Consider the following 144,179-nt stretch of genomic DNA (forward strand, 5'->3'; position numbering starts at 1 on the left):
AAACACAGGAAGAAGCTACTAAAGCTCTCGAAGCTACCCACATGAGGTTAGTAGTTATGGAGCTTCTGTATCTTTTATGTTTCTTTTTTTATCCTTTTTGTTGCCCTTGTTGCCCTTATTGTCCGGGTTGGTCTTCTTTACCACCCTTCTTTTTCTCCTTATCAATAAAATTATCTTTATCGATCAAAATTTTATTTTTTAAACGTTGGATTTCAATTTTGTGCTCATCTAGGTTAGTAGCAACTTTGACCGATTTCTGTACTTGAATTTGCAGCAAGATTTTAGATAGAGTGGTGTCTGTTGAATATGCTTTGAGGGACGATGGTGAGCGTGACAGCCCTAGAAGAGGTTATGCGGGTCGCAGTGGCAGCCCATATGACCGTTCTAGAAGTCCAGTGGACCGTAGGGGGCGACCAAGTCCTGATTATGGGCGGACCCGCAGTCCAGATTATGGGCGGACCCACAGTCCTGATTATGGGCGGGCCCGTAGTCCTGATTATGGACGTGCTCGCAGTCCAGAGTATGAAAGATACAATGGCCCATCATACAACAGGGATCGAAGTCCTGATTATGGTAGATACCCAAGGTATATAAGACATATTCTATTTTAACATGGTAGTATAATTTTGCATTATTTCTTTATGTGTCTGATTTATCATTGTTGAGCATGACCTCTCTTGGCTGTAACAGTGGCTCACCTGTTCGGCGGTCAAGGACATGAAGTGAAGTGCAGCTTTGGAAGGGGGTGATATTGGGTAGGTTTGCTAATGTTATGGATGTTAAAAGTTGTGAATGTTGGTATTAGGGTAGGTTCTTTTTTTATTCCAGTGGAAAGAGGTCATATGGTCCAATTGCTAATGCTATAATCTTTAAATGTTTGGTTCATCATATAGGGTGGGTTTACATTACTGATATAGTAGTGGCTGAGACAGATTTTTAGTTTTCTAGTGTTAAGTATCTTGTTGAGATATAGCTGGTATGAGAATATCATTGTTTGTCTCCCTTTTGCAAAGATTAAATGGAAGTTTTCTTATTTTCATTTTTTTTTTCCAATAGATTTATGTTGAGATCCCTAACAAGAAGGCTCAAGAGCATGAGTCTTAGATATGATTGATTTTGCGAGTCTTGTTTTGAACGTCAATTTGGCTGTTGGTCTTAACTTTGAATATCAATTTGGTTGTTTTGAAGTTTTGAGTGTCAGAATGGATTGTTTCAATGATAAGAGACTTGGAAATGATTGATTTTGTGAGTCTTGTTTTGAACATCATTTTGATGGGAGGTCCAACTTCGAATATCAATTTTGCTGTCTTGAGATTATGAGTGTTAGAATGGATTGTTTGGAGGATGAGAAGCTTAGAAATGTGATTGATTTTTGTGAGAATGAATTACAATTTCATGTATTAAAATTTTAGGACAGTTATAGATTATTATTAATTTTTTTTTTGAAGGTTTCATTGATTATTTGGTAGATATGTAGTGGATTCATTATAAAATCCAAAGTTGTTTGTGATGACCCTAATATAAACTCTGAAACGAAGTTGATAATATTCTATAATGACATGGAAGAAGGCAAAAAAGATTTAAAATGCCTTTATAAAGCTTTTGTACCCAATACTTGGCTCACCGTCAAGTTCCAGAGTTCACCAAGTGCTGCTTCTCCCATCTAAATCTCTCTTCATAGCCTCTGAAGTCTCTTTACTCATCTTATCCATATGCCCGAAAGAGTAATTCCTGCAAATGACTATCCGAGCTGATCAATCCACTTATTGGTTCTAAGTAAAAGAAAAAGGAATCCACCGATGAACTCAAAAGGCCTGAACCTTATCTGCCATCACTATAATTAATCATACTTTAGTCGGATTTTGGCCAATTTGCCATGGTAGATGACTCTTCTTGCTGTCGTGTACAGTATATGATTTGTATTGATATAACATGTATTTTCATCTACCCAGATATGATTCAATGGCCTTTGCATCAATTTGGATCCAAATGTTGAGATCCATAAGAGTTCCAATCTGCTTAGTCTTATTGGATTGGCACAAGATCGACTGATCGGAAAACCAAGCAAGCTCCATTGAGAATAATCCTATTTGGTGGTTTCAATGGAAGTATTTGATTATCTCGAATATCATTGGGACAAATGTGGCTCATTACTCTACTTACCCGAGGAGGGGGGGTTGGCTTAGTGGTAAAGCTAGTAACAAGGATTTGCTCCCTTTGGTCATGTGTCCAAACTTGGGTGGCCTCTTGATTTAACTAGTCACACATTAGAAAATTTTCAAGAGAACAAGACGTCTGTAGGGACTAGTCCAACCCAAAAGGTGTTATGCGAAAAAGATGTGAGTCTCAGTATAAGTTACTACTCAAAAGTATCGTTATCCAAACTTTATATCTCAAGGATTTTTTTAATTGGTTAAGGAATCTTTTGATGTCTAACTTATTAGTTAAATTCCTTTTATAGAGGATCATTTCACCCTTTTAAAATTGTTATTTCTTTTTATAAATAAAAATATGCCTATGAAAAAATGACTTCAATGAATGCCTACGTGGGGACATTTTTTTTTATTGTTTTAAAATTTATTTTTTCTAATAAAAAATAACATAAAATAAGAGAGTAAAATAGTAAAATAAGACCAAAATTGGAGATAAGTGGAATTATCAAAATATTAGGGTGTCAAAATGAAATTATGCTAAACTATAAGGTGTCAAAGTGTAATTTACCCTTTTTTCTTTTAATTTGATTTGTATAAATGTATACAATAGCACTCCAAAAAGCACATATCCATTTTAACCATTCAACATTGATCTTAGGGAAAACATTTTGTCAATCTCTCCAGCCTTATCTATGATAAACTCAAGATACTGAAAGAGTTTGCTCGCGATCTTTCCAAATCATCAATTTTTTACTCAACATTACTAATCCCATGTGTTGATGGTAAATTTATATTCCTCGTAATCAATCTTGGTTCTATTTATTTTCAAACCTACACATTTAAGTTTGCATTTCACCTCCTTGTAGACCTCTTTAAGCCTAAAGAAAGTCCAAATTCTTTCTAAAATGCCTATGATTTTTTTTTTTTTTTTAATCTAATGACTATGATCATCAATCAAGCTGATTTATAGTGTGTCGGCCCACCAAGATGATTACATATGTAAATAAAACTCGGTATAAATATTAGAATAATCCAATAATGAAATGCAGTTATTTAAAAAAAATTAAAAAAGAATAGGCTTTGATCTTTAGCATTATTGTTCGAGGCCTTTCAACAACATCAAAGATTTTCCTGAACTGCAGTGGATATTATCCTGGCCACACCCGATGAGGAAATCGATAATCCACAGCGTCTAAGATTACATGGTAGTAATGGATTGGCCATTGTATTATTCTCTTCTTTACTTTAAGTCCAAACATGTCATGTTTTGTCTGGTGGTGAGGTGGTGGGGTGGCAAAAATTACGGAGACACGACGGGTAGGTGGAGATTCTTCAAAATCACGGGCTCTTATATTTATATATTTAATTATTTAAAAAAATTAAAATATAAAATAATTATTTCATTATATATTATTATAGTTTGATTGTTTCAAGGGTTAGGATTTATAAATTTGAAACATTTTTTTTTCGGTTGGACAATGCACTAAGATAAAATAGGAAAATTTTAAAATTACCAAAATTTGAGATAAAGTTGTGGGTTCAAATATTAATGAAAGCAAAAAAAAAAAATAATAATAATTACTTACATATAAAAATCAATTAATTTTTTGTAAAATTTAATTTCACTTCCATTACAAGTCTCTATCACTAATTATTGTTCCTATGATCCTTGTTCTTCGTAGGACGGTCGATGGGTTGGCTTGAACCAAATTTGATTGGCCCAACATTACTATACAAATGGTATGACTCAAATTATTATCTCAACATTACAAAACATTATCACTCTGATCAAACAATTTAAGTAGTTGTTTACAATTATGATTATGCTCATATAAAATTTTAAATCAAAAAAAAAAAAAGAAAAAAATCTATGAAAAAAAAAGAAAGAGAGATATCTTCTATTGGCATCTCAACTCTTACTCATTCTCAATTATTTATTTATGGGATTTTTTTCAAAACGTGCGCAACTTATGTTCAAATTTCAATTTTTGTACACTATTTATTTTAATTTTCAAAACATGCATTTCGAGTGAATTTGACACTCACTGGTATGTATATCTATGAATTCTTAGATATTAAAAGTGAGGAACTCATGAATTCATAGGTTATAGAAACAATGAATACATGTTTTGAGAATTAAAATTAACAATATATCGAACTCGAAATTTTGTCATATTCAATGCACGGAATGAAGATTAACCCTAAAGAAAATAAGTGAATGATTGAGAATAACAAAAAGTTGGAGTGCCAAAAGTAACTCTCTCTGTTTATTTATTTGAAAACTTTTTTTTTTTTAAAGTTTTACATTTTTTATGAGCTTAATCCTAATTGTAAATAACTATTGAAATTATTTAAATGAGTGTCTAAATTTGATTAATAACTAGAGCCAAAATTTTCTAATGTTTGAATATGAGTTTTAATTTTTAATTGGGGTGTGATAAATAATTTAAGAAATTGGAAAGTAACAAGTCAAAGTTGGTGTGCCAATAAATAGAGAGACTAAATTGTCTTCTCTAACCTAGACTCTCTAGATTCCATAGATATAGCCAACCTAAGAGTTATCTTGATTATTAGTCGTAGGACTATATATCTTAAATATGGTGTACGTCTTCTAGACTATTTTTATGGAATATCAGAGGAATCTTCAAATCGGAGTCATTTTTGTCTGACGTGTCCAATGCTTGCTGTCATATTTTAATCAGAAGAACCGAACACGATTCTTAAAGAGTCCAACCTCAACTGAAAAAGTTTACAAAACCCTCTCTCTCTCTCTCTCTCTCTGCAACGATCAAAACCATGGAAAATTGAGCAGGTTAGTTCAAGAAGGAAAAAAGTGAATTATTGATACAATTTAGGTATAATCCCTATATATTACACATTTTTTTTAAATGTATAATTATTTGTTTTGTAGTTTTTATTTTTATTTTTTTGTGAGTAGGTGACCAGCAGAAATCCTAATCTCCAAGGTTTCTTGATGTTTTCAACATCTTGGTTTGTTGGGTAATTTAATTCAAAATGGGTTTTCTGAAAAACCAGTTTTATCATGTTTTTTTTTTAAACTTAAATGAATTGGTTTCCATTTAGAGCTTAGATCATATATAATTCAATCTAAACCCAGACCTTATTTTAATCCAATTTTCTAAAAAAATGGTTTTTTTTTTTTTTTTCTTCTTTTTGTGAATTTTGGTTTTGGTGTTTTTTATGTTTTACTCTTGGCACCAACCCTGTTTTAATCAACCCAATTTTAAAATTTTTCAGTTTTAATATCACATTTGGAATATTTACTCAATCTTCTGTTTTATGAGCAGAAATTGTGTCAAGAAGAACGATTTACAGATAGTTTTTCAGTTTGTAGGAGGAAGAGGAGGAGAAAGAAGTAAGGGTCTAATTTTTTTATTTTTTACTTTTCAAAAATCTGAAATTTGGTCATATAGAGTAATATTATAATTGGGGTTTGACTAATGTAGTTTTGTTATTCTATTTCATTGTAATTTTTCGGCCTTTACTCAAAATTTCGATGATCAGGAGCAGTAAGGGGGGGTTGATTAGTGTTAAGTTTTTAATTTGATGGAGGAATTGGTTGGTCCTCGGTTGTACAGTTGCTACAATTGCCGAAACCATGTTTCCTATCACGATGATGTTATTTCTAAAGCTTTTCAGGTGAAGCTCTTACATTGATTTTCTCCAAATTTATGATTTTATGTTGAATTGTTTTCTTCAAATTCGGAAATTGGTATGCCCTTTGCTTACATTATAGCTCATATGTTTATCTGAATTTTTTTTATTTGGTTGGCATATATCAATGGAGTATAATATATTGTTTTTTCTTCAAATCTTTCCTTTTTTTTTAGTAGGTAAGTGGGTAACAGAGTCATGTCCTTCTTTGGAGAGAAATCTTTGTTCTTTATATAGTTACCGGCTTTAGCTAGCTTAGTTAAGAGAAGAAAAGTGAATGAAAACTAATCATAAAGCTCAATAGCAAACAATTGTAAAGTTTCTTTAGAATTTGAATGAACAAAAGTGGGGGAAAGGGTGTGGAAAGTTTGATTTGTTTCTTTGTGTTTTTTCGAGCAACTTTAGCCATACTCATTATATTTATATGTATTTTTCTTGAAATATGTACTGGTGTTTTAGTTTTTTTCTATATTTTTAAAGGGTCATCTTGTTTCGGGTAATTTTGCTGAATGATTTGGCAAGATAAACATACCAACCTTTTTTTTTTCTCTTTTTACCTCAAATTATATCTTATTTATATGTATTTTGCTTGAAATATATACCGGGGATTTAGTTCTTCTCTATATTTTTTCTGGGTTATCTTGTTTCGGTTCAATTTTGTTGAATGATTTGGCAAGATAAACATACCAACCTTGTTTCTTTTTACCTCAAATTATATCTATAGGGGAGAAATGGCCGAGGCATTTCTTTTCTCTCATGCGATGAATGTAATTATGGGGCCTAAAGAGGATAGGCATCTCTTGACTGGGCTTCATACGGTTGCTGATGTCTATTGCTGCGATTGCAATGAGGTCTTGGGTTGGAAATACGAACGAGCTTATGAAGTAGCACAGAAGTACAAAGAAGGGAAGTTCATACTTGAGAAATCGAAGATTGTCATGGAAAACTGGTAGCCCCTATATGAATATTTGGTCTGTCTGTCGTACTCGTGATGCAAGTGTGATTTGACATGTTCTTCGTGTACAGAAAAAATCCTTATCAATTGAAAAGATTTAATCATTTTTCCTTGCTGTGCATTCTCTGCTGTCTTACGTATGGATGTTTTATTGGAAGACTAACTTTTCCTCTGTGAACAAACTTGTTGGAGTACCTTAGATACGGATATCGTTTATTGCAAACTCGTTGAAGGTCCAATCTGGGCACCTTTATTTTATTTTTTTTAAATTTTTTTGCAAGTATAAGAATTTATTGATAGAAGTCAAAACAAGAAAGCAAAAAAAGCCAAAAAGATGAGAAATAAAAGTCAAGGACACAAAACTACCTCACCCAAGCCAATTACAAACCACAAACCGCACCCTATCTAAAAACGAAATCCTCAAAGAAAAGCTCTTCAAAATCTTTACATAACTTGCTCCAATGATACAGAAGGCCCAAAATCTCTAAAATGACTTCTGAGAAGAGTTTTCTTTTCCCTGAAACATGCTATTGTTCCTTGCTTTCCAAAGCCCCCAACAGACGGCAAAAGGAGGGATAGTCCATAAGTAATTTTTTCTGTTAGAGAAAATTGAGCACCTTCATTCATATGCCATATACTCTTAAACCCGTTGGCTAATAATGTAGATCATCTAATGCTCTACTTTATTTAGCCAACCGTGCTTTAGCTTTATCGTGTGCCAACTCTTTCTGGTATAGGTTTGTGGAAGGACCAATAATATCTTTTAGATTGAGTGGTTAACATATAACATATAGTGGTTTGTTGGATGTAGAATGAGAAATGGGTATTAACCTATTTTGCCAAATTTCGTTGTCAATACTTCTCTGTCTGACCTGAAATTCTAGTTTTGTCAGTGAAGTCTTGGAAACCATACTTATCAATGTCTAAACCTCTTTTTCTCTCTTTCTGAGCTTGTCATCTATGTAGATAATCTAATAGAGGTAGGCTTCCTTCTTATTTTGTTCCCCTGACATGCGTTGCCTTGTACTGCGCTAGAGGATTTATATATTATAGATTAATTTGTTTTGAATTTTTGAGGTCTGGTAGGGATCTGCATGACCCTAAGCTTACTTACCCGGCAATTAAAAATAAATAAATAAATATCACGGAAATCTCTAGTGGATAGACTTACATAGTTGGCAGAAACTTGAATGTATTATTCCTGCTTGATTTGCTTTCACTGTTTGAGAGGGTTCATTCTGAGTTCTTGGTTCTTGACTTGAAGAGAAGGTAAAATCTACTTAGACAAGATATCAAATATGGGACTTGATTTGTCGACATAATGATTTTTAGTTTTTCAGAGTTGTTGATAAGCAAGGGCAGCAGGAGGAAACTCTGATGGAATGGATCCTGTTTTGTGGTATCGTCATGTTTGTTTTTTTTTAGTGTTTGGGTTTTTCTTTTCATTTGTAAATTTATTCTTGAAACGATTGCTAGATATCATATGTATCTTCATATATTTTCTTACTACACAAACTATTAATTGAAATGTGTACCACTAAATGGATAAAAAGATTACTTCAATAACCTCGTGGTGTCAAGTTTTAACAAGTTGGTTTTGATTTCAGTATCAAAGAAGTAGTTAAAACCTATTGTATAGAACGATACATGTGTCGTCGCTTTGGATTTTATTTCGATTTTACAACGATTCAGATATTTTGTTAATATTAGTTTTGATGTGATCTTTAGATAATCAATTATGATTATAGTAGGAATCAACTACTTCACTTATAGGTCATTTTTGGTTTTGTTATTAATACACTCGAAAACCTAACCTATTGCGTAATATGGTTTCAATTCCTATAAGTTCCAACTCTAAAGAATGTGGATCCAAAGCTAATATTATTGATTTTAGTTTTGATATGTATAAGTATCTCATTGTCATATTAAGAAATATAGAAAGTCATCATCATTATCATTAATCATTAACGAAAATCATTTTAACTCGAGCAATAAATATTTAAATGTCTTAAAACAAAGAGGACACTAATGAAGTGCAACTTGTAGGTTCGGAGAGATTATCAAAAGTACAAAAAAAAAAAAAAAGAAGGTAATTTTTTTAAGATTGAGATGCAACCAGCCACTAGTGGTGTGCAACTAGTCAGCCTCTTATAAAAAACTAATGGTCGAATTAAATATTAGTAATTGTACTTCAATTAAAATTAGAATCTGAAGAAAATGTAGTCCCTATATATATATATATATATATATATATATATATATATATATATATTTTTTTTTTTTTTTACTTTTCTTTACTTTATATTTTCCATTTCTTGCCAATTTCAACTTTAAAAAGGGTAATTTAGTATTTTTTTTTTTTAAATCGTGAAATGGGTGATATTAGTGTCTCCTCCTACGAATGCAAGATGAGGTCTAATCCCCTTGAATTTCATTGACTTCGTCAAATTTTTAACAAAAAGAATAATCAGTTACTAAAGATGGTAAAATGTCAAAATACCCTTATGTGTTGAAATTATGAAAATATCCTTCGATCAAAGCAACTCAACTGTGTTCGATCTAATCATTTTAAAAATAATAGCTTTGAGCACTCTAATCGTTTTCAACCAATTTATCAATGATTTAAACCTAAATTTTGTTATTTTGAAGCTTTATCTCATCGTTTCCAACCCTTTCTCATTATTTTCAATTCAATTTCATATTTTTGAACCTAATATTAATGTGTTCATTTCAATCCTATCATTTTCATCTCATCCCAAAGACGTTCTTTGATCCAATGCTTAGAATCTCCACACAGAAAATGTTTAAAAAAAATTAGAGAAAAATAAAAAAACATCGATAGAAAATATGAAACAATGACGAAAATAAAATTAGTTCCCCCGCTGTGCGTAGTAAAGAACACAAACAAGATTTTTTCTTGATTTTTGTTTTAGAGAAACTCATGCCTTAAGGACAAAATGATTTAAAAAAACTCACGTGAGAGTTGAAACCTCCACCCATTCTATGAAACATGAGTCTTTAAGTTGATTAACTCAAACCTATCCCAAAATCAAAATTCGTTTCAAAGATTTTAATAATAGGATTTCACAGTGATGATTTTACCAACAATAACATATACAAACCCTAACTAATGAGATATGGTAAAATCCTAACTTCATATTCTTAAAGAAGATGAAGTTGGATTTTCTTTTACTTCAATGGTGTGAAATATTTCAATCTAACAGTTGAGATTTGAATATATTTTTTAATTTTATTTTTAAGCTAAAACAATAGCATTTTGGTAATTAAATGTTACAAGACTAGCTTGGATATTTAAACCATAGACCATCAATCAATAGAATAAATGTTGGTAAGGGTTTCATCGGATCAATGAATATTCAAAGGTAGACCATGCTTGAAAGATTTTAATACTAGTATTATCAGCAAAAGCTATTGGAATTAATATATATATATGTGTGTGTGTGTGTGTGTATGTGGGAAATGTTCAGCACCCAACCATGCCCAACAATTTGTCCAACATGTTTTGTCCTACATGGGTTAGAAGTTTTGGAATAGGCTGATTTTTGGTGAGGATGATCTCTACGGTTAGAAGATCATCCTCACCAAAAATCAGCCCATTCCAAAACTTCTAAACCCATGTTTACAAGTTGAAAAATCGTGGACCATCCATTTTTTGTAAACCATTTGTGATGGGGTTAGAAGTTTTGAAATAGGCTGATTTTTGGTGAGGATGATCTCCTCACCATAGAGATCATCCTCACCAAAAATTAGCCTATTCCAAAATTTTTAACCCATGTAAGACAAAACATGTTGGGCAAATTGTTGGGTAAATGGTTGGGTGCCGAACGGGACCTATTATATAAACGGATTAAAGGACATATGACAAAACATATGTAAAAATAATGTAACATTAATAAATTTTCAAAATATGGGGTTAAAAGTTTGGATTGAGCTGATTTTTTGTGAGGATGATCTCTATGATGGAAAGATCTTCCGAAAAAAAAATCAGTCTAATCTGAAACTTCTAACCCCATTAAAAGTGATTTAGAATGTGAACCGTTGAATTTTTGCCAATAATTTGTAAATCATTTTTGATGGATTTAGAAGTTTCAGATTGAACTGATTTTTTGTGAGGATGATCTTCTCATCATAGTGACCATCCTCGCAAAAAATCAGCTCAATCCCAAACCTCTAACCCATATTTTGAAAAACCATTGTTTTTACGTATGTCTTAGGAACTGCCCCTTATGTATATATATAAGTTGTGATAATATGACTCGTTAGGTGGCATACTCCAATGACTTTATGACGTGAACAAACTCAAGAATCATAAATCTATACGTTTCGCATTATGCAGTTCCCTTGGGATACATTTTTTATGGTGAAGTGCAATCGTGTATATTAAGGCATTTAGGTCTACAATACCCGATCTTGTCACGTCACGGAGTCATTTGCGTATACCACCTGGCGAGTCATATTATCACGACTTAAAAAAAAAAAAAAGGGCTATTGACAAGAATCCATATAGATTCCGGTTCTGGGTATTATGGGGATCCAACCCGTTGACATCGCTTCAATTCTCGCTTGCAATAGACGGTACTTACCATCTATAAATTGCACCATCAACTTTCAACATATCAAAGACGAAGGCGAAAGGCGCAGCGCAGTAGAGAGAGAGAGAGAGAGAAAATGGAGTTCTGCCCGACCTGTGGAAACATGTTACAGTACGAGCCAGCCAATATGGGGAGAAAAGCGAGGATCTTCTGTCCCACTTGTCCCTACGTCTGCGAATTAGAGAATCAGGTAATCCTCTCTCTCTCTCTCTCTCTCTCTCTACTGCAAATTAGTTAAATATGGATTTTTTTTTTTCATTTTTTGATTTTTACAGGTAAAGATTAAGAAAAGACAACGTCTTGGGAAGAAAGCGATTGACCCTATCTTCAGTGGCGAAGACGCCATGAGATTTGCCCCCAAAACCGAAGGTCTCATCATCATCATCTCTTCCTTCATTTTATTTTATTTTATTGTGATGGGTTTCTTTGATTTATTTATGATTTTGAAGTAATGGGGACTGCTTGTTAATCGAAAGTAATTGGGTTTTAGTTGAATTAGCTGAGAACTAGATACTGTTGAGGAAACCAAAAAAGATTACTTATTTTTCATTTTCTTAGTTAAAGATTGAATTGTGCCCATGTTCTTCCATGCTAGTTTTAGAGATATACTGTTGTCTTTGGTTTGGTTTTTCGACCCATTTTGTATAATTTGGATTGTTTAAGGATAAATAGGATTATTTTTCAACTTTTGATTCATTCATTATCGAATATTTAGACAAAGGGATCCATTTTGGGATTACTTGATTGATGGCGGAGAGAGGATTAGGTGTAAATTTACATATAAATATGATCATGGTTTAAAATTGAATTTCACAATGTATTCGAATGTATCGGGACATATTGATGTCGATTGAGACCAATACGAAACATTCAATGTTTCGAAAATGTATCGGAATGCGTTGGCCAATAAAACATCTTTTTTTTCTTGATCAAAACAGTCCTCTGATATGATATTTTAAAAATCTTGTAAATGATAACACCACTTAGTAGGAACAATTGTACAGTCCTAATCCTACCTCGACTTATTCCGGAACCCCGACTTGGTGACTATGTTCCTATTGAGTTAGTTCCGATTGTAATACCTCTCACATTTTGCTTGATGGCCAACTCAGGGACGTCAGAGATAGCTTGTTATTACCGTCAAAATGTGAATAAGTCAAGCCTTGATAAGCTCCTTAGGAAGGGTAGGTCAAGTGTTCGAAACTCCACGAAGCTATGAATTCCTTGGGGCCACCCTCCAAGGACCGGTTGACTTGACTCAACCAGTTGCACGTAGGACTTTCCGAGGGAGTGGTGCATGTGACTGGGGGATTAGTCTCATCCGAAGGGTGGGGATACCCGTGATAAGCAAAAAAAAATTCCTATGCTTCCTCATAGCAATCTGTCTGTGTTTAGCATCCCAACCCCGATACTTTGATTCACTTCTCTTGCAACTTCCAACTAGAAGAAAATTGCCTCAAATGAGGGGAGTTAGGAACTTAATCCAGGTTTGATCCATTCTTCACTAAAATATGTGAAACAATGCAACCCAAGGATTTTTGAGGAGGACAAAAACTTGTTTTGAAAGATCCATCTACATCTCTCCATCTAGATGTGATGAATAAATGCTGAGAATGATAATCTTTGACCTTGATGTCTATATCATTCCCCTTAAATGCATTCTCAGCACATTTGATATCAAATTTCTAGCCAAGGATAACTCTGTTGTAACATGATTAATGAAGAATTCATTTCCATCTACCTTGAGCAGACCAACACTCCAAAAAGATTTGGACTTCATTTTCTCTAGCTACCCAACAAAAAACTCAATTTGATTGGTTTAGAAGATAGTCACTAAAGTCGCCACTTTTTCAAAAAATCGCATTTAAATCGCGATTTTAAAGACTGGCGATTAAATCACACGATTGTTTTAAAAAGTCACGATTTAAACAAAAAAAAAATGTGATTTTTTTTTTTTTTGTTGAACAAGCTATTTTAAAAGGGTTTTTTCAAATACCATTTATTCTTAAGTTTAAAATAGGATTTGATGATATAAATGATAACATCACTTAGTAGAAAAAAATATACTGTCTTAACACTATTCCGATATTTTTCCGATTTTGTCTCGATTTTTTCGTTTTTTTCGACTTTTTCCCGAACCCCAACTTGGTGACTATGGTTTAGAACACTCATTGAAGGTAACTTGTCGTGTACTTTCAATCCCCTGAAAGAGCTGCCACTCACGCAGTGATAAAATTTGGCGCGAGCCAAAGGTTTAGGTTTCTCAAACTTTAACTTGAGGAGATTCATATTATTCCATGTAAGAACTCCCTTTGTTATTGTGCTTGTTTAGCTTCCTAGTTCTCATTCTATGCCCTTATAGAATCCTGTGAAGACCGTTGAGAAAGATATGGTTTCATCCATTATGGGTGGTTATCCACACAACTATTATTGGTTATCAGTCACAAACACAATGTTAGGTGCCAACTTGCCACACAACTATTATTGGTTATCAGTCACAAACACACTGGGTTCAAAACTCTGTCTTCACCTACTAATTACTAAGCACTAATCTGCACTTATCCAATAAAAAATAAAAAACACAGACACGGTCTTATTGATGTAAAAAAAAAAAACTTATAAATGAGCCCTGGAATTCAAGAACCAGTGCACTGTGATCATTATATGTGATTACTGCTCTCATTATAAGTGGATTATCGTTATCATCTTCATTGAAGTTTTATTTGGGTTTTGTTAATGATCAGGTTGGCAGCTTGTGTAATAATTTGCCATCCCAACGTGAATCCAGGATCATTTTATTTTTAATAGAATATAATTGCCTCTAATGGCTGCCCAATAGAAATGATAGTAACCATACGAAACTTTTTAACCAAAATAAGCCAGAGCTTCAACACATAGAAGTAGCTTTACTCAATCAACAGTTCGTAGGAAGTGTTCATCATTGTATATTCAAACCTATCTACCAAACTTTTTTGTTTTGGAGTAAGTAGGTTGGATTGGATCTGGTCATATTGGACTGTATTTTTTTCAGAGTAGGACGTTTCTTCTTAAATCTGTTTGGATTATGGTGGACTATGATGTCAGCAATTGTTGACATTTAGGAGAACCCTCTCAGAGGAAAGAGTGTCTGAGATTCTTTACCTTCATTAGTAATTTAGTGGGGCTTTATACTGATCTCTTAGAAGATCAAGAAATCTTCCAGTTTTCTGTGGTGGTAAAATGTTCTATCTGAAAATGTCTAGTGGTTTCATATTTTTTAATATAAATTTAATAATTTTTTTCAATATCATTCTAACACATTACTGCTCATTTGGTGTACCTCAGGTTCCAAAGATAGTTTGTATGAATGAAACACTGTGTAAAGATTTGATGAAAGAAACTTGGGTCTGAAGCTTGATTTTACAGTCACAAGCAGTGAAAAGTTTGATTAGAAGCATAAATAGTTGTAGAGAATTTTTTGTTGAGAAATTTCCGTTATAGTCATTGTACGTGTCAACCCCCAAAGGTTCTATTTTTATGTTTTTTCTGTTAAATTTTTCTCACATGATTCCATTTTATTGTGACTTCCACCATATTTAGCATTTCTTGTCTTGCTTTTATTTAAGTGTTAACTATAGTTTGATTAACATAAGCTGTGATTTCCCTCTATATGTATAATGTAACCTCTTATACATGCCAAGGGTCCATCTCACTGTCTTCTTGTTAGCCATGTTTGGCCTGTTTTAATCGGTCCATAGATGGTTAATACTTAATACTGATGTGTTATTGAGACTAGAATTACCCAAAGTTCAAATTGATAATCTGAATGATTTTCTTTCTAATGTGTGAGTGATGTACTTTCCATTCAAATTGAAGTCTTGCAAACACAATTCATTGCATTTAAAGGCTAACTGTGTATTTTTTTCATGTTTCATTATTCAGCAACCTGTCCTCATTGCAACTTCGGGCAGGCCTACTACAGGCAACTTCAGATACGATCAGCAGATGAGCCCATGTCAACATTTTACCAATGCTGCAATGATAACTGCCGAAGGGAATGGCGTGAAGACTAAATACATTTTATGTCAAATTTAAAAGCAAAGTTTGTGTGTTCTAATTGCTACTCCCTCAAATTTACTTAATTTTTTGGCTTTGTCATTTATATATCTCTTTTGATGAGTTTCTTTTTTTATGCAAGACGACAGTGATTATTCGACTTGTGATATTGTACTCTTTGTTTTTTTCGTTCCATTCATTTCTATTTGATATGAGATTTGGGTTTTGAGAGCCATCCAATCCAAATGTTTTATAATTTATCGGTGTATTATATTGTTAAGTATGGTTCCCTTTCCCTTAATAAGCTCATTGAATCTCATTTTTATTTGCTTGGAAAATGCTCGATTAATGCCCACACATACCCAGAAATGGGTGTGTGCCATTTTACTTTCATAAGTCTTCAACAAATTGCCATCTACTTCAATTTTTTTCCCTCTGGAAATAGCTTTTTCAAGAGGAAAATAAATTTTTTTTAAATATGAGTCGTGGCAATCCGACTCACTTTTTTGTATGTTCTCTTCAGAGAAGCGTAGATCCTTTGCTTCGGGATACACAAGGACAGATCTTTATGGTTTTATACGGTTTTGTGAAGGGAGTATACAAAGAAGGTACAAAAAGTGAGTCAGATTATGAGGACTCATAAAATATTTATGAGAAGTTGTCTATACCCCTTTTTGGTATTATTTATTTTATCAAAATGGGTATCCATTGTACTATCATTTTATTAAAATTACCTTTATACTCATGTTTTGAATTTGATGCAAATGAACCTTAAGGACTCTTATTTATGGCTCTCTCATGTGTCATACTTAATCGATTCTGACGTGGAGTGTGCCAGAATTATAGATTTTATGCCTCAAGATACACAAACGCACATCCCCATAAATCTGTCCCCTGTGCAGTGGTGAATCTGGAGCTAATTATTTGCCTAAATTTTTTGGGATTCTTTTTTATCTATAATCTAAGGAATTTAATGTTAAATTTCCTTAAATTATGACTTGGGTGATAAGCCATAATCTAAAGAATTTGATGTTTAGAATATGAGTCCCAAAAGTGACCTATAGTCTTTGATGAGGGCATTAGAAAATCAATTTCCAATCATTATCAAATTTGATTTTCTTACCTTATTTTAAATTGACTCGAAAATTTTCACTCGATGACGTGATTATGGTACAAAATCATTGATCGTTTTTCTTGTGTATCCCAAGAAAAAGATCTATGATTCTGTGCCTTTACCAATTTAGCCATGTACACATCAAATGAAAATTTTCAAGTTAGAAAATCACTTCCCTATTTTAAATTTATATAAATAAGTCGATTCGTTGTCCTAATACATTTATAAAAGTTTCGGATTGAGATGATTTTTTGCAATTAATTACCCAATATATCTATAAAAGTAAGGCATCACACCCATAAGTACCTCAATTTATTTGAATCGAAATTTTTGATGCCCTAGTGGTTTTGTTAACTTACATGTCTCCAAAAGTAAGAAATTTTTTTTTTCCTATTAATACCAAAAACTTGATGTAGAAGGATATTCCTAGGGATTCTTAATTAAAGCAAATATCTAAGATGAACATTGTAATCTCTAGGTAACTCTTGTGTTTTTTCCCTCTTATCCCTGCCTTTCTTTTTGGAATCCTTATGTGGGTATGGTCTTTATAATTTAAAAGGGTAATATGGATTTTATTACCTTAAAATTTATAATTTGTCTCTTGAGTCGTGTGTCACAGTATCGTAGATCTTTTTCATCGGGATACAACAGTCTTATTAAATCAATTGTTTTATATCAAAAACAGAAAACTCAGTTGACTCAGCCGAGTTTTTATTAATTCGAATTAAAACGAGTTAATTTAGTAAACGATTCACATTGCCTCTGAGCTGAGGGTCTTTTTATTTGCTACACTCAATGGAGCTCCAGTTCCCTGATGTTGCTAACTTGCGCTCATCGTCATCCTCCTTGCTAACGTCCACTGCTGGTGTAGTACTCCCCTGTAAACCAGCACCGAGAACAAATTCGCCATTTTTATTGGTGAAATCGGCTAAAAGAAACGTTGAGATTTCAAAAGGGCTTCAAAAGGAATCAAAGAGAAACCTTTCTCTGATTCTAAGAACTGAGGCTGCTGTTAAAGGCATCGAGAGGAAATCGAATTCCACGAAAAACACTCAGCTCTGGCCGAAAGCGGTTTTAGAAGCTTTGGATAATTCGATAAGAAGTAATCAGTGGGAAACTGCTCTCAAGGTTGGTGAATTTTTGTTTTTCTAAAGCATATTTGGTTTCAATCTCAATAATGGGTTCTCTTTGTTTTACTAAATTACTCTAAGAATCTTATATTGCTTCATGTTTTTTGAACAAATTGAAGTTGTGGGGTGTTCTTTGATTTTGGTGTTGTTTTATTAGAATCGGATAAATATGTGAAATTTAATTGTTTTTTGTGTAAATGAAATTGTGGATATATTTCAAAATACTAAACCAAGCTGTAGTAATAGTTTGAGTTCTATGTTCTGGGGTTGTTTATGAAGAATTGGAGAAATACGTTGAATGGGTTTGATTCTTGAACAAATAAAAGTAGTGGGTAGTCTCTTTTTTATCTAAATTTCATACCAATCTGCAGTTCTTGTTCGACTTGGATGTATTTTTGGTGGTAATGGGCGATGTTTCAATAAATAATTAGATGGTACTATAGGCATTGTAGTATGTTCTGTTCTATTACCTCTTTTAAATGCTACTAAATGGGATTCATTTGTTGAAGAATTTAATTAATGGGTACCCTTAACATTAAGCTTCTTTGTTTGGTGAAATTGCTTAGAAGTTTTCCCTTATCTTACCTGAATGATTTTCTTACATGGAATTTTTTTTTTTCCTCATTTCCCATCCACAGATTTTTGAACTTCTCCGTAAGCAACGCTGGTATCAACCAAGATGCCAAACCTACACAAAGCTCTTGATGATGCTTGGGAAATGCAAGCAACCCGGGCAGGCAAGCTTGCTATTTGAGAAAATGTTGTCTGAAGGGATCAAACCCACCATCGATGTTTACACTTCGTTGGTGAGTGCTTATGGACTCAGTGGTCTCTTAGATGAAGCGTTTTGTATCATTGATAAGATGAAGTCGGTCTCTGACTGCAAACCAGACATATATACATATTCAAGTGTTATTAACTGTTGCACTAAACTCCGTCGTTTTGATCTTATTGATCGTGTTTTAACCGAGATGTCATATTTGGGAATTGAATGTACTACTGTTACATACAATACCATGATCGATGGATATGGTAAGGCTGAGATGCTCGAATTGATGGAGAGCTCACTCACAGACATGATCGAGACTGCTAGCTGTCTTCCTGATGTCTTCACGTTGAACTCTTTCATATGGGCTTATGGAAATGTTGGACAGATTGAGAAGATGGAGAGGTGGTACGATGAGTTTCAACACATGGGCGTCAAACCAGACATGAAGACATTTAACATCCTGATTAGATCGTATGGAAAAGTCGGGATGTATGACAAAATGGGGTCCGTCATGGAGTTTATGGAGAAAAGATTCTATTCTCCAACAATAGTTACTTTTAATATAGTTATTGAGACATTTGGGAAGGCAGGAAACATTGAAAAGATGGAGCACTTTTTTCGGACAATGAAGTATAAAGGGTTGAAGCCTAATTCTGTTACTTACTGCTCTCTTGTTAGTGGGTACGGTAAAGCTGGTCTTCTAAAGAAGATTAGCTCGATCTTAAGGCAAGTAGAGAATACTGATGTAGTGTTGGATACCCCATTTTTCAATTGTGTCATCAGTGCCTATGGCCAGGCTGGAGAGTTGAAGAGGATGGAGGAGATGTTCTTGGAGATGAAGGAGAGGAAATGCAATCCCGATAACATCACTTTTGCTACTATGATCCAAGCCTACAATGTGCAGGGAATGGTCGAAGCTGCGCAAGAGTTGGAGATCAAGATGCTTAGCTCGAAAGACATTTCAGGTATCTTTTGATTTTCATCTTCTCTTTAATTTAGAAAAAGAGCTGCTATTGGCACCCCAACTTTTACTTATTACATTCCAATTTCTTAAATTATTTATTGCACCCCAATTAAAGATTAAAGCAAACCATCCAAACATGACAAAAGTTTGGTTCAAGTTATTATTTCAACATTACAAAGCGTTATTAACACATTGAAACAACTTAAAGAGTTATTTACAATTAGGGTTAGGCCCATATAAAATCCTAAATCTAACAAATAGAAATCTAAAAAAATTAGAAAGTGAAAGAGTTTCTATTGGCACCCCAACTTTTACTTATACTCAACAATTGACTCGTTTTTTTTTTTAATTTTAATTGATGTGTAATAAGTAAAAGCTGGGTTGCCAATAGCAACTCTCTTTAAAAATCTTGAATTGCAATGTTAGAAAAGTTGATGTCAAATCAAAAGTCAAATTCATTAAGTGTTGAACTCTTATTACTCCTACTAGGTTTAATTGTTTTTTGCCATGCCAACTTGCTGACATTTCATAGTGTAACACGACACTTCTAGGCACAAGATATGCTTATGGTAGAACCAGTTTTTAACCATCTTTTTTATCAAATAATTTAACAGTAAGGGTTTGGATCATGCACTCTAGGTACTTGGGCAGCCATCCAACTCAAAAGTATGTGTGACAAATTACTAGCTTACCACCAAGAGGATTTTGTTGTATCACTAGTTAATATTTACACAGCCATGCCGCTGTATTAGAATTTCAAGAGATTGTTGTGCTGGACACCCTAACACTTAGGAGCCAGTGTACCTGTTTCATGTGTCTAGGTAACATTGGTTATATTATTGGGGTTTTGGGTAGTATCAGTGGATGCATTTACTGCTTTTCAAGTTAAGACTCTTGGCTGCTCTGTAACATACATTCTTTTATTACAGGAACCAGATTGATTACAGGATAATTAAAGTACAAAAAACAGGTGAAATGCCAACATCTATAAGAGCAAGGATTTCTGATCTTTAACTATGGTCCAAAATGGTAAGAGGCCAACTCTTTAACCTTCTGAATACTTTTCAGCTGGTAACTAGAATCACTTCTTTTCACTTTCATAACCATACGAATTCCAAAAACTTGAATAATTGGGTCAATTTCACATCTTTTGTTGCACTTCAACTGAAAAAAAGCTATTTGATAAGGGCTCTTCACATTTTTTTTTTTTGGAGTTCACACATTCAACAAGCTTATGAGGGAGATTATGGTATACCTTTTTTTTTTTTTAATAATGATTTTCATTATCATTTTATTTTTTTGATTTGTATATGTTATCTGATTTTATTTATATCATTTCAATTTACTTCCATTTTTCTAGACCTTTTTTTTATGTTTTTTTCTAAAAAAATTGCATGGGTATTAGTGTGTACTACCACATTAATGATAACCATTCACAATGCCTTATCTCAACTAGTAGAAAATTCTTTTATTTCAGTTTTTTCAACAGTTGGCACTTGTTCCAATTTCCTTGGTGAAAGAAGAAGAAAAAATTAAACATTATAACTAAATCACACTCTTTCACATTTTCTATGTTGTAGGTTCATAATCTGAAGTATTGCAGATTACCACACTTTTGTATGAACATTGTAGCTATTCAAGTAGTGCACATAAAAGAGGAACGGACCCTCGTGTTCATTCTCTTGCTTTCTTGCAAGACAAGTGGTAACAGTCTTATATATCCAGTAAAACAAGAATTGCTTCCTAATGTAAGTGATTACCATTTGAAAAAAATCATTTCTTTTCATCATGATAATTATCTCAACTATCAATATTCCTTTCATGTCCGAGAAACAAGACATGGGACTGTCAATTCTTTTTTCGACTTTAAAAGCTTAGTCGATCACAAGTTGGATCCTTGAGTCAATACAGGATCAGTGTCTGATGACTTAAAATTCGAATACAGGATAGAAGACTCGGTCTTGGACTAGGACAATTTTTAATGGAACTTAGTAGAGGTGGCCCAAGTCAGATTTGGTGATCCAAACCACCACATAACTCAAAAGAACCCACTTTTGGGGCCATTTCTTTTGGCACAAAAAATTATTTCATTTTTCTGTTTTTAGACTCTTATGTGGTTTTTATATGTGATTTAGCCTTTCAAGATTGATTTTTTTTTTTTTTTCAAAATTAATGAAAACCCATCTTTAGTTTTTGTTCTTAAGACCTTGCCTAATCTTTTGTTAAATAACACTTGCAGATCTGAACCAAGAACATCCCTCACAAAAAAATAAAAATAAAAGGAAAAAGAAGTAAGAAAGTTCGAATGACGTATTTTGATAATGCTGATGAAGGGCAATGGCCAATGGTGTACTAGGATCGGTGATCTTTGGGAGAGAGGAGGAGAGGAAGAGAATAATAGGAATGAAGTTTTCGGTCTGGGTATGAAATTGATGGGGTCATTTTGTAACGTGTAATGAATTCTTCAAGCAAATCAAACTTACGAACTTAAAACTTGGATTTAAAGTCTATAGTTTTGAGTTTGAGAAAGTCGTAAAGATAAATTGGAAAACAAAGGTTTCACATTATCTCTAAATTATAATTTTAGCTAAAATATATTTGTCTAACTCAGTTATTTATATATATTTAGTTTTAGCTATTTAATGTTCTTATAAATAAGTTACAAGTAAAATGAAGTCATTATAACGTCTCTAATTACCCAAAATTGAACTGAAAAATAATTGGGTTTGTGATAATGGATCAAAATCTAGTAATCGCTTTGGATGCCAAAGAAATTGTCTCTAGAACAATGGTTTTAAATTTGGGTCAGGATCCATCGAATCATGGAAAAAACACATGATCTTAACCGTTTATACACCAAATGCGATGGTTGAGATTTACTCTAGGGATAAGGGTCTCTGAGATATGTGTTATCAAGATATATGCATAAATATCAACTATTGATTTTGTGTCGAAAAGGTTGGGATCATGTGTAGCTCACGAGTCACTGGAACCAGCCCTTTAAATAGTTGGTCCTACTACATCTATTTATTCTTCAAAGCCTCATCCTTAACCACTCACAAGGATTTTTCTCGACTTACCTTGTAGGTGTAGTTTGTGGGGGTATAGCATGTACTCAGGGGATTTTGAGAAGATATTGCGCTCTGAGAAGTCAGTTGCCGCCTACGAGTCTGGACGCTGGTTATATATATATAAGGTTAGGATCCGTAGACAACATTCTAGATAACGTGTTTTGTCTGATAGGGGCAAAAAGTTTCGGAATAGGATAATCTCTATGGTAAGAGGATCATAAGCCCATTCTGAAATTGCTAGCCCTAGCTTACAAGTTAAAGAATCGTGAACCGTTCATTTTAACTATTAGTTTGTAATAATTTTTCATAGGGTTAGAAGTTTTAGAATCAATTGATTTTTTGTGAGGATGATCTACTCACCACAGAGATCATCCTCACAAAAAGTCAACTCATTTTAAAATTGTTTTGCCATATAGGACAAAACATCGTTTACGGATTCTGACCATATATATATATATATATATATATCCAACACTTTTTTTTTTTTCTTTCAATAATACCCTTTCTTGTTTTGTTTTTAATGAAAAAGACAAGGGCATGTTAGTTTTTTTACATAATAAATATATTTATTATGTTGCCATTGATTGTCATAACATTTATTTATTATGTTGGCATTAATTGATTGTCATTAATTAATGTATTTATTATGTTGGTATTGATTGTCATAACATTTACCAAAAAAAATATTTAATTTAAAATATTTAAATGCTTATAATATTTATTATGTAAACAAACATTTATTATGTAAAAGACTTGACTTCTTTAACTTTTTCACTAAAAGATAAAACGAAGAAGGATAGTATTAAAAAAAAAAAGGTGTTAGACAAGCTAACGTCCCATGATTTACACACACATTGTTCTACTTTCAAAGTTAAATCTTAGCTATGTTTGTCAATGGATTGAATCAAATCGAAATATAATTGCATTCAAATTTGATAACTCGAGAGGATTTGGGTTTTAACAAGGATTCAATTTGATAAATTATCAGATTTTGGATTGATTGTGTCTTTGATTTGATGATGTGTTTGGATTTTATTTATTTTTTCTTAAATGTAGTATTAACTTAAAACCGATCTAATCTAGATCTATTGCAACTACCTAGATTATTACAAACATTATGTAACTTATTTTCTTCAAATCATTGCAACTGGTTTCGTGGTGTAGTTGGTTATCACGTCAGTCTAACACACTGAAGGTCTCCGGTTCGAGCCCGGGCGAAGCCATTCGTTTTTGCTCTCATTTCCCTTTTAAGAAAATTCGAGTATCCGACGGTTGACGATTTCCTCCTAACAACCTGTACACGTTGGCAAACAAGTAATTGTCCACGTGTTTGAGATACGTTTGTTTTCAAACTGATGTGTCTTTTGACCTAGATCTTATATAAGAGGCTAATTTAAATGACCCAAATACCCTTGTCATTCCTCTTGCAAGTAAACAAACATTTTTCTCCCAAAAATCTAAACCTAAATACCCTTATCTTTATCCTTAAAGCAAATAAAGAAACACCCCCCCCCCCCCCAAAAAAAAAAAAACCACTATCATCCTCAGTCCATTAATTCCATTAAATTATTGATTTTCTATCTAAAAAAAGCCTATTCTTCTCCACCTCTACTTGCTCATTTATCGTTAAGGTTTGAAGGATTTAAAGATGAAGGTAACAAATATTATCAGAGAGATTGTTGATGACTTGATGATGATAGTGTCTCTGGAGGATAAAAATCAAAGATTTTTTTTTCCCTAGGTATTTAAGTCATTTTCTATCTCTCAAGGATAGCATACCTCAAGGGGACATGTCTTGAGTTTAAAGAAACAGTGTGAAGGTTTCTCAAACATTACCCATAACATAGGTGTGGAAAAAAAAAACAAGAGAAAAGGGCAGTTTAGGTATTTAAAAATATTATAAAGATAAATCAGTAAATGGGATTGACTTTTGAGGAACTATAAAGATAAGACTCAAAAGTCCGTAACTATTTAGAAAGAAACCCCTCCTATAGGGTCTATAAGGTACTTTTGCCCTTTTTATAACTCACCTCCCTAATTCTCTTCTCAGTTCTCATGAAACCGTCAAAAATCGTAATTTTCCATCTGTAGTGATTCTGCTACTTATTGAGATTCCTGTTGTTCTTCGATCTATTTGTTTTGCCGACAAGAGAGAGAGAGAGAGAGAGAGTTAGGGGTCTGTAACAGAATCCAACCCTCCATGATGGAGATCACAGGAGAGAAGAGATCGATGGGGAGAAAAATGGATAAGGGTGATTTGGCGGGAATTCTGAGAAAATCATGGTACCATTTGAGATTATCTGTTCGTCACCCATCTAGGGTTCCAACATGGGATGCAATCGTTCTCACAGCCGCGAGTCCTGAGCAAGCCGAGCTCTATGAATGGCAACTCAAGAGGGCGAAGCGGATGGGCAGAATTGCTAGTTCTACGATCACTCTTGCAGTGCCCGATCCTGAAGGGGCACGCATTGGGTCTGGGGCGGCCACGCTTAACGCCATTTCAGCTCTTGCCGACCATTTGGAGAGCCTTGGTCTTGGTTTACCGGTAATTTGAACATTGGGTCTTCAGCTTCATTGTTTGTTTTGGTAAATTTGAGTGTAATTTGGGGGAATTATAGTTGAATCTCTTTGGTAAAATGGGTGTTTATCAAAATATTATTTTGAACAGATTTTGAGAAGTCGAGGGAATAGATTTTGTTTATTAATTTTTTTTTATTTATGTTAGATGAACCTCAAAATGAATAAAAGATTGAATTTCTTTGTATTTGGAGAAGGCTACGACCTGTTATGGAAGTAGAAAATTGAGAAAAGAGGTTCAAATGTAGATAGATATTTCCATTTCTGGTAGGTTGACTTGGTCCTACTATCGGAAACCCAATGTACTTACTAAAATGGGCATGGGGATTTTACGTCTATGGAAAAAGATTAAATCTGAAAACATAAGAATCAAATATGAAATATAATAAATGTTATTATGTTATGTTCCCTTTAAATCTTATGATAACAGCATATGTATACATGCAAAGCAGATTCCTCAATGGCTATGTTGTGATAGGAGTTTTCAATGTAATCATTGGCGTAAAAAAATGTTACAAATCTTTCGTGGATACAAAATATATATAACTATTTTTAAAGAGTTAAATATGATTACAATTCATAGCGAAAAAATGTACAAGATTCCCCAAGTAAGAAAAAAAGGAGGAAAGATAATTAGACGCTACCAAAAACCAAGATCCTTAACTTTTGTTGGTGTTCAAGCTCATTCTATCTCTTTGAAAATGAAGGCCTAATGGAAAATGCAAACTTTTAATCTTCTTCAAAACCACTAGAGTCTATTTTCAGGAAAAGTGACTTCGTCATCATTAATATACCAACACCCAAAAGATCTTCCTTTTGACATCTAATCCCTTCAATGCCCAACTGCTTAATAGCTCAACCATGCTTTAGGGAAGGTCACAATGAACTCCACGTATTCGCAAACATGCTCCAAATACTTGAGGCAAACTTGCAACAAAGTAGAAGATAGCCCACCCATTTTGTGAGCTCTTTAGAAACGAAGCTTATGTTTGGCATGGCTCTTTCTATCAATGAGATGATTAATTACTATTAGGATCTTGTCATGAGAAGCCATCAATGTAAAAAAAAAGGGTCACTTTTGAAGGAGCTTGTTTATTCCAAATTGATTTGACCGGGAAAACCGAGAAAAGTAGGTACATGCTTCCAACTAGAGCCAATGCAATGAATCCCACAAAAAATCCCTTGCGGATTCTCAATTCCGCATCCAAATTTGTTTCTCTTTGTCATGCAACAAAATAAAAGCTTCTTTAAATCTGGCCAATAAAGCAATATCTTCTTCAACTTCCCAATTGTTAAACTTTTCCCTAAATTGAAGATTCCAAACCACCTTGTATTCCGTATTTGTAGCATCTTCCTACCTAGCTAACTCATTGAGGCTTGGAAATGATTGAGACAAGTGTGACTCACTATAGATTTTATGCCCCAAATACATCCTAGACTAATCTATTGATCAATCATAGGATTTAGAGCCCACAATTGCCTCTAAGAATTCCCATCTGATTATATTGGGAGTTTTTTCCAAAATATTTGGGAGATGAATGGTTTCTTCATTCAGATATTGGAACCTTATGTTGATATCTTGTTCAAAATATTTTGTGGGACTCCACTCAGAGCTTGAGCACCACTAAGAATAGAAGGGTGACAAATGTTTGCCGAGAACTAAGGAAATTGAGCAATTTTGCTTCCGTTCACAATGACTAAGAAAGAGACTGCTGATATACAACTTTCTCCATATTCTTCATATCAACCCAAAGTTTATATTTGGGACAAGTGACATTGTTGTCATTATTTTTGTTTTCATTTAATTATGTCTGACACTACATTTATTTCCATCTTCAATTCACAGACTACACTTTTTTGGTGTTAAAAGTTGTGTTTTCCATGCTAGTGACATAGTGCACGCACGTTTTCTCTTTTGTTCATATATACTTTTATTATATTTATTTATTTGCACTTTCCTATATGGATGAACTCTACGTAGAGTTTGACAATTATTTTGCCTTAATTTCCAAAAATAAGAAAGAAACCCTGGAGTAGTCTAGAATACTCTAGTAATTATCTTGTTGTGGGTAATCTCTTTTGTTTCCAGCTTTGATTGGACGTTTATCATCTGTAGGTAGAAAATGTTGAGAATGAAAGTTCACAATCTTCGTCTCCATACGAGAGGTCCAACAATGAAGTACATCTCCTACCAATGGCTAACTTCATGGCCAAAAGGCATATATTATTGCTGCATGCTGGAGGTGATTCTAAAAGGGTCCCATGGGCAAATCCGATGGGGAAAGTCTTCCTGCCACTGCCGTATTTGGCAGCTGATGACCCTGATGGGCCAGTTCCTCTGCTTTTTGACCATATACTTGCAATTTCCTCTTGTGCAAGACAAGCTTTTAAGAATGAAGGTTACTCTATTGTGATCCTTTTTTTATTACATTGAAGTGAAACTTGGCTCTCATTTTGTTTAAAAATCATCTTCATGTTGAACCCTTGTCTAATATATCAAAACTAGAGTTCTATTGTGCCTAAGGCATGGGCATCCTCTTTGGGATTAAGGGGGTAAAAGCAGAAAAATAAAATAAAGTTTGGGGGTATTATTAAATTTTTTTGAGGTTAAGGGGTAAAAGATGAAAAACAATAAAGTGGGTTAAAGGAGTAAATATGATGGAGTTAGAGGGGGCCCACAAAAATTGTAGTTGAATGGGATGTTTATCCTAGCTGGATGAAAGTTTGTCCCCCACAAAAGTGGGCCCTACAGTTGTGTTTTATTACTTTAATGCAGGAAGGATATCTTGTCAATCCTATCCTTTATTCATTTCAAGTTAATACCTATTAAAAAAATATGTTCATTATTAATTATGGGGAGAATGTAATGTGGGTCAGGTTTAAGGGTAAGTTGTTAATTTGACAATACATGTACTGGTACAAGGGTCCCCCTATCATTGTTTAAATTGGGGTGTTTGGTAATTCTTAATTTCTGGCCATGCCTTTCGTTTTTGAGATGCATCTTCCATGTCTCATCTTATTTGATATTTAATGCTAAATTGGTTGAAACAAGTATGTATTTTCTTTAATCGCTTTCCCTTTCACAACTCATGATCTTTTTTGTTCCCCCTCAGTTGTTGCTATATTCTTTTCTTCGTGACACTATAGAAGCTGACTTGTAGCCAATTGTTTGTCTCTGTAGGTGGGATATTCATTATGACTGGAGATGTTCTCCCGTGTTTTGATTCCTCCACTATGGTTCTTCCAGAGGACTCATCATGTATTATCACTGTCCCTATCACCCTCGATGTTGCTTCTAACCATGGTGTTATTGTGGCATCCAAAACTGGGATTCTGGATAGAACTTATTCACTCAGTTCGGTTGAGAATCTTCTACAGAAGCCCAGTTTAAAGGAGCTTGTTGAGAACCAAGCACTTCTACATGATGGTAGAACATTGCTAGATACCGGAATAATCGCTGTTCGGGGTAAAGCATGGGTTGAGCTTCTTATACTTGCAACTTCAAGTCAAACAATGATTTCAGAGCTTCTGAAGAGTGGAAAAGAGGCAAGCTACCATCCTTCAATTGTCAATATATGCTAGTTAAAATTACCAACTTGTACACATTAGTGGGCTATAATGTTTATGGCATCTTATTCTTGAAGTGTTGATATATGTGTTGACAAAGCTCAAAAGAGGCCTCATGGGATTGGTTGTGTGGCATTATTGGGGGCCTATCACGGCCAAGGGCGGAGCTAGTAAGGAGCTGGTGGGGGGCAATTACCCCCACAGGCCTTTAAGACACCCCTATATTTTCAACAAATTACATGCCCCATTTGTCCCCACTCCCTCACCTCTCTCCCCATTTGCCCCCACACCCTCACCTCCCTTTCAATTTTTTGTTGATGACATTGCCTCTTGACTGGGCCTTCTCATATACTAATAGGAAATGACCTAAATATCCTTTTCTTCAACTTCTGACCAAAAACCTCTGAATTTCTCCCTAAAACCATTCATCTTCAAGTTCTTCAACTATACAACTAACCATAGTTTGCCCCCACTACAAGAAAATCCTGGCTCCGCCCCTGATCACGGCTAAAACTTTTATGCAATCAGTTCCTGCATCAACCCTTCTCTTTTGAAGTTTCTGCAATGTGGAGAACTTTTAACTTTTGAATGATTTGTGCAGATGAGTTTATACGAGGATTTGGTAGCAGCTTGGGTACCAGCAAAACATGAATGGTTAAAACTTCGACCTTTGGGCAAAGATCTGATCAATGGATTGGGAAAAAGGAGGATGTTCAGTTATTGTGCTTGTACGTCATACTTGGTCTGAAATCTATCAGAATCTTAATTTTAATATCAAACTAAATAACATTAAAAAGAATTCTAGTTCAATATTATCCTTGAATCAATATCGATAGCATATCTTGTATGGGGGATGTTGAATTTCCTGCTTTGAAGTCCCATGCTTATTCTTTCTTTGTTTCATTGCAGATGACTTGTCATTTTTACATTTTGGAACATCTAGTGAAGTTCTAGATCACTTTGGTGGGTCCGGTTCAACTCTTGTAGGTCGGAGGCACTTATGTTCTATTCCTGCGACCACTGTAAGTGACATTGCAGCATCTGCTATTATTCTTTCAAGCAAAATCTCACCTGGAGTCTCGATTGGGGAGGATTCTATGGTTTATGATTCATCACTTTCAGGTGGAACACTGATCGGTTCCCAATCTATTGTCGTTGGTGTTAATATCCCAGTAAGCAGTGATAATGGACCAACACGGGATTCCTTTCTATTCATACTGCCGGACCGCCATTGTCTTTGGGAGGTTCCTTTAGTTGGATGCAAAGAAAGAGTTATTATCTATTGTGGACTCTATGATAACCCAAAAATCTCACTTTTAAGGGACGGTACTTTTTGCGGGAAACCATGGAAAAAGGTCTTGCATGATTTAGATATCGAAGAAGGTGAGTTGTGGAGCTCATCTGGTGGTCAAGAAAAGTGCTTATGGAATGCTAAGATATTCCCCATTGTACCTTATTTTGAGATGCTTAGTTTAGCAATGTGGCTTATGGGCTTGACCAAGCATGAAAACTCTATTCTTGCATTGTGGAGAAGTTCACAACGAGTCAGTTTGGAAGAGTTGCATAGATCAATAGATTTTCCTCAACTTTGCTTGGGTTCCAGTAATCACCAAGCTGACATTGCAGCTGGAATTGCTAAAGCTTGCATTAGTTTTGGCTTGCTAGGACGCAACTTGTCTCAATTGTGTGAAGAAATTCTGCAAAAAGAAGTATCGGGAATTGAAATCTGTAAAGAATTTTTAGCCCTTTGTCCCAAACTTGAGGCTCAGAACACAGGGATTCTTCCACAAAGCAGGGCTTACCAAGTGCAGGTTGATCTTCTTCGGTCATGCGGGGAAGAAATAAGAGCATGCAAATTGGATCAGAAAGTTTGGACTGCAGTTGCTGATGAAACTGCTTTGGCAGTAAAATATGGATTTGGAGGTAAAAACTGAATTTCTTTATCTTGAAATAAAGATGAGAAAATAAAAGGAAAAAATGAAAAAAAAAAAAAAAAAAAAAAAAGAACGTGAAAAGTGAAATAAATGCCATTGTAAATGCACATCATCTTTGAATGCTTCCTAATCATTCACATTAGTAAAATGGAAAAATTAACTAGGGTTTTTATTTATATCAAAAAAGGGGGAAAAAGGAGTGCAAAAGTCAGAGAACAAGCCATTGTAAATTCTCATTATATTAGGATGCTTCCCTATTGTTCACATTAGTAGGAAGGGTTAAATCATCCCAAAATGGCTTTATGAATCTTTATGTTCATTAAGATGGACCATTATTTCTATATTTACTCCTAAATTGTTTCATTGAAGCATTTAATTCAAGTTGAGTTTTGCTCTTTTGATTGTGCACTCAATTTTCATCCTTTATGATATTTACCGGGGCCGTGGTTCACATTTTTTTTGTTTTGTTGTTGTTGTTAGATCATCTATTAGAGTCCAACAGTGTCTCTCCTTCGAGACATGAGGGCAATAATCTTGATGGCTGTGTAGACCGTCCTTTCTTCCCAAGAAGAGCTAGGGTAGAGTTACCAGTTCGTGTGGACTTTGTTGGAGGTTGGAGTGATACTCCTCCTTGGAGTTTGGAGCGTTCTGGTTATGTTCTTAATATGGCTATAAGTCTTGAAGGTGCTCTTCCTATTGGCACAACGATAGAGACTACGACTACTACTGGTGTACTGATTTGTGATGATGCCGAAAACCATTTGTACATTAAAGATCCTAGATCGATTGCTACACCATTCAATCATGATGATCAATTTCGACTTGTCAAATCTGCACTGCTCGTTTCTGGTATTATTCATGACAAGATCCTTTCGTTGACTGGCTTAAAAATTCAAACATGGGCTAATGTGCCCCGTGGTAGTGGTTTGGGGACTTCAAGTATCTTAGCTGCAGCCGTTGTGAAAGGACTTCTCGAAATAATGGATGGAGATGAAAGTAATGAAAATGTTGCGAGACTTGTTTTGGTCTTAGAGCAGATCATGGGCACCGGAGGAGGTTGGCAGGATCAAATCGGAGGTTTGTACCCTGGTATCAAATTTACTTCAAGTTTTCCGGGAATACCACTACGGCTTCAAGTCATTCCCCTAGTGGCTTCACCTCAGTTAGTGTTGGATTTCGAGCAACGACTACTCGTAGTGTTTACTGGCCAAGTAAGTTTCTGTTTTTTGTTTGTGGTGTATTGAAGGGCATTTCTGTTTTTCTTGAGAAAATAATCTGATATAGTGGGTCTTACTGGGTACATGGTTTCAAAACTCGGTTTGACATCTTGTCTCGTCCACGAGACCGAGTTGTCTCATCTCAGACGAGAGTAAGTCATTTAACTTGGTTTATAATGTTTTTTTCATATATATATATATATATATATATATATATATATATATATATATATTTATATGAAAATAATTAAAAATATTTTTATAAAATAAGGTAGATTAGAAATATATATATATATATAGGGAAATGTTCAGCAACAAACATTTTGACAAACATTTTGGCAAAACATTTTTCAAAACATGGGTTAGAGGTTTTGGAATGGGCTGATTTTTGGTGAGGATGATCTCTACGGTGAGGAGATCATCCTCACCAAAAATCAGTCCATTCCAAAACTTCTAACCCTATCAAAAATGGTTTACAAAAAACGGACGGTCCACGATTTTTCAACTTGTAAACTGGGGTTATAAGTTTTGGAATGGGCTGATTTTTGGTGAGGATGATCTCCTCACCGTAGAGATCATCCTTACCAAAAATCAGCCCATTCCAAGACCTCTAACCCATGTTTTGAAAAATGTTTTGCCAAAATGTTTGCCAAAATGTTTGTTGCTGAACGGGACCCATATATATATATATATATATATATTTATATGAAAATAATTATAAATATTTTTATAAAATAAGGTAGATTAGAAAGCGTGGATCCAACTCCTTTGTCTTAATGTTTATACCCCAAACTATAGTTGAATGGGACTTCTATCCCTTACAAAGCTGTAGTTGGAGTGGGACCCACTGTTGTATTTTATTATATAGATTAGATAATTAAAATTTTAAAATATAATTAGTTTAATTAAAATACAAAATCTCGGTTAAACCGGCCAAGTTTTACTGACTCGGCCGATATTTCCAAAATATCATCTGAGTCATCTCATGAGATGTTGTGAAATTAGAGACGTCATATAAATGTGTCTCGTTGCTGAACGATACCGAGATGACTCGGGTGAGTCATCTCGGTCTCGGACTAGATTTAAAACCATGATTGGCTATGTTCTACAAGCTAATGTTTCCATATATTGCTTCGATCTCCTATATATTTCCTGAAACAACTTACATTATATATGGCCACATTTAATCAGGTCCGACTCGCAAACCAAGTCCTGCAAAAAGTGGTAACACGATATCTTCGACGTGATAACCAACTTATATCCAGTATAAAGCGCCTCGCTGAACTAGCAAAGGTCGGACGAGAAGCTTTGATGAACGGTGATTTAGATGATCTGGGGGAAATAATGCTGGAAGCTTGGCGGCTGCATCAAGAACTAGACCCATATTGCAGCAACGAATTTGTCGATAGGCTCTTTGAGTTTTCTGACCGCTTCTGCTGTGGTTACAAGCTTGTCGGTGCTGGTGGCGGAGGGTTTGCTTTGTTACTTGCCAAAAATGCTGATTGTGCTAAAGAACTGACACATTTGCTGAAAACATCTGCAGATTTCAACGTCGATGTCTATAATTGGAGCATTTTTTCAGAATAATAGTCAAATGGTTGTTAGTGTTCCTTTAAGATAACTTCTTGTATTCTATATTTGTTCTCTTTATATCTTATGCTTGTTGAGATGTGTATTCTTAGCCGTAATGGCAGGCAAGAAACAAAAGATAGGAATAATTATTTCCTTTTCTTGGCCTTTATCATTTTTTGGGTATTTGATGCTTTTCCAATCATGTTTTAATAAAGGTTAGCAGTATAGCTCTTGTGTTCTTTAATAGTGCAAAAGCTGGTTGATCTGATACCATTCGACTTTTTCGACAGATGAAACATGGATTTACCTTTAAAAAAATTTACTTTTCTTTAATTAAATTTTTTTGTTTTTTTGTTTTTTGGGGTAAAGGGCCTCATTGACTGATTCAAAGCTATCAAACTCAATAACAAATATGTATGTACTTCCAAATAACAGACGAGATTGAATGAAATGTTGAAACATGATTAGTAAGGCTGTTAATGGGCCAATCCGATCCTACTTGGACCTCAAAAGTTTTGCTAAACCTGTCCCACATAATGGTTGTATTGGGCCAATTCAAATAAAAAGGGCCCATGTAAAAGCCTGGCCTGTAGCACATAAATTTGACCCAGGCCAACGCTAAAATTCATATATAAATATAAAGTACATATTATATAAATTATTAGGTGTGCAACTTGGTTCAGTTGGTTCTGTTTGAGGCCAAATCGGAACTGAATCAAATTGCCATAAAACCAAACCAACCTGAACCGAGCTAAGGTCTGTTTGATTCTATGGATTGCTAATATCTTCAAAACCTAATTGAATCAATATATTTTTAATAAAAATAAATAGATATGAATATGAAATCTCATATAATGAGTTATTAATCTATCCATCAATTAAAAGAAAATCATTAACGATCCATTAAAAAAAAAAAAGTTAATAGTTTTTTTCATCAATTAAAGAAAGTCATTAATCATATCCATCCAAAAAATGTCATTAATCTATCCATAAAAAAAATAATCAATTTATCCATAAAAAATGCGCATAGTTTATTAAATAGATTAATAATATTTATTTAAAATTTTATTAATATAAGGATTCGGTTCTTACAAGGCATGAACCAAGAATCGAACTAAATTGGTCGGTTCTCTATTTTGTTAACTCGGAACTGAACCGAAATTCATTATAAACCGAACCAAACCAATCCAAAGTTCCCGATTTGAATCCGACCAAGTTGCACCCCTATAAATTATTGGGGATGAGCCACATGATGGGCCTAGAATGAAAGCCCAATACCTAAACAACCCCATTACCACTATCCAAACCCGGTCCATGCCAGGTCAACGTGCAAAAGCCCGGCCCATTGACAACCCTAGGCTTAGTTGACCCTAATTTGTAGGGACAACGCTTTGATGACGTTCATGATGATTTATCATCAATATTTATTGAATAATGATTTCTTAACTTCCAAGTCTTCACTCGGTCAATACTTGTCTGACGTGACACGGATACGTAATCAGAGATCTTGTTTCTCGATACATAAATGATGGATATTTTTATAGGGATTTGCAGTGCGTATCGCGAGGAAACAGATCTACGGTTTTATATTCATACCACGTCAACCGAGTATTTACAAAGTGAAGACTTTCTAGTTAGGATATGAGCACTCATATTTATTTCACTCCTGGGATTTGAGATTCAAGGAAAATGCGGCAGAACAGACCTATTTTATACCTTATTTCGTACACGTGGCCCATAAAATAATATTAATTAAAGAGAATACAGGAGACTAGGACACGTGTACGGTGAAAATGTACATGCAGACAACCATCATCTTTGCCTCTTTTTATTTTATTTTAATGATAGTTAAAGTTACTTTACTTGTCGATGTTGACTTGAAACTTCAACGACTTTCTATTCCACCAAAGTCCTACAATTACATATTATTGGTTATTATGTGAAAAAATGATTCTGTATTTTTCGTCCTATCTATCATTGGATACCATGCGCTAGGGTTGTCAATGGCTCGGGTTGGGATTGGATCGGGTCGATTTGGGACCAACCCACTAAAGAACCAATCGGATCTATAACTAATCGGGTAAGCATCAAATTGGACTCTTGTCAGATCTAGTTTTTATCGGATTTCAATATAATTAATGATTCAATGATTTTAATACTTTCACACATTTTATTGAATCCACTCCTTATCGGATCGAGACATGGTTGTCCAAAAACATCGGATCAGAACCTTACTAGATAAAATGATCTAGATCCAAATTTATTGGATTGAAACTAATCATATTTCAGACCTAATCCGATCAATTTACAACCCTACATACATCGTGCTCCACAACTGTTATGTAAATCATTTAGATGAACAAAATTACTCTGAGGTCACCTATGGATATATGGTAATGTAACTTTGAGGTCGTGAGTTCAAGCCCACCTTTTGCCTTACCCCTATTAGTCAGGCCTATTGTTAAGAAATTTCATCGTAAAATAAAATAAAATATATATCACTCTACCAATAAATCCTTCAAAATCGTGAACCAATCAAACCATCTCTCTCTCTCTTTGAAGGTAGGAGTTTTCCAAATTCATATACTAAGGGCAATGGCCCATCCAACAAATTGGACTATTAAACCAATTTAATTGTGCATTTTGGGGTGGAAGTGGAGGAGAATTTGGTAAATGAATTATCTCCACTTCGCATTGTTATTCATAGGGTACACTTATCCCCTTGACACGTGTGAACCACTTGTACAGTTTAGTGGTTCATAGTCCATAACTATGGTCTACTATCCCAATTAATAAACGTTGATTCCCAACTTATTCAACACTCCTAATATGGTTGCTTTTCGGTCTCTTTCTCTCTCTCTCTCTACTGTGCTGCTTTTTGCGTCTCTTTCTCTCTCTTGAAATAAACAAAATCACTATCATCTCTACTAAAAAACAAAGAAAATACAGTAATCGTTGGGTTGTTCAACAGATCCGTTGGCCTTCCCACTCTCTCTCTCTCTCTCTCTCTTTTATTGCTCTTTCTCTATTATTTATTGTGTAGCAGAGAGTAGAGATACCCAAAAAGCTTGTTTACAGAGAGAGAGAGAGAGAGAGAGAGATGGGGCTCCTCTCTAACAGAGTCGAGAAAACCCAGATCAAACCTGGTGACCATATCTACAGTTGGAGAGCTATCTACGCTTATTCTCACCATGGTAAGTCAAAACCAACCTCTCTCTGACCAAGAAATGCAAATCTCCTGAAACGTTTCTGAATCATGCAATGTGTGTTCTTATTGTAAATTTTTTTTCCCAATTTCCTCTCTTTCTTGATGCTGTATATGTTTGTTGCATGGTTTGTTTGTTCTTTTGTTCTTAATTACTTAATGGATTTCTTTGTAATGTAGATTCTTAATTGGGTTTCTTCAAAAGTTTTGAAATAGATGATTAAATTTCACGCTTCTGGATTTCGGCTTTATTTTTATTTTATTTTTTGGTGGATTTTCAAAATGTGGGTGTCTGGGTGATGGAGGAAGGACTTTGGGTCTAATTTGCTTTGCATGCAAGTTTACCCACGTTGATTCCTTGGTTAAGGCATTGCAATTGTACAGGGGATAAACCCTTGGATGTCCCAAGACATCTAAGAATCTGAAAGCTTCAGAAAATTGTAGGATTTTACCCCAAATTGGGGAATTCTTGTTGAGTTTGTCTACTATTTGTGGCCCAATTTTCAGATTATGAATCAAGCAAAGAATTGGGTATTATCCCCAACCTTGTTTCACTGATCGGTCACTTAGTTGGGTTCCTTAATGGTGTATTTCTTGAGATGCGATCGTACTTCATGCGTTTTACCTAAGTTCGAGATGCAATTTTAATAATCTCTTAAAGTTGAACTGTATGTAAGGTTAGTGTGTGTTTGGTAACACTTTTGAAGTCTGAATGGAGGTGGACCACCTTTAAAATTCAGACTTTAGAACCTTTATTTCCATTTGTTTCATTTCAGATTTCAGATTTCAGACTTCAGAACCAAAATTCTGAAGTTTTGAACCAGCAATGGTAGGATGCATAATTTGCTTTCATCCCACTTTCTTTTCAGTGGATTTTGGTCAATTAATGATATTTTTTGCATAATTATTTATCAAATTAAGATAAATGTCTTTTGAGGATTAAAGACTTTTTTTATCTGCAAGTTACCTAGTACCGTGATTATGTGTTTTGCCCAACTGTTGTATGAGTAACCCCTGAATGAAGTGAACTGCATAGTTGTGATAGATCCAATACTACATGTGTAATTGAACCCCTAACCTAAACACTGATGGAGTCAGTTGTTTAATCAGATCGATCATTTTTTTCTTCCAATAAATCTTTGTGGTTTGTGTGCCATTTTCATATATCTTGAGTATCCTATTGTCTTCATTCCACTATTATATTCTACATTTGTACCATGATGTGGCTATCTACTTGTCAACATAGTTTGCTTTGTAATGCATGTGTATATCACTTCCTATAGGCTTATATAGTAAATTACCAAGTTGTCCCGACCATCCAATAGTTTCAGTCATTTCTTCAAAAGCACTTCAAACATACATTTCAATTGGAGAATCAAAATGAAACTTGTAGTGAATTTTTATCCCTTTGATTTGGTTTAATTACTTACAAAGTATTTGTAGAACTTGGATGGAGACTTGAGAATAGTGAAATGTATAATTTTCTGAAGCCTTTAGATCAATTTTCTTTCTTTATATATATGTTTTGCTTGACAAGCAAGCGAGTTAGTGTTTAGTAATTAGTACTAGTAGAAGGCAGGTTGTGAACTTACAAACCCTTATTCCAAAATTTTGGATTGGCTGGACAATCTTGTTCAGCCATTTAATTTTCTAAAACCATGTTTAATTGTCTTCATTCCATTCTTACTATCTCAATCCCCATCTTTTTAGGTCTTCCTCTCGCTATTTTATAAACTCCAGCTTGCATTTCTTTTCTTTTTTTAACTAGGGCTGTTATCAGCCTTTATTGCACATGATCAAACCATCACAACCAACTTTCCCTTAGTGTTACCACTTACTGGGTCTACTACTACATTTTTCACCAATACGTTCATTACTAATTTTTTACTTCTTAGTATTTCTACTCATCCATCTTACCATCCTAATTTCTACTATGCTAAATCTATCAACATGTTTCTTGATTGCCAAATATGCAGCTCCATAAATGATAATCTGTATTTTTATTTTGATAAATAAAGGAAAAAATGATAGCCTATAGTATTGTTTTATAGATTATTCATTTTAATTTTAGTGGGATGTCAAGGTCACATAACACTACAAATCACATTGCCACTTTAACCATCCCACTCTAATTCCATTAGCAAAATCTTAATCTCTCCACCCTTATAAATTGTGGAGTAATGTAATGAAAATGGTTGTTTCGGCTTATGTTTTGGCTATTAATTTTTTTTTACCTTTTGTTGTTGCTTGTTGTTTGCTTGTTTTTCTTCTTTCTTGGCTTTGTTTTGGGTTGGTCTCCTCAACCCCCGTCGTTTCCCCTCTTTTAATAAAATTATCTTTACTGATCAAAAAATAATAATAATAATTTTTTTTGACCCTTCATCTCAATGTGTCATTGGTGAAGTTGCACTCCATATACTGGCTGACCCCTACCTATTGTAAAGTCTTTGGAGTCCAAAGTAGCTCTCCATAGTTATAGCTTTGTGCTCTCTCTCTCGCGTCAACTAATACTTCATCATCTGGAAATAACACACACTGAGGGACTTGTTCTTAAATATAAGCAGTTACTTCATCTATAGCTAGAGCAAACAAGTACTTAAAGTTGATCCTTGATGTAAGCCAGTGATGATTGGGAATTTTTTTTCTTTTCTAACACGAGGGACAACTCTCTCATCCATTTCCTTTATTATGTCAACATATCTACTTGGGATTTCTTTCTTTTCTTTTCTTTTTCTCAGTTCGCGCACCAAATTATCTTAGGTACTTTTTTATATGCAATCTCTAAGTCAAACAAAAACATGTGGATATACTTTCTTTTTTCTTTAAATTATTTGTCTTAGTAGAAAGATTGCCTCAATGGTGGATCTCCTAGTTCTAAAACAAAATTGGTTATTCAATATCTTTGTTTATCATTTCACTCTTTTTTCAATCATTTTCCCCATAAGTTCTTTGTATGACTCATAAGTTTGGTGCCCTGATAATTATTACGACTGTATCGCTTTTTTTCTCATATATAGTTAATAATATAGTTTTACTCTAAGTCATTGATTTCTTATTTATAGATTTTTCCATGTTTGTCCTTCAATAATTTATATGGTATTTCTCTTTATTTTAGGGATTCCGTTGACTTGTCTTGATCAAAGTGATTTCTACAATCACCCCAATTTTCCTTAATTTTTTTTCCAGCATGATTGTTGTTTCATCTCTTCTAATAGAGCTCCCGACCTCTAACCAAAAAATGGATTCTAGATCTTGGACCTTTGAGTGGGAAATCTTAGGATGGTACACATCTCAAGGCAACACGTGAACATTGGGGGATGAATTTTATTTTTCATCCCCATTTTATATATGTAACGCACGATCCCGACCATATAAGTGTGAAATCGAACAATTGAGATTTATTTGTATCTCGATAATATGCATCTCATGGATATTTATAGCTTGTGAGGATAAGTCCTGAACGTTGGATTTCGCGTTTGCATGGTTGGGATCATGTTTCTTGGGTCATTTTTGTCATTTTTCATGAGTCAACGGAACCCGAGTCGATATAAACCAGCACACACAATTGTTGACATTTCAAGGTCACAGATTCTCTGAACAATCGCACAATAGTTCTAAAGTGATTTGAATTGATACCTTCGTTGGACAAGCTTCTCAAGGGTGAACAATGGTCTACATCTGGGTAAATGGATGTAATTGGTTGCTTAGTATGGTATATGGATGACCCCTTATAGACTACATGCACCAAGTCGAAGTCAGACAGGGCCAATGTTGTTAAATAGCATATGCGACCATGTGTGACCAGCACATGCTGTTCACATATGTGATTTCACACATCGCATATGCTGCAAGAAAAAACAATTGAAAAAAAAAATGCAGAAAATATATGCCATTGCATATTGGCAGATAGCATAGTTTGGGGTATGCAACTGTAGCATATGTGATTTTCACTTTGAAAATAGTACATGCCACTGCATTTGACAACACTGGACAAGGCACAAACAAGCATTTGCATTCTCAAATAAAAAAATGATGTGCATGTATAAGGACATAACAGTACACAAAAGTAAGTCAGAAGAGTATTAAAAGAAGTTCAAAAAATATTAGTTTTTATTATATTCCTATGCGTAATACTAGCCACACCCATGTGCAACTTATTTACTTGGCAATAAGGATAACCTAAGTGTGAGCTATTCATTGAAGCGAGATGGGACAAAAGGCACAAGAAATGGTGTTGAGCGGGCAATGTAAATCATCCTCTATCACATCATTTTCCTAGAGGTTATGAAGGAATTAATGGTGTTTATGGTGTCTTGGTTATTCCTACATTACCAATTTTGTTTAAGCCTCTCAATCGCTAATCTTTGTTATTTATGTAATTGGCCAATGATATTTCTTTGCATGTCGTTTGGTCACTTAGGAGTGTCTTGTAATGGTTCTCCCACCATCTGCTGGTCACTTAGGGGTCCTGCATTTTGCTAATCCATGGGATGCAAAGTAATTTATTGTCCCTACAATTTACTGATGACATATCAGCTCCATATACTGTACCCATAAAATATATGCATAAATACACTTACTGAGGTTTCCCAGTTATAGACAAGTAAACGAGGCATCTGTTTAGCATGATTCCAAGTCCAATCGTTCACCACAGAAGATGAGTGATAGAAATGGCCATATCAGGAGTGTTCAGGCAGAATAATCCCTGATTGGTTATATCGCTAGTTTTTTTCGATCGAAGCCAGCTTTCATGTCCCCTCAAGCTCCGGAGGTTCTTAACATAGGTAAAGTTTTTTGTTTCATTTGGGTTCTCTCTTTGGAGCAAGAACAGATATACGAACCCCCACCTTAGTTTATTTCTTTGAGTCATCTAATAATTTCATTTCCATCTCGCTTTGGTTTTTGATGGACCTGTTCTGCTTGTCTTCAGTTCTTTCTTCTAAGAATCTGCTCATGTTGGTTAGCAAATTTGCTTCCTTCAATGTTTGCAAACTCTCACCTGGTTGAGCTATCTTCAGTTTCATCTTTTATTGGATGATCACGTCGCTGGAGCCAAATTCCCCTCAACTTCAAATCATAGAGGTGTAGCTGGTGGCACTGATCCTCAAGGGAAGAGGGGTGGTTTTAATGTATCAAGGTCATTCTTGGAATCAGGGGCTGATTTACTGTGGGGGCACTTGCCCCCACAAGAATTTTCAAAGTTTATGGATTAGTGAGCTATTATGGCATATTTTAGCAGCAGATAAAAAAATCTGCCACTATTGCCCCCACATTTTTTTTCCACTCTTAGTTGTCCCCACAAAAGTTTTTCTACTCTTGGTAGCCCCCACATGGGGCAAAATCCTGGCTCCACCCCTGTTGGGAATGAACAATGATCGAAAGTAGTTGGTTTGGTTGACAAGTTAGCTTAGTCTATATGTATCTCTGACTCTAGAAAGGGGTGTAGCTAGTGGAGGAGATGGTTGTGTATCTTCGCAGTCACATTCTCAACATTGGAATGGCTGTGGGTATTTCATTATCGAAGAAGCTCAATGAAGCTATGGTTTTGTTCTAAATCATTTTGGAAAATAAAAAATAGTTGGGTCCCTATGTTCTGGCTGGCACATGTGAGAATTGCCCAGGGTGTTTATGATCATTTTTAGGTGGAGGAGGGATTGTAAAGGTCCGCGGGAGTTTTTATCAGGGATGCAGGGATGGTAAATCCCATGTGGGTGATCAGATTGAAGGCAATCTGAAAACATAGGCTTGGGTACCAAAGGAAAAGAAGCAGCAGCAGCCTAGATCTAGATTGATTAAGGATATGGAAGATTTTGAGAAAGATCTCAATGAATTCCCACTGATAAACTCTTACGTTTCATTTTTAAAGTAGCTTTTATTATTATCTGGATTCTGGCCTTGGATAAACTCTTAATTTTTAGATCATATCAAAACTAGGGGAATTATTCATGTGAATTTTTGTTTCTTGTGCAAATCATGCAGTCAATCTGTCAATCACCTCTTAATTCGTTGTGATTTCGTTTGGGAGGTGTAGGCCCATTTCCTGTAACTTTCATACTTAGTTGTGCTTCCCAAGATCTATACTACTTTTTTTTTCCTAAGTTGGCAGATCAAGGCCTTTGTTGATAGAGAGAGGATCATATGGAATCTCACTCATTTTGCTGTGTGTTGGGGCTCTAGAAGGAGAGGAATAGCAACTCTTCAGGAGGTTATTATTGATATTCTTGGTTTTCTGTATTCTGGTGCAAGTTGTTTTCAGATTTCAAGGGTTTGTTTTTTTGAGGAATTTTTGTTTATTATGGTAATCAGTTGTAATGTGAGTAGCCAATTCTGTTTTGTCTCTTTTGTTTTGGAGGTCAAGGGACCTTTCTTGTCTATTAATAAAAATAAAATAAAATTATCTATATAAACAGTAATATTATTACCAAAAAAATTATAATAGATCATTTACTAGTGAATAAATTGCTTCATAATATTCCATCTTTATTGACTTTTTTTTTTTTTTTTTAATATTTTACAGTTGTGTTTTCATATATTAAAATTATGTAACTTACATATGCTAGTATGCACAAATGGCCTGTCATTTATACATTAACCTTGAAAATTTTCCAATGCCTCATTAGCTGTCTAAATCAAATATATAACAGAAGATTCCTCCTAATTTTTCCCACTGCCTTGAAAATCTAATTAACTTCTCCCATGTATATATATATATAATGTTCTTCACTTGCTTCTCCATACACAAAATAAAAAAATAAAAAAAGAAGAAGATATTTTAGTCATAAAATAAGGACCTTTTTTATTTGTTCTGTTTTTATCTAAATAATGCAGGAATATATGTTGGTGGAAGCAAAGTTGTTCATTTTACGCGCGAACAAAACGAGAGCTCTAGCAAGGATACCTTTTTCACTCTCAACTCCTTTGGTTCAAGTTCAAGTTCAAAGCCTCCTTCGATCTGCCCAACCTTCCCTGATTGTGGATTCAGACAAACCAACAGTGGTGTAGTCCTCTCTTGCTTGGACTGTTTCCTCGGAAATGGATCCCTCTACTGCTTTGAGTACGGTGTTACCCCATCCGTCTTCCTTGCCAAATTCCGGGGTGGTACGTGCACCACCGCAACATCAGATCCCCCAGAAACAGTAATCCACAGAGCAATGTATCTGCTTCAAAATGGGTTTGGGAACTATGATGTGTTTCAAAACAATTGTGAGGACTTCACGCTATACTGCAAGACAGGTCTTCTAATCCTCGACAAGTCAGGTGTGGGAAGGAGTGGTCAGGCTTCTTCTGTCATTGGTGCCCCTTTGGCAGCCCTTCTTTCTTCTCCTTTGAAGTTGTTAATGCCAGGTCCGATTGGGGTTGCTACTGTAACAGCTGGGATGTATTGTATGAGTAGGTACGCTACTGATATAGGAATCCGAACCGATGTTATCAAGGTGGCAGTAGAGGACATGGCTGTGAATCTTGGTTGGGCTGGTGATGATAGTCCTTGTGAGGAAGAAACAAACATGGGTGCTTTGTCAATTGGGAAAGCAACAAACATGCAGGTAACATGAATTGCGTCTGTCTATGTGCTCGTGTGGCTTCACGTGCACGTTCTTGGTTGGGTAGCTATAATATGCATTTGATTGATGTTAATAAAATGGATTTCTAGTGTGGATTGTCTGTCTGGGTCTTTTAAAAATTGTCTTCTGGTTGTTGATTCTGTGCAGTGTTGAATATTTGTTTTAATTTGTTACCAATGGCAGATTGTAGTTTCATTCAACTTCATTCTGAAATTAGGAGGTAATGTGATGGATGTTACTGACATTTTATTTTGTTTTTAATTTCCTTCCTCTTAGTTCTTTTGTTGGCATGAATAAAAGCTTAATGAAGCAATGAAATGTAATCTTTAATGAAAGAGCAACATTGAACATCTTGCAGCTATCTTAATGAAGAAGATCGAAGGATCCTGTGTTCGAAGCCTCGGTAACATCCATTAAATGGATCCCTCTACTGCAAGTGTCACAGTTTATAGTTTCCTTGCTTATTATTCATAGTTATTTTTTGTTTTTTAATCTTGGTGAGTTCCATAGTGACCTATGCACCATTAAGTTAATAGAATGAATATAGCATGGATGAGTGAAAATCATCATCATGGAAGCTTTATCCCAAAAAAATTGTCTTTTGTTTAAAAAAAGAAAAAAAAAAAAGGGAAAAAAGTTAGATGGTTTGGTCATGTACAAGAAGAACTATTATCAGCAGTGAAAGGGATGTGCATGAGAGATCCAGAGATTGGGATGGGATGTGCATGAGAGATCCAGAGATTGGTGCACAAATCAAGATCTTTGAGGCCAGGAATGGATTTAAATTAAGTTCATTTTATTTATGAAATTCACCACTTTTGTCTGCCTGGAAGATAAAGAGGAGATTCAGAAACTAGGATTCTTCTGTGACCCAAAAGAAGATAAAAAAGAGGACTATGCATCTCAACCTAAGAGCAAAGTCTCTGGATCATGTGAGCCCAGATCCATTGCATGTGGATCACAGGTACAATGCAAAATAACTGTGTTTATGAGATTGAAAATGTTGTCACTGCAGACTTGATTCCTAGCTAATAATGGGTTTCCTTTAAATAAAAACATTGGACTTTGTTAATGCATATCAGGACCCCATGAAAACCATGCATTTGCATGGACTGAAGTCTGTTGTCCACCCGGAGTACCAAATAATCTAATGTTGATAGAGCTGTGGCACCTTAAATAGCAAAACTGTTTTAAAGAACATTAAAAAGAAACTGATGACATTTAAGAAAATTTGATTTGTGATGCCTTTACAATGCATAATATTTTATATGTTGTCTAATTAGTCAGACCGATAATCTACATTATCTTAATACGAACTTACTCAACCTCCTCGATCAGAACCTTGTCTTTGCATTCTCCTTCACCATCGATCTGCACGGGCTTTCTCTTACAACCTCCATGATCTATCGCGTCCATTGATTTCTTCTCCACCCCAACAAGAGCTGCTAATGCAGACCAAGCTTCACTTGGTTGCTCATGAACCCAACACATCAAAAAATACACTTTCCTCTTGGCAAGTTTAAGCTTAGTCTTGACCTCACTCCTCAATTTTCTCGGTTTCTCAGACTTGAGCATCCTCTCACCATCTTGAATAAGTCTCCGTAAATCACAAAGCGTGCAAACAAGGGCGGGTCCACCTAGATTAAGCAGGCTTATGACGTCATCAAAGAGACCCAAGCCGAATTGCAACCCACCTACATGTCTGTACGCTGGTGAGCACGTCTGTTCCAAGCAATGAGATAGAGTTTCCAATACAGACACGGGCTGCCCACCTTCACCCAAAACAAAAGACACACTCAACACCACCATGGCCGCACCCAAAGCATCAGATTGCCAATCCCCGTTGTAGAGACGAAGAGTAAAGCAATAGGTGTATATAATGTCTACGAGGTGAACAGCTAAAAGTGGGGATGGCTGTGTAGAACTCAACTTGTTAATGGGTGGCAAAGGGTCTTCGGGCCCAGCTGGGATCTCACTCGAGTGACCAGCTTCGAGGCTATCTTGTGGTGGGGTTGCTGTATTTTGCTGGTAAACAGGCTGGATAAGTTGAGTTCCTTCATGGCTGAGGGAGATTTTTCTTGCGGAAGGTTTCAACCACCATGGCTCCCAAGGCTCTATTAGTTTGCTTAGTTCTCCTGATGCCACCGCTCTTTGGAAATGTTTCATTTCCACGGCAGACAAGTCATCTAAACTGACTGGATTTCCTGAGAGGGGGAGAATCAAAGTGACGTAGCTTTGGTAAGCAAACCATTTGAGTTACAGGGAAAGAAAAAAAAAAAAAAGAAAGAGCTTCTATTAACATACTGACTTTTACTTATAACACACCAATCTATGTATACAATGATTAATTTCAAAAGGTGGTGTGCCAATAGAATATCTTTAAAAAAAAAAAAAAAATCAACCACAGGAGCAACCAGATGAAAAATAAACTAAATATGCACATTCCAGCCACATAAGTAACCATGAGTATAATGGTTTGACCACTGTGGAACCACAAAAGTTATAAAAGAAAAAAGGATGAATAAACAAACTAATTCTAGGTATAAATGAGACCAAATATAAAGTAAAGAGACACGAATATACCTGATAAAATCTTCTGAATAGTCTCTTCAGAAAGTGTGGAATCTGTAAATGATATAGATTTAGTAAATGATCCTTCTCATGAAACTTTCTGTATTAAGTGAATAATAACAAAGATGAAAGCTTTCAAGCAGAAAACAAAGAAATCTTCCAAATATATGAAAAATGTCATCATAATGTACAATTGTGTTCTGCGATAGATGAGTGTGATACATAAATAGGACGGGATATAGAATGAAACTTCCACAAAAGATGGTATAATTCCAACATAAACCATTGCTTAAGAATTGGTCAATAATTGACTCGTATGTGCAATTGTACTTTACAGTGGGCTATCAAGTCAATATGAAGCAAATTCAACACCAAATTTCCTTATATTTCAGAAATAGATTTAGACACAAAATAACTTCTTTAAAGCTTTCACACATAACAAGCCAAAAAAAACTCTAGTGCAAAGCATAAATTGTAGTTCAGTTACAATACCATCTCTTCATCCATGGAATCCATCTCTTTGTCTTCTGAGTGAAATCGTTTGAGTATGTCCAGCATTTTTTGTTTAGTTTCATCATTAGGTTGCATTTGCTGCAGCTCCTCCACAACATTTTCTCGCATGAAAGATTCTGTGCAGCGAATACTATGTCCCTACCCAAAATAAACAAATAAAAATATAATAAATATAGCATAAAAGTTTACTTATAAAAAAGGGAAAAAAAAAGAAGAGAGAAACACCCAAATCCTGCTTCATATCATGGAAGTATTGAAAATAGCTTCCACTGCAAATGTAGAACTCAAAATAAATCATGAAATACTGTCTCTCCAAAACTGGTTTTACTAGAACATCTACCTACCTTGTAGCATTGAAGGGAACAATAGCGAGAATTGCATCGAGGACAAGTATACTGCGAAAATTGCTTTTGGCATCTGTGGGAAATTAAAAAAAAAAAAAAAAAATATCAGTGTCTGGTTGCAGATTTATAGAATAGTATAAGATAATCCAGTGGCAAGGTAAAATCATAATAATCCCTTAGCCATCTTCACAGATTCACGGATGCACGCAAATCTGGACGATCCAAGTACTAACCTATTGATTGGAAGACTACAGCCCAAAAATGGCACTTAGGAAATCCTAAAAAGTCCAATTTAGAGAGAAAAATAATTGATTATTTGGGGCAACCCAAAACATTAGGTGGTTAGTGCTATCCAATCATTATAATTTTCAGGCAATGGCCCCCCTGTTGAGAACCTAAATCCTGGTTACAGAATTACAATATTTTCCATAGAAAATTACACAGAAATTCAAACATGATAAACAAACACTTCCACCATTATTGCAACCAAATCCATTAAATTCAATTTAGTAAAAAAGAAGTCCTTTAAATTCTATTTAAGTTACAACATATAAGAAGAAAACAGAAAATTTCAAGATTGAAACACTCACACATGGCAGATTATCCTAGTCGCTGGTGATGCTTGAAAAGATGTAGAAGTTTTCTCCGAAGTCATCACTATTTCCTCCATTGTAACTCTTCAAGTTGAATGGATCTGGAGCTTTGAAGACCGTGGTTAAATAAGGTTGAGATTCTGAGAGTGAATTATATCAATCTGCTTTAAAAAAAACAACTTTAAAGCTCTATAAACCTTAATAAGAAAGGATAGAAGAATTGTGGGGGAACAATTTATTTGTTTCAATGTAATTTTTTTCTGATCTTTCTTAAACAAAACCACGTACAAAACCGAAAAAAAAAGTGCCAGGCCTAGACAATCTGGTTGAATTGGCTGGATCAAGTGGTTGGCATGTGCCATCATATATATTCAAATGAAAAAATAAAATAAAAGAATGTATGGATCACAAAACTATCAGCCAACATGGTTTCAAGTGAACTTTGCATGTGTAGTGTTTCTTCACACTTGCCAGTCCCAAGTCCGAATAGCTATTTTCATTACCGTGGTCAGATTATCCATAATAACAGAGGGATTGAGGAGAAAGATGTCCAAAGAATTAAAGATAGATAATTAAAGCGGAGGTGTATTTTTAAAATGCTCTGATAGACAATGTCCCAATCAAATTAAAAAGAAAATTTTATAAGATGGATTTATGAAAAATAAATAAAAATTATACGATGCTGGTAAGACTGGTTATGCTTTATGGGGCTAAATGTTGGCTAATCAAGGAACAACATGTTCATAGATTGAGTGTAACAAAGATGAGCATGCTGAGATGAATGAGCAAGAAAGAAAAATAATAGAACTTGAACACATTTGAGAAAATGTAGGAGTAGCCCCAATAGGTGAAAAACTAAGGGAAAGATAATTGAGATGGCTAGGCCATGATAGTGGATGACTAATAATAGCCCCAATTAGAAAGTTAAAGGTTCTAATTTCCTCCGAAAGGGAAAGTCTTGTGCTCAAGCCCCCTCATTGGCCACCCATAGGGATTTATACCTACTTACCTGATATGTGTGGTTTGTGGGGTATTGTATGTACTCGGGGGATTTGGGCGAGATATGGTGCTCTAAGAGGCCAGTTGCCTCGACCTTGCTAGCCGGGCTTACGAGTCCAGAACACCCGTCATAATAATAAAAAAAGGGTTCTAAAAGAGCAAGAGAAAGGCTAAAAAGATGCAAATTGAGGTATTGAGAGTGGATATGAGTATACTTAAATTAACGGAAGACACATCTTTATGTAGAATTAAATGGTAGAACATGATTCATTCATCCAATTCCAAATTTTTGGGATAAGGCTTTGATGATGATGAAGATAGTTTAAAATCACAGCAACAGAACATAAATGATGAATGTTATAATGGTAACACCTCAAACCTGCTTTTTTTTTTTTTTTTGGGAAAACAATATTGATCTATGTAGGGCCATTTACTGTTTATAACAATCCTAATTTATGTAAATAATGATCACTACAATGCTAAGTAATGGTGCTATTTCGGATCTTTTTAGTTGGAGAAAAAAGAGATTTTCAAACTTGAACAGCTTTATTATTTTAAGCACTCTTTGTAAAAATTAAGGGACATCTGGCACACTCTTTCAAGACCAATGAACCTATAAATCTTAGGCCCATCCCTTGGTGGTCCTACTCCAAAACTCAAACTAATTCATGAATCATAACTACTAGTCCTATTTAACACTTATCATCATGGGCATGAAGTCCCGATGTCTTTTAACATATAGCCTTACCCTTGCTGAAAACAAATGCTAAAATCAATGACTAAAAATACTAATCAATCTTACCTTCTAATTATACGTCCCTTTATGGATGGGCTAATATTCCAGTAGGTCAGAAAGAGTACCACAAAGCCTTCTTTTTCAAGGTGTGGGGTCAATGAATATTCAACAACTCTGGGTCAGAAGCCACAAGAAGCATTATAGGAGACCAAGTTTGATGTGAGCATCTCAAATAAAACAACTATGTGAAGTGCACAAAAACCACTCTGCCAAGTGTAAATGTGCTACTTACCTTAGCACAAAATGTTTGATACCGCCCTATGGAATGTCTTGTAGAACATTTTTTGGGCCCACTTACACACAATCAGCTTGATCGATGACTTCCAGTAATTAGATATAAGCACTTTACACGATTGATTACTTGCCATCGATGTGATCATTTTCAGTACTCAAGTATAACATCTATATATCTTCAAGAGACAATCTAAATATTCATGGGGCTGGTGGACCGAAAATGTGTGCCACATTCCAGGGGGGAAAAGAGGAATGCTACAGCCTTCAAAGGAAAAGAAAATGAGGTACCACATATAATTTGGATATCCATGCTCTATTATTTCTTTGGTCCAAGGTGCACAAAGTATTCAAAGGGTTCTTTTTTTTTCTTCCAATAACTTGGTATTTAGGTGAGAAGTTAGTTGTGTATATCATTTGAGCTTCAATTTCTAGCTGGGCATTTGTATGGTTTTGGAGATTTTAACTACTCTTGTGGTTGGTCAGGTCGACCTCCAATTTAAGCTTTCCCTTATATTGTAATCATCTTGGGTTCTTTGAAATCTTTATATATATATATATATATATATTCATTAAAATAAATAAATAAATAAACTTTTGGTATTAATGGACCTCTCTAATTTCTTTTGCTAGTGAGGTGGTAACTTATGTGAGTGAGACACTCGCATCAAACTCGTTCTCAGCATTATTGTAAGTGGTTAAAGTTCCAAAATTCAAAGTGCAATTCAAGGGTTTTAAGTTTTACACAAAACCCATTGAGACATTTTATCAAACAGCTAGTGGGTGGAAGATTTCCACAGTTTTGGGTTTTTTTTTTTTGGTTTTTCTAATTTAATAAGTAAGCTGGACTTGAACGCACCCAGTTGTTTATGCTTTTAGATTGAAAGAGTGAATAAAGGAAAGATTTTTCCTCATAAATTACGAAACAATAATTTTCTGAACTTAACAAAAACAAGTTTAAAAGTGATTTTTACTAACCTTTGGGTTGTGAGGAGAAATCCCACCAGTTTACCTCACAAAGCTCCTACAAGTAAACTCCTTTGTTTTGAAAATAACGAATGAGCTGTGTGTACTAGAAGCCTCTTCATCAGTTCATCGACTCTCTTCTAAAAACTAATTGATTTTCGATTCACCTCCCTATAAAATAAGGTATTTTTTTAGTACATTCCATTACTTGAAAAAAATTAAATTACATCCTTGAAACTTCGACCAAACTGCAAACTAATATCCGGGTACCCAAAGTAATCCTTGTATGTTACGATTTTTACCTCCAAAAAAGCCTTTAAAAAGGGATTCGTAGAGTACAATAAATACACTTTGAAAATTGGATTTTGTCCCAAAAATATTCTTAAAAATATTTTTTTTTATTTTATCAAAATACACTCAGATTCCAATTTCCAAAGTGCATCAAAACATGCACAACTTATGACATAATTTCACTTCTGGTATAATATTCATTTTAATTCTCAAAACATGTTTTCTAATGAATTCATCATTTTTATAATCAATAAATTCATTGATAAATTAGTTTATCAACGAATTCTTTGATTTGAAAAAATCGATTATAATTTGTCAGTGAGTTCGTTGATTATAAATGTGACAAATTTACTGAAAAAATATGTTTTGAGAATTAAAATGAGCAATGTAGCAGAATTAGAATTACATAAATTGCACATGTTTCAGGGCATATCTCATTTTTCTTTAATATTACATGAATTGAGGTTCATTGAGTAAAATTTGATGTGGCAATAGAATGCCTCTTTTTTCTTTAAATGATTTTTGGGAGGTAAAAAACTAACAAACGAAACACCATACATTCAAAGATTACTTTGGGGTACCCCCGATATTGATTTTGTCAAAGTTTCAAGGATGTAATTACTTTGGGGTACATTCAAAAAGGTTCTTGTGAATCTCAACATATGTAATTACTTTGTGTATGAAGTTCAAAATAAGGGTATAAAAGGAAATTCAATAAAATAATGGAAAAACATCTAATACCCATTCTCATGAATATAAATAAATGGGAAAAATTATAAAAAGAGATTTAATTTTTTTATATTTATTAATTACAAAAAATTTTAATTTTTTAAAAAGTGCTAACACGATTTAAATCGTTGGACTATCCAATATTTTAATAACTTGTTGGACAGTTCAACTAGTTAGAGTTTTGCAAAAGATAATGGGCAACTCAACTTGTTGGACTGTCAATGGTCTTAAAATGTTGGACAGTCCAACGAGTTACTAAAATACTAGACAATTTAGAGAGTTAAGCTATTTTTTATATTTAAAAAAAAATTTAATAATTAACATAAATATTTGTGTCTTTTTGGTAATTTTTTGTAAATAAATAAAAGGCATTTAGGGAAAAAAAAAATTTCATAGATTTATGACAATGGTAAAAAATGCCATTTTTTTTAATACTAAAAAACATTCCATTTGTTGCAGTAATTCATGTTTTTGGACAAAAATGCCCTTCACTTCATCTTCTTCATTAAATATTTTGTAAATTACAACTTCCTCCCTCCTAAGCATTTTCAGATCTACAAATGAGAGAAATCTCCATTCTCACTCTAAAACTCATCAAATAGTTGTTGGAATCATAAAAAAGGATTCGGATGCGCGGAACGACCAACATCTTGTTGATCTTGATGAATTTCGTGTTTTATCCATGATCTATTGAATATTTTCATTAAATATTATCCTCTCTCCTTTTTTTCTTTCATTTCTTTTAAAATTCTTTGTAAAATTTTATCCTCATAATTATATACATGAAAAATGATAACTAAAATTTACATTATTTTCCACATTTTTTAAGGCATAGATCATAAATTTTTTGCAGTGTCAAAACTTGACATTGGAATATAATAAAACTATCGTTGAGGTTCAATATTACCTATCATTGAACCTCGACGAATGACTAATAGAATGTTTCTTCTATAACTTAAAGTTGTTTGCATCTTCAAACCTCAATGATTGTATATTAATTAGAGGTTTTACTATAATAGTATTATAGAGGTTCAACTATAATAAAACTTTTATAGCATTGAACCTCAATAGGTTCGACGATGGTTATGTTATATTCCAAGGTCGAACCTCGACACTACAAAAATTTTATGATCTATACCCTAAAAAAATTCGCGAAATCATTTAGATTTTTGCTATCATTTTCCATTTATATAATTATGAGGATAAAATTATTCAAGATTACATAAAAGATTTTAAAAGAAATGAAAGAAAGAGATGAGGGAGGGATAACATTTGATAAAAATGTCTAATAAATCATGGATGGAACACGAGATTCACCTAGATCAACAAGATTTTAGTCGTTCCTCACAGTTGGATCCTTTTTGATAATTCTAATAGATATTTGGTGAGTTTTGAGTGATAATGGAGAGTTCTCTCCTTCGTAAAAATCTGAAAATAGAGGAGGGAGGAAATTGTAATTTACGAAAGGTTTAATAAAGAAGATGAAGTGAAAGGCATTTTTATCCAAAAAATACGAGTTACTGTAGCAAATGAAATATTTTTTAGTATAAAAAAAAAGTGACCCTTTTTTGCCATTGTCTTGAACCTATGGAATTTTTTTGCTAAATGTCCATAAATAAATATAAAAAAAGAATATGTACTATTTTGATAAATATTTTTGAAATGTGTCCTGGCCAGTATAATTTTGGAGTCATATGTGCCTCTTTTTGTTCTTTCTTCTGCCAATAATAGTTGGTCATAACATTATAATACTATATATGTTGACCGATTTACCCTTCTAGTTCTGCTTTATTACTAGAATCCCCTTGAAAATGATTAAGGAACATTTAGCTTATAAATGATGAGGTGATGAGAAAAAAAAATTGCAACTTAAAAATCGCTGAGATTCAACAGGGCAAGCATAGATTACTTGACTGTATATACCTTTACAGTGATTCTTTATATTTCTTGTCACAAACAAATCATATCTTTGGTGAGAAAATGATTCTCATACAAGTTAATTGTGGAGTTAGATTTCTCTGATTAAACTCCTAAAGATTCATAGTGAAATGGGTAGTAAGGTCAAGTGTTCTTCCTTTAACAACACAAATCTCGAGGAGTGAGATGTAGAAATCTACCACCACATTGACCATATATATAGAACTTAGACCTGTTGAAGGGTGGTCCTTGTATCTTGTTCTTGATCATCTATGTTACCCTTGTTCATGGGATGATTCTGTGTGGGCTTCTTCTTATCGGACGGTCTGAAATCCGCTAGACTGGCCAACTCATCGACTGCATTGACGACTCCTTCAATCCTCGCTGCGATTTCGATTAATAATGAAGCTATAGTGGCAAGGGGAAGAACTTCCACTAGAGGTACAATGGGTGTCGTCGAGATCAAATCTTTCTTCTCTTTTTCAACGTCTTCTTCTTCTTTTACGGGTAATTGTGGTGGAATCAGTAGGGAAGGAAGAGACTTCAAAGCATTCTGAAGATCTTGAACTGAAATGTTCATGTCTCCAACTGAAAAATCTATGGTAGAAGATTTCTTCATGTTCTTAGTCATGATAGCCAACTCTTTCATCACACTTGAAGAGTATGAACTTAATCTCATGCAAGGGTTACTAAGATGTTTCTTTATGAACTCTGGGGCCTGTAGTTCAATCAAAATGTTAATTATAATTAACACAAAATATAAAATAATTAAAACTAAAATTTCTTGTCCAATTAATTTATAGGAATCATCAACAACAACAAAGCTTCATCTCAAAGAGATACAAATTAAGTGGGGTTTTCTTCCATGAAGAGGAGAATATTGGGCACCATAGGGACTTCGAAATAATCTTTTTTTTTTCTATAATAGAATACGTGGCTCTAGACACAATTGAATAGAGAACAAGATTCTTTTCAATAACCTCAAATCTTTGGAATAAGGCTTGGATGATGAAGTTAATTGTTTTAAACTTTCAAAATTACCTGAATTTCTGAATTGATGCAACCATTGAGAGCTTCTATGCAATAAGCACAGTTACGCATGGAGGCCCCGACCTTCAAGTATTGTTTCCATGGATGTCGGAAGTTGAAGCGACCATGGGCGGGTTCCCATCTCGCAAAAATGGCCTATAGTACACAGATTGGGTCAAAGAAGTAGAAAAAATTTAAAAAACAAAAAAAAAAAAATCATACAAAGATAACTTTTGAAAGTTATTGCAACTAGGGATAATGGATCGATAACATGAAAGCCAAGGATTGCCTTTACACTACTCCCTTCCTGTTCTTTGTATCCCATTTTTTCATTTTTTCTTCTTATTGCACTTTCTCTACTGAATTTTTTCCATTGGGGTAATAGCATCCTCTATAACTATGTTTCTTCCACGATTATCTCATCAAAAGTGTTCTTAATTATTATATGTTTTAATTAAAAAGCCTATACTCAATGTGTCAGAACCATCAAATTAGTGAAGGATTGGAGAAATTCGACGATTCTAAGCTGTCAAATCTGGGGAACATCAAAATTTTCAACGGGCCTGAACCGTCAAAATTCATTTTCTAAAATTTATAGATCTTGGCCCGTCAAAAATTTCAGTTCTCACATAGTGTAATCTAATTTAAAAAGCAAGGATTTTGTAGTTAAAAAAGTTTATACATAGGCCGAGCTCCTCAATTGGGGCATGTGGACTGTCACGTTGGTCTAAATGATACCCTAACCTTTTATGATTCTTGGTTTTGATTAGGTTTTTAAAATAAAAAGCTCAAAAGAAAAAATTGTTTGGTAAAAGACTCCCAAATTTAAAATACATTGACTAATGGTAAAAAAAAAAATTCTCTTTCTTCTAAATTTTTTTAGAATTCTTAGTTGTGCTCAACATCCATGTGGAACCCAAAAACCCAATTGTGTTTTTTGCAATCTTGTAAAAATATTACACTTAGACATGCTTTTTGCAATCTTGTAAATCCATTTTCATCAAATCACTTACTTACCAGAGATTCTTCCGTTGCCTTTGAATTTAACAGGCACTTATAGCCCTGCAATTTTTTATGTGATTCTTCCTCATTGTTGATTATGCTTTCGTTATCTTTAAAGTATTCAGCAACACATCCTGAATTTAAGTTCAAAATGAAAAATATTACTCCAGAATTCTCATAACACTGTACTATTAATGTTTAATTTTTTCTAATAGCATTGAAGTATGCAAATATATATATATGTATCTAATATACGTCTTATAAAACATAAATCATTTCTAAATTTTCTCACTTCTATAGAAGACTTGGCTTTGGACAGAGCGGAATAGAGGAAGCCGACCCCAAATCTTTGGGATAAGCTTTGAGAAATTCTAAACATCTAACACTCTAAAAGTTAAAGATAAGAATGATCACCAAAATAGACTACTAATAATAGTCCAAGATCATCAACTATTTTTAATATATTATTACACTAATCATCGTCATCATCTTAAAAGCCTCATCCCAATTATTAGGGTTGGTTGAACCTACTTGTTGTGATTAATGTCTTGAACCCCTAGTTGGTGATTGTACACTAATACCCAAATTATGGGTCAATTGGAATGAAATCAAATAAAAAATTAGGGTTTCAGGGTTCTCAGGTTCTAAGAAAGGTGTTGGGAAAAACCCCTGGATTACTATAATTTCTTTCTCAAATTTAGTGAATCACTTTCATCTCATCAATGGAAGTAAGCATGTGTTTCTCTTACTTCTATCGTGTGTTTGTTATTTGATTTGGGATTTTGACATTCAATTTTGTCTAGAATATTATTATTTCAAGTGTGCACATATCAGCTTTCACCACCTCAATTCTCATTTGTAACGTAAAAACATGTAGCTATATACATGTATATTAATCTACATATCGTATAAAATATGTACCTTCTAAGGAATTGGCAAGTTTATCCATGTTACGGGTGGCGAGAAGATGTAGTTCTTGGCCGGCCCAAATGGGGCAGATAAGCATGCTTATGAGCATGCACATGGAAGTCCCAATGGCAATGGTGGTTAGTCTTTGATGTGCCATATCGAACAATTTATCAACACGATAGCCCGATACTGAGACTAAGCTGAAGGTGAGGATAAAGATCGTGGCACAATAGTCAAACCGCGCCTTCACAATGGGAATAAATCTAGAGAAAGTTACGATCGAAGCTACAAGGAAGATAAAAGAGTTAATTATGAAAAAAAGCTAACATACGTATTGAAGTATGAATTTTGTTTTATTAGATTTACGGACCTAAAAGAAAGACCGAGGACTCGAGAATTACAGGCTCGAGCCTTTTGCCCGATTGATTTGCAACCCAATGAACACCGATGGCTAGAGCTCCCGCTGAAAATGTCCCCATTGCCCTGTTTAAGCTTTTAGAGAGTGTTGCACCTGCAATGGTTGATTTGGTCATTCAAATTATAATCATAGGTAATTTAGGTATTGGCTTTTTTTTTGGTGTGTGTGTGGGTGGGGTCTTAATTCCAAAATGGGCCTCTTTAAAAGCCCATGATAAAAATACTCAAATCAAAGTGTATGATGCTAAAATTAGTATATGATGGTTTTGATAAATTTGTTACAATTATGACTGGGTCAGTAATTTTGGTCTCATTCATGACCGTTTTGGTATTTCCCACTAAGTACTAGACAATAGATGTTATAGTGACATAGTGAGATGTTGTATAAGTTTAAGAAAAACAAATAAAAAATTTCATTGTCCATTATCAAAACTGTCTTATCAACTTAATCAGATGAACTTAGACTATTGCCGATCAAGCTTGTAGGACCATTCGATTATTTGACTTTCAAGATTTCAATTATATTTTGAATGTGAGCTTAGAGTACTTACCAACGGTGAATTCAAATACTACCACAACGGTCATAACTGCCCACATAGCATTCCCTCCAACTCCTTGGTACAAAGGCCTCAAATAGTAAAAAAGTGACACCACAGTGAGAGCCAACGCTACCTTTACACAATGGGCGAACTTTCTTGGATCATCAACCCCTAAATCCCATGCTTTCTCCAAAAACTTCCATACTCTCATTACCAACCCTAAAACTAAACCTCCTAACCCTAACCAGATTTTACGGATTGGGTTGGACTTTGGTACCAATATGGTCGATGTCCCGTCCCCCATCCGTACCCTCCACTCTAGCCCACTAGACATTTCCTTCTCATTAACCATCTTGAAATCAAATTCACTCTTTCGATCGATCCAAATGAATGATTGAAATGAAATCGATGATCCTAAGTTGACGGGTCAATTATGTTTATGGGTATAGGTACAGTATATTTCTTCTAGACTGATTGTTTTGGAGATGATGTAGAAGATAGGTTTCAGAGGCCCTAAGGCCTTGTAATAGAAGGGTTTAGTTTTGTGTGTCTGTAAATGTTTTGGGTCATTATGGAAGCTTATATAAGGAAGCACTTTGTACATTGGATTGCTTAAAAAAAATTGATAGAAGGCATGAGTGTGTGGAGGACATTTTTTAAAATTAAATGTTTGGTTAACCTAAGGCTTGTTGGGTCCACAAGTGACCAAAATCAGGTCTTCCGTGAAGATTGTGAGCCGTTGATGTATTGGAAGGAGTTGCGTTTTTATAAAGTAAGTTTGGTGAAGATGGCACAATGGTCACTGCTCCATTATTATTATAGTAAATATCTAACGAGCTAGCATCATGGTTTTAGAAAGAGTCAGTGATAATATGACACGTCAGGTGGCATAGTCAAATGTCTCCATGACGTGACAAGATCGGTTTTGTAGGTGTGAATGTCCTGGGATGCATGATTGCACTTCCCAGTAAAAAAGTGTATCCCGAGACATACAAATCTACAATTTCGAATTTGTTCACATTACGGAGTCATTTGAGTATGCCACTTGGAGAGTTATACTATCATGACTTTTTTAGAAATCGTCACTAGACCCAGTTGATTGGAGAGAGTCGTCGTGATCGGGTGAGACAGTCAATGTGGATTGTCCATACATTGACTCATCAATCTCAACCAACTTTAAGAAAAATCCATTGAGTTAAGTGTTTTTTTATATGAAATAATTGATATTTTTTTTATGATTTAAATTTTTGTGATGTTATATAAAAATAATTTTTATATTTATAACCAACAAATGTTGGGTGCAGAGGCCAAGGCATTCCTGCAAAAAGGGAGAGGTCTTGTGTTCAAGCCCTCTCGTTGACCACCCAAGGGATTTATCCTGCTTACCTGGTACGTGTGGTTGTAGGGTATCGCATGTATCCGAGGGATTTGAGTAAGATATGGTGCTCTAAGAGGTCAATTGCCTCACCCTTGCTATTTGGGCCTATGGGTCCGAATACCCCCTTCATAAATAAAAAAATATTTATAATTTTTAACTTTTCAACTCGAAAATAACTCAAAATCAAGTTCATTAGATTTTGAGATGATTCACCCACTTAAGTCTGACTCGTGAATTTTTTACTCAACTTCATGTATGGACATTCGAGTTTAATCGAGGTCAAATCATAGTTTTAAACTTGACGAGTGATCTTGGCCCGTTGAGTTTAACCTTTTTAAAAATATTTTTATGTATTATTAGTACATAATTTAATATATTTTTCAAAATCGGAAAAGGATTCTATTACGGAAAATATTGAACTGACTTTCTTCAACACTATGCTCAATGCTACGTTGACGTAGCAATGGGTAGAGAACCGTATAATTATTTTCATTGTATCTGAAGAAAATAATTTATGGTTCTCTGCCCACTGCTACATCAACGTGATGTCGAAGAAAGTCAGTTTAGAATGACTCTTCTGTTATTTATGCCACATATAATCCCTAATAGTGCATTCCATGTGGTGCAAGAAAGACCATTGATTATGATAGATTATAATTTATTGAATACCGATTATGATAGATTATAATTTACCAAATCATGACACGTGGAGTTTGCAAGAAGGTAGTATCTATCGAAAAAAATATGGTATGTGCAAGTATAACATTAGGAATAAGGGTGCGGGTACCCATTTAACCTGAACCAAACCAAAATTGAAACTGAAAACCCTAATTCTGAATCTCTTTTCATTGATCCAATTATAATCGGATCTCTTGAAATGAAGACAGTGAAACCTATTGTGAATTGGAACCAGAGACACCAATTAAGAAGAAATTTTTTTACAATTGTAATTCTAATTCTAGTAAGATGAGAATCGAAATCAGAAATGATAGAAACCAAAATCGATAATTTTATCAGTTCTAATTCCTTTAGGAATTGAACTAGGTAGAGCTAAGGGGGAAATGATAGAAACCAAAATCGATAATTTTATCAATTTTAAGTAGGTTTTTTAAAATACCTAAGCTACACTTTGACAACAACATTTAAAAGACTGTTTATTTTAAAAGTGACCCCACATTTTAGTGAATATTTGAAATACCCCTAGGTTTTAAGATTGATGATATGCCCCTTAACCTTGGTCTTCTCTTATGGATTAACGATCATCATTTTCTTCATATAAGATAATAAGATACAAAGTTTGGAAAGAAAAAAAAAGGGAGGGGGGGGGGGGGGGGGTGGCATTTAGATGACTTTTCAATAATTTATAAATGACAATTAAGGTTAAGGTTGTAGACACCACATTTTTTGCACTCGCTTGACTAATCAACTTGTCAACTTGATTGTTGTAATTTCCGGTGATAAACGAATGTTTTAAAAGTTTTTGTTCGTCACTAGATATATTTTCAAAGCTCAAATGAGGTATTCCACACACACAAAAATATTAGAAACCACATTACGCTAGGAAAATGTGACTCTAAACATAGAAATCATCATTTTAAAATTTAAAAAACTTTACAAGAAAAATTATCAAAAATTGACTAAAGTATAAAAATACCCCTAACACCAAAACACCCCTAGAGGTCGTATTACATTTAAAAAAAATATATTTTTGAACACAAAAAATGATAAATTGGAACAAAATAACTGTTTCACCAATTTTCACAAAATCCAAAATACCTCATGATACCCATGCCCATTTCATGTCAAAAGACATAAATAACACAAGACAACATTTCCAATAAATTTTTCTTGAAATTAAAATTGATACAGAAACATCTCAAAATGTCAAAAAATGACCTCCCAAAGCAAAAGCCCTCTTTGAGGGCAAAAAGGTAATTTTAACTCTAAATTTTGAAAATCTAAAATTAATAATTAAAAACTTAATAAATGCAACTTAAAATCTTAATAAATTAAATTTAAAAAAATAAATAAATAAATAAACAAATAAACAAATAAATGTAATCAAGTGAACTTATGGGCCCAATTCCAAGTGGGACCTACCAAATATTTAATTAAAGAATCTTCCATGGGGTGTATTAAAGAATATCAATTACTTAAATAAATTAAACCCTTTATAGAGAGGGTCAAAATTTTTTTAAATATTTTATTCTCCGTAAATCAAATAAAAATAAAAATCACCTAAAGATTAGTTAGAGATAGACTTTAGCTAAAAGAAACCTAATCTTACACAAACATTATCAAAAACCTCTTTAAAAGAGAAATCTACCATCAAATCTCATATGCCTTCAGAAATCCAAGGAAAAAGTAGTCAAAACCTCTCCAAAATTTTCCCAAAAGCCTTAACCTAGCTCAATACCCATACCCAGGCCTTAATTTTCAATTCGAAAAAAAAAAAAACTCAGAAAACCTTCAAATCACTCAAATCTAGTCAGAAAAATACTTAGAAATTCTTATCTAAGAGTTTGGGAGAAGATATAGAACCGAACATAAACAAAAATTATAAATCACAAGAGGAACGCTCACTACCAATATCTGAGGGCACACATCGTCAGCAATCAACTGCCAATTGCAACCCAAATGTAATCACATTAATGCTAGAAATTAGGATTTATGCAATATAGATTTTTATTATTAATAAAGACCGACTTTTGTCGGGTGGGATTTGTATCGAACACCTTCCAATCCCGTACTCGTGATCTCTTCGTAGAATTTATGCTTTATCTATTTCAAATCAATTTTTGGTTCCTAAACCATAAAATTAGGTGTCAACTCTGTAAATCTGACAAAATAAATTATTCCCAACTAAAATGGATCTGCACCTACGGATCGATGCACTTTCAAAGGTACATATATCATTTTCTATAAAAGAAGACTAAGATCAAGGAGCATGTTATACCATTTTTATAACAAATGGGATTCTAAAATATTTACTAATACCTGGAGGGGTCACCTCTCAACGAATGGTGTGAGAAGGGTAATTGAAGTATTTTTTGAATAAATATTTAGAAATATTTTTTTAAATTAATATTTTACAACGGATGTCCTAAACCGTCCACATTTTATATGAAGGACTTCTTAATCTTTTCTAACTAACAAAATATAATTTAAATACCTTCATTTTCAATTTGCAACTGAAAATCTTTAATCTTTCTTTCTAAAATCAGACATCTTCAAGCTCTTCAACATTTATAGTTAATTGATTTTAATCTATTTAACCCTGTTTTCAACCTGGCATTAATCCCTTGTAGAAAATCCTAGAATTTTCTTTCAAAAAATAACATCTTCTTCTATTTTAAAAATTCCTATATTGTACTTTAAGTTTAAATGTTAAAGTAAATTAATTTTATGATTGAAAACTAACCTAAAAAAATTTACTTAAGGAGGTTGAAGATGATTAGTTTTGGAATGATAAAGCATAGAATTTTTTGTTTCAGGTTGAAGACAAGGGTATTCAGGTTATTTTATATTAACCTATTAGAGAAGACCGAGGTCACCGCATCATGTAGTCATGTTGGTAAATATTGGAGGTATCCTATATTTTTAAATTGATGACATTGTCTCATTGACTTAAGTCTTCTCTCATAGACTAATGAGAAATTACCTAAAGGCCCTTTCCTTTACCTTCTCAAAATCAATCATCTTTGGAATCTTCAACCCTACTAGTTAGCTTTAGCTTGCCCCTACTAAAAGAAAATCTTGGCTTCGCCTGACCCTAATCAAAAGTCAGGATCTAGATATTTTATTGGACCAATGCCAAAGGTTAGAGGCGACAAATCAATATGTTGAAAATCTTTGGAGACATACCTACAATGCCTTATAGGAAGTTAGTCAACGCAAAGTTAAATCTTTATAGTGAGAGAAGGTGGAGTAGAAGTGTTTCTACACCAAAATTTGGATTTCGAAAATGCCCTCATCTTAATATTTAAACTTAATATAATTAGGGTCAAAAAAACAAGAAAATTGCATTCCCGCATCCCTAAAATCACATTGGTTAATTTTCAAAATTACAAAATATAATTTTTACTATGTAATCTTCAAAATCATCCTTTAATTAATATTTAAATTATAAGTAAGTCTTGTAAAAACATACGTTTGCACATGCCACCTTCTAGTTTTAAAAAATAAATATAAAATTAATAAGGTGTAAAAAACCCTACTTCAGAGTATTTATACTCGAGATAGATGAAGATTTACTATTTCTTTTAAGAGTCGTGATTTTTTGGCTCCCCGTCTGACATACTCCCCATCTACTCTCCTGGCAAGGCATGCGCATAGAATCATAGATTTTTTCTTCGGGATAAACAATTGCACATTATGGGGATGCACAATTTTTTATCCCAAGAAAAAAAATCTATGGTTCTATGCACATGCCACTTCTAAATAGTAGAGGAGAGTATGTCAAAGGGGGAGTAAGGTTATCATTATTATTCTTTTAAATCTTAATTCATCAAAGTCACTATTACCATCATAATTAATTATAAGCATAGGAACAAGCAATTGAGATAATGTGAACATAAAAACAAGACCAACTTTCCAAAAAGTCATCCCCATTACCATCTTTTTTAAATTAATTTCTGCTTAGTTTGGTCGTCCTATGTGGTAAGTGGATCTTTTACACGCACCTCAAGCTCATGGATAACAAAAGTTGGTCACGCCACAAAATTTAGGATAATCCATTAATACAATTTTTATTATTGTAAGGGTGTCTTTTTCAAAAAAAAAATAATTAAAAATATGAATGGAGCTCCTTACAATTGTGATTTGTGAGTCGAACAATTAGTATAATTTGGTCTCATATCTTTAAATTAAACTTGGCTGAGTGGACTTGATTTGGTTGGATTATAGAACCGAAATTCGACTCCAAGATATGATGAGATCATACCGTATTGGGTTCAACTTGACTTGATGTACATTTGAACTAAGTCAAATTTTCAGTTAAAACTATAAATCATTTGTGCTTAAAAGCCGATGACCCTAAATATAAGACTTGTTACATCTCTACAACGCATCTAATCTTAAGACATTTAAAATAAATAAAATTAAAATTCATCATCTTCAAAGTCTTATCTTAAAGATTTGAGATCGGTTAAATGAATCTTGTTCCTCTATTCCATTTTGTCCAAATTTCATGTCCATCCTCTATCTTTTAAATCTTCCTCACGTTCTTTTATAATTTTCAATTTGAATATTTCTTATTATTGAGACTATAATTAGCTTTTGTTGAACATACCCAAATTATTGCAATTAACAAATGAGATTATTGACATAAAATAATTCAATTATTGGAAAGTATCCTCAAGATAAGTATCACCAAGATATGTATAGAATCCCAACCGTTGGATGTTTTGCTTACTATCGAGATTATATATTATTTATCACTAATGCTAGGGTGACATTGGATTTACTATGATTCTCACAATTCTGTCGTGGAGGTGCACATGTAACTATAAATGCTTTTTACTCGTATATCGAGGAAACACATCTTCGGTTACGTACGCACCCCACATCAAAAATGTGAGAATTATTGCAATAAATCCAAATTTCACCCCAGCACGACTCATTATTTATTTAATCATATTTCTTGAGTCAAGGGAATCCAACCCATTGTGTAATTAGTATTTAACATGATAACTCAGTAGTTAATTAACAATTAAATACTTAAGGCTGATCAGATGGTAGGCCTCCATCAGAATCAGAGGTCCAAATAGATAGCATGCGTACTGCTCCGTACTTAGCAGTGTGGGTCCGCTTGATCAACCACCTTACCCACATATATACTAATAAAAGTAAAACTAAAAATCATTATTAAAAGTTATGTTAGAATGTGGAAAATGACTAAGAAAGACATTTACGCTCGTGCATGTGAGAAGAGACACATAGGTTACCTAAGGAATCAATTTATTATAACTGAATAATGCTGAAGTGACCTCAAGATCGTACTTCACATGTATGTACTTTGGTGACGTGAAAGTGTGGAAGAACCATACTACAGATATTTTCATCAAGATATAAGTGAAAAAATTTATGATTCCTACACACTTCCACGTAAAGAAAGTATGATATGAGGTACAATTTCAGGTCAATTCAACACGACTCTTACTAACATGCAAAGCAAAAAAGGGGATAATAGAGGGAACCTACCGAGTAGGTTCTAAATTTCCCGTAGGACTGGCACTGGATCCGGATAATATCTGTTTACCCAACTCATCCAACCCAAGTTTTTCTAGATGAGTAAAGTATCTTAGGGTTGGATATGAGTCTGCATCCTATTCAATCCGAATACCCATTTATTCACATATGAGATACATGTATGTATAACTTAATATTAAGGTTTTTCCATCATCTTTAGAATGATGTATACATCCCACTCAGATATCCACTTGAAATTTGGGTATAAGTCTAATACGGATATCGTTTAAAAATTCGATAAATAACCAGAGAAGGATATCCTTACAAAAAGTGGGTAACAAATTGGATATGGATATATGCATATAGAGTTTGGATATCTGGATATAGAGTTGGATAAGGATACAGATATATGTTTCATCCAACCCATTGCCAACCCTAGTTTCTTGGCATTCCATGTGAAGGGAAAACCATTAGCCAATTACCCACATTGGTAATTTGTTATAGTTGATTTTCCCTCCACGTAACGTGTACAGAAATCTTAGCAAGACTGCGATGCTAACTATGTTTGGAATTAGTAAAATGAATATTGTTCCTCCATTGTTTTTGGCCACGTCAATTATAAGCAAATACTGTTTTGAATTTCTTCAACAATATTTCAAAATTGACATTCATTCATTCATTTCAAAGTAAAATAAATTTATGAATTTTAAGATTCAAAATTATAAATATCTTCTAACGTACACAAAGAGGAAACTGATGTAACTCATAAAAGCTTTCCTTCTCAAGGATAATTGCATTCTAAACCTATGATACCTAGTTTGTTGGTCTACTCAAATTTGAATTTGGGTTCACAGTTCATCACGCTAGAATCAGCCCAACTTATTCCTAGACAAAAATAATTCATTTTCAAGTTCACTAGAATAAGCCTCCAGCGCATGCTCCAGCATTGTTCTCGATTACTCGCCCACTTTGTGATTCGAGACTTTTGATTCAACTCAGTTTGACTTGATTGAATGTGTGCAACTGTTATTTGGAAGTTTATTGAAATTTGTTTTTTATTTTCAAAATTCTTGAATCTTGGCTTAATACACGCACATAAGGGAAGTAGGCATCATAGACACGATAAAGGACTTACTTCTTTTTTTTGTATATATACGTGAAGAGGTATGGTCCAATTTCTCAAAAAAGAAAAAAAAAGAAAAATCATTGTATCTTCACTATGTGAACCTCAATGCCGTTGGACTAGCAAAATGGTTGGTAAGTGGTTCGTTGTATTCTATGAACGTAATACTTAGCATATCGTGAACTGATTTGCTTTGTATCATTTTGGTCTAGTAGGAACAAATTTTATAATAAGGTTCCAAACCCACATAATTTCTAACGATGTGTTTGGATTGAGAGAAATTGAGAGAAGAGACGAGAAAATAAATGAATTTCTCTCTATTTCTATTGTTTGGAATTTTAATTAAGTCAGAGAGAGAAAAGAAAAGAATTGGAGAGAAGAAAAGAATGGTGAGTTTTCTTTCTCTCCAAAAGTGAAGTTAGAGGAGAAAAATCCCTTTTAAAATATTTTATAATTTCAACTCACTATGTAAAAATTGAAAAATTCTATAGAAAAAATTGACGGTCAAGGCCCACGAATTTTAGAAATTAAGTTTTGACGGTCTAGGACCGTTGAAATTCTTGATGTTCTCAGATTTGACAGCTTAGAATTGTTGAATTTCTCTCATCCTTCATTAATTTGATAGATTCGGCCCGTCGGAAAAAAAAACTTGACAATGAAAATTTTAACACCAATTCGACCTCTTGATCCGTCAAATTTAGACTTTTTCACATTGTGACTATTCCCCTAGATATCTTTTAAGACATTTTAAAATTCCAAATTTATCTTAATTTCTCTCTTGTCAATCCAAACAAGATAGAGAGAAACTTAGTTTCTCTTCTCTTCTCTTGATGGATTTCTCTTCTCTCCACTTCTCTCAACCCAAACAAAGTGTAAAAGACAAATTTTTAGGGGATAACAATACTAAATTTTTTTGCTTCCCTAATATTATCACAGTTCCTCCAAACAAAGACAAAATTGGTTCCCATTTGGATTAGAATTGGATCTTGTCTACCCCAAAATTCAATCAAGTTCATATCCTTTCAATAGTAAACAACGTGTGTAGTACACAATGATTTGGAGAATTTTTATTAGATTAATGTAAATATAAAATTTCATACCATGTGAATGTATCATGCAATTATAATGTGAAAAAAGCTCAAATTTGTCAGCCTTGGAATTGGCGTCAAATTTTTCATTGCTAATTTTTTTTTTTTTTCAACAAGCTGAAATTATCAAATTAATGAAGGTTGGGAAAAATTTCAACAGTTCTAAGCCGTCAAATCTAGCAACATCAAGAATTTTAATGGTCCTAAACCGTCAAAATTCAATTTCTAAAATTCGTGAGCTTTGGCCCATAAATTTTTTCTGTCTAATTTTCCGATTTTCACTTAGTGAATATAACCCTAATGCATAAAGTGAGGACCTAATTTTAGAGCCTTCTTTAGTGCTTCCCTCTTAGTGGAAAACCCATTATAGTTTTACATCCTTAATTAAGCATTACTTAGTTGTGAAAATGACGTAGCTCCATAGTGGTCTCTTTCTTTGCCTTTAAAAACTTACCACTTGTAGCTTATCACAATTTTAAAAGAGTACATTTCAGGTTATTTTTAAAAAACGTTTTTTAGTCTTTTTGAAAGTAAATTAGGTCATGAAAAATACCCATCAAGCTTTCTGAGGATTTTCCCATCTTTAATAAAGTGAGGTTTAGATTCTCAAATGGGTTTGATTGGCTCATGGTTATGTCACTAGAAAGAATAGCACTTATATTACATGAAGGGCTTCTCTAAAGGTTTGAAAAGCAAACTCAACTATCAAAAGGAATGGGTTGTATTTCAGATGACACTCTTGTTTTTTGACACTACTATCCATCAAATGTATCTTAATCATAGAGATTAATATATTATTAAGGCTAGCACGACACATAGCCAAAAGCCAATTTTAATTTTTAAACCCACACTCGGGTGTTAGAAAAATAGGGTTTTGAACAATAAAAATTAAAACCAAGCGTGATGCATTTCATTTATTAATTTTACGTACAAGTTAACTATGTGTCATTTTTTAGCATTGACAACAATATTCTAAATGATGTGTGATAGATATTGTGCAACATGACACATTTTTTTACACTATTTTAATTTTTTGAGACCATTTTCTGTTTGACACTTGGAATTTTCTCGATGGATAAAGCTTATTCAATGATCCAAACGTTTTAATGTGCAAGGGAGATCTTACCAAACAAGAACACGTATTAGTTCTCCCTATTGTGTATTCTTATTACAAGCTTAATTAATTTGATGTTTCATATGTTATTTAATGTAGATAAAATTAGAAATAAATGCATTCGAGAAAATGTAAGAATAGCTCATGTAGACGATAAACTAAGATAAAGTCAATTGAGATGTTTTGGACATATTCAACAAAAGGTCAATTACATAAATTTCCAATAAGAATAAATATTCAAGTCGAAGATCCTCAAAGAGTGAGAAAATCCAAAAGAACACAGAACAAAATGGTGGGAAGTAGATATGAACCCATTCTCAATAAATACTTGGCCTTGGAAAGAGTTGAATGGAGTTCTTGATATATATATAATTTAATGAAGGTTGAAGTGATTAAAAAAATTAATTTGAAAATAACAACCTGATACACTTCAATTAGTTAGAATAACATTTAGCACTTCGCCCACCTTATCCTCACAGGACTTTCGATTCAACAAGCATAAATAAAGTATAGGGGTCAACATGTGTCGGTTTGTTCAATAATTCGGACTTGAAGCTTGTTGGGCTAGAGTTTATTGGACTAGGGTTTCTCCATATTTTTCTTGAGAAGTATTTCTGAGATTTGTGTTATCAAGATTCTCATAAATCTCAACCATTGGATTTTGTGTTTAAAGGATCCGGATCATGTGTTTATTTCATGAGTCATTCTAAGAGTCAATGGATTCCAACCCGTTATTTTATTTATGGAAAAAAAAACAGAAAAAGAGTCATGCTGGATTGACGCTAAAGATTGTACCTCATATCGCACATTTTGATGTGAAAGTAATTAGGAATCATTAATACTTTTCAACTTGTATCTTGATGAAAATCATCTATGATTCCTACACTAATTCTCATCACGATGTGCTATGTGAGATACAATTTTGAGGTCACATTTAAAAAAAAAAAATGTCATTAGTAAAACGAATCAGAGTACCCACCTTTTACACTAATTCCAATAGTAAATTGGAAGTGTTGTTTGTAAGGGAATTCCCTTATTATGGTTGATTAGACATCACCAAGGATCTATTACTAGGATATAAATTAAATATGAAGTAGAGGCATCTCGTCAACAAAACTACTTTGTTAATTTTGCCAAGTATCTATCAGTTAACTACTAAATATAGAATACATGTAAAAAATTTAGTGTCCAAAGTAATATAAAATTTACTAAAAAATGAAAACGGGTAGGTAGTTCAAGAGCTTAATTTCTAGCATAACTATTTTATATATCTCAAACAACTTATCAATGGGAGAAGTTATGGCATTTAACAAATGTTAAATTTTTTTAAGAGGATAAGTTGAAGGGGAGTATAAGGTAGATGTAATTGACTGCAATAAATTAATAACGATTATTGTAAATTTAGATACATCACTATTGTAGGAATCAAAAAAAATATATATATATATATTCACTGGGATTAGTAAAGTTGCCAAATCAATGCATTCGGATTCGGTTCAACCCGATTAATCAAGTACCATAGGTCTGATCCATACCCCAATCGGTTCGACCTCTATATTGCCCGACGCCTTCACCCCTTCTCAACCTCAAGGAGGTTTGGCCTCTATATTGGCTGACCCATCTACCTCTTCAATCCTAAGGAGGTTCGACTTCTATATTGGCCGACCCCTCAACCTCTTAAATCCCAAGATGATTCAGTTTATATATTGGTTGACCCCTCAACCTCTTCAATCCCAAGATGGTTCGGCCTCGCTTAGGAGCCAACCTCTTCACATATATTAACATAAAATGGTCTGGCCTCCTTTGGAGTCAACCTCTTCACTCATTACCTCATAGGGTGGTACGATCTCATGAAGGAGCCGACCCCTTAACCACTTCGCTATAAGATAATTAGGCCTCCTCAAGGAGTGAACCCCATTTTAATTCATCATAAGATGGACCGACCTCTTCAAGGAGTTGATCTCTTATTGATTCTCACTTAAATGTGATTCAATCTCCTCAAGGAGTCAAACCCTTGCTATTTTTGTCCCAAGGAGGTTAGACCTCCTCAAAGAATCGACCCCTTTTTAGTACGTCCCAAGAAGGGAGCCTCCTCAAGGAATCAACCCCTTGTTATTTCATTTAAAGGAGATTCGGTTCCTCGAGGAGCCGACCCCTTGGTATTTTCATCTGAAGGAGGTCCAAACTCCTCAAGGAACTAACCCCTTGCTATTTTCATCCGAAGGACGTTCGACATCCTCAAGGAGCCAACCCCTTGCTATTTCATCCAAAAGAGATTCGGCCTCCTCAAAGAGCCAACTTTTTGCTACATCATCCGACTCTTCCAACTCTTCTCTCAAACATTAACGTGATTTTATCAAGTTTTGCTAATGGCAACAACTACTTCTTATTCTCCTTGCTCTAATTTTTCTCAAGTTCTAAGTTGATCGTTGGAGGTCCTTTGGCTGACACCACATCGATGTCTTTTTACATGAGATCAACAAAGGAGATGATCAAAAAAGTACAAACGAAGAAGACAACTAGAAACATAAATAATCAACACAGATATCAATGATCAAAACATCATCAATAATATGAATCTCAAGGATTGGGGGATCCAAAGAATCACCAACAACTATTATCATTATCTAATCTTTATCTCAAAGACTTTGTATTGGCAAAACAAATCATATTCTTCCATTCAATTTTTCCTAGAGCTATGATTGTTTGTTATTGAAAGTATGGTTATATCCGCTTTCATTATTACAATCTATGTTCTTTTGGGTGTTCATCTCATTCTTATAGCATCTTTGTTTTCCATATTTCTTCAAACTAGGGTCGTAATTGGCTTTCAATGTATGTACCCAAACCATTTCAATCAGTTTTTTCTTAATTTATGCATATTTAATTTACTCCTACACTATTTTTTTCAAATGCAGTCATTTCTAAGTTTATGTCTTAATTATAAATGCAGGACCCCTAATCTTACTAATTTCTTCTTTTATATATATACGAGAGTTCGCTCGGGCCTACAACACAAACATCCCCTTTAGGATTAAAGGGGTAAAAATGAAAAAAAAAAAAAAAAAAAAAGGTTAAAGGGGGTATTATTAAAAAAATGAGGTAAAGGCAATAAAGTGTGTCCCCAAAATTGTAGTTCGATGAAAAGTTTATCCCCACAAAATTATAGTTTGATGGAAAATTTATCACCACAAAACTATAATAATTGTGGACCATACTATTGTATTTTATTTCATACTAGAGTCCACATGTGTCATAAGCACTGGCATCCTCTTTGAGGTTAAGAGGATAATGATAACAAATAAAGTTGAAGAGGTATTATTAAGAGATAAGGAGATTTGGAAATACAATAAAATAAGATAAAGTGGTAAAAGAAGAAAGAAAATAAATTTGAAGGATTTTATTATAAGGGGGTAGGAAAGGAAAGACTATAAAGTTGAAGGGGGTCAAGAAGAAAGGCAACAAAATTGGTTGTGTGAAATGTGGATCCCACGATAGGATGTTTAGCCCCTCAAAGTTGTAACAAAGTGCGATGTGTGGAGTCTAGACCTCACGATGGAACATTTATCCCCCACAAAACTATAACAAAGTGGGTCCAATAGTTGTATTATAATGTCTTAGAAATTTATTACGTATCTCAAGGAATTCTAACTGAGGATTAAATTTGAGTAATTTGAAATAATTTTTTCTTAAAAAATGATTCTTGAAAATCTAAAACACCATTAGGTTTATATCAAAAAATTATCCAAAGTAAACTATAAGTTTATGAAAATCGAAGCCCGGACATAGACTTTTTAAATCAAAATAAAATAAATTTGAAAATAATATTTACGTCCTTAAGTCACTGTAAATATCAAATTTATTAGAAATTTATAGATTTTTCATTCTCTTCTTCAAAAACAAATCCTAACATTAACCTAAAGATAAAAGAATCGATTTGATGACTATAGGGTGAGATTCAATACTCGACGAAAGAGAAGAAAAGTTTTCTTTCATCAAAAGCTTCTCGTGGATTCAAAGAAGTCGTGATTTCGTCAGAGAGGAAAAAACAAACGTAAACAAAGAGGGATATTGGGAGTTGATCTCGGAGTCATTGCATCATAGAAAACGCTAAACAAGTAGGAATTCTTTCCTTCTATCTTTTAACTGTTAAGTTTTCGTAAAAATGGTTTTACATTAAATAACTAGATATAGGTTTCAATCTAAGGGCACATTATTCAAACCATGCATGATTAGATGATTTCAATCCTTAATCTTATTTTAATTTGTAAATTTTATGTTAAAAAATAAAAAAAAGAATATATCTATTAGTTTTATTATCATGATAAATTTAGAAAACTTTAAAAATGATTATAAACGAGTTTGGGGTGAAATCGAAGAAGAATATGAAAAATTGGTACGTTTGATCGACCCAACAATGCTTGATCGACCCACTCATCATCCCACCAAAGGTTGCAGAATGCACTCCTCAGGTTCGGTCGACCAACATACCTTGGTTATCTAACCTATCGTCCCAACAACTCTCGGATTTAGTTGCTCGACCTACCTCGATTGACTGACCTTATGTTGAAATGCCCAGTTCAACTTATTTTCAGTACAATTTTTCCACCAGAATATGCACTTCCCATCACCTTATTTTCAAAAAAAAAATAAATATTTAAGTAAATGTCATATTTAATTTTAATTTTTCATCTGTTTAATTTTATTTTTTTCATTTTCTTTAATGAAATTAAGGGATTACCCTCCATTTGAAAATAATGGGAATGATTTAAAAATTCAAATCTCTACTATCAAAATCTAACTTTTGATTCCAAAAATAAAATGTAATTTACAACGTTTTTGCAGGATTTTCAATTTTATTATCTTTTACGTTACTTTGAGTTAAGCTACAAAAATTACATGATGTCAATACATTTATTTAAGGTTTTCATTATATAAAAAATAAAAATAAAAACTCGTTTTACGTTTAGAAAACTTTGAAAAAAAAATTCATTTTTTCAACACTTAAACAAATTTTCACAATTTTTACTATTTATGATTTTATCGTGTTTTTCGAGTCTTCTTTACTTAACCAAGACTATTATATAAACTTGATTGATGCCTTAAAATCATAAACATTTTATAGAAAATATATACTTTGATAGATACATAAGAAGATAAATGTTTATCGATGGATATAGAGAACTTATGTTTTCGACTGATTGATGGGATAGTGCCTCCAGACTTATGCAATGACTATGCCACACGTTGCATGAAAGATAAATAAATCTATGGATATGTCACATTTCAACGATCACATGAGATATGATTGATGGATGGATTGATTGACAGATGGATGTCACTGGAGGGCACTACCATATCTTGTTTGTATTTTCGATACAAATACAAATATATATATAAAATTATTTTATTTACTAGAAAATACTCGTAGAAAACCTTGAAAGAGTAATGTGTTGTTATACTTTTGGAAGTGGCAGGTCAATCTACAATAATACTTAATATTCGATTATCTTAGTAGTAGGGGATACCTTAGAGAGTAGTATAGTTTGTGAGATCTAAGAATTTATCTACTTTTCTGAAAAACATATATGTATAAAAACACTCTTTGTATAGTGTAGGGATGGTCTGAGGTTCACATGTATTACCTCTTGATAGGTTTAGATGTAAGAAATTTCTCTTAGGCTAGTTAGTGATCACTAAGAGTTTCTAATCATCAAACGGTCAACCTTACCATTAGTTGAACTTAGCATTGGATTCTTGGTCAACGATTAGTCTGAGTCAAATAAATAGTCACCCAATCATGGTATGCTAAGTCGGCCACAAAAATCATATAAGAATGGTAGGATTCCACATTGAAGGTTAAGTATTAGAATACCAATTTACTATAATTGATGTGGTTATATTAGTGTATTCCTCAACACTCTTATCGATTACACCGTCGTGTATGTATTATGTATCTCTTTATTATATACCGATGAATGAAAATTTTACTTTGAAAATATGATGAGATGATTATTTTGTTAAATAATTTGTCTGATAGATTGTTACTTATTATATTTATTTTATTTTTCTTATTTCAATTAATCTTACTTCAAATGCTATATTATATCAAAACCTGTATGATTTAAACTTCAAAATGATTATATGTTGCATGCTATAACTAGTTAAAATGGTAGATTTCCTGTTAGGTAACTTTCGTTACTCACCCAATCATTCACTTTTCAGATTTTACAATTGTCGAGGAGATATTTGTGTTTCAGATTGAAACTCGTATGTTAGGACATTGTGTGCTAATTCATATTCAGTACCATCATCTAGTTATATTTTGTTTCAGTCAATGCGATTTTTATTTTGAAACTTAAGGATTCTTGATCATAATTTGATTGTTATTAGTTTATACACTCTATTAGTCTTTGGTATTATTTATACATTTCTGTTGCTTTATAATTATTTAACAAGATCTATTTTCTTATTATTACATGTTATCATGGGATGTGATGGTTAATCATTCCTTGGGATCTAACATAAGAATCCTTGGGATTCGTGTTGGATTTTGGGGCATGACATATTATATATATATATATATATGGGTCAGGTTCAAACGACAACTATTTCAACACACATATAGACAACGTGTTTTGTCTTATATGGGAAAAAATGTTTGGAATGGGCTGATTTTTTGTGAGGATGATCTCTGTGGTGAGGAGATCATCCTTGCCAAAAATCAGCTCATTATGAAACTTCTAGACCGTCCAATTTTTGTAAATCAATTTTGATGGGGTTACAAGTTTTGGAATGGGATGATTTTTTGCCAGGATGATCCCCTCATCACAGAGATCATCCTCACAAAAAATCAGCCCATTCCAAACATTTTTGCCCATATAAGACAAGCATGTTGTCTATATGTGTGCCGCAATGTGTGTTGCAGGAACCCGACCCTATATATATATATATATATATATATATATAGGGTCAGGTTCAAACGACAACCATTTCAACACACATATAGACAACGTGTTTTGTCTTATATGGGCAAAAATGTTTGGAATGGGCTGATTTTTTGTGAGGATGATCTCTATGGTGAGGAAATCATCCTTGCCAAAAATCAGCTCATTATGAAACTTCTAGACCGTTCAATTTTTGTTGAAAAATTGTAGACCGTCCAATTTTTGTAAATCAATTTTGATGGGGTTACAAGTTTTGGAATGGGATGATTTTTTGCCAGGATGATTCCCTCATCACAGAGATCATCCTCAAAAAAAATTCAGCCCATTCCAAACATTTTTGCCCATATAAGACAAACACGTTGTCTATATGTGTGTCGCAGGAACCCGACCCATATATATATGAGTAGCGTTCAATGGCCAACATTTTGGCAAACACATTTTTCAAAACATGGGTTAGAGGTCTTGGAATGGGCTGATTTTTGGTGAGGATGATCTCTATGGTGAGGAGATCATCATCACCAAAAATCAGCCCATTCCAAAACTTCTAACCTCATCAAAAATGGTTTACAAAAAATGGACGGTTCACGATTTTTCAACTTGTAAAATGGGGCTAGAAGTTTTGGAATGAGCTGATTTTTGGTGAGGATGATCTCCTCACCATAGAGATCATCCTCACCAAAAATCAGCCCATTCCAAGACCTCTAACCCATGTTTTGAAAAAGTGTTTGCCAAAATGTTTGCCAAACTGTTGGCCACGGATAGGGACCCTATATATATATATATATAGGAAAATGTTCAGCAACAAACATTTTGACAAACATTTTGGCAAAACATTTTTGAAAATATGGGTTATAGGTTTTGGAATGGGCTGATTTTTGGTGAGGATGATCTCTACAGGGAATAGATCATCATCACCAAAAATCAGCCCATTCCAAAACTTCTAACCCATCAAAAATGGTTTACAAAAAATGGACGGTCCACGATTTTTCAACCTGTTAACATGGGGCTAGAAGTTTTGGAATGGGCTGATTTTTTATGAGGATGATCTCCTCACCGTAGAGATCATCTTCACCAAAAATCAGCCCATTCCAAAACCTCTAACCCATGTTTTGAAAAATGTTTTGCCAAAATGTTTGTCAAAATGTTTGTTGCTGAAAGGGACCCATATATATATATATATATATGGGTCCCTTTCAGCAACAAACATTTTGGCAAACATTTTGGCAAAACATTTTTCAAAACATGGGTTAGAGGTTTTGGAATGGGCTGATTTTTGATGAGCATGATCTCTATGGTGAGGAGATCATCCTCATAAAAAATCAGCCCATTCCAAAACTTCTAACCCCATGTTTACAAGTTGGGAAATCGTGGACCGTCCATTTTTTGTAAGCCATTTTTGATGGGTAAGAGGTTTTGGAATGGGCTGATTTTTGGTGATGATGATCTCCTCACCGTAGAGATCATCCTCACCAAAAATCAGCCCATTCCAAAACCTCTAACCCATATTTTGAAAAATGTTTTGCCAAAATGTTTGTCAAAATGTTTGTTGCTGAACATTTCCCTATATATATATAGGGTCCCTTTCAGCAACAAACATTTTGACAAACATTTTGGCAAAACATTTTTCAAAACATGGGTTAGAGGTTTTGGAATGGGCTGATTTTTGGTGAGGATGATCTCTACGGTGAGGAGATCATCCTCATCAAAAATCAGCCCATTCCAAAACTTCTAGCCCCATGTTAACAGGTTGAAAATTTGTGAACCGTCCATTTTTTGTAAACCATTTTTGATGGGTTAGAAGTTTTGGAATGGGCTGATTTTTGGTGATGATGATCTATTCCCTGTAGAGATCATCCTCACCAAAAATCAGCCCATTCCAAAACCTGTAACCCATATTTTCAAAAATGTTTTGCCAAAATGTTTGTCAAAATGTTTGTTGCTGAACATTTCCCATATATATATATATATATATATATATATATATATATATGTTATAGTTCACCCAAGCCTATGACACGGGCATCTTCTTTAGGATTAAGAGGGTAAAAGTTGAAAAAAAAAAATTAGGGATATTATTTTTAAAAAAATTGAAGTTAAGGGGTAACAAATGAAAATAAAATGGGTAAAGGAGTAAAATAGAAAGTGTAATAGAAAAGTAGAGATGAAAGACAATAAAGTGAGCCCTACAAAACCTATTGTTGGATGAAATGTTTATCCTAATTGAATAGAAATTTATATATATATATATATATATATGGGTTGGAATCCAGTGACAATCATTATTTGACAGTTGTAGTTGACAATCATCATTCTATATGGGTTAGAGGATACTGAAAGGTTGATTTTTTATAAGGATGATCTCTACCTACAAAAAATCAGCCCATTCTAAGACTTCTAACCCCATCAAAAGTGATTTACAAGTTTAAGAATTATGGACTGTTAATTTTTATCGTTAACTTGTAAATCACTTTTAATATTATTAGAATTCTTAGAATAGGCTGATTTTTTATGAGGATGATCTAAAGCCAGTAGAGATCATCCTCACAAAAGGTCAACCTATTTTATAACGTTGTCAATTACAATTGTCAAATAAGAATTGTCACCTAATCTTTACCCTCTATATATAATTTATCTCCTTCATGTAAGATCCAAAATCCTAAGACAACCTATTATTCTTTTTCAATCAGCATTTTTTTTCCTCCATTTGCTTCTTAGATTTGAGTTGACCATACCTATTTTTTTCATATGTTTTTTCTTCTCTCTTTTATTTTCATATACTTTCCTCTTTCCTAAAATTGTATAAGTCTACTCGTCTCTACCTTTTTATTTTATGAAGGTAAAGATTCAAATTTTGATCTCCTTAAGATATAAATCCAAAACGCTAACCTCTTTTTTTAATTCTCATTCAATTTTATCTATTAATATGAGTTAAATAAATTTATCTTCTCCAGATAAAGATCCAAATCCTAACTCGACATTTTTTTTTCTCATATTTTTTCAAATTCGATTTGTTTTGTGATTTGAGTTATAACCTTAGATATTCTTTTATTTCCTATATTCCACCTCTCTTTTTATCTCTCATAGGCTCATTCCTACCTTAAAATCAGTCAAGGTAATGCAAAGAAAAGAACAAACTTCCAATTAATTCATTGATTTTCAAAAGAATACTGAGGAATTGAGCATCAAAAGCATGTTAATTCTCACAAAATACCAAGCAAGTGGAAAACAAAAAAAAAGTTTACTAAGAATGAAAATTTTGTTAATCAAAAGTGTTTTCAAAACTATTACGTCCATCAATTCATAGACCCAAGATCCCAAATCTACCCGAAGTAGAAAACTTTCCAAAAATAGTAAAAATTTTCTATTTTGTTTTAAACACCTCTAATACAATTACAAATTGTATTAAATACATTATTTAAAAAATTGGAATAAAAAAACTAGCAAAAAACACTAAAATGGAAAATTTCTGAAATGAAAATTTTTACAAATAATGTTCCATTTGACTCCCTAAACAATTGAATTTTACAACTTCAATTTGGAGCCAATGATTCTTAGCTCATTGTCGAACATGTAGTTCTAGTTGATAGCTATGTGTGGATATAATAATGGTGATTCTGAGTTACCGTTGCAAAATTATAGTCTCCGGAAGTTAGGGTACACGTTTACCCTTTCTTTTGGTCTTTTTTTATCAATCCACTCCGCGGCCTATGTGTACCATTCTTCTATGATCCCTACATCATGTAAAGATCGCTACTTTTTATCTCCTAAAGGCAGCATTCAAGAGCCTAACTTTACCTATTCTTCATGTTTTTTTTTTTTTCAATTTACCATGTGGATTTGAGTTTAATAAATTTTATCTTCGTGAGGTAATATTCAAAAACTTTATAGATTGGAGTTGTGACCCTACCAATTCTTATTTGTTTTTATCTTTTCACTCACGTACACTACATACACGTTCATTCCACTAGAAAGAAATATCAAAATAGCCATGCATGTTACCTTATCTACATAAGCAACAAAAAGAATGCGAGAGAATATCACGATTCTGTATGTTAGACAATGGAGGGAATGTGAGCCACCCTGGTGGTAGCAGCCCAACTAAAGGAAACCCGAATATAAAACCGTGTTGAGGACTTTCCCACGCCTATAGCAGTGTTCTTGGCTGAAGTCTAAATGTCTCAAGGCAACTCGGGGTTCACATGACACATATGGAGCACTGATGTTATCAGGTCTTTCAGTGTGTCAGTGTGGAATGTCTCCCATATTGTGTTGCAACAGCACGTGACATAGAATGACCCGGTCTATGCTCATGGAGCGGGTCCAGAGCAAGGCACACCAGTCTGAGAGGTACGGGATGTCTAAATCCTCCCATAAAAATCATCTGAGCCACGCTACTTATAAGGATGGACTCGGCCTCCAATGTAACAAGGCTGCACTAGGATAATATATATTAGATGTCTTGATTACTTGTGAGTGGTACAGTAATACTCATTGAAAATGCCCTGAGAAGTAAGGAAGAAATGCAAAGAAAGAGGGACCTGAGAATTCAATTTTTATTATCAAGAAAAATACAACTCAAAAGAGGCCAAGAAACAAATCAAAGGTCAGCCTGTAAACTAACTGGTTCTAACTTCATCTAAGTCTAGGTATAGAAAGGTTATGAAATGAAGCAAACTAAAAAAATAAACCCAACTAACTCCAAATCTTCCTTGTATATTTCCTCTCCTCTTTTCTCCATGTATATAATGAGATATGAACCCTAATTAATCTCCACAAAACCCAAATCACAATCCTCCATCCCTTCCACATGTCCACTCCTTCCCCCCCAAAGCCCACAACATATTTACATCACCATCTGGTCATCTCCACCACATGTTTCCATCATTCATGCTGATCTGCTTGCCATACACACATCATCATCAATCAAAAAGCATGGTGGATGCTCTTTAACGTCATTTTCAGAATGCCAGTCATTGCAATCGCACAACAGGGCGACTGCTCCAGGCGGTTACCAAAGTATGACATGTCAGTGATCAATGCAGTTGATTTGCCAATTCAATTGGAAGTTGTATTGGAGACTGCTGGTAATTCATAAACTGTGGAACCCCACCATCAACTACATCCTTACTGGGATGAGTACTGGAACCAATCCCACTCTTTGCCATTTGTTGTAGAAGCTGAATTAAGGAAAGAAATATATCCATTCTGGTTATATCGCTGTTTGCCTGCAACAATTGTACAATTGTTTTTTTTTTTTTTTTTTTTTTGAGAATCAAAGAAATAAAACAAAGACGCAAGTCTTCATCAGTATTATGTTTGGATTTATTTATTTTTTTCTTAATTTTTACCTCAACGATGAAGCGTCCCCATATTTTATCGCCTCGAATTTTCATTACTCCCTTCAAGATAGTCAAACCAAACCCCCGAATTGTGTCCGCTATCTCAAGAAAGAATCCGTTATCTTCACAAAGCAACTGTTACATAAACAAGAATTGAAGGGATGTGTTAGGTGATGAAAGTTGATCTGAGCTTGTAATCATTACTATTGACAACAAAGTACAGGTTTACCTCTATAAGCATTTGGCCAGGTGGGTTGAGATCCTCAACTATAATAGGGAAAACCATGGTTTGACCCCCAACTTCAAATGCCCATGTAGCACCACCCCCACTCGAGTTGTCTTTTAGAACCACGCCACTCTCATCACCGATCAACTGACAAGGACACAAATTTAACACTTAAATTAGATTCAATATTAACTTCTAAAAAACTCACTTAATTTTTTAAGGTAAATAAAAGACAATAAAATGATGAAATGGGTTACCTTAGGCTCGTCAGCTCGTTTAAGTTTGTCCGCATACTTAATCACACTTTGCAAGAAGAGCAAGTATTTGACGGTGCGGTGCAACAACGCGTCGATGCTACTCTGTTAATTAAAAAAAATCAGCATTTCACACAATAATCAAAACAAGACTCAACGGATCAAGATTTTGATGTAACCATGTACGTACATACCTTTGCACCATTAGGCACAATCTCCCGCAACTCTTTCACACGGTCTTGGATTTGCTGACGGTCTTTTGGTCTTGGCCGGGTACTTTCTCCAGGCCGAGCTCTTTTCTTAGTGGCCTTCAATGGTTCTTCAGGCTTCTTGGTCTGTTTGTTCACATCACTCCCATTATTGATGCTGTAACTGTCATTAACCCATGAACCTATCCGGGATTTCAAGGAAGGCTCTTTCTGATTTATGTGAAAAGTCGTCTTCAGTGGTTTACTTTCAAGCAGCAAATCATTCATAATCCCCTCTATGCAAGAACGACCTGTAAATTGAGCTTGGCTACTGTAGACCGAGGCATCTCCCATTCTTGTTATTGTAGTCGTGGACAATTGATCCTCTAAATTGGGTTTAGTATGTGAGTTACCATTACCAACAATACCGTCCCATAGCTTTTCAAACCCAAACTCTGTCAAGAACCCTCTCGAGGGACCCGCCATGGAACCAACATCCAACTCTGAGACGCATTCTGAAGTACCAGTACTCAAACTTGGGCGACTAATAATATCATCCCAACACTCACCTCCTTGGATCTGCCCGAAATCCAATCCCAAGCCATCAAACAAATCATCACCGACAGATTGTTGCGTGGGAAGATTGAAGGAGTCCTCTTTCCAATCATAACCTAAACCAAGCAAATTTATGGTATCTGTTATCGAATTCTGTACAGAAGTGTCCGCTTGATTTATAGGGATGCCGTTAAAAACATCTCCAACCAATCCAGATGATGTGGAGGCTACTCCAAGGGTTTGTGTCAGATTTTCATTCGATGGCACTTCAAATTCATTATTGCCCTGCTCAAATGATTGAGCAATCCATGGGGACATATTATTTATGGGGTTTGATTTAGAAAGACCCGTTGTAGATACAGTATCAAGTAATCCAGTAGGCTTGTTAATCTCATGTAAGGTTGTGCTAGATACAGTATCAATTAATGCATTTGTGCCATATAATGAAGTTAAGGTGGCATCCTTTTGAGAATTCTGAATTTTGTTTCTGCAAGATACAGGAGTGTGTACGTTTGCAGAAAATGTATTTGGAGACTCCTGCATCGCCATTCCAGATAACATTTCTTGTTCAAGCGAACTAAGGGTGTAATCTTGGCTATAAAACTGCGGATTAGGTGTCGATAATATGACTTGAGCTTTTGCACCGGCCGTCTGAAATTGGTTTTTAAGGTGAAATGATGAGTTACTCATCAAGGATGACATGTTGCCTTCTTGGAACCCCAGTGTGAAAGGGGAAGACTGATGAAGAACCGTTGAAGATTGGGATGTTCCCATCAAGTCTTTGCCGCATCCATCATTCAAGGGTTTCTTCCCATAATTAGAATATGAGTCTCCAGAAGAAATTACCGAGGCAACTATCCCACTTGGATCATATATTTCACTGTTAGAAGCCAATCGTGCATTTCTCGATGGGAGTATCTGACCCTCACTTTCCAACTGTTGGAATAAACTTCTAATATGATCCACAAAGTCCAACCTCTCCAGAATCTGTTACAATCAACAGTAAGCTCTAGCCAATGTTATAATGGACTCAAGCTTTTAATTTGATAGTTTTGGTCATATTTGAACTATAATACAGAATAAAAAACCTTCGTAAGTAATTAAACATACAGTAATTTTGGGTAACACTAAAATAGAACAACAATATTTCACTTGGTTGGCAAAATGAAAAAGATGCCCTGATAAACGATATTCACTAATAATATAAATGATATCGCTTAAATATCATACTAAATTACGATCATAAGTGAGCTTAGATTAACTTTCAGGGTGTTTTGTTTAATGCGAGAGTGTAAATGTAATTAAACTGAGCTCCATTAGTACCAACCTTATGGGTGGATCCAAACTGAATTACTCCTCGGGGTGCCACAGAAATTACTGCAATTGTCTGCAAAATAGAGGAAAAAGACTGAGAATCTATCATAAATCCATTATACTCAAGCTAAGATTCGACATAATTCAATGATGCACAGATAACAAAGAAACAAATACTTACCTTCATTCCAGATGAAAATTGTTGGTGAAACTCAGAATAATCCTGTGACAAGGCAGGAGATGCTTGAATAAGTGTACAGAAATGAGCCTATACGTTTAAATAAAGGTAAATAACTTGTCGGGGAATAAATAGAAAATAAAATATAAAAATGATATTTCTTTAAAACTTGCATAATATGATGTGTAATAATGGACAAACTCCCATTGTTTCATAAGGAGAAATCAATCAGAAGAAGAAAAAAAACAAAATTCAATTTTTAAAGATCATCTAAACATGGGTTGAGCCTTATTAAGAAGATTGATACATGAGCTCTGAATCAAACATCCAGCAATACCTGAAAAACTTCTTGATCGTTAACAGACCCCATAGGACTCCATTCTCCACAGTAATGATCTGAGATCATCCATCGGTGCTTCCCAGTAAAAGCAGCTCGCCCAATGATTCTAAAAGAAAAAATAAATTAGCCATGTCAAATTGCTCCTTTATGCTTTTATGTTCCTAATTAACATATATAAAACAAGCACGATTACATAGATGAATGTGAATTTATGGTTTTAATATATGAAAAAGGAAAAAAATTGAAATCAAAGCTAAGGACCCCAAAATAATCGAAAAAAATATGTCATTGGGCATACCCTTCTCCAACCATATGGGTAGGTTGAAGCATCTTGTCAATAAGAATCCTGATTTGGTCCTCAAAGTAGGCATCTTCCAAGGTCAACAACCTGATTTGCACAACAACAATTGCAAATATAAGCCAAAGATACAAAAACAAACAGTTACCAAACATTATAATTCCTCAAATCAAGTTATCAATTACTAAGATAAAGACTTCAATTGCTAAAAAAGAGGCCACAACATAATTGGAAAGATGGAATTTTTCTAAATTAGCCAAACAAACAGGCAATAATCTCATACAATTTGTGATTTAAACACGCTAATAAGGCTAGGACAATGGATAGCAGTGTCTGCACTCAGATAAAAGTGTTACTAAATCTTTATATATATATATATATATTAAAAAAATAAAAAGCAGAAATTTTGGGGAAAGAAACATTCACATTAACCCCCAAATTTTGAGAAATTGCTGAAAGAACAATTTCTCCCTGAAATTGCAAACCAATTGAACCAAAAACAAACTAAAAAATAAAGATACCCAAGCCATCAATAAAATCAACCTACCAGAAGAAGCCATTGTTACTAAAAACAGAGCACAGAAAACAACAACAAAGAAGACAGACGTTTTTTGCAGAAAAAAACAAAAATCCAAAAAATAAATTAAAACAACGAAGGAGAAAAACCAAATCTTGAAACAAACGTGAGACCGTAAACAAGCCAAAAACACAGCAAACAACTTGAAAGGAAATCAAAATCAGATAAGCCACAAAAAATTGAAAAGAAAAAATAAAGTAAGAAACACAAAGATCGCTTTTTTTTTTTTTTTTTAAAGAACCTAAAGATGTAAGTACGCAAATGCAGCTAAGATTACATGGAATTTCTGCGATTGACGCGCCAGAAGACTCCATAAGACCATCCATTATTACAACAGAGATTCTTAAGCGTCTCGTTAAGCTGTGAAACCATCTTGTCTCCACAAATCTCACAAATTGAAGCCAAAATCAATAACTTTTAGATTAAAAACAAAAGTTACTAGCTTCCCCGACACGATCCTCTTCCCGCCTGTGTCTTTCGGAGATCTCTGTGTCGTATCATCGCAAGTTCCTCAATCTGAAGCAAAATATCTCTTTCCATGAACGAATCTTGAGGTCGAAACGAAATCAGAACTAAAGATCTTCCAGAGCAACTCTGAAACAATCGAAATCGATCTCTATTTGATATAGAACAAAAAAACAGCAGAAATCAAAGCTAGATTTCTATATCCACGGTTCTTCTCATCGTTGACAGACACCAACAATAGTTTTTCAGATCCAAAGGAATCAAAAAACCGGTTATCGAAGCAAGCATTAGTACACAAAAGACGTTTTCGAAACCAGATTCGAACAAAAAGCGGTTTTACGAAGCTGAGATAGCGATTGAGAGATGTTTCAGCTATGAAGGAGGTTTACGAGTTAGAGCTTAACAATGGCAGTTTTCCACAGCTGGTTTTAAGTTTAAGAAACAAATGGAGAATTTCAAGTTTCAACAAAACTGCAAAGCAAACAAGACGTTTTCAGAGATTCTAACAACAGTACTGAAAAGCAGTTTCTACAATCGAAGCAACAACAATAACAACAACAAAGCCGGTTTTGTACTGTAAGAAAAGTGGTTTTGCGACACTTCAGCAGCTTTACTGAGAAAAACAAAAGTGGTTTTCTGCAACAATAAAAAACAAGCGGTTTTGATTCACTCTAACAGTAAAAACTAACGTTTGATGGTCTTAAGCTGAACCAAAACAACAACAACAAAAAGTCGTTTTTATAAGAAAATAAAAGATTCTGGAATTTAAAACCAGCAGCTTTTGCGGCAACGTTGGCGGTTAAGAGATAGAGAGAAAAAAGTGGTTTCGAGGAGCCGAAATCCGATTTTTAGAGTGAGAGAGGAAATCTGATACAGTCCGATATGTAGGGAAGAACGATCTTCGCTATTTACAGGTAAAAATCTTTTGCAAAGAATTTCCCGCTGTCCCGGTTACTTCCTTACCTGTTTTACCGGCTATAGCAAGTGGCCTTGGAATTTGAAACGTGAAATCTCGTATCACTGGAAATTTCCATGTCTTAGAATTTGGAAGAAATAAAAAAGTTTAAAGAAAATAAATATTTATATTTTGATTGTTAATAATCAATAAAGAAAATTTTCAACATATAAGTGGTGGTCCATGTTGAGTATGTAGAGGGAGAAAAAGATGATTTAATTTTGAAAATTATATATTATTTATTTATGTTATGTTTGGATTGAGGGAAGAGAAATTCAGTTTCTCTCCATCATGTTTGGATTGATTGGAGATGGAGATAATTTAGGATAACTTCGAAACTTTAAAATATCGTAAAAAAGATCTAAGGCAGAGATAGAATTATAAAATAGTTTAAAAGGATTTCTCTCCGTTTCTCTTGTCTTCTCTTTATTTTTTGAGAGAAAGAAAATTCGTATTTTTTTCTCTCATCTTCTCTCAAATTCTATTTTTTTTTTTCTCACCCCACTTAACAATCCAAACAAGAGAAATAGAGAGAAACTCATTTATTTTCTCTTCTCTCTATTACTCTCAATCGAAACATAACGTTAGTGATCATTTTAGTTTAATTTTTGTATTTAAATAATACTGTTGGAATAGATTTCTCTTTCCTAATGTTCATCATGATTTGAATTATTCAACCTTGGACCGGGTCATTTAAAACGTTATCCCTTCTAAGGGATTGGTGAGATGACCAAGACCACATCTCAAGAAGCAATGACCGTGAGTTTGAATCCCTCCTTGGGAGCTACTCTTAGGAATTTTTCCCAAAAATTACTTGTGCTTGTGGGGGGAGAGGATTTCACGTGGCCTGAGGGTTTTTGGGTGTTCTTAGAGACTTGAATACCTTGATTCCAAAATAATAAACAAAATTTATAAGCAATTGAATTGTACCAGAGTTCATATACACCTACTCAGACTTGGTCCATTCAAGACTAATAGGAGTTTAAGATGAGGCATGAGCTTAATTTTACAATTTATATTATACATTAAGCAAATTGACTATTGGATTATTACTCTAATTATTTTTTGCATTATTAACTCAAAATAATATTATTATTTAGGTCAAGTAATAAATCATAAAAAGCACATTTTTATCATTTTTTTGTTGCCTAAGATTATAACCCCAAAAGGGTGTCTCGATGGCAATTTCAAATCAAATAAGTGGTGAGAGTCCGTAGGTTGTGTGTTCGATGCCCAATATGAGCAATATTTCCTCAAGGCCACCCGCGAGGGCGTTCTCTCACTTACCTGGTGTGTGTGACGTGCGGGTGTTGCACGTCCCCAGGGGATGGTCTCGTATGCCTTGGTTCCAGTCCTGGCACATTCAGAGTACCTTTAATCAAACGTAAGTACGCCCCATTATCAAATATAAAAAAAAAATTACAATATTATCATAGTAATTTGCAACCAAATAATGTTTGTCCAAATTCTCATCTTTTTGTATCTCCTAAGAAGTAATCTTATTTTTATTTTTATTTTTATTTTAAAAATGTCATAATTTACAATATACAATTTAATTGTATGATAAAAACAATACTACTTCAAAAATCTCTCTAAAATGTTTACAAACATTTCTATTAATTTTCTTGGTTAAAAAACTTACAATTTATTATAATGGAAATTTCGGATCAATAAACAGTTAATGCTTGTAAGTTGTGAGTTTGATACCCAATATGAGAATTAATTCCTCAGGAGCCACCTATGAGGGCGCACCCTCACTTACCTGATGTGGATGTTGTATGGGTGTTGCACATGCCCTAGGACTAGTCTTTGGATAAGACCATGGTTTATGAATTGAGCAAAGCCCAAATACAGGCCCGACCTATTGTCTATAGGGATACTCAGTTATCAATATATATATATATATATATATATATATATATATATATATAATACAATTTTCAGAAATATCTTTATATTTTTTTTTTAGAGATTCATGTTTCCTTTCATAGCAAATTTTCACCCTTGGGTAAAAAATGGCCCTCGTGCCAATCCCCAGGAGAATATTACTCTCTCAAGATTAACCCACTCTAAGAATAATAAACTATCTCTTTTCTAGTGTTTTTTTTTAATTACATTTTCAAAATTGCCATCAAACGGTTGAATTCATTTTCCCCTGATCATTTTCCAAGGAATTCATATTCCTTGGAAAATGAATTCCATACAAACATGCAACCATTTAGAAAGATGATGAAATCTTGGGACCTATTTTTCTAACTACACCGGAATCTTATTGATCGAAAAGTTATTGGTCATTATTTTCAAATCCAATATCTTTATTGCAATATAATCTTCACGGATGCGTTGATATGACCAATGTTGATACGAATTACTCGATACCAATCCTCAAAAAATCTTTCCAAAAATGAAATCTTTGAAGATATGATAAATCTGAACTTAGTAGTTCAAGAAATACTTAGTACCTCACAAGAATTGTTGGTAAAATGAAATTTTTGATCGTCCAATTCAATGACCAGATTGGTTCACAAAAATTTGGATTTGGTATGATGGTTTGGGTATTATTCTTTTATAATAAAAAAAAAATAATGCAGACGAGAAAACTTTTATTAAAATAAAAAAAATATATATCAATATTCTTTTTATTCTTGTATTAGTTTTAGCATATTTTTACTTGATTAAGTCAAATTATATATTTTAAATAATTTCTTAATAGCTAAAATATATAAGCTTGAATAAGTTGACAAAAATAAAATACCATTGTAACCTAACTAAAAAAGAAAAAAAAGAAATTATTATTTTCAAATGGAGTTTCCTTTAATATTTTGATTATCTCGTACGGATTCAAAATCACGACAAAACAAAATCTCACGTCACATTCGTACACCCAGCAGACCATGACATAATTCCACAAATTTTAGAATATCTCCTTTCATAATTGGTCAGTTTTGCTGTCAAACCCGGCGTACCCACATCTCCAATATCAAGACGGCTCAATGTTCCTCGAGATTTCACATAGGTGGACTAGAGTTGGGAATGTTTTAGAAATACCCCTCCACATTTTGGAGAATATTTAGGATACCCCTATATATGTTTTCAAACTAATGATATGCCTTCCTTGACCTCAGTCGTTTTTAGTTGATTATTATAAAACGACTTTAATACCCTGATCTTCGACGTGTAGCTAAAATCCATGGATTTTTGTCATCCTCCATCTTAAGATTATCAACTTTAACCTTAAATCTCAAGACATGGTAGGATTTTTTTAAGTAATTTAAAAACCATAAAATTCGGGTTAAAGCAAGATTGAAAAATGATTGATTGGAAATAAAGATCAAATAGATTAAATGTAATTTATCATTATAGTTAAATAGCTTGAAGAAGATGGATTTGGGAGAAGAAATTAAAGGTTTTTTTATGTAGAGGTTGAAAATGAGGGGAATTAGGTCATTTAATATTAGACGAAAAGAAAAATCGAGGTCAAGTGAGGCATGTTATTAGTTTGTAAACATAGGAGGGTATCTTAAATATTAATCAAAATATGGAGGGGTGTGCCTAAATCACCCTATAGTTTTCCTTGTAATTATTAGTACGGCATGCATTGAATTTAAAAAGTCTCAATCCAATGGGTATGTTTGGGAATTCGAAAATATTGTCCAGTTCCGATTCCGGTCCCCCACTCCCAAATTTTTAGACCCATCTTGGGCCCAATAATTCATTCATCTCTTGGGGAGCGTTTGTTTGGGATTCTAAAATCCAAGCTTACATTTCATTCAAATTACGAAAATGAATCTCTAATAATCAGCATTCGGAATCGTTTCAAATAGAAGCAAAAAGAAAAAAAAATCTTGCAAATTTGAAATTAATTTATTGTCTTTTAGTACTATAACGTCTTTTCTACGCTTTAAGTACATGATATTTCATATCATAACGATAGAAATAGGACCAACAAAATGAGATTTTGATATCAGTTTTTAAAAATAGTATAACAAAATGACATTTTAGATCGTAGAAAACAATTTTTACAATTTGATCATAACAATCCAAAATCAGAATCTGATTGATTTTCATGTCTTGTAAATTTCTCTACTCTTTTGTATTGATTTGATGGGTACATCGTGTGAGTATACCTACATATAGTAGTAGTTCTCATGCATATTGTCATATATATATATATTGGGAAAGTATACATTTTTATTGATCATTTTTTTTATAACATAAGGTGTATCCCACATTCTTAGGGATGTGGATCAGTTTCAATGGTTGCACATTCGGACCCCACAGAAGTTTCCCAACATGTAATAGGGTAAATCAATGATAAAATTCCAACCATTTAAATGCAAAATCCAACGATTGAGATTTATCATCGGATAAGTATTTTCGAGATTTATGTTATTGGGTTACCTATAAATCTCGGCCGTTGGATTTCTTTTTTTACACGATCTAGACAATGTATTTTCTCATGAGTCATTGGAACTCGACCCTTTACTTTAGTATCAAGTTCTAATGACTCGTGAAAAATTCATTTTGGAAAAAAGACATGATCCCAACCTTTTAAGTGCAAAATCCAATGATTGGGATTTATCCTTGGGATAAGTAGCTCCAAGATTTGTGTTGTTGGGATAAGTATTAATCGACCATTGGATTTCATCTTACACGATCTAAACAATGTGTTTTCGCATGAGTCATTGGAATTTGACCCTTTCTTTAAGCATTTTCTAATGGACTAGGTTCCAAAAACTCATGAAGAATGACCTATGAAAAAAACACGTGATCCAATTTATCTTTGGGAGATGTGTGTTACCAGATACGTATAAAATCTCAATAATTGATATCGATGGATTTACAATGGAAGTACTTCTTCGACAAGAATTTTCAAAATCTATAAGAATTTGTGAGTTATTGCGATAAATAATAGTGACAAATAAAAAAATTCATTGCAATTGACCTGACAAAAAAAGAAAAAGAAAAATCACTCTCTTAAAGTTAGATTACATTATATACGTTGTCGCCGGTTGGGTAGGGTCAGGTCGAGGGGCTACTAAAGCCTAAAAAAAGTCCACATTTAATGGACTTGGGAATAATGAGCCCAAACCAACTTTGTTGGATAAGATCATGGCCCAAACCCGTATTTTTTTTTTTGGAGGCTAATCGGAAAATAGGCTAATGGACCCAATTGATAGCAACCCGAACCAATGGGCACAAACCATTGTCCACCTAGTAATCCAAATGAACTAGGCTTAGGTTAGTGGAAGGAAAGAAGCGAAAGTAAACGGTTGGTGATGAAGAATGTGGCGGCTAGAGAGGAGATAAGGTAGAGAATATTCCGGGGTTGATGCAGACATTGGGAAGTGAAACGTGGCAGAACGTGATCAGGTTGTAGGGTTTGTAGGGATCAAAATCTGATACCGACTTCTGTCATTGCCTCCACTCGAGGCCTCAATCCATAGGAGTACTAGACCTTTTCTTTGGAATTTTAATTCGAGTCGATAGATCAAACGGCTAAGATTGTGAGTTAAGGGATGTTGATCATCTAAAGGGAAGCACCGGAATGTGGACCCACCAAGAATGTAACCCTATGGATTATGGAATATCTATCTAATCACATGATGATCACAATCATTTTCTTTTTACATTTGATTTTAAAAAGTTGGGGCATGTATTTTAATTGATTAATGATAAAGCGACGTTTTGACACATATACGATCTATACGTAGCTGATGTGGCAAATTCACAAAATTGTAAATCTTTTTCTTTGTGTATCCCGAAAAAAAAGATTTATGATTATGTGCCTTTGAAAATATTTGTTTTTACCAAAATACTTTCAGATGCTTATTCCTAAAGTGTAGTTATTGCACTGTAACCTCTGGCGGCACATATTAACAAAACCCTTTTATAATAATATCCTAAGAAGATGTTTTCACATAATTAATTAAAAATGTTTTTTTTCACAATTTAATGATTTACACCATTTTCATTTTTTTAGATCTTTTTAAATTTTTATTATCAAAGATTTTTTTTGAAGACTCTTAATTTTTTAAGTTTGTATTACCAAGCTAGTTTAATTGGTAAAGTCTTTGGATGATGATACTGGAAGCATGGATTCAAATCCCGCGAGCCAAATGTATTATCACTTTATTTCTTTAATAGAACTATCAGTAAATCAAAACCAATAGAGTCGAGATAATCTGACTATCCCACATGGCACACTCAATCAATTCTCCTGTCGCGACAAGTTCAAGAACCATAGAGCTGTACGTCTTGGAATACATGATTCCCTCGGGATACACATTTTTAAGGGAAAGTACGATTTGGTATCTCAAGACATATAAATCTACAATTTCGAATTTGTCATGTCGGGAGAGTCGATTGAGTATGGCACGTGGGGTAGTTAGATTATCACAATTCAATCCAATATCCAGTTTATTTTAATTAAAAAATTATGAGTTTGGGTTAAGGATTTGATTCAGATAAAGATCCGATGTGACAAGGATCCAAATTGATTTCTTATTGGATCTAACTCCAAAATTTAAAATAATTGTTCAGACAAGATTAGTATTAAATAAATTTTGTATGGAATGGATATCAACTTAAGCACTAATTTAATCCGAACCCAACCCATTGATTTCTCTACACATGAAGGGAACCCAAGAGCACCAAAATTTAAAGACTAGGAAACAAACATCATTCACCATAATAGATGGAAGGGATGTTAGTAGACAACTAGAGGACCCCATGAGATATGGGTCCAACCCCCATTTATGTGGAACAATCTCCTAGTGAGAATCTTGACTTCTCCTAAAGAACTTTTTTTTTTTTCTTTCTTTCTTTAAAACTCTTTTGGCTCCTTTCCCTTTTTGGTTTTCCAAAATTTTGTTGGCCATGCAACTCATAATCATCTCTTCCTCCAAATCTTTCCATCTAAACCCCACTCATAAACAACAAAGGGACCATTCACTTTCATTAGTGTTTGTCAATTGTTAGTAATAATCATAGTTTTATTACTCGCGGGTCCACTCGAAACTTTTCTAAGTCAACTTGAATAGGTTGGATTTTGAGATGACTCAACACGTAATTCGTTAAACCAAATTCTAAGGCAACTAAGCAAATCATTAAATTAATTTGTCGACTCAGTTGAGCTAACTTTAAAATGCATCGTAGCAAGTGCCCTCACGATAAATCCACCCCTGGTGATGGTCGCCCAACCGTAGATCTAGTATTGAGATTTTGTGAAGAACAAATATAAATATTTCTATTTTTTCTTTAAATTTAAGATTATTTTTATAAAATTTATAAATATATATAACTCACGAGTTGTTGACTAGAGTTGACTTGATGGACATTTGAGTCGAGTTGAGTCGAGAGATTTCGATGCATGGGACTTTAGAAGCCTTCTTCAGCCCCACCATCAGCTAGTGGGTTGGTAAAGCTGTGATATGTTGTAGATAGCAAGAGATGGCCCACCATCATCATTCTTAGCATCAGACCCTTTTATTCTTTTGCTTAACAAAGTTGATCATCTTGTCCCCTTGAGACAACACAAACCTTCACTTCATCATGACCGTTAAAAACAAAGTCAACGGCATCAAAAAGTATTGTTTCACATTCCTTTTTTTTTTTTCTCCTTAAAAAGGGAAAAAAAAAATCAAATGTGAAAGAACTACGTATGTTGATGATCTGAATAATTTTACCTTTTTTCATAAAAGATTAAGGTTGTGTTTGGGAATGCGTTTAGAGAGTGTTTCTCGAGCTTTTGTCACTAGAAGCATTTTCTTTTGGACATTGTATTTAAATTCAGTAATTCGATCTGGTTTGATCAGTTATCTTATTTTTATTTTTATTTTTTTGCAAAAAATTGATTTGACATTGGTTTTTTGTGTTAATGTTTTTATCCAAAATAAATATAGGTAATTAGTAAAAGTATATATATTTTATAAAAAAATTTAATATAAATTGATCCAATCAGATTGATCCAGGTTAGAACTTGACTGATTTGACAAATTTTGATCCAATCATTAGTTTCATTTTAAAAATATGAGAGTTACCATTATCGTAACAACTTTTACTAATGTCACACCATTTATGAGCAATTCTTTGGTGATTTACATAGGAATGAGAATCATGTCCTGCCAAACTTACAAACTAAAAATGGGTAGAAGCAAGAAGCTGTCATGAGTAGTTTTTTCGCTTTTAATTAGTGTTAGCTGGTAGCAAGATAAACTTAGAGAAATTATATTTCCACACCAACTTTTACTTGTTACACACCAATCTTTTTGAAAAGAGTCGTGATAATTTGACGTCATATGCCCCCAACATAGAATTGTAGGTCATTTGCATCGGGGATACATAAGAAAAAGATTTATAGTTCTGTGTATCCCGAGGAAAATTACCTATGATTCAATGATGATGAGGGTGTATATCAGAGGGGGCATCAAAAAATCATTATTCTTTTGAAAATAAGCACTTGTTTGCGTTGTCTCCATATGAATTGGTGTGTTATAAGTAAAAGTTGGTGGGTTAATAACAATTCCCTAAACTTAATATCCTTATTTTTAGATAATGACCAGATTACCATCTCTAAATATTTCTAAGATAATAATAAATAGCCAAAAGGATCAATGACCATTTGATGGTGGTTATGGGTAGAACCCACCAACCTCAACATGAAACTAGCAAATGGGTGTGTATCAAAATCAATTGATGGCCCCCACAGATGAGATGATGATGCATTTTTCTTGTGAAGGAAGAAGAACCAACCCATTTGTCCTAAGAAATCATGGATATAAGACATGGAGGAGGGACCCAAATGAAGAAAAGGTGAGGTATAATGTGTTATAATGAAACATTATGAGATGGTTACTATCTACAAACAGTGGCACATGTGATCCTTTTTCCACTATTCTTGTATGTTTATCACTGAATAAAGGGAATTTATGGGCTCTTTTATATGCCTTGGGAATGATAATAATAATGGTCCAAGCACAATAGGACAATATTGTCATATTTTACCAAGAATTTTCACTCAACTCCACCACACATTACAAACATGCATGGTTATTTTATTTATTTATCTTTTTTAATCTATTGAGAATGCAAAGATATTTAATATTTATAATGAAAAAGACAATTCAAAGCTACTATACTAGCCATTAGGCTTCCCTAATGATCCCAAAGGACCAAAAGATCTCCAAACAACAATCCTCTAAATTTGTCCTACGCCTTACTCAAAAATTAAAAAAAAAAAAAAAATGGAATCTCACAATGCCAATGGTCAAGTCACAAGATATGCTTTTCCCAAATTAACAAAAATATTTCTTTAACATGTTCTTAGAAGGGCTATTGCATTAGCTTCCAATATTATAATTATACACCTCTCTAGAAAAGCTCCTTTTTGTAGATTATTTTGTCGGGGAAAAATTACTTAAAAGATCTTGGTGGAGGGGTTTATTTTTTAATAGTCCCTAAGTTTTGTGTGGTAGTTTGATAGACATTTAGTAAAAAAGATTTCTTTTTTAATGGTCCCTCATTATTGGTGAACTTACCGATTTTTTATTTACTGTCGAGTTCACTACTTTTTATTTATTGTTGAACTTGACGCTTTTTTATTTAGTGTCGAGTTCTCAATTTTTAGTGTCAAACTCACCATTATTTACTATTGAGTTCGCTACTTTTCATTTACTGTTGAACTCGACGCTTTTTATTTACTGTCGAGTTCACCACTTTTTAAATAAAAAGTGATGAACTCTACACTGGTAAAACCCACTCATTTTCAATTTTCGAGTTTTTTCGACTAAAATACATGGAAGACCAACTAAAAACTTGACATAACAACTTGTTTAGATGATTTCAACCCAAAAGAACCGTTCTTGATCGATTTTCATCCAAAAACTAAGGAAAAAAAAGAGAAAAAAAAACCCTTGAAAATGGGTTCTTCTTCTTTGTCAAATCCTTTCCAATAGAAAGAAGTCTCTGAAACTTGATTGAGATGCCAAAAATCCAAAATGTTTTAATGAAAATGATGAGTTTGAACAGTTTGGACAATCAATGGTGACAAATGTGGGAGATGAGGTCCAGGACTTAAGAAAAGAAAAGTTTACTAAATGGACAATTAAGAAACCGCCCAAAACCTAGGAACTATTTAGAAAAAAATGTCCCTCCATCAAGTTCCTTTAAGTAATTTTCCCAAAAACTTAAAACTTAAAAACTCAAACTAGTACAAGAACTCTCTAAAACATGGTAATTTTGTGGTAACCTTCAAGTTTTCGAGGAAAATTACATATAGTATAGTATGACATCATAAAAACCCTTTTTTTTTTCCCCAAATCCATTATTTTCAACCTCTAAGATAATTTTTTAAACTATTAAATATCTTCAAACATGTCTTCAATCCATCATCTTTAATCTTTTTGCAAAACCCTTTGATTTATTCTGAAAAACCTATCTTAATCAACCTCTACCCTTTCTTGTTCTTGAGACTTGATGGTTTAAAGGGATAGAATCTTTACATTGAAGAAGAGGGTAAATATTTTTACCTATAAGTTGAAGACAACAGTTTTTTGGCAAAGGTTGAAGATAGGGCATTTCAATCATTTTATGTTATTCTCTCATGGAAGTCATATTGCTTTTCATCAAAATAAGGGGACCAATGCCAATCTCCATCCTTGTTGAAAAATCTATTAGATATGAGAATAAGCTTAGAGATCTGCAAACTCTTGAAAAGAAAACTCATAAACAATTTTACAATTCCTACCATTAAAACACATACTCAAAACAATGGATATAAATCGGGGGTGTCAATGGGTCACTTCCATATATACCCAGAACCTAAATAAAACCTTGATTATGGTTCTCATCAATTTTGGTTCTAGTTGTTGGGAACCAAAACTGACACAACAGATACCTGTTATCCATCGGGTACCCATTAAGATAGATAATATTTTCTTTATTGAAAAAAATAAAAAAGAGTATCCAATAACATGGATAATTATTTATAAATATAAAAATCTAACTTCCAATTCCTCAATTGAGAGATAAAAATCAACAATGAATTCTTCAAGCAAATCAAACTTTTGAGAATAAAATCTTAAAAAAAATTATGGTATGGACCATTATTTGTTGTTGAAATAGAATAAGAGTACAGAAAATGAATGGAAATTCATGTAACGAGAAAGTAAAAAAATTAAATACTTCACTTTTTCTTTATATTTTAATTCATTAATGTACATTTACTTCACGATATGTCTTGGTTTGTACTTAATTAGACCATTAATTTTATGTGGTTCTTAGTGATTCGAGCTTCTAACTTTCACAAGTTAGGAGTTCAGGTTTCATCTCTTATGAATTAGGAGTTTACCCTCAAAAGTTGTGACATTAGCCAAAAGTATATTTTCATGTCCAAAATGCTCTTTACCCCGATATGACGTTAAACCAGTTACCATCGTCCTTTGTGGGTGCAATTATTATATTTTTTCAATAATATAACATATTTATCGCATATCTCCACCATTTTTGTTGAAGTTTTCATCGGAGTAGTTGAAGAAGATGAAGACGGAGAAGAATAAGATTTTAGATAGAGAAAAATGTTTCAAAAGAAGATTGAAAATACAAATACGAAGAAGAAGAATATTTCAAACGGAAAAAAGATATAATTGAAAAATAGGAAAGTGCCTTTATATTGAAGTATATTACCTTTGTACCGTAATGTAATTTATTTGTAATGTAACACATTATCAAATGATATCAGACTTTATAAAGGTGTCATGTGTATCATCATGCCATGCTGAGTCGTCATGCATATTTTCATAGGTAAAATAGTTTCTTTGCATGTGTAATTATTACATTTTTTCATAATATAATATATTTTTCTCTCCTCATCGTCATTTTTGCTGAAGCTTTCATCGAATTAGTTGAAGAAGAAGATTTCAGACGGAAAAGATATTTCGAAAAAAGATTCAAAACATAAATACGAAGAAGAAGGAGATTTCAAATGTAGAAAAAGATGTAATTGAAAAATAGGAAAACACTTTTGTAACGAAGTGTATCATCTTTGTACCGTAGCATAATTTATTTGTAATGCAGTGCATTATCTAATGATATCATACTTTATAAAGGCGTCATGTGTATTGTAACATTATTTATTTTTACATTTTTTATTATGAGAAATATGAGACAAATGGATGTAAAGTAAGGAGGTTGGAGCTAATACTAGAAGCCTCATTACGTAAAAATAAAGCTTTGTTGCTATTAATCGTGTAAAAATGGAGGGACAATCAATGTACCAATAATGGAGAAAAGAGAAAAATACCAAAGTTTCATAGAAGAAGATGCGTGTAAAAATAACGAAACAAGCTTCAATGAGAAATTTTGTGCAAAACTGTCTGTACCATCTACTACGTACTATATTTCAAGTCTAGGTAACAACACTCAAGACAAACCTGACAAGGTTGAAAGGTATTTTGGTCTTTTGGTAACATGTGAGGGTAAACTCTTAATTTAGAAGAGATGATGCTTGGACTCTTTACTTGTGAAAGTTAGGGGCATGAATCACTAAAACCCCCTTATTTTATTATAAATATTACTTAAATAATATAAATTTACTATTTCGATATCCAAAGAAGACCTAAATCTTATTGAGACCATGATGATACGTCCAAAATCGACTAATTGATTTCAGGTACACCGGGTAATTGGGTACCCATTGAATCCCTTAACATAAATCATGCATCTCAAGGATATATATCTAGAGTTGGGATCCATTGACTCACGAAGAACGACTCATGAGAAAACACACGATCCCAATCGTTTAGATACAAAATCCTACAGCTGAGATTTATATGTGCATTGATAATACATATCTTATAAATACTTATCCCAGAGATATATCTCAACTATTGGATTTTATATTTAAACAATCGGGATCATGCATTATTTTTCATGGGTTAAGGGATCCTGATATATATGAGAGAAGGTTATATGGACCAAAGAACTATCTATCTCTATGGACCACATGCCAAATTGGCGCCCAAAACCACTGTCATGTGCCATATGTACCAAGAGCATGAAATTTTATGAATTTCCAAAAAATCAAAATTAAAAGAGAGAGAGAGAGAGAGAGAGAGAGAGAGAGAGTTTATTTTACCATTGAATTTAATTTTAAATCTAGAAGTTTAGTTGCCATCCACTTTCAAAATCAAGATCTAGCCATTTTTTTTTCAAACCTCTCTCTCTCTACATATATATGTATAGGGAGCGTTCGGAGGCCTTAAAGAGAGTCAAACATTGTGCCAAACATTTTTCAAAACAAGGGTTAGAAGTTTCGAAATTGACTGATTTTTTTGTGAGGATGATATCTACGATGAAGAAATCATTCTCATAAAAAATTAGCTCATTCCAAAACTTCTAACCCCAGTTTACAAGTTGAAGAATTGTGGACCGTCCGATTTTTGTAAACTACTTTTGATGGGGTTAGAAGTTTTGGAATAGGTTGATTTTTGGTGATAATGATTTCCTCATCATAGAGATCATCCTCACAAAAATCAGCTTATTCCAAAACTTCTAGCCCCTGTTTTGAAAAATGTTTGGTTCTATTTAGGGCCTCTGAACGCTTCCATATATATAGGGAAGGGATCCCCAAATAGATTTGAAAACAGACTAAAATAAAGTGAATTCCACACATTGGAAGAATTGCCAATGAACGTTGACTTTTGTTTTAATCAAAAAAGTTGCGAGACAGTTGTATGCATTTTTACTTTAAAGCTTTTTATGTTTTTATACATAACTCCCTCAAAAGTTTTTGCCTTTTCAAAACCGACTCATGATTTAGAAATTTTTTTCCCTCTTCTCTCTCACTCTGGAGGTACAACAACCCTACCCCCACATTGCAAAATATCGATTTAATGTGTGATTCCCCAATAACAAACTCAATCCATCCTTCAAAGTGAGACAAACAAATGTCAAGAACCAATATTTTCAAGTGTACTTGTTCCCCCCTTCTTTCTTACCATGGCAAGTCTTTGTGAAATAATTAATGGGTTGAAAACATAAATGACATCTTCAACTTTTCTTGATTGATAACCCATGTTTTGAAATTGTTTCAATGTTCCTTGATTTTTTCACTGAAACTCACTAGAGCACTGTTTAGAATTGAAACTCAATATCCTCAACACAATAATATTACAGACAAAATCAAGTGTTGGTGATGTTGAGACTTTTGAATTCTTCAATATTCGTGCAAGGCGAGATTGATTTGTCTAAACCAATGAGGAGTTCGTGTTTGTTAGAGAGTAAGAAGAAAAAGATGTGAGAGTGATTCAAGGGGTTAGAGGCAGTGAGATGTGCGCAATGCGACCATGATTGAACCGAGCTTGAAGAGTCTTTTGGTTTTTTGTAGAAAATAGAGAAAGAGAAAAAAGTTAGTTAGAGAGAAAAGAGAAAGAAAATAAAGTCATACCTACTTCAAAGTAGGGCAAAGGTATTTTCGTCAAAATATTTTGATTACTCTAACAAATGGTCTTGTTTGTTACATTAAGTTCAAAATATTCTAATTTTCTTAAGATGGCAAACCTATGGATTTATTTGCTAAATTCTTTTTTTTTTTCCAAATTCTTGGTTAGGGATCATAATTCCTTAATAATATATTTTAATTATTTTATTATAGAATCTTAAATCTTGAAAATAATTAAAATAAAGAGATGGGTTCTAATGTAGAAATGCTGTGCACACATGTGCTAGGCCGCTTTGAGGAACTTAAGGAATTATTTCTTGAAGTTTTAAATGAAAAAGAGAGTAGTTTTGTCGTTATAGAATTTTGTCTATTTAGATTTTTTACTGAAAAAGAAACCCTATAATAACCTTGGAGGAATCTCACTTTGCTTTAGTTAGCAAAAGCCGACACTGCTACGTATGCTTCACAAATTTCGAAAAAAAAATTAAAAAAACCTATTTTCCCAAAATGACCCAACCTCCTCGTCCAATCACGTCAAATGTGTTATTATAACCATTTCAAGATAGTAAAATACTGAGATCGACGGTTAAAAATTATCAATCAAACCCAATCATTAAGGGTTGTTTGGTGGTCCGACATTGAAATCATGAGATGTGGGGCTAAAATGTGTATGGCCACATGGCTTGTTTGTATTCATGCACACATATTCTATTGAAAGCGAAATGTAGCGAAAATATCTCCTTAACTTATAAAAACCAACGGAGGAGATAAAATGCCGTTTGAGGACTGCAATCTTACGGAATTGGAACTATTTATTCTGGTTAAAAGCATATCTATTTCTGTAAAAATATACAAAAAATCAACATAAAAAAAAAATAATATAACGATTTTGTAATGTCACTTTTTAGTATTCTGAAATGTGTAATGATTTTGTAATTAAACCTGACGAGGTAATCAGGGCGGAGCTCGGATTTTTTTTGTAGTGGGGGCAATCTATAATTAGTTGTATAGTTGAAGAACTTAAAGATAAGTGATTTTAGGAAAAATTTTAAAGATTTTTTAATCAGGAGTTGAAGAAAAAGATATTTAAGTCATTTCCAATTCGTATATGAGGAGGTCTAGTCAAAAGGCAATGTCATCAACAAAAAATTAAAAGGGGGGGGGGGGGGGGGACGGACAAAAATTGGAGGGAGGTGAGGGTATGGGGGCAAATGGGGAGAGAGGTGAGTGAGTGGGGACAAATGGGAAATGTAATTAGTTGAAAATATAGGGGTGTCTTAAAGTTCTGTGTGGGCAATTACCCCCAGTAACTCCTTACTAACTCCACCCTTGAGGATAGCTCAAAAACTCAATTGACGTGTACTTTGCAAGAATCATAGATTTTTTCCTCGGAATATACAATTGCACATCCCCATAAATATGTGCAATTTACGATTCTTGCCCTTGTCATGTCAATGATATTTTGAGTTACCATGTTAAGTTGAGTTATAAAATCAGCACTCGTTTTGAAATCAAATTAAAAAGTCCTTAAACGAACTTCTATTAGGGAGGGGATCTTTGTAGTATGTTTTCCTTGTAGTTCCTGAAGTGGTGGTTGATGATTGAGGGAAGACCACCTCACAACTACACAAAATCTCATTTGTTAAAATATTAAAATTCAGGGACAAACCATTTTCAAAGCCTTTATCATGCTTAAAAATGTTAAAAAAAAGTAAAAAAATCCCATCTACATCTTGATCCATGTTAGGCTAGGCCTAGGTTAGGCTTAGGAGTAGGCCTATCGACGGCTAGTCCCAACCACCCATTACTTTTATATAGGGATGCAACTTGGTGTGGTTCAAACTGAGAACCGAACCAAATTGAGAGTCGAACCCTTAATGATTTACTACTTTTTACGAGTTAGCACATAGATTAATGACTTATTTTAATAGATAAACTAATAGCTATTGTTTATAGATAATTAATGACTTATTATGTGACATTTCATGTTCATTGTGTATTTTTTTCATTAAAAATATATTGCTTCCAAGGAAGTTCATAGGATATTGGCAAACCATAGAATCGAACCGTACTAAAACAAGCCAACCCAACCTTAATTCGGTTTGGTTTTATGAAAAATTCAGTTTGGTTCTAGTGCTTATTTAGGAGAATCAACCTATGTTGGTTTGGTTCCAATTTGGCCTCAAACTGAATAAAGTTGCACCCCTACTTGTATCAATATGTATACATGAAAATAACTTATAAAATTCAAACAAAGTCCTAAGAGACTCAATCAAAAGATTAATTTTGTTCACTAATTGTGCAAAGAAACTAGGATTTATTAATAATTTTTATTTATTTATTATCATTTAATATTACTGCCCAACTATTTTTGGTAGGCTTTAAATAAAGGTAAAAGGGTTTTGTGAAGTCCTTATAAAATTACTTGTAACTTTATAAAATCATTTAGTTATTTTCTATTGTAAAATCATACTTCTAGCTATAAATAAAATAACATATACAAAGTATTAACTGGCCAAATTGGATTGGACTTGCACTATTAAACCCTAGCTTGACCCAAATTTAGTTGGTTAGAAATTTTTGAACAAAACTCTACCTCAACAATCTCAATATCAAGGCCCTAATCCTAATTTAGCGGACCATTTGTCACAATTGACCGTAGCAAATCAAGAAACATTATTTCTTACTATTTCTAGGAACTTGGATTTGTTCTAGAATGACAAATCACGAAACCAAGAATTAAGTAGCATTGGTTCCACCTAATCCTAAAAGTGTCTAGTGGAATCTCTCATTGTGGGTTCATTAATTTATAATATATATTTTACGAGTCATGATTTTTTGGCTTGAAAATTTTCACTCGATCTGTACACGGCTAACATTACAAAGGTACATAACCATATATATTTTTCTTCGGGATACAAAAGGAAAATGTCAACAATTTTGTGCCCTTGCCACGTCAACTGAGTACAGACCGAGTGACAATTTTCGATGATATTTTATTTTGTAGATAGATAGTGTTGCCTATGAATGAAATGGTCCTGACTCTATGTTAATGGTTGGTCCAAGCCATTGGGACAACTTTCTCAAATATAGAGCATGTCTCCATTCTCTGCCCATTTCTTATAGTGGGTGCTAAATCTTGTTGTCACTAGTGTGGACCTGTTTTTAACGACATCAATACCTAAAAGTGCGTTTTTAGGGTTCTCCAATGAAAGCCATACAAGTTATCTCATTTATCATTTTCTATTTTTAAAATCATTTAGGTTGTGTTTGGCCAGGATTTTGAAGAATGGGTTTTAGATTTCTTTCTATCAAAAGTGCTTATGGGAGTCGAAATTGTGTCTAGTTTATCTAGTCCTTGAATTCAAAAGCTTCAACTTTTAGCATTTGCAAGAATCATAGCAAAAGGGAAAAGACATCATAATTGGACTAAATGTCCCCAAAGATAGATATTATATATATCACCCATGATCAAGGTTGCAATCAAATAAGTGATTAAAAGGGAATTCATTTTATAGAAATACTTCATATGAAAGTAGAGCAATTCCCAAACAAACCTAAAAAAAGAAGCAAGGGGAATTAGTTAATAGTCTTTGATACATAACTAAGTCCCGTTCCTATACCAACATACGGTATCTAGATGACACATTTTGGTTGGAGAATAAGGATATCCAGGTGCCTGTCATTAGGGTTAGAAATGGGTCGGATAATATCCATTTACCTAATTCTTCCAACTTGAGTAATTCGGGTATGGATAAATTTCTTTTATCTGATTAAGAATTCAAATAATTTATTTATAATTATTTTATCCAAATTTTCTTACAATCATAAGGTAAATTCATAATAAGATATATGTATGACCCTAAATTGAGTTTCTTCCATATATATAGATATATATATCTGACTCATGTCACTTGAAATTTGGGTACAAGTTGAATATGGACATGCTTTAAAAATTGAATGAAAAGTTAGACACCTAAAAAATTGGATACAAATAATCAAATATAGAGTAAGATAAGGATTGAGATATAATCTTCATTTGTCCCACACCCAACGTTTTACCAGCCCTATTTATCGCATAGAAAAGACTAATGATAACATGACACTCTAAAATGTATGCAGTTCACATGGCAAGTGTAAAAAATCATAGATCTTTTTCTTCGGGATATACAAAGAGAAAGATCAATGGTTCTGTGCACTTGTTACGTCGATTTCGTACATATCACATACATTTTAAGGGGTCATTTTAGCAGAACTATGTAGAAAATGGCTTGAATGGGGGAGTTCAATGTATTGTAAATTCCAACTAAAACGTGTCAAGTAGACATCTGGAACACCTTACCTAATCTGATTCATCCATTAATTAGGTTTTCAGTATCTTATATAAAATTGGTACAAATTATTGGTTGTTGGCTGCTTTTTTTGTCCAACGACGTTGAACATTATAATAAACCCTCCATTAATTACAGAACCATTCTTTTTACAAACATTTGCAGTCCATTTATTAAGAAAAGCAAAGCCATTTAAAGATAAGAACTCAGACACTAATTACCCAATCAAGATCCTGGGCATCGCACACACCCTCTTGGGCCTCACGAACAAAGTAGAAAACTGTCATGGGCCCACCCATCATGAGAGAGAAAAAAATAGAGTTCCGTTAACCTTACTAAGTTGGTAAGGAAGTCCTTAGGCTTACTTCTTGGCATCACAAATATGAACAAATGGTTAAGAATCGTGGAGGACGAAATTCTATGAATTAAATAGAAATATATTTGAATTTTATTTTTAAATTTGAGAGTTGTTTTGAATTTGATTGTCGTCCACCAAAAAAGACGAGTTGATAAGTTGACATGATTTGTTTTAATTTTAAGGCATTTTTTAAAAATTTCGTCCGACTCAAATAAATCGGACATCTAGTCCGACACGAGTCAAAACGAGTATAAAAATAAGCAGGTCGGTAGCTGTCTATATTAGTACCACGTGGCAGTGTAAAATATAGATCTCGAGACTTTGTGACGTGGAGAAATAGCGGAATCGAACTGCAAATATTCTTTCTGAACTCGAAGTCTCATTCTGACACGTGTCGTCGTTGTTTTATCGATTGATGTGTTGTACTGTACATACTAAACAGCTTTTTTTTGCTACAGATGTCGGATACCAAGGGAACATCTAGTCTGATGGTGCGATTGCTTCGCAGTGAAGCGGCCTCGTTGTGGTGGGGACCACCGAAGTAGTTGTCCCTTAACGTGTTTGAGTGCCACGTAGTTGTGTCATTGGAAGTTATGATGGTGAGTCTGTGATGATGATGAGATGGGAACGTAATCAGAAAGCTTTAAAAGAATTGTGGTTCGCTGTCTTACACGTGTAGGACAACAAAATTTCATGTTTTCGTGCTCCACCGGAATACTTCATTAGGATTTTTAATTTAAGATGAAAGAAAATGGTATTTAAGTCATTTTTTTAAGTCTATGAGGGAAGATCTATGTCAAAGGGAGTAATGTATTAATTTTAAAACATAGAGTATTTCACATATTAACCAAAATCCCTACCTGCCTTATTGACCTCGAACCTAAAATAAAAAATCATTTAATTTCTTTTTTGAAAATCAGTTATCTTCGATCACTTAACTATATATATATATATATTTTTTATCTTAGTCTTCAACCAAAAAATTAATCTACTTTAACCTTTAAATTTAAAAAACAAAAAGATACGACATCTAAAGTAGGAGATGAAAGCTTTGGATAATTTTTTTGAGATCTTCTACAAGGGATTAAGAGAATGTTCAAATGATGGACAAAAAATAAGATTAAGTAGATTAAATTAATTTACAATAGATATTGAAGGTGACTAGTTTAGGAAGAAAATTAAGGGCATTTAATTACAAGATGAAAATCAAGCTATTTTTTTGTTAATTTAGAATTCTTTATAATTAAAAAAAAAAAAATCACATGGTTGACTGTCATTAATTTCAAAATATAGGGATATCTCAAATAGTTATCAAAACATAGAGGGTCAGGTCGACAAGAAAATGGAAGGGAGAAGGGTAGGGAGTGGTACAAGGTAAAATTCGACATGACATCTTTTTCAAATATTCACCAAAACATAGAATGTATCTAAATTACCCAAAAAAATTGATGGGGGATGTAAGAATTCATAACCAAATCACATCTTTCAAGTCACACATTGTTCTAGATGAAATTTTATCATAATATTCTGCTAGTTTGGAACTGGTATAGAAACATGAATGGTTATGCTTTAGTTTTTAAAAGCACCATCATTATGGGGATGTACACGCAATAGAAAATTTTCACCAATCCATTAAAATATGGTATACTATAAGTAAATATTTGCAATAAGAAATGAATCCTAATTTCAGATGATTGACCCTTCTAATCTAGTCTATATTATCTTTTTTGAGAGTTACGGGAATTCAACTCTGGTACACCAGTTGTTATGAGAGGATTAGTGTCAGATCCCCAAGAATAAATGATTGATTTACCCATTCAAAGAAATTTACGCGAAGGACTCTCTTTAACAAATTTATCATTTCGGACAAGATCTAAGGGGGACATGTCTTCAATTTGAAAAGATAAGGGTGTCTCAAATATTTTGCAAAATTTAAAAGGGTGTCTAAAACACCAAAATAATTAAGGGAGACGGGGGCCGGGGGCCAATTGCACCCCCCCCCCCCCCCCCCCCCCGCTCCCTATCTCGGGAGCTGGCAAAATACAAGCGTGGCCCTAGCAGACTTAGGCCTTAGTCTTGTTAATTTGGAAAGATTTTTGGTGTTTATAAAAAAAGAAAAAAAAATAATTAATTAAATTTATACACTTTCCCAAGTTATTTGGAGCCTTTCTAACTTTTTAAGAAAAATAGAGATCCATTTCCATCATATTAGAACATATGGTTAGAGATGAGGGTAAATATATTATTTTAGAATATATTTTAAGTTTTTTTTTTTGTTTGTTTGGTGGAGTTTAGTTATTTTTTGTTATAAAATGATACATCTAACTTAAATAAAATGCATATTGACCTAGATTTAATGGGTTGGGAAATTTTGAGCTCAACCCTACCTTTGTAGGTTCAGGATCAAGGTCTTAATTAATCATTATTTTTTAATCGATTCGATCTATGTTAGCAGGCCGAATTGATAGTCCTAGGGGGTAGATACCTATAAGTTTACCTTAATTGAATACTATTGTAAAAGAGTAAATGATATAATGTTAATAAGTAAAATTATAATGTAACAATCCTGATCGTTAAAACATAAAATCCAATGATCGGGACAAAAGACTTATCCCCTACATATGCTACATAATCTTAGGATAAAACTTAACCGTGGGATGTCTTGTTTTAATGGTTGGGATTGCATGTCTTTATGTGAGGCATTTTTCTTTAGTCTAAAGATCCCAACGTATTAGGGACATGGTAAATAATACGAGAATTGGTGATTTACATAGGAATTGGTGTGGCAATAGCAGTTCTCTTTATAGAATCTAGTTTTTAGTTTTTATAGAATCTGATGAAATAATTGAGTGGAGAAGGAAAAAAAAATTGTACTTTTAGCTTAGATGTCATTGAAAAAAGAAAAAAGAAAAAGAAAAAGAGAAAAAAAAAACTCATGTACTGTGTGTCTACGTGGTATATGTTGATTGGATTTTAAAATACATCGGGCTACTAATCAAGCCGTGTTTTTTTACATGGCACGCAGCCCGATGTCTTTAATATCCAATACAAATCGTGCAACGTAAATACTTTAGTGTTTATCTTGCTAATTGTAAGAAGTTACCAAAAACAAAAAATTTATAATTTCCTAATAAGATACCAAATTTCTATTTCTATTTCTATTTCAAAACCAAAATTACAAGAAACTTCTAAAACAAGAGCTTAAAACATTTATCCCTAAAATCAACAACTCTCCAACCACATCTTGCCATGATCCAAGATCTTCATGTTGACCGTACCTTAGTGGACTATTATCTTGGGCTCTACATGGGCCTCTTTAAGGACCATATATGAACAAATTGGATTTCATCAGTTATCACTACTTGACCTAGAACTAAAGACCATTCCATAGTTGCTCATGTTGTTAGCTATTCTGTTGAAGATCCCAAAGCACTCGATTCGATGGTGGTGATGTGTTTCTAATTTTTTTACTCACACATGATGAACCCAAGTAAAGCACACAACTAAACCTCGAGGCACATGCAATCCCCTCCCCCGACAAGCACCAGATAGTGTCTGGGATAAATCCCTGAGGTGGCTCCTTAGATACCCACCATTGACTTTATTATAATGAAAACTAGATTTGGGCATTCTCTCTAACCATGGTTGGATCATTTTGTGACATTTTGTATCTCAATATAACGTCGTAAATTTAAATCCACCCGTTGAACCAATAAGAAGAAATTACTTTGTAATCCAAGCTATTTGTGGTGCTACCAATGGAGCGTGTTTGGATCAAATTGGTATTAAATTCAAGACATAGTTGATCCGAAATTGATCTGATAAATTATCAAATCTGATCTTTATTAGATTAGGTCCTTATTGGAACCCAAATCCTTGATCAAGTCCATCAGATCTATTGACAACCCTAGCTCGATGGTTTTGTTTGGCCATGACTTCATGGGCCAACATAGAGATCTTGGGCAAGAGAAATTAGGGTCCAATTCCAGCCCAAGTCCATTGTGGGTCCAACAACTTTGTTGTAGAATGTCTTGGGTTATATTTGCTCGTGCAAACTTAGAAAGTCATTAACTCGTGAAATCTCTTTAATCTTTAAAATTTAAATACAAGATCTCATGGTGGATGTGAAATTGGAAAGCCCAATAGTATAAAAAGTCTTGAAAGTAGAACACAAATCATCACTAATTCACTGAGTTTGAAGAGCTTTGTTTGGTTTACATGGAGAAAGAAATGGCGAAGTGCATGCTTCCTTTGATTGCTACTCTTCTAATCCTTTCGATGATCCTCTCCACCATGCCTATGGGTTTGTATCTCTTCTCTTGCTTGTGTTTCACTTTTTTTTAGTGTCAAAAGAGTTATTGTTAATCGTTCCACAGCTTTTCACCTGTCTAGCTATATATTTCTCTTTATTTCACGAAAGGGTATATAATATATAGAGTGCTGATAATATGATGCGGTTTTGGAGCACGCCCTTGACGCTAACTGGCGTGTTTGCTCACAGTCCAATAAATGTTTGACATGTCTCTTGCTCACCGTCCACATGTTTATTTATTTTTTTTAGATTTCAAATCTTAAAAAGGGTCATTGGGCCCATATTGATTATCACATTTACAATCCAGCGACACAGCCTTCTAGATTTCATGAAAATATTTATATTAGAAAATATAACTATTTTTTTAATTTTCTTTTTTGAAAGTTCCTATAATTTTATCATCTACAACTCCATTGCATCGGATCAGTTTTTGAATGTCACAAGGTGATGAGATAAAAAAGTTTTCTTTTTTTCACCATGGTAGGAGAGAGAAAAGTTCATTAGCCAAAAATTGCGTTATATTATCAAAATTCTTATATATAATACAGAGTTTTCTCTTAAGGATTTAGGTAAATATGTATGTTTGCATCTTTGTTTATATTTTCTATATTGTTTTTGGTTCGATTTCCTTAATAAATCAACTACGTTAATTCCTCTTCTATTTAAATTCCCTCAGTATTTGATCTTATAGCATGTTTTTATTTTATTAGAATACTAGTTAAATGATGCCATTTAGGTAGGTCGATCTTCACGATTCTTAAGAGTATTGATTGATTTGTAGCTTTTTAGGATTTATCCCAATGTCTATGATGAGTTCATATCTTGTGTGACTTCCCTTACATTTCAATGTCTCTAGTTGCATCCGTTATCTCTTATCTCTTCCTTATAATATGAGTACATTTTATCTCGAGCTGACATTTGTATGGTATAAAATAAAATAGTATTCTATCTCAGTAGAAATACTTTTGTGTGGATGAATATTTACTATTATTTTTTATTGATATACGAATGATAAATAAATAAAACGAAGGCTTAAGAGTAGATAATTTTGTTTATCCGATTGTGCGCCTTTATATATCTCAAGTTGATTTTATCTAAAAAGTGATTGTTTTTGCAGGATCTCATGCACAATACACCTGGATAGGAAAATGCAAAACACCAGAGCAGTGCAAAGAGGAGTGCATTAAGCGAGGGTTCAACGATTTTGTATGTGAACCTGACATCGAAAAGCCCATCGATATCTGTGGTTGTTTTACGAAGAACCTTAGGTTGGGATGAACAAGAGCACCAAATGTGAATCTTTGAATGAAATTTCTATGGTTGAAAATAAAAAATTAATTATTGTAGTAATAAGATTAATGATTTAAGTACTTTTTTATTATTCAATTCAAGCCAAATATTTCATGTTGTTGCACTTTGACACCATGAACCCCTTTGTGATTTCACTTCTTCTGGTCAGTGGGGATGCTTTGCTTTTAAAAGAAGTGCTTCCATGGAATCACTTATATGAGAATCACAATTGTACCATTAATTTATTTGGTAAGAGTTATCTGGTCCAGAAGATATGGAATGTTTAAAAAAAAAAAAAAAGAAAAGAAAAAGACTTCTATGGATTGGGTCTGGTCCTTATGAAATCCAAAATCATCCCTCCAGACCCTAAATTATCAATGTTGATTTGATCAAATTTTGGGTTTTGTCCATTCTAATCAAAGTCCTAGTTAAGATTAAAAGTTGAAGTATCACACTTGGGCTTGGACCTTGAATTGGTTTAATTTGTAGAAGAACAGATTTTATTGATTATTGGATGAACTCTATTTGATTCTACAAAAGATTAAAATGAAGGAAAACTGTTAAAAGATAACAATCAAATAATCTTAATCTAGAAAATTATCTATCATAATAATATGATCATATAGAGTGTCGAGGACCTTCATATCAATGTAACACCTTGAGATACTATTGTTAGTGTTATCCATGGACTGGGTTTGGATCAATTCGAACTGATCCAATAAGAAATATATTAAATTGGACGCAATCTTTCATTTTAAGCTCCAATATATTGTGCTGTTTGTGAATCCAATCCTAAAATCATTATTTTTTTATGCGGTCTTAATCAAATTTGATCTGATTTCATAATGAATAATGGTGAATGCACGTGGTCTTGGTACTGGCTGACATGGCAAGGGCACAACACAGCACATCTTTTTCCAGATGAAAAATATATATAGTTTTGTGCCCTTGCCACATCAGCTTCATACCCAACCGCATGCATTCATCACGACTCTTTGATATTATACACCATATTTCTAAAAATAATATGGATATATACATCATCTATAAATTTTCATCTTATCAGATCAAGACATGGTTGATGGAAAATATCATATTACAACCCAAATCATTGATTTGAACTTAGAGTTGTTGAATTGAATGGATCAAATTTCAATTCTAATCTTATGCAATTGGGTTGGGAGACATTACTTTATGGGCCCACATTTAGAGATTAAGTCAGCCAGAGAAGTTTGGGACCAAGCCCAGCCCTAGGGGTTAACTTGGGTAACCATTTAACCGGAATCAAAACCAAAACCCCGGTTTGGTTCCCTTTTTATTGGAATTGATTAGATTCGGGTCTAATATGGAACTAAACCAATAGAAATCAGAACCATTAGGTTTTAGTCGATGGGTATCCAAAACTGATTTATTCCTTTTCCAATATTTTAAAATTAATTTATTATATGAATTTCTTCAATTTTTCATATAAACTTTGCATTGGAGTTTAAAATGGGTCATCTCTTCTAAAAGTTTATTATTTTTAAAAAAGATAACTTTTAATTTTTGGAAAAGGAAAGTATTAACATTTTTAGTGGAATAAATTATTATTAAATTGGTACTTTGTAGATAATATGTTAATTTTTGAAACAATTAAAAAAAAATTGAATTTTTTTCTTTGAGAATCGAAATTGACAAGAATTGAAACCCCCAAAAACATATAATGTTTATGATTCTAAAAGAGTCTTATCTTTTATGCCTAGGGTAGAGGATTGAAACCCTCCTCCACACTAGGGGTGTGAATAGGTCGGTTCTGGTTCGGTTCCTAAGAAACTTAGAAACATAACCATTATATTTAATTCGATTTTGATTTTTGTCGATTCTAGATCTAGTTTAAAAATAAATGGAACCAAAATCACTAAAAATCACGAGTACCCATTGATTTTGATTCTCAAGAAACAAAGGAGAAAAAAGTATTTCAAATTATTATTAATAAAAAATTCCTTGAAAAAATATCAAAAAAATTATTAACTTAGTTATAATTTTTTATACTAAAGATACAAATTAATGATTTTTTCAAAAAGAAAATTTTATCTTATTTAAAAGTAATAAATTTTTAAAAGAGTAACTCATTTTAAGCTTCAATTGATAATTTATATGAAAAGTTAAAGAATTTTATATAACATACATTTATTTTAAAATTAAAAAAATATATATCTTAAATCATTTATAATATTGAAAGAAATGGTCAAATAAATCAATTATGGGTACCCATTTGATAGAGCCTAACAATTCTAGTTCCTATAGGTCCAATTTAAACTTCAGATCTGGCTATAATCTATTCCAATAATAAAAAGGTAACTGGAATCGGAATTTTTGATTCCGACTCTGGTCCAGTTTCGGTTGAATGGGTACTCATTGACGCCCAAGTGGCATCCACAATCCAAGGGATTGATATCTAAAATATCTCTTTTTTTAAATTTTCTTGAGTTAAGTGCTTGTTTTGGGGGTGTGGGAGGAAGATTTCAATTCTGCATACAGGTGCACAGGATTTAGACTCTTTTGAAATATCTAAAAGAAGATTAGAAGAAATCTACCTCGTTACCAACAAGATCTCTCAGGAGATAAGAAATAATAAAGCCCAATGCTATAAAAGGCCTTGAGAGTGGAAAATACATCACCACCAACCCTTCACCAAGTTTGGAGAGCTTTGTTTAGTTTTGATATAGAAAAAAATGGCTAAGTGCAAACTTCCTTTGATTGCTACTCTTCTAATCCTTTCTGTGTTACTCTCCACTATGCCTATGGGTTTGTATCTCTTCTCTTACTTGTGTTTTACATTGTTTTTAAAACTCGTCCAGTCATCTTGTAGGCTTACCGTGGGGGCATTTCTCCCCACAAAATCTTTTCCAGTCCTAAGTTTCCTTCGCGTTGGTGAAATCTTGGCTCTGCCCTAGAGGGGATGATGGTTTAGCAGTAGGTGGCAAAGTAGCTTTGTAACCTATGACAATCTTTTTATGGTGAAATAAAAGTAAATATTTTTGTTTATTTTGAGAGAGTAAACATATTTTAAAATATTTATAAATTTAATATTTTTTATTTGACTCATCTAAGTCAATTTGCGAGTTTTTTTACTTGACTTAATGGGCATTCAAGTCAAGTTTTAAAACTATTGTGTCCTATTCTTTGGGTTGCCATGTTTGGCTGGTAAATATGCAAGCGTAACGTAGCTGGACTGGTGATTCCAATCGAGTAGAAGACTATTTTTTCTACTTTTCTATCTAGTAAAAAAAAGGATGCTTAAGTAAAACTTGAATTGTTTTTCATGCAGGAACTAATGCACAATACGTTTGGATTGGAATTTGCAAATCACCAGAAGAATGCAGAAAAGAATGCATAGCTCGTGGATACGATCCCAATGATTTTGCATGTGAGCCCGATATTGAAAAGAGCTATGACTTATGTGGCTGTCACAAGGACTAAATTGGGCAGTGTTCCTTTAGATTGGATGGAAAGAAGAAAATAAAATGTGAAAGTTTGAAACAAAATCAATTATCTTAATAAGAGTAATAAAGATATGTTTTTCTTTTTCTAATACTCATTAATTCCATGTGACACAGTACTATTTGGCTTACCAACACCATGAACTTTGGCTCACATTTCCCATTAATGATTTATAGGCCTTTGGGTCTGTGTGACGGTTGGAGGGGATTGGTGTAAAAATGGGTTTTTGAGAAAATTATGATTTGTGGATCGTGCAGTTTTTGCAAAAAAACCATATTGCTAAGAAAATAAATTTCTTCTCTCACAAATAATATCTTCCCACCCAACTCCATAGGAAATTGATTTTCTTCTCTCTATCTTATTTGAGAGCAATTCCACAAGACCCAGTTACTAGAGTAGTATATATGATTCGATTCAGAGAAAATGCTTTTAATGGTAAAGCGAATTCCATTGGAAATTGTTATGAAAATATGAATTAAGTGGAAAAAAAAAATCTAACATTTGATTCAATCATTCTATCTATGGAAATATCAAATAAAGAAGAAAAAAAACAATTTGTAGTTGTATGATTATGCATTTTTGCAAGAAAATAATATATGTAAGAGAACAATTTTCCTTTCTTTCTTATAATATCTTCCCTCCTAATTCTCAGGGAAAATAATTTTCTTCTCTCCTGATGTTATTTGCTGACAATTACCCCCACCCTAAATCTAAAAGCCAACTCTTTTATCTTTCTTTTTTTTTTTTTCTTGGGTAGAATCAAACAAAAAATTTGTTTTTTTTTATTTTTAAAGTAATTCATTTATTTATAACCATTTCCTAAGGAATTCACTCTTCCTTTGAGAACATTTTTTCTACAATCATACATCCCATTCTATTAATTAAATTCTTAAACCTAAGCATCATATATGTTGTACTTAAGAATGATTTTTCGCTCTCAGACGAACGTGCGTTTTACATATGGTATATTGATTCCCCACCATTTTTGGAAAAAAAAAGAAAAAAAAATTCTCCTCACTCATCTCTAGTTCCCTTCACATGTGATTCTTCCATCTTTCTCTCTCCTCTTTCCCTCTGCGAATTGCAACAAAGAACCCTCGAAATTTCGCAAAAAATCCTAACTTGATTTTTTGAGATGGTAATCCAATTTTTGTTTAGAATTATCTTAACAATTGGAGACAAAGAAAGATTAAAATCGAAGAATCAAAGAAATCCTAAAATCCGTCTCAAAAATTTCTACAGCTCTTTTCTCAAAGAAGAAACCATTTATAGAAGAAGGATCAAAGAGGAGAGCCAAAACTATCCATAAAAGTGATTTTCTATTTCTCTCTCTCTCTCTCTCTCTCTCCAATCTTCTTAGTTAGATTGATCTATTTTGAATTTTCATAGATTGTTTGGGATGGAAGAGGAAAAAAAAAGATTTAGTGTTTTACCTTAAACTTTGGTCGAATTTTCATAATTAAAATCATATGATAGAATTAAATAAGCTATTTGACTTAATGGATGGACTATTGTAATGTAATTTGACATGCTTTGTTGTTCTATGCTCTGGAGTAATTTAAAATTATATAACAAACCAACAGTTGCAACAAAGCTTTAAAATAAAGAGATCTTGTTAGCACCCCCTTTTTCATGTAGGAACTAATGCACAATACGATTGGATCAGAATTTGCAAATCACCCAAAGAATGCATTGCTCATCGATACAATCCCAATGATTTTGCCTCTGAACCCAATATTGAAAAAAAAATATGACATATGTGATTGTCACAAGAAGTAACTAGGGCAGCTCCTTAAGATTGGATGGAAAGAAGAAAATAAAATGTGAAAGTTTTGAAACAAAATCCCATATGGTTGGAAACGATAATCAACTATTGTAATAAGATCAATAAAGATGTGTTTTTTATTTTCTAATACTCATTCCATGTCACACATTACTCTATGTGCAACGATATCATTGGGCGCAATGAGATGCTACAATGCTTGGTATTGACCATGGTATGCATTATTATTATTATTATCTTTTAAAATTTACATTTAAATATTTAAGTATTAGTCCTTTCTATCACGACAATTCTTTTAAATGAAATATAGCTCCAGTGGCCTGCATGTGCAATCCTATCAGAATACTTAAATACATAATATAAATTATTGGCCTATTGGAATACTCTAAATATGAAATGTTTAGAAACTTCTCTTTTCTTTACATGAAACGTCTTTTATTGTACTAAACTCTATTAATTTCTTTGCATGGTTGATGCAAAATCTCTTATAAGATGTGTTTTTTTATTGTAATAAGAGCTCTTCAATCCAATGGATCAAATTTCAAGTCTAATCCAATGCGATTCGGTTAAGGACCTAATGGGCCAGAGAAGCTAGAGTCCAATCCCAGCCCAATGGGCATTGTGTGTCGGTAGTGGTGTCAATGTGTACCCATTTAACTGGAACCGAAACCAAAACTGCAGTCCCAATTCCCTTTTTATTGGGAATGATTATGATTGGGTTTAATATGAACAATATAATTGGGAACCGAAACCGTTAGGTTCTATCTGGTCGTCGGTGCCTAGAATTGATTTATTTTTACATTATATATGATTTAATGTTTTTTTATATTTTAAAATTAATTTATATTATATAAAGTTATTCAATTTCTCATATAAATTATGATTGTACTTCAACTTGTAAAGAAATAAATTTTAGTTTTGAGTTGTGATTTTCTAACACCCCCTCTGACACACCGCCCCTGATGTAACATGGGCTAGAACTATAGATTTTTCTCTCAGTATACACAACTGTACATCCCCATATATATGTGTAGTTATGTATCCCGAGGAAATAATCTATGATTTTAACACATGCCACGTCAGGGGAGCAAAAAATCATTATTCTTTAATTTTTGAAAAGAATAAAATCATTGTATTTTTTATGGAATAAATTATGATTAAATTGATATTTTATAGATAATTTGTCAATTTGTTTAAAGGCAAAAAAAATATACAATAATTCTTGAAGGAAAAAAATGTATTATAATTTTTTTTTTTATAAATATGATTCTTAAGAAGCGGAACCCATGGAAATGATAAAGAAATGTGAAATTATTGATAATTCTTGGATGAATATTACAATTTACATAAATCTGATAAGGTATTTATAAGTATTACACCAATATATGGAAACTATCTAATATAAATATTTTAGAATATCCTAATTGATATATTTTTTAAATATTAATAAATATTTTAAAATATCCAACAACCTTCCATTTGTGATGAGATACACTATTAATGATATAGTGTATATCACGCATCTTAATACAATGCATCTTATACCTTACAAACCGACACATTGACACCTCTAGATTGTGCCCAACAACTTTTTTATAGAAGAGTCCAGATTTTATACACTCAAGGTCAAGGATTGAAACCCTCCACTCTCATTACATGTTACAAAATCCATAATACGAGAAATTAATGTCTAAAATATTTTTCTTTTATTATTTTCTTTGATTGTGATTTACGTGGCATGTATTGAGGTGGAATTCAATCCTTCACTCGTGTGTATACGATCAACACTCTTGATAGAATATCTAAAGAAAGATTTGAAGAAATCTACCTCGTGATATACAAGATCTCTTGGGAGATGCCAAGTAATAAAGCCTAATGCTATAAAAGGCCTAGAGAGCAGTAGACATGAATCACCACCCCTTCACCGAGGTTTGAAGAGCTTTGTTTAATTTTGATATAGAAAAAAAAAATGGCTAAGTGCAAGCTCCCTTTAATTGCTACTCTTCTAATCCTTTCGATGATCCTCTCCACCATGCCTATGGGTTTGTACATCTTTTCTTATTTGTGTTTTAATTACATAGCTTTTAAAATTCGTCCAGTCATCTTGAAGACTTGGCCTAGTCTAATCAAGTTGACCAAGTCAACTTGATGCGACCCGGGGGAATGGTGGTTTGGTAGTAGTAGATGGCAAAGTAGCTTTGCAATGTATTTCATTAGGAATCGAGAAATAATCTTTTGTGGAGAAATAAAAGTAAATTTTTTTTATTTTTTATTTTGAGAGAGTAAACATATATTTTTTTAAATATTTATAAATTTAATATATTTTAGTTTACTCATCTAAGTCAATTTGCGAGTTTTTTTACTTGACTCGATGGACATTCAAGTAAAGTTTTAAAACTATTGCATCCTATTCTTTGGATTGCCATTTTTGGCTAGTAAATATGCAATGTTCCATTTGATAAATATTTTTAAAACGTGGCTTGACTACTAATTTCGATCGAGTAGAAGACTATTTTTCTACTTTTCTATCTAGTAATAAAAAGGATGTTTAAGTCAGAGGTTTTTTTTTAAAAAAAAAAAATTAATAATAATAATCTAACAATTGTTTTTCATGCAGGAACTAATGCACAATACGTTTGGATTGGAATTTGCAAATCACCAGAAGAATGCAGACAAGAATGCATCGCTCGTGGATACGATCCCAATGATTTTGCATGTGAACCCGATATTGAAAAAAGCTATGACTTATGTGGTTGTCACAAGAACTAATTAGGGCAGCTCCTTAAGATTGGATGGAAAGAAGAAAATAACTATGAAAGTATGAATAAAATCCCATATGGTTGGAAACAATAATCAATTATTGTAATAAGATGAATAAAGATGTGTTTTTTTATTTTCTAATATTCATTCCATGTGACACATTGCTCTTTGGCTTACCAATACCGTGAAACTTTGGCTCACATTTTCCATTAATGATTTTTAGAGCTTTGGATCTGTGTGATGGTCGAGGGGACATGGTGGGAAAATGGGTTTTTCGAGAAAATATGGTTTGTAGAATGTGCATTTTTGCCAAAAAAGAAAAAAAGAAAAAAAAAAGTGCTTTACAAAAATTGGACGGTCCACGATTATTCAACTTGTAAACTAGGGTCAGAAGTTTCAAAATGAGCTGATTTTTTGTGAGGATGATCTCTTCACCGTAGAGATCATCCTCGCAAAAAATCAGTCTATTCCAAAACTTCTAACCACATCAAAAGTGATTCACAAAAAAAATTTGGCACAAAACTTGGCAAACTTTAAGGCTGCCGAACCGCTCCCTATATATATATATATATATATATGGGTCACGTTCAAGGGCCAACTTTTTGGCAAAACATTTTTCAAAACATGAGTTAGAAGTTTTGGAATGGGCTGATTTTTGGTGAGGATGATCTCTACGGTGAGGAGATCATCCTCACCAAAAATCAGCCCATTCCAAAACTTCTAACCCATGTTTACAAGTTAAAAAATCATGGATCGTCCAGTTTTTGTAAACTATTTTTGACGGGGTTAGAAGTTTTGGAATTGGCTGATTTTTGGTGATGATGATCTCCTCACCATAGAGATCATCCTAACCAAAAATCAGCCCATTCCAAAACTTCTAACTCATGTTTTGAAAAATGTTTTGCCAAAAAGTTTGCCATTGAACGCCACCCTATATATATATATATGGAAATGTTCAACACCCAACAATTTACCCAACATGTTTTGTCTTACATGGGTTAGAAGTTTTGGAATGGGTTGATTTTAAATACTCTATATACATAGTAGTCTGTGAATTTGTTCATCGACAAGTACAATTTCATCTAATCTCGGTTTGGTTCTTGAAATCTGATACCCAACATGAATTTGGGAATGAAATGCGTAAATTCAACTTGGATGAAAATATAAATTATACTAAATAAAGTTTTTCACCAGTATGATGTGAGTCCTCCTGTTTCTATCTTCTTTTACTGATATCTATTAAATTGGTCATTGATAATTGGGTTTGCTTACATTAGGTCTTGATTACAGCTAAATAGTTGTCATCAAATTTGCCACCCATGCAGATTTACATCATTTAGGATTATTTTTACATGGTAAGCAGGCGATGTGAAATGTTTAAAACCTTATCTTTTCTTTACATGAAACTTATTTTGTTGTACTAACTCTATTAATTTCTTTGCATGTCCTTGAGCATATAGTAAATCTGCATGACTGTCAACCAAACAGAGTGATTAATCATGATTTTAAACATTATGTCAACCCTTGGCCAGATTTGTGGGATATGGCTTTGTTGTTTGAAATTTTGTTAGATTGGTCTCTAGGATACAAATAATTCCATGTATTTTTGGATTGTTCAACATAGGTATGAGCCTCACAAACGCTAATTTTTTTCCCCAAAATATTGGATTAAGATGTGGCTTTTGTACCACCATGTTAGTCATTGTAATTTACCCTATTGAAGTATATGTAGTCATGTGATTTAAGGGAAGGGTAGATGATGAGAAGACAGGGAGGTGAACATGTGTGTGTTTGTAGGTTAGTCGATCATAAATGAATCAATATTTGTGAAACTAAATGCTATTTCATTAGAATGAATTGTTTAAATAATACAATGAATATAACAAAATAACAACTAACTCCTATATCTCAGGAAGAGTCAAGTTGGCTTAATTTTAAGGAAGACTAAACATAATTACATTCAAAAAAGCAAATGCAGTTTGAACTACTCTATCAGTTAAACATACACCAGTAACTTTACATCTTCTATATTCCCCCTCAAGATAGGCCATGATTAGAGATGCCAATCTTGTCTCTTAACAACAGGTACTAAGAAGTAGGCAATGGCTTAATGAGAAGATCGACAAGTTGGTCAGTAAAAGAAATATAAGCCACTTGAAGTAGACCAGATTGGACCTGATCTTTGACAAAATGATAATCAACAACGACATGTTTCATTTGAGAATGGAAGACAAGATTGAAACTTAATTGTGTGGCACCAACATTATCACAATAGACACTTGGAGAATTCGTTAAGCCAACACCAAGTTCTGAAATGATAGAACAAACCCAACGAAGTTCAGCAACGGTGGCAACAACATAGCGATACTCTACTTCTGTAGAGGAGAGAGCAATAATGTGTTGATTCTTAGGCTCCAACATACAAGGTCCCGCCAAGGTAAACTAGATAGGCGCTGGTTGAAGAATAATCATTTTTATTACTAGCCCAATCTACATCTAAGAAAGCATGAAGAGAATCAGAGAAGGCATGAAGAGTTAAGGGGGAATAATGATAGAAAAGAAGCCCTTTGTCTAGTGTCCCACACAAATATCGTAAAATACGCTTAACAAGAACCTAATTCTCGTTGGTTGGCTTGTGCATAAATTGGGCCATTATATTGACTGCAAAAGAGATATCTGGTCGAGTTAAAGAGAGGTATTGCAGGCTACCAACTGCTGCAAGATATGGAGTGGGATCTGAGAGAGGTGTGCTTGAGTTTAAGGAGATTGTTGCCGAACTAGTTAGTAAGTGAGTAAAAACCGATTTTGCATCTTCCATATTGGTCCGTTTAAGTAAGTCCTGAATGTATCTTCTTTGTGAGAGCAAGATACCAAGACGATGTGGGACAACTTCAACTCTAAGAAAATAAGAAAGTGAATCAAGATCTTTGAGAGAGAAATGGATAGCAAGACATTCAACAAACTGTGAAACAATAGCATCATTATTACCGGTTAAGATAATGTCATCAACATACACGAGAGATATAAGATATGATGGCTGCTGTAGATACATGATTCTCGATTACGATGACCACTTCTACTAAGGTTTGGAGTCATCACCATTCATATTGTAAATGGGTGTGAATGGTCACCCCAAAATGTATATTTTTCGAAAAATTGTCATTTTTGACGTTTAGTAACTTGATGGATAAAATACCAATTTAACCTTGATATTGGGGTAAGCGGCTCGATTGGAGAAAAGGGAGGGTGTTAGACACCTTTTTCTCCTCACCAAGTAGTTGTAACCATAACTCAACTCAGTCATTTTGTTTAAAAAAACTACAAATGAGATAAAGTGCCACGTGTCGATAATTTATACCATAAGTAGGGATTTATTTTTTGGTCGATTATAATATCATTCCATTGACGGGAATGAACCTTATAAACCCTTAGCCTTGACAATTATATGTGGTTTTTTGAAAAGTATTGGCTATAATTGTAAATCCATTCTTGTGAGTTGAGAAGGACCCGAACAACGGTTGCCTTAAAACGATTTGAAGGTTTAAAATAATTTTGTTCTGAAAATGGTTACAACTCTTATACTTTCAACCGAACCAAAGTTTGATTTACCGAAGATAAGGGAGGGGGAGCATTACATCCTAAGTCTTTCTACAATAAAATTAAAGAGAAAAAAAGGGATAGTAGAAAAGGGATATGGAGAGGGTAGAGAGAGAGGGGAGGGGGATTCCTGGACCCACCTTGAAGCTTTAAAGTTGTTTTTCTTTTCTTTCTTCTTCTTCCTCTTCTATATCTTTTTCAAGTCCTTAGTAGAATATGATAATGTAATTTTTTAGAGTAGATGAAGTGAGGGAGTGGAGAATAGATGAGTAGATAATTGATTTTTTGTGTGTAAGACTTGGGTGTTTTTTTTAATTTTTCATTAGGTCTCTTGAGTTGAGAATGAGGGGGGTTTTATAGGATTTGGAAAGTATTTTTAGGGGTAAAATGGTTGAGAGTGAGGCTTCAAAGGATAAGAGTTTCTCATGGAGTTCATCGAAAGTCATGAAGGTGTCACGAGCTTGAATAGCACGAACAAGCTCTTTGTAGTCATCACCTAGTCCATCCAAGATTTTATCTGCAACGTCTTCTTCTTCTATTGGGGTGCCTAGTATAGCCAGTTCATCTACACGGGCTTTGATGGAGTGAAGAAAATCAGTGACAATCATAATACCTTTGATGGGATTTTTGATAAGGTTTTTAGCTTGTTTGATGCGACCACGAGATGGTTTGGCATATGTATTTGCTAGAATAGTCCATGCTTCACGAGAGGTATTGGTACGAGCAATAAATGAAATAATTGTGAGTGATAGAAAACCGATGAGAGCATTGAGGATCAATTGATCTTGGTGAACCCAGAGGTTATAGATAGGATTTGGTGTGGCAACATTGTTCGTAGTTAGAGTTTTGGGTGGACATGATTTGGATCCATCTATGTGCCCAAGAAGATCATAACCAATGAAGAGTGTTTCAAATTGGATGTTCCAGGACAGATAGTTGGAGGAGGTAAGTTTGAGAGGAGCTTAAGCAGCTGTGTTGATTGTGAGTAGTTGGGATTCATTGGTGTTGGTGAGAGTGGGTGTGTCATCTAGGTAGTCATCACGGTATGTGAAGAGGAAAAGAGAGAGAAAAAAAATTAATAGCAGAGAAGGAGGAGCTGCTCTAATACCATAAATGAATCAATATTTTGATAACTGAATGCTCTTTCATTAGAACGAATTGTTTAAATAATACAATGACTATAACAAAATAACAACTAACTCCTATATCTCAGTAAGAGTCAAGCTGGCCTAGTTTTAAGGAATACTAAATAGAATTACATTCAAAAAATCAAATGCAGTTTGAACTGCTTTATCAATTAAACATACACTAGTAACTTTACATCTTTACTATAGGTCAAACCACCCTGTCATTGTAAGTGTTAGAGCAATCCTGACTTGCAAATCTTGAGAAATTAATGTGATTTGATTGGGTATTTTTTAAATGTGATGAAGGAAAAAAACCATTCAACATAAATGTGACTTATTAATATTTACAACAACTTATCATCCAAAATAGTTGAATCTAGATGAAGTTAAAAAATAGGAAATAGTACCATATCAAACCTTTTGCAAGGGTTGATCATAATTTATAGTTTATAAGTTAGAAGCTTTGACATAAAGTGTTTGAGTCAAAATCCTTTATTTATTTATTTTTATTTTTTTAATTTATCTTTTTTATATTGAATATGCTAGATAATTATATTTCCAACTACCAGTCACCTCAACGTAATACTTACCATATTCAATCGTTGTCACTCTATGAATCCTAGTTCTCCGTTTCCAGAATCTGATCTAAATGTCGGAAAAGATGAGATTCTGACTTCAGGTATGGATTATAATAATTTATTTGTGTTCGATTCATCATTATTTACATGTTTCAGGGTTAGTTTTTTTGGTTTATAAGTTATAAAGGTTTGATAATTTTTATGCAAAATATCTATTTCATGATGTTAATTTATTTGATTATATGAATTATTACATATCTTAATAACCTAAGATGACGATTTTGGGGTCTTTATAGTATTTATTTTTCTTTTATCATTACAATTTTCGTATTTTTCCTTGTACTGGTATAAAGGAGTGAACTATTATTAGAATGATATTGTCTATATGACTTTTAAGGTAAGGTTCGATTCTTCACATCTTGAGTCACATTCAGACCCATCAAATATACAAACAGTCCCTTGTAAGGTGAATCATTTATAACGACCACATGATTGTGTTGTCGAAAGAAGAGTGATCGGTGCATCTAATGTAGATTCATATAGTTACGATATCCTTATAGATGAGGTCCTTGACAGGAATGTGATTTTACAAAGTGGAGAAAGAACATCCGCTAATGTGACATACGGTGATATTATTGATTGGTTCAAATTTAGAATAAAGTTCTACTGAAGAAGTACTTTTCTTGGCCACCTTCTTCTTTCTTTATTAATATATATTTTAAGCTTTGCATATTAGAAAAAATATTGTGAGCATGTGTGTGTTAACCTGAAAGTCTATTCTTGATTTCTGAAATCTACCACTGCTTTTAAGCTTTTATTAAGTTTTTGTATTTCTATATCTACATTTTTTTTCCTTTTCTTCTAGTTTTTTAATTGCAATATTTAAGTCCATTATTGTTATTGGTATTTGGTATTATGTTGGCTTCTAATGAGTTGCTTTAATAAAAAAATTAATCTAGTTATGTGATAACTCAAACAGGTTGATTTTCAATTTCATGGATCTAAGGGAGGTTGATCATTCATTTTCTATTTTTAACATTTCAACTATGATCCTCATTGCGCGAAAAAGGCATCTCATTGTTTGTCATGTTGGAGAACCAACGTTTTTGAGAGGTAGTTTACCATCATTAGAGACGGTGTTGATGGTGTTAACATGTTGTTAAGCTAGTAAGTCATCAACATTATGGACGTTTTGAATTAATACAGTAAAAAGAGGTCTTAGCTGCTGATTTTCAATTTTTCTGATATGTAATCTTCCTTTGAGGTCGCAATTTTCTGTGATGTCCAATATGTGGGTCCTACATAACAACAAATTTTAGTTTTTAATGTAAACATTGTTTCTTGTTGCCATGTGCATGGAGAAATTTGATCTCTTTTGTACCTCATTTTCTTGAGAAGTGAAGCAGATCCAGATGTTTCAATTATAATGAATCTATTTTATACTATAGTCCACTTATTGTTTTAATAATAAACCTAGATTTCAATTGTAACTATTTGGATCAAAATCAACATCATGAAAACAAAGCATTTTTCTGTCCAATGCAATTTTCCATTTTTCTCAAGTGAAAAATATTAAAAACGACTGTCATTAAAAAAGTCGCCAAAAATACTAATAATGACCGTCGTTTATAAGTTATTGGTTAAATTTAAAATTGACACAAAAAACAACGAGTTGAACCTGTCATTTGTTGACACAATAAACGACTGTCTTCATCTGTCATTTTTACACAAAAAACAATGGTCTTCCCCGTTGTTTTTTAACGATATTTTGTTGATAGATGATATCTGTTGTTCTGAAAAAATGACATCATTTTTTACAACTGCCCTTGCAACGATGAGGTATGTCCTTTTTCTCTAAAAACGATGGCTTTTGACCGTCATTTTTTTTTTTTTTTTGTTTGAAATATGACGTAATGGGTATGCAAGCTCTTAAAGAGTAAGAAGAAAAAAGAAAGTTGAGTTGATGGTTAAAACTATTACTCACTTGACATTACTGAATTCATTAGCACAGCTCTACTTAAAATTTAGGGAATAATGATAATTCTCATGGCTGTTAAAACAGTAGATGTTGTTGAATTGGGGGGATTTCGAGAGCCAAAATATGTTGCTATCTCATGGCTCTTAAAATATTAGATGTTGTTAAATGGGGACTTCCAGACCCAAAATATATTGCTAAATGGAATATCTTAACAGTAAATTCTTCTAGAAATAATCATCATTCAAACCCAATCAAGGTCCATGTCATACTTGAAAATAGGAGAGACAAAATACATGACATTTTCTTCAATATTAGAATTTCTAAAATAAACAATATTAAGTTTATGTTATATAAACTAAATATATATCTACGTGCAAGGCACATGCACTTTACTAGTTTTTTTAAAGGTGAATAAATACTTAAAAAATAATTTCATTTACTTTACTCTAGTAAGTTATTACGTCATGAAATATTATACGCACAAAGTCTCAACAAAAATATCAATTAGATTTTCCTTCGTTTTTTTTTTTTTTTTTTTGAAGGTACACAATTTTTAAAGTGAAAATAAAAGATATTTTTTCTTTGTTGAAGATTTACCGGTTGAGAATGTAATATTCCACTACATTCTTACACCTTTTACCTATATTAATTATAGAATACATAAAAGAAAAATGTATCACGACACATAATTTTATATAAGTTTGAATTTTGGAAGATATTTATTAATTGAACACGAAGTAATTGCTTCAAACCAAAGACACAATTTTGTGTGTGTGGAGAGAGAGTGTGAGTGTGTGTGTGTTTTGGAACATTGAATAAAACACGATCAAGAATATCGAATAAAACACGATAAAAAATATCCAGAAGCAGCAATTAATACAAGTACTACATGAAACCCAAATTATTCTTACTACAAAAAAATTAAGTTTGTACAAACTTCACGTAAAAGAAACTTAAATGATTAAAATCAAATTAGTTAACCTATCAACAATTACAATTTAAATAAATGCATGGCCCAACAAAGGGATGTTATCAAGAATCAAGAAAAGGAATAAGGGAATTTTTGTGCCGAGGAGAACATGACCAATGGGAGCTTAAAGCATCCTAGCTACTTGGTTGTAGATTCTATTATATTGTGGTGGGGCTAATGAGTCATCTAATTCTCCTTTTCTTTATGGGTGGTAACAGCCCTTCACTCCTCACAACCTCTCTGTCCCGTAGTTTCAATTTCCTGCGATAAGCATCTAATAATCTACTACTTCTTTTCTTTCGTTTTTTTTTCTTACGCTAGATGAATTTCATCAAAACCACTATTTTCCCAAGGACAATATGGCAAAGTTCTATAAAATCATCAAAAAAGAAATAGGTTATAAAAAAAATAAAAATAAAAAGAACCAAAATTAAAATAGATCATGGTGAGAAATACACAATACAATGTCTCAATAACCCAAGTCCAATTGGATTTGGATTGATTGCAGAACAAATGGTCGGCACGCTATAGGGAAAAGGGACATCAAAACATTCTTAATGGGTGTTATGATCCTTTGAAAAAGGAGTGATCCGCACGTGATCAAGGTCGTGTTCTATTATGACTTATGAGTTAGTCAAGAAACTAGTCTGAGCAAGTCTAAAGTTTTTTACTAATAAAAATTAATCGCACAAGATAATATAGAAAAGTATCCTTCTATTAGTTCACAACTTTTTGCAAAACACTTTCCTTACTAACATAGTAAGATTTTAAGCCTTACGAAGAGTCATTTTACTCAATTGGATTACCACATCAACAGTCCAGCACCACAACACTTAAGGTTATAGAATTTTGTTCTCTACAACCCTGAAGCGTTAGATCATGTTTTCGGATGCCAAGAGGTACACCCAATGACCCTTAGTATGAGTGAAATCCTTACTAACTTAGTAAGGCTAGTCTAACTCCAAGTATTTTTTTTTTTTGGCTTAGTCTATGAGCTTGATGAAGGTCACAAAATGTCAGGTTAACATGTTTTCACTTCTATTTGCATGTAACTTCGGTCTCTTGTATGACATGCCATCTCTTTCTTTATATGAGATATATTCATCTTATGCTCAATTATCATATATTTATATTTGAAAGCTTCTACAATTATTTATTTTTATATGCCCCTGAGCATCCTATGTTAAGAAAAAGCCCTCTACGACCTTTGTGGTCTATAAACTTAGTGCAAACAATCTCAAAATCTTGAAGGCCAAACTTTCAACTGTTGCAAAGAATTATAAATTTTATAAACTCATAAATTAAACAACCAACTTTGTTCATAAAGACCATTCTAGGATCTTAGTACCACAAGTGCACTACTAACTCAGTCAATCTGATGTCATACAAAACAGATTACCAGCGTAGGCTGATCGTTATTATTTCAGCTCATTTCAAACCATATCCAAGATAAGATTATGATGACGATGAGTGGGTACAATATTGTGACAAATATAATTCTCCAAAAATGAAAGAATACATTTGATCTGGTAGAAATAAAAAAAAATATAGAAAAAAAAAAAATAAGGGAAACATTTAGTCACTCAATCTATCTAGATTTGTAAGAAAATAATCCAAAACCCAAAGAGTAGATCAAGAAAAAAAAAAACTTTACCCTTGCTATTTCATTTACTGGAAGGACCAAGAAATCCAAACGGGTCAAATTAAAACATCAGCTTGCAATCAAGCAACAAGGATAAAAATTTGAAAGATAATATATTCTCTATTGAATCGTGAAATAAATTAATATTTTAAGAACCTTGGGATTAGAACCATAGTTTGCAAGGCAACCTCGAGGTCGTGGGTTCAAGTCCAGTTTACCTAAATACATACATATATATAACCCAAATAAGAAAGAGAAAGCCAAGGTGAAAATGGGGAGCCGTTTCGAAGATGAACCTTGGCTACATACTTTAGAACTACCACGCCATAAGCATTTGTAGAAGAGAGTTAATATTGCTACATCTACTTTTACTAACACCACACCAACTGTGTGCTAGAACTACCACGGCCATAAGCATTTGTAGAAGAGAGTTAATATTGGTACATCTACTTTTACTAACGCCAAACCAACTGTATGTAATTCTTTGATGATTTACATAGGAATTGGTGTGGCAATAGCAGCTCTCTTAATAGAATCTGACGAAATAATTGTGAAGAAGGAAAAAAAAAAATGTCCTTTCTAGGTTAGATGTCATTGAAAAAACAAAAAGAAAAAAAACTCATGCATCAATCCTTGGCAAGTAACTGGGTGTAAGTGATATGTTTTGATGGGAGTTTAAAACACATCGGACTACTAATCAAGCCGTTTTTTTTACATGGCACGCAGTCCGATGTCTTTAATATCCAATAATATATCTTACTAATTGTAAGAAGTTACTAAAAACAAAAATTCATAATTTCCTAATAAGATACCAATATTGTATTTCTAATTCAAAACACTTACTAAAACCAAAATTAAAAGAAACTTCTATAACAAGCGCTTAAATCATTTATCCCTAAAATCAGCAACTTTCCAACCTTATCTTGCCATGATCCAAGATGTCCAAGATCTTCATGTTGACAGTACCTTAGTGGACTCTTATATTGGGCTTTACATGGGCCTCTTTAATGGACCAACTAAAGACCATTCCATAGTTGCTCATGCTGTTAGCTATTCTGTTGAAGATCCCAAAGCACTCGATTCGATGGTGGTGATGTGTTTCTGATTTTTTACTCACACATGATGAACCATATTAAAGCACACGACTAATCCTCGGGGCACAACATAGAGATCTTGGGCCAGACGGCCCAAATCCATTGTGGATCCAACAACTTTGTCGTAGAATATCTTGGGTTATATTTGCTTGTGCAAACTTAAAGTGATTAACTCGTGAAATCTCTTTAATCTCTATCTTTAAAATTTAAATACAAGATCTCTTGGTGGATGTGAAATTGGAAAGCCCAATAGTATAAAAAGTCTTGAAAGTAGAACACAAATCATCACTAATTCACCGAGTTTGAAGAGCTTTGTTTGGTATACATAGAGAAAGAAATGGCAAAGTGCAAGCTTCCTTTGATTTGCTACTCTTCTAATCCTTTCGATGATCCTCTCCACCATGCCTATGGGTTTGTATCTCTTCTCTTGTGTTTTACATAGTTTTTAAAATCTTTGCTCGTGGATACAATTCCAATGATTTTGCCTCTGAACCCGATATTGAAAAAAAATATGACGTATGTGAATGTCACAAGAAGTAATTAGGGCAGCTCCTTAAGATTGGATGGAAAGAAGAAAATAAAATGTGAAAGTTTGAAACAAAATCCCATATGGTTGGAAACAATAATCAATTATCATAATAAGATTAATAAAGATGTATTTTTTATTTTCTAATACTCATTCCATGTCACACATTACTCTATGCGCAACGATATTATTGGGCGCAATGAGACGTTACAATGCTTGGTAGTGACCATGGTATGCATTACTATTATGTTTTAAAAAAAAAAATTAAATTTAAATATTTAAGTGTTAGTCCTTTCTATCACGACAATTCTTTTAAATGAAATATAGCTCCAATGGCCTGCATGTGCAATCCTATCAGAATACTTAAATACATAATATAAATTATTGGGCCTATCGGAATACTTTATAGGCCTAACTACCAAGCCTTACCTAGCCTGGTCCGATAACTAAACAGACCGGGTAACACTTCCCAAACGATCTGTGGTTTAATATTAAATACTCTATATACATAGTAGTCTGTGAATCTGTTCATCGAGAAGTACAATTCCATCTTGTCTAGGAGGAATCTAATCTCGGTTTGGTTCTTGAAATCTGATACCCAACATGAATTTGGGAATGAAATGTCTAAATATGAAATGTTTAGAAACTTCTCTTTTCTTTACATGAAACGTCTTTTATTGTACTAAACTCTATTAATTTCTTTGCATGGTTGATGCAAAATCTCTTATAAGATGTGTTTTCTTTTATTGTAATAAGAGCTCTTCGATCGAATAGATCAAATTTCAAGTCTAATCCAATGCGACTGGGTTAAGGACCTAATGGGCTAGAGAAGCTAGGGTCCAATCCCAGCCCAATGGCCATTGTGGGTCGGTAGTGGTGTCAATGTGTACCCATTTAACTGGAACCGCAACCAAAACTGCAGTCCCAATTCCCCTTTTATTGGGATGATTATGATTGGGTTTAATATGAACCATATAATTGGGAACCAAAACCGTTAGGTTCTATCCGGTCATGGGTGTCTAGAATTGATTTATTTTTACATTATACATGATTTATTGTTTTCTTATATTTTAAAATTAATTTATATTATATAAAGTTATTCAATTTCTCATATAAATTATGATTGTATTCCGACTTGTAAAGAAATAAATTTTATTTTTGAGTTGTGATTTTCTAACGCCTCCTCTGACACACGCCCCCTGACGTGGCATGGGCTAGAATCATAGATTTTTCTCTCAGTATACACAACTATACATCCCCATAAATATGTGTAGTTCTGTATCCCGAAGAAAATAATCTATGATTTTAGCACATGCCACGTCAGGGGAGCTTGTGTCAGAGGAGGGGGTCAAAAATTCATTATTCTTTAATTTTTGAAAAGAATAAAATCATTGTATTTTGTATGGAACAAATTATGATTAAATTGATATTTTATAGATAATTTGACAATTTTTTTAAAGGCAAATATATATATATATATATATATATATATATATATATATATATATATATATATATATAATAATTCTTGAAAGGAAAAAAATGTATTATAATTTTTTTTTTTTAAATATGATTCTTACGAAGCAGAACCCATGGAAATGATGAAGAAATGTGAAAATTTTGATAATTCTTGGATGAATATTACAATTTACATAAATCCAATAAGTTATTTATAAGCATTACACCAATATATGGAAACTATCTAATATAAATATTTTAGAATATCCTAATTGATATTTTTTTTAAATATTAATAAATATTTTTAAATATCCAACAACTTTCCATTTGTGATGAGATACACTATTAATAATATAGTGTATATTCTGCATCTTAATATAATGTATCTTATACCTTGCAAACCGACACATTGACACTTCTAGATTGTGCCCAACAACTTTTTTATGGAAGAGTCCAGATTTTATACACTCAAGGTGGAGGATTGAAACCCTCCACTCTCATTACATGTTACAAAAGCCATAATTTGAGAAATTATTGTCTAAAATATTTTTCTTTTATTATTTTCTTTGATTGTGATTTACGTGGCATGTATTGAGGTGGAATTCAACCCTCCACTCGTATGTATACAATCAACACTCTTGGTAGAATATCTAAAGAAAGATTTGAAGAAATCTACCTTGTGATATACAAGATCTCTTGGGAGATGCCAAGTAATAAAGCCTAATGCTATAAAAAGGCCTAGAGAGCAGTACACATGAATCACCACCCCTTCACCGAGGTTTGAATAGCTGTGTTTAGTTTTGATATAGAGGAAAAAAAAATGGCTAAGTGCAAGCTCCCTTTGATTGCTACTCTTCTAATCCTTTCGATGATCCTCTCCACCATGCCTATGGGTCTGTATCTCTTCTCTTATTTGTGTTTTAATTTCATAGCTTTTAAAATTCGTTCAGTCATCTCGAAGACTTGGCCTAGTCTAATCGACTTGACCAAGTCAACTTGATGCCACGTAGATGGCAAAGTAGCTTTGCAATCTATTCCATTAGGAATCGAGGAATAACTTTTTGTGGAGTAAAAAAAAAAAAAGTTTATTTTTATTTTTATTTTGAGAGAGTTAACATATATATATATATATTTTTAATATTTATAAATTTAATATTTTTTATTTGACTCATCTAAGTCAATTTGCGAGTTTTTTACCTGACTCGATAGACATTCAAGTAAAGTTTTAAAACTATTGAGTCCTATTCTTTGAATTGCCATTTTTTGCTAGTAAATATGCAATGTTCCATTTGATAAATATTTTAAAAACATGGCTGGACTAGTGATTTCGATCAGGTAGAAGACTATTTATTTACTTTTCTAACTAGTAAAAAAAATGATGCTTAAGTAAGAGTGTTTTTTTTTTAATTATAATAATAATAATAATAATCTAACAATTGTTTTTCATGCAGGAACTAATGCACAATATGTTTGGATCGGAATTTGCAAATCACCAAAAGAATGCAGACAAGAATGCATCGCTCGTGGATACGATCCCAAAGATATTGCATGTGAACACGATGTTGAAAAGGGCTATGATTTATGTGGTTGTCACAAGTTAGGGTAGCTCCTTAAGATTGGATGAAAGAAGAAAATAAATGTGAAAGTATGAAATAAAATCCCATATGGTTGGAAACAATAATCAATTATCATAATAAGATGAATAAAGATGTGTTTTTTATTTTCTAATATTCATTCCATGTGACACATTGCTCTTTGGCTTACCAACACCATGAAACTTTGGCTCACATTTCCCATTAATGATTTCTAGAGCTTTGGATCTGTGTGATGATGGAGGGGACATGGGTTTTTCGAGAAAATATAATTTGTAGATTGTGCATTTTTGCAATATATATATAAATATGTAAATCAATGTAGGGTAAAATAAAAAATAAATGAATTAGAAATAGATGAAGACCTAAAAACACAATTATCTAATTTAATGATTAATACAGATTATTCAAGTAGTGACACAGGAGAAAAGTCAGATATAATACAAAGTTCCAGTGATAATAGTGATAAATAAAAATTTAAAGAAATGGATAAACCAATACAATTTTGTAATACTACATGTAGATGTAAATCAGTAAATACCTTAACGAAAGAACAAAAAATATTATTTGATTATATAGACAAAATAGAAAATCTAGAATTACAAAAAGGATACCTTTTACAATTAAGAAATACAATAAAAAAGGAATAATTAATGGTTAAAGATATCCCAGGTTATAGCCTACAAGAAGTATTTAAAAAATTTGAAAACCCACAAAGAAAAGAAACGACAATTCAAGACCTACAAAGATAAATAAATTAAATAAAAGAAGAGATCAAAAGATTACACATAATAAATAAAGGACAATAAGAACAAATAGATATACTAAATTTCAACAAACTCAAACAAAAAGAAACTCCAGTAGAAGAGGAAGAAGAAGAAAATTATATACAAATAATAAATAAAATTCAATTTCAAAAATGATTTATTAATGTACAATTAGTCATTAACAAAGAATTCATGGTAACTATAGTAGCCTTAATAGATTCTGGAGTAGATTTAAATTGTATACAAGAAGGTATTATTTCAATCAAATATTTTGAAAAAACTCCAAAAGGAATATCTACTGCAGATGGATCAAGTTTGAAAATAAAATACAAACTTTCAGATGTTCATGTTTGTAACAAAGGAATTTGTATAAATACCCATTTTATATTAGTAAAAAATCTAACAAAGTTTGTCATTCTAGGCACACCATTTTTAGCTTTAATACAACCTTTCACAGTAGACTCTACAAGTATTAAATGCAAGCTACTAGAACAAGAAATATAATTCAAATTCATACAAGAACCTCAAGAAAAAGAATTAGATATAATAAAAAATAAAATCATAAAAAATACAGTCAATCTAGTAACCAGAAAAGAAAAACAATTGAAGTTTCTAAAACAAGAAGTAAAATTTTTAAAAATAGAAGAACAATTAAATAATTCAAATCTTAAAATAAAAATCCAAAAACTTAGAGAAAACCTATAAAAGGAAATCTGCTCTAATCTACCTAATGCCTTTTGGCATAGAAAAAAAACATGAAATTAGTCTTCCCTACGAACTAGAATTCAATGAAAAAATCATAAATACCAAAGCTAGACCAATTCAAATGAACAAAGAAACTCTAGAATATTGCAAAAAAGAAATACAAGATTTATTATACAATGGATTAATAAGACCCAGTAATTCTCCTTGGAGTTGTTCAGCATTTTATGTACAAAAACATTCAGAAATAGAGAGAGGAGCCCCCAGATTAGTTATAAATTATAAACCCCTAAATAATGCATTTAGATGGATCAGATATCTAATTCCAAATAAAAAAGATTTATTAAACAGATTATATGAAGCAACAATATTCCCAAAATTCGATATGAAATCATGATTCTAGCAAATACAAATAACAGAAAAAGAAGGATATAAAATAGCTTTCACAGTACCATTTGGACATTATGAGTGGAATGTAATGCCATTTGGATTAAAAAATGCTCAAAGTGAATTCTAAAGAATAATGAATGATATTTTCAACCAATTTTCAAAATTTAGAATAATATACATATATGATGTTTTAGTATATTCTAAATCTATAGAACAACATTGGAAACACTTAGAAAGTTTTGTCAACACAGTCAAGTTTAATGGTTTAGTAGTTTCGGCTCCAAAAATTTCATTATTCCAAATCAAAATAAGATTTTTAGGACACAATATAAAAAATGGAACAATAATTCCTATAAACAAGTCATTATAATTTGCAAATAAATTTTTAGATGAGATAAAAGATAAAAAACAATTACAAAGATTCTTAGGTAATTTAAATTATATAAAAAATTTTTACCAAAATCTCCAAATAATAGTCAAACCATTATTCCAAAGATTAAGAAAAAAGACTCTAGAATGGACAACAATTCATACAGAAGCAGTTAAACAATTAAAACTAAGATTACAAGAAATACCTTGTTTGAATATTCCAGATCTCAAATTACAAAAAATTGTAGAAACTGATGCAAGTGATCTAGGGTATGGAGGAATATTAAAACAAGAAAAAGATAATCAAGAACAATTAATCAGATATACTTATGGTGCTTAGAACCCAACACAACAAAAGTATTCAACAGTAAAAAAAGAAGTTTTGTCAATTGTTTTATGTATTTCAAAATTTCAAGAAGATTTATTAAATTAAGAATTTCTTTTAAGAATAGAGTACAAGTTAGTAAAATTTATTTTAGAAAAAGATGTCAAAAATATTACTTCAAAACATATTTTTGCTAAATGGCAAGCTATACTATCTATTTTTTTATTTCAAAATAGAATATATATAAAAAGAGAAGCTAACTCTATACCAAATTTTCTTACCAGAGAATTCCTGCAAGATAAGAAAGATGACTGATAATCCTTTAAAACCCAAGTCCAAGAGTTCATATGCCATGGCACCCTCATTGCTCACAAAATTGTCCTAATTCTTTTCTATTAGAGAATCTATCTTGTTTTAATTTATGTTGAAGTCGGAGGTTATTACAGAGTTTTAATCCTTCTGAATGGATGAAACAAATGATTTGTCCATATGTAAGATCGTTGTATGGGATATTGTCATTGTTAAGGGATCTAATTTTTGTTCTTACCTTTTCTGCGAATAATGTGGGAAGTCCTGAGATAAATTTTTCTTTGTAAAAGCTTTGACTACAGTCGGTTCTAATCATTACTTTTATAAAGAAGACATCTTTGTACCATCTAAAATCATGGAGTTTTGGACATTTTAAATTGGTTAGTAATTCAGAAGATCTATCTCTATAATGATCTAGATCTCCTATAAAATATTTTATTATGGCATAAATGAGAGTATTTACTGCATCTCCTATATATTGTCCTTATTCATTTTTTATGGGTAATCCTTCCTCTGTGGTTTTATTTTTTGTTAGAAAAAAAGTTCTTTGATCTTGAGTAACATAATTACCCACCATCCTTTTAGTTGTTTTGTAAATCCTGAAACTATTCTTTGGGCTATTTGATGATAAATACTTTAGAATCTAAATCCTACACGTTCTTCTTCTGTTAAGAATCTAATCCAAGGGTTCCTATCCTCAAATCTTAATTTTGAAACTTTAAAAAATTCTTCTCTAGTTTCAACTAACAATTGATGATTTTCCCAATATTCTTCGTCTCTAGGTTTGTTTTGTCTTGAATAAGATAATTCTTTTGAAATCAGATCAGCGAAATGTACTCTAAGTAACTGATATCTTTCTTCAATATCAAAATTATAATGAGGCATAAGCAAAACTTTGAATAGACTTTAATAAGAGAATAAATACAAGCTTGTAAATTATACAGAGATAAACTTTAGAAATTAAAAGAGTTTTAAAAGAAAATATTACCTAAATAGTTCTTTCCAAGATAGGAATTTAGAGAGTTTAGGGAAAATGATCGGTTGATGATTGGTTGAGATAAGGTTAAATGGAAAAGATGTTGTAGAAGGTCAGAAAAGAAGGTTTTAGAATATTTTTAGAGATTCTGAGGGCTCTGAAATTTTTTGGATGCCTTTGTCTTGAAGTCTCCTATCTATTTAAAGATGGCGGATGTGAAATGAGAATTTTGAAGTCCGAACAGGATAGGACACAAAAATTAAGAATAACCATTCTAGATAAACAAGAAATGTTACAAGAAATAAATGATAAACTTGCAAAATTAAATCTAGGAAAATGAAAAGAAATTACAGTACTAAATCAGTTAGAAATAAAAGAATTTGATAGTCCAAAATCGGAAACGAACACTAAAGAACAAGAAGAAGAATTTAACATAACTGATAAAGAACTTCAAAAACTTACTCTTCAATTTCAAGATGAAGCAGACGAAGTTAACATGTCAACACCAATACACAAATCTAGACTTAGACCAATGATACCCAATTATTACAAAAGGCCAACTCCAGTAGATATATAATATGAAGAAAGAAGTATGATGACACAATCAGTCTATGATGGAAAATCTCTTTAGGAATGGAATGTAGACGGGTTATCAGAATATAACATTTTATCATTATTACAAGAAATGACTATGGTATCTACTGCTGCACAACCATATACCTCCGATCATCAAATAGTCCAAAGAATAGTTTCAGGATTCACAGGACAACTAAAAGGATGGTGAGATAATTATGTTACTCAAGATCAAAGAACTTTTATTCTAACAAAAAACAAAACCACAGAGGAAGGATTACCCATAAAAAGTGAATAAGGACAATATATAGGAGATGTAGTAAATACTCTCATTTATACCATAATAAAACATTTTATAGGAGATCCATATCATTATAGAGATAGATCTTCTGAATTACTAACTAATTTAAAATGTCCAAAACTCTATGATTTTAGATGGTACAAAGATGTCTTCCTTAAAAAAGTAATGATTAAAACCAACTGTAGTCAAAGCTTTTAGAAAGAAAAATTTATCTCAGGACTTCCCACATTATTCGCAAAAAAGGTAAGAACAAAAATTATATCCCTTAACAATGACAGTATCCCATACAACGACCTTACATATGGACAAATCATTTGTTTCATCCATTCAGAAGGATTAAAACTCTGTAATGACCTCTGACTTCAACATAAATTAAAACAAGATAAATTCTCTAGTAGAAAAAATTATGACAATTCTGTCAGCAATGTGGACTATCTCCACCTTTTGCTTCCTCCCCTTCCAAAATCTCCAAACGTTCAAAAAAATTTTACCCCCGATATACTAAATATAATAACAATAACAATAATAAATTTACATCAAAACCTCAAAAATATTACAAAAAGAAAACAAAATCGAGTAAGAAATCATTTGAACGTTCTCAAAAACAACAAAGACAAACAAAAAAAATACCTACGTGTTATAAATGTGAAAAATAGGACATTACAAAAATCAATGTAGGGTAAAATAAAAAATAAATGAATTAGAAATAGATGAAGACCTAAAAACACACTTATCCAATTTAATTATTAATACAGATTATTTAAGTAGTGACACAGGAGAAAAGTCAGATATAATACAAAGTTCCAGTGATAATAGTGATAAAGAAAAATTTAAAGAAATGGATAAACCAATACAATTTTGTAATACTGCATGTAGATGTAAATCAATAAATACCTTAACGAAAGAACAAAAAATATTATTTGACTATATAGACAAAATAGAAAATTCAGAGTTACAAAAAGGATACCTTTTACAATTAAGAGATACAATAAAAAAGAAAGAATTAATGGTCAAAGATATCCCAGGTTATAGCCTACAAGAAGTATTTAAAAAAATTGAAAACCCACAAAGAAAAGAAACGACAATTCAAAACCTATAAAGAGAAATAAACCAAATAAAGGAAGATATCAAAAGATTATACATAATAAATAAAGAACGTATAGGATTTAGATTCTAAAGTATTTAAACTGAATCTAAAGTGTTTAAGATATGTATATATATGGGGACGGTTCAACAACCCTAAAGTTTGCCAAGTTTGGTGCCAAACATTTTTCAAAATATGGGTTAGAAGCTTTGGAATGAGCTGATTTTTAGTGAGGATGATCTCTATGATAGGAGATGATCCTCACCAAAAATCAGCTTATTCCAAAACTTCTAACCCCATCAAAAGTGATTTACAAAAATTGGATGGTCCATGATTCTTCAACTTGTAAACTAGGGTTAGAAGTTTCAAAATGAGTTGATTTTTTGTGAGGATGATCTCTTCACCGTAGAGATCATCCTCACAAAAAATAAGCTTATTCTAAAACTTCTAACCCCATCAAAAGTGATTTGCAAAAAATGTTTGGCACAAAACTTGGCAAACTTTAGGGCTGTCGAACCGCTCCCATATATATATATATATTTCTTAGTTTCTCATAGATAATATCTTCCCACCCAACTCTCTAGGAAATTGATTTTCCTCTCTCGATGTTATTTGAGAACAGTTCCACCAGAACAAGTTACAAAAGTGGTATGTATAATTAAGAGAAAATGTTTTCAATGGTAAAGCGAATTCCATTGGAAATTATTATGAAAAAGATGAATTAACTAGAAAAAAATTCAAACATTTGATTCTATTATTCTTCCTATGAAAATATCAAATAAAGAAGAAAAAAAAGAATTTTTTGAGAAAAAAATGTTTTGTAAGGTATAATGCAAGAAAATAATATATGCAAGAGAACAATTTTTGATTCCCACTTATAATATCTTCCCACCCAATTCTTTAGGAAAATAATTTTCTTGTCTCCTGTTGTTATTTGCGCGCAATTGCCCCCACTCTAAATCTAAAAGCAAGCATTTTTGTCTATGTGTGTGTGTGGATATTTCTTGGGTATAATCAAGATTTTAAACTAAAAATTTGACTTCAAAAATACATTTTTTGGGGGGATTTTTTTTTTCACACCCAATCTAGTCTAGAAACCAAAGGGCCAAGTTATCATTTAGACCGATGGAGTAGTCCATGTGACCCAAATGTGGACCTTCGTCCATACTCTACATAATTCCTCAATTCATGTAATCTTTTCTCTTGTATTACTAAAAACTTATTACAAAAGAAGTAAATTAGAGGGACCAGTACCTATCAACAAAACAACAAGCAAAGACCATAAAATTAATAAAAACAATAAGACGAAAAATGAAGGTTCAGCAACTTACGTACGCCCATCCGAATATAAAGTTCTCAAAGAATACATCTTTAAACTCCTTGAACGACTTTACTCACAAAAATACGGGTATTATTTTCCGTCAAATGCGATTAGTGATATATAACCATTGGGTTTATGTGGTGTTCATTGATTGGTAAGCATTCCACGAAGATATCCATATATAAGGACGCACCAGTTATACATTTTTCTGGTTAAGACGTTTAATAAGGAGTATATAAATGCCATATCTTTACTATTACGATGAGAGAAGGCAACATAATTTGGAAAAAATCCAAAATGCCCTTACATCTAGATTTAACTTTAATATTATCAAAGCTCATATTTTTGTCCAAATGAATAAAATTACATTCCCCACCACCCTGTTAGATCAAGGGTACCTAATTCGTTGATAAAGAATCGAACCGGAACCAATTCAAAATATCCCCCTACATTTACACATTGATAGCATGATCCTAACTTTGTCTTTATTAATGACCAAAGTGTAATGATTTTCTTACTCAACATCTCAAAAATTCATCGATGTGGCATGTGTAAAGAACCACAAGATTTTTGCCTTGAGATACACAATTACACATCCACATAACACGTGTAGTTGTGTATCTTGAGACAAAACATCTACAGTTCTTCGCACATGTCATGTTGATGAGTTTTTGAGTTATTCTGTCAGATTGAACTACAAAATCAGCTCTCATAACCAAATGCCCTCATCTTCAACTTGTAAATATAGAAGATTTAAAAAAAAAAAAAAAATCCCTGATTTTTACTTTACAAAATCTTCCCACCTCTCTCTACCCCCCTATAAATCGAGCTCATTTTTGATTGTTGATCTACAAATTGTGAACCCAAATTTGAACTGAGCGAACCTAGGTAACATAGGGTTAGATAAATTTTTTTATTTTTTAATTGATTAAGAGAGCTACTATTGTCACATCGATTCCTATATAAATCACCAAAAAATTTGCTCATAGTTGGTGTGGCATTAGTAAAATTTGGTATGACAATAGCAACCCTCTTAATTAAATATCCTTTTATTATATTTTCTTCAAAATAATTTTATTTAATATTTTAAATTATAAAAGGACCTTTGCAACATACTAAAGATAAATGACAACATAAGATAATCTATCTAAATTTTTTAAAATAATTTTATTTATGTGTAAATTCTATTTTTTGTGATCCATGTTTGTTTCAACGTGCCTCGTACAAGTGGTATTTTAATGAGGGGTCGTTACCAACGACTCATGAGAAATACATGATCTCAACTGTGTGATCATGAAATCCAACTGTTGAATATCCTTGAGATTTGCGTGTCTAGATTAAACGGTTGAGATCCTATGTTTTCTGTTGAGTCCCGGAAGCCAAACCTTTAGTGAGATGTCGGTATCAAACTTCTAACACTAAAGAGGATAATTGTTTCAAAGTTCAGTTAGTAGTGAGGTGACACACCAACCATATGACCAACCAAGCGGTGTAGACGTTACAACTAATTGTTAAAAAAAACTAGTGAGTGATTTAGACATACCCCCTCCACTTTTCAGTGAATATTTGAAATACCCCATGTTTACTTTTGGGGTGGCATACCCCTTTACTTTAGTCTTCTTTGCGATACTTACAGGAAATAACCTAATTATCCATCTTCAACCTCTAGTCCAGAATCGTCAAAAAAAAAAAAAAAATTCTCCAGGAATTATAACCTTGAACCTCAAAGTTTGATGGACTTTTTAATATAAAAAAAAGTACGGATTTTATTCAAAAAATTAAAGATGATATATTGAAGGTGAGAATGATAGATTAAACTAATTTATCATAGAAACTTAAGATGATTGAAATTTTGGGTGGGTTTTACCAGTGTTGAATTCGCTACTTTTTATTTTTTTAAATAGTGAACTCGATAGCAATTAAAGAAACGTCGAGTTCGACAGTAAAAATTACGAACTCGATGATACCAGGGACCATTAAGAAAAAAAAAACTTTACTAAATGTCTTGTCAGGTAAGGTTGTTAATATATACCCATTTAATCGAAACTGAATACCCTAGCTCTGGATCCCTTTTTATTGAAACTTATTAAAGTCAAATCTAAAATGGAACTGAACTGATAGGAACCAAAACCATTAGGTTCTCTCTAATGGGTACCTGCAGGTACCCGGAACAGGTTTATTTTGTCATTTCTTTTCATACTATGATGATTTAAGGTATTTTTTATTTTAAAAATAAGTGCATGTTATATAAAATTCTTTAATTTTTCATATAAATTATTGATTGAAACTTAAAATGAGTTACTCTTCTAAAAAATTATTACTTTTAACAAATATAAAATTTTATTTTTGAAAAAAATAATTAATTTGTATCTTAAGTATAACAAATTATAACTAAGTTAACAATTTTGTTGATAATATGTTAATTTTTTAAAAGGAATTTTTTTTTTTTTATATAATGATTTGAAAGACTTTTTTTCTCATTTGATTCTTGAAAATCGAAATTGAGGGTACCCATATTTTTGGCAATTTCGGTACCATTTCTTTTAGAACTGGATCTGAAATCGACAATAACCAGAACCAAACTAATATAATGGTTATGGTTCTAAGTTCCTTATGAATTGAATCGGAACTGACTCATTGACACCCCTACTATCAGGCTAACACGCAAAACTTAGGGATTATTTAGAAAGAAACCTTCCGCAAGGGTCCATTAAGCAATTTTTTCAAAATAGATTGAGAAGGACTCATGTTTTTTTTTTTCTTTATGCTAAGTAAAAATAAATAAATTATTGAATATGTCTAGCTGATCTCAATTTTCTTTCTATCATTTTATCAGCTACTCTTAGATTTTCTCGAAGAATTCATTTTTTATTTTCATTTGATTCTCTCATCCCTCTCTATTACATTCAATCTATTAAACGATGATTCTTAGTATCCAACTATAAGCTTCATAAAGTATAATTGGTCTTATTATCGTCTTATAAAATTTTCCTTCCATTGATATCCAATAGAGCCGTGCTACACTAACAACCTCTAACATCGCCTCATCACTCTCTGTGATGATAACAAAAGATATTCTTTGAGTGTCTCAAGAAAAATTATCAATGGTTACATGCACATGACCGTAACACCAGACTGTGGCACACCAACTGTGTATAATTCTTTGGTTGTTTACTTAGGAATTGGTGTGGCATTAGTAATAGTTGGTGTGGCAATAGCAGCTCTCTTAATCTATCCACTAAGGGTTGACCAAAGG

The 144,179-nt window shown here is 33.1% G+C and overlaps 8 protein-coding genes, 2 long non-coding RNA genes, 1 other non-coding gene and 1 pseudogene across 20 annotated transcripts in view; 9 read left to right on the top strand and 3 right to left on the bottom strand.

The window, feature by feature from the left end:
* The window catches only part of LOC147390860 (serine/arginine-rich splicing factor RS31-like), a 5,682-nt gene extending 4,643 nt beyond the window's left edge, over positions 1-1,039 (top strand). For all 3 annotated transcript variants that reach the window (XM_086458359.1, XM_086458361.1, XM_086458360.1), the window contains exons 4-6: positions 1-46; positions 275-586; positions 691-1,039. The exon at positions 1-46 is cut by the window's left edge. In XM_086458359.1, coding sequence (XP_086314485.1) covers positions 1-46; positions 275-586; positions 691-721 — 389 coding nt within the window. In that variant the 3' untranslated portion in view covers positions 722-1,039. The remainder of the gene's footprint in view (positions 47-274; positions 587-690) is intronic.
* Positions 1,040-4,809: 3,770 nt separating this feature from the next.
* LOC147390861 (protein yippee-like At4g27745) lies at positions 4,810-6,904 on the top strand (annotated as a pseudogene). Its single transcript, XR_015183344.1, has 3 exons — positions 4,810-4,965; positions 5,679-5,813; positions 6,553-6,904. The product of XR_015183344.1 is annotated as a protein yippee-like At4g27745 (transcript).
* Positions 6,905-11,418: 4,514 nt separating this feature from the next.
* LOC147390862 (uncharacterized) lies at positions 11,419-15,671 on the top strand. Its single transcript, XM_086458552.1, has 3 exons — positions 11,419-11,586; positions 11,672-11,765; positions 15,318-15,671. Exons 1-3 carry the CDS (start codon positions 11,473-11,475, stop codon positions 15,446-15,448), a joined length of 339 nt encoding a protein of 112 aa, XP_086314678.1. The 5' UTR covers positions 11,419-11,472; the 3' UTR covers positions 15,449-15,671.
* A 1,650-nt stretch (positions 15,672-17,321) lies between these two features.
* On the top strand, positions 17,322-21,983 carry LOC147390863 (LOW protein: PPR containing protein). 5 transcript variants are annotated; one of them, XM_086458549.1, is made up of 5 exons: positions 17,323-17,673; positions 18,314-19,409; positions 20,338-20,437; positions 20,989-21,156; positions 21,648-21,983. In XM_086458549.1, exons 1-3 carry the CDS (start codon positions 17,341-17,343, stop codon positions 20,358-20,360), a joined length of 1,452 nt encoding a protein of 483 aa, XP_086314675.1. In that variant the 5' UTR covers positions 17,323-17,340; the 3' UTR covers positions 20,361-20,437; positions 20,989-21,156; positions 21,648-21,983. The 5 variants fall into 5 exon arrangements, with proteins under 5 accessions (XP_086314673.1, XP_086314675.1, XP_086314674.1 ...); XM_086458548.1 differs by having other exon boundaries at positions 20,338-21,156; XM_086458550.1 differs by having other exon boundaries at positions 20,338-21,112.
* A 1,645-nt stretch (positions 21,984-23,628) lies between these two features.
* Positions 23,629-23,702, top strand: TRNAV-AAC (transfer RNA valine (anticodon AAC)). The gene has a single exon. It is a non-coding gene; the product is annotated as a tRNA-Val (tRNA).
* Positions 23,703-24,493: 791 nt separating this feature from the next.
* On the top strand, positions 24,494-33,518 carry FKGP (L-fucokinase/GDP-L-fucose pyrophosphorylase). 2 transcript variants are annotated; one of them, XM_086458568.1, is made up of 7 exons: positions 24,494-25,024; positions 27,173-27,455; positions 28,238-28,602; positions 29,225-29,351; positions 29,533-30,546; positions 31,038-31,768; positions 32,966-33,518. In XM_086458568.1, the coding sequence occupies exons 1-7, from the start codon at positions 24,680-24,682 to the stop codon at positions 33,359-33,361; spliced, it is 3,261 nt and encodes a 1,086-aa protein (XP_086314694.1). In that variant the 5' UTR covers positions 24,494-24,679; the 3' UTR covers positions 33,362-33,518. The 2 variants fall into 2 exon arrangements, with proteins under 2 accessions (XP_086314694.1, XP_086314695.1); XM_086458569.1 differs by lacking the exon at positions 27,173-27,455 and having other exon boundaries at positions 24,885-25,024.
* A 2,690-nt stretch (positions 33,519-36,208) lies between these two features.
* LOC147390866 (NC domain-containing protein-like protein) lies at positions 36,209-44,357 on the top strand. The gene is made up of 2 exons (XM_086457378.1): positions 36,209-36,540; positions 43,380-44,357. Exons 1-2 carry the CDS (start codon positions 36,447-36,449, stop codon positions 44,102-44,104), a joined length of 819 nt encoding a protein of 272 aa, XP_086313504.1. The 5' UTR covers positions 36,209-36,446; the 3' UTR covers positions 44,105-44,357.
* Positions 44,358-45,249: 892 nt separating this feature from the next.
* On the bottom strand, positions 45,250-51,122 carry LOC147390867 (HIT-type Zinc finger family protein). The gene is made up of 5 exons (XM_086457379.1): positions 48,132-51,122; positions 47,542-47,614; positions 47,183-47,335; positions 46,697-46,760; positions 45,250-46,317 (listed from the first exon to the last, which is right to left on the bottom strand). Exons 1-5 carry the CDS (start codon positions 48,209-48,211, stop codon positions 45,431-45,433), a joined length of 1,257 nt encoding a protein of 418 aa, XP_086313505.1. The 5' UTR covers positions 48,212-51,122; the 3' UTR covers positions 45,250-45,430.
* A 3,167-nt stretch (positions 51,123-54,289) lies between these two features.
* LOC147390868 (aluminum-activated malate transporter 10-like) lies at positions 54,290-58,311 on the bottom strand. The gene is made up of 6 exons (XM_086458948.1): positions 57,972-58,311; positions 57,374-57,514; positions 57,016-57,288; positions 56,110-56,228; positions 55,105-55,248; positions 54,290-54,781 (listed from the first exon to the last, which is right to left on the bottom strand). The coding sequence occupies exons 1-6, from the start codon at positions 58,309-58,311 to the stop codon at positions 54,290-54,292; spliced, it is 1,509 nt and encodes a 502-aa protein (XP_086315074.1).
* A 22,022-nt stretch (positions 58,312-80,333) lies between these two features.
* Positions 80,334-86,240, bottom strand: LOC147390869 (transcription factor LHW-like). Of its 2 annotated transcripts, none has more exons than XM_086460116.1 (10): positions 85,345-86,240; positions 84,491-84,580; positions 84,190-84,298; positions 83,856-83,897; positions 83,688-83,747; positions 81,812-83,347; positions 81,621-81,722; positions 81,367-81,510; positions 81,147-81,272; positions 80,334-80,975 (listed from the first exon to the last, which is right to left on the bottom strand). In XM_086460116.1, exons 1-10 carry the CDS (start codon positions 85,437-85,439, stop codon positions 80,832-80,834), a joined length of 2,448 nt encoding a protein of 815 aa, XP_086316242.1. In that variant the 5' UTR covers positions 85,440-86,240; the 3' UTR covers positions 80,334-80,831. The 2 variants fall into 2 exon arrangements, with proteins under 2 accessions (XP_086316242.1, XP_086316241.1); XM_086460115.1 differs by having other exon boundaries at positions 80,334-81,023.
* Positions 86,241-113,867: 27,627 nt separating this feature from the next.
* Positions 113,868-114,798, top strand: LOC147390870 (uncharacterized). The gene is made up of 2 exons (XR_015170210.1): positions 113,868-114,005; positions 114,529-114,798. It is a non-coding gene; the product is annotated as an uncharacterized LOC147390870 (long non-coding RNA).
* A 3,593-nt stretch (positions 114,799-118,391) lies between these two features.
* LOC147390871 (uncharacterized) lies at positions 118,392-119,385 on the top strand. The gene is made up of 2 exons (XR_015170281.1): positions 118,392-118,526; positions 119,102-119,385. It is a non-coding gene; the product is annotated as an uncharacterized LOC147390871 (long non-coding RNA).
* Positions 119,386-144,179: the final 24,794 nt, after the last annotated feature.

This window comes from Akebia trifoliata, chromosome 11 (assembly GCF_017979445.1).
Source record: "Akebia trifoliata isolate Shusen 1 chromosome 11, ASM1797944v1, whole genome shotgun sequence".
Lineage (NCBI taxonomy): Eukaryota > Viridiplantae > Streptophyta > Magnoliopsida > Ranunculales > Lardizabalaceae > Akebia > Akebia trifoliata.

What these genes read in the sequence shown, in the direction of transcription:
- LOC147390862 (XM_086458552.1), top strand. Translation starts at nt 11,473, where the DNA reads ATGGAGTTCTGCCCGACCTGTGGAAACATGTTACAGTACGAGCCAGCC. An exon ending in TCTGCGAATTAGAGAATCAG is followed by an intron (nt 11,587 to 11,671) that starts GTAATCCTCTCT and finishes TGATTTTTACAG; the next exon opens with GTAAAGATTAAGAAAAGACA. An exon ending in ATTTGCCCCCAAAACCGAAG is followed by an intron (nt 11,766 to 15,317) that starts GTCTCATCATCA and finishes TTCATTATTCAG; the next exon opens with CAACCTGTCCTCATTGCAAC.
- LOC147390867 (XM_086457379.1), bottom strand. Translation starts at nt 48,211, where the DNA reads ATGGAGGAAATAGTGATGACTTCGGAGAAAACTTCTACATCTTTTCAA. An exon ending in ACTAGGATAATCTGCCATGT is followed by an intron (nt 47,615 to 48,131) that starts GTGAGTGTTTCA and finishes AATTTCCCACAG; the next exon opens with ATGCCAAAAGCAATTTTCGC. An exon ending in TATTCAGAAGATTTTATCAG is followed by an intron (nt 46,318 to 46,696) that starts GTATATTCGTGT and finishes TCCCCCTCTCAG; the next exon opens with GAAATCCAGTCAGTTTAGAT.
- LOC147390866 (XM_086457378.1), top strand. Translation starts at nt 36,447, where the DNA reads ATGGGGCTCCTCTCTAACAGAGTCGAGAAAACCCAGATCAAACCTGGT. An exon ending in CTACGCTTATTCTCACCATG is followed by an intron (nt 36,541 to 43,379) that starts GTAAGTCAAAAC and finishes TAAATAATGCAG; the next exon opens with GAATATATGTTGGTGGAAGC.
- FKGP (XM_086458568.1), top strand. Translation starts at nt 24,680, where the DNA reads ATGATGGAGATCACAGGAGAGAAGAGATCGATGGGGAGAAAAATGGAT. An exon ending in TTCTGAAGAGTGGAAAAGAG is followed by an intron (nt 28,603 to 29,224) that starts GCAAGCTACCAT and finishes TGATTTGTGCAG; the next exon opens with ATGAGTTTATACGAGGATTT. An exon ending in AGTAAAATATGGATTTGGAG is followed by an intron (nt 30,547 to 31,037) that starts GTAAAAACTGAA and finishes TGTTGTTGTTAG; the next exon opens with ATCATCTATTAGAGTCCAAC.
- LOC147390869 (XM_086460115.1), bottom strand. Translation starts at nt 85,439, where the DNA reads ATGGTTTCACAGCTTAACGAGACGCTTAAGAATCTCTGTTGTAATAAT. An exon ending in GTCAATCGCAGAAATTCCAT is followed by an intron (nt 84,581 to 85,344) that starts GTAATCTTAGCT and finishes TGTGCAAATCAG; the next exon opens with GTTGTTGACCTTGGAAGATG. An exon ending in GGGGACGCTTCATCGTTGAG is followed by an intron (nt 81,024 to 81,146) that starts GTAAAAATTAAG and finishes CAATTGTTGCAG; the next exon opens with GCAAACAGCGATATAACCAG.
- LOC147390863 (XM_086458547.1), top strand. Translation starts at nt 17,341, where the DNA reads ATGGAGCTCCAGTTCCCTGATGTTGCTAACTTGCGCTCATCGTCATCC. An exon ending in AGTGGGAAACTGCTCTCAAG is followed by an intron (nt 17,674 to 18,313) that starts GTTGGTGAATTT and finishes TCCCATCCACAG; the next exon opens with ATTTTTGAACTTCTCCGTAA. An exon ending in TAGCTCGAAAGACATTTCAG is followed by an intron (nt 19,410 to 20,047) that starts GTATCTTTTGAT and finishes CATGCACTCTAG; the next exon opens with GTACTTGGGCAGCCATCCAA.
- LOC147390868 (XM_086458948.1), bottom strand. Translation starts at nt 58,311, where the DNA reads ATGGTTAATGAGAAGGAAATGTCTAGTGGGCTAGAGTGGAGGGTACGG. An exon ending in GTCCTCGGTCTTTCTTTTAG is followed by an intron (nt 57,289 to 57,373) that starts GTCCGTAAATCT and finishes TCTTCCTTGTAG; the next exon opens with CTTCGATCGTAACTTTCTCT. An exon ending in ACTTGCCAATTCCTTAGAAG is followed by an intron (nt 56,229 to 57,015) that starts GTACATATTTTA and finishes ACTTAAATTCAG; the next exon opens with GATGTGTTGCTGAATACTTT.